This window comes from Molothrus ater, chromosome 11 (genome assembly GCF_012460135.2).
Source record: "Molothrus ater isolate BHLD 08-10-18 breed brown headed cowbird chromosome 11, BPBGC_Mater_1.1, whole genome shotgun sequence".
In the NCBI taxonomy this organism is placed as follows: domain Eukaryota; kingdom Metazoa; phylum Chordata; class Aves; order Passeriformes; family Icteridae; genus Molothrus; species Molothrus ater.
In genome coordinates this window covers 2,885,157-3,029,335 of record NC_050488.2, presented here as the reverse complement: position 1 = coordinate 3,029,335, position 144,179 = coordinate 2,885,157, and the positions used below count along the sequence as shown (strand labels likewise).

The 144,179-nt window shown below is 44.0% G+C and overlaps 1 protein-coding gene across 2 annotated transcripts; it reads left to right on the top strand.

The window, feature by feature from the left end:
- Positions 1-42,672: 42,672 nt before the first annotated feature.
- On the top strand, positions 42,673-114,529 carry SLC6A1 (solute carrier family 6 member 1). Of its 2 annotated transcripts, none has more exons than XM_054516017.1 (15): positions 42,673-42,793; positions 92,221-92,634; positions 93,931-94,062; positions 95,396-95,496; positions 96,890-96,999; positions 97,112-97,244; positions 98,673-98,807; positions 98,916-99,019; positions 99,330-99,454; positions 101,590-101,702; positions 104,736-104,867; positions 106,209-106,311; positions 107,648-107,748; positions 109,429-109,596; positions 112,144-114,529. In XM_054516017.1, exons 2-15 carry the CDS (start codon positions 92,400-92,402, stop codon positions 112,246-112,248), a joined length of 1,797 nt encoding a protein of 598 aa, XP_054371992.1. In that variant the 5' UTR covers positions 42,673-42,793; positions 92,221-92,399; the 3' UTR covers positions 112,249-114,529. The 2 variants fall into 2 exon arrangements, with proteins under 2 accessions (XP_054371992.1, XP_036246748.1); XM_036390855.1 differs by lacking the exon at positions 42,673-42,793 and adding an exon at positions 63,262-63,445.
- Positions 114,530-144,179: the final 29,650 nt, after the last annotated feature.

Below are 144,179 nucleotides of genomic sequence, written 5' to 3'. Positions count from 1 at the left end.
GGCACAGTGTTGGAGGCAAAGAGCCCTGTGTGTGTGTGTGAGTGTTCTGCATGTTCTGCTTCAGAACAGAGCAGAGTTAACATTTCCAGGGGCTGCCTGCAGCACCAAAACTGCCTGTTAAGTCCCCTCCCAATTAAAACAAAAAAATTGAGAGGTTTTACTATTCCTGTGTTCTTTTGCCTTCCCGCTTGGCTGAGCATTACTGGAGGCTGTCTCTCTGTCAGTCACATCTCATCTTCTCCCTTTGCCTCCAGCCCAAAAGGGCTGGAATTGATTTTCTCACCACTCTGAGCAGGAACTGTAAGATGTGAGCATTTCTCATTGCTCTGTGCAGTGGTGGCAGTGGGCTGCATCCCCCCTTGCAGCTGCTGAGTGTCTTTATTCCCCTCTGGAAGGCACAGGAGCTCGCAAACACTCAGGGATTGTAGAGGATGCTGGGGATTTTGCATTCTCAAATCCATTTTTGATGCTTCTGGCAAGTGTTTTGCATGAATGTCTATGGATAAATCCATGTAAATGTGGGCAGGCCTGTGTGCATCTGCATGTATAGATGCACATGTTTTCTGACTGGAAAATTCTGCCTGATAAATGAATTTGTCTCTCAGCCACGGGAAAAAAAATATTAAAAGCTCTCAATGATTTAAACAAAACTCACCAAAACTGCATTCCAGTCATATTCTGTCAGTTTATTTTCTAAAGAACTGAAATAGCCTGACTTAATGTGTGATGGGGCTGGAATGAGTGGTTTCTTCAGCAGCCTTGGTGTGAGTGGCTCCAAGGCCCTGTTTGTTCTCAGGTAAACAGTGCCTGAGATATTTGGGGTGCTCCAGATCCTCCTGGAGACCACTGCCTTCCCCAGGAACCAGGGATTGGATTGTTGTGGCTTCCTTTGAGAGAAAAGCTTGAGTGGTTTGGCTAATTAATCCAAAGTCCTGCTCTTTGTAGCTCTGTGTTTCCATGGGTTTGTTCAGGATCCCAATTTGCTCATTGGAACCTTTTCCAAAAGTCTGACTCCCTGTGAGGGAGATGAGATGAGATGTTAATTCTGCTTTCCCTCTGCTTTCACTGTGCAAGGTTCACATTAACATGGGTGGGATTTCTGGGCTCTGCAATACCCAACACTTTTCCAGCACTTGATTTCTCTGAACAAACAAATATTTGAAGTACTTGAGTATTTGAATTGTTTGTTTCCATTGGGGAAAAAAAGAAAGTTAGATAGGAAAAAAGCCCAGATGGAGATAATAAAAGAGAGATGAAGGGGAAAATAAAGGAAAACAGCGACCTGGAAGAGTCCTATACCAAATTTGAAACTGCTTACAGAGGTTTATAGAGCAGCTCCCGAAGTTTTCTCTAAAAAGAGCTGGTTCAGCGAGCAGATTTTTTTTTCTGGTGTTTGATGAGCTGGTGTGGATCAGCATCCGCATGCCCCCACCCATGGCTGGGCTGCAGTTTGAAGCCCCAGTGGCTCCCCATGCCCAGAGCCTCTCCTGGGAGCCAGCAGCCTCCTGAGCAAACGAGGAGCTTTAAGGAAGGGTGATTAATTCATCAAGCCAACAAAGCAGAAAGCTGGATCTCCCTGAATGGCTCATTAACCAGCAGCATATTAAGCTGCTAACACTAGTTAAAGTCACATCTAATGGGGACTGGCACTGGCTGGCACACTCACCCTGTGCTCGCTCCCAGCAGCTGAGCCCAGTGCAGGGAGAGGCTCCCCAGCCCAAGCTCCTTCCATCTCTGCAAAGTGGTCATGGATTTCAGGGTCATTCCCTCGGCAATCAGGATTCTGAGGAAGTGCCAAGAGGTTCAGCCCCTGCTCTACGGATGGGGCCATCCATGGGAACAAAGTGACCCCAGATAGGGGATTTGTGGAAACAAACACATTCCACAATTCCTGTGCAAGTTGTAAAGCTGGTGTGTTTATTGCAGCGTGTGCCTCTGGGAGCTCCAGATCCCCTTTTATCCCCCTCTCAAACACATATGCATGCAATTTCACCATAGGTTCACACAGATTCATTCCACTGATTTCACCTGACACTTGCCACTAATTTCTTTATCAGAAAGAACTCCTGGGTCAGGTTGACCAGCTCTCACAGCAGTCTCTGTCTCTGCCCCTTTTTCTCTGTCCTTCACTGAAGCAGTTTCTCTGAGCCTGGGCTTTTTACCAGAACAGGCAGTCAGACTAAACAGCTACGTTTTCAAACTACAGACTTAGAGATGCACATTTCACCTAAATCAAAATGGATTTCTACTCTGGAAAATTTCCCCTCTGTCTCAGAGGCTGAGGTGATGCCTTGGTGTTTTGGCACCCCAAATGGGACAGGAAATGATGCCTTGGAGGGGCCCTCAGAGCAGAGGCCAGGCAAGGTTCAGAGAATAAAGTGGGGATTTACTAAAGCCTTCAGCAGGCAGCTGGGGCAGCCACAGCCTCCATGGGCACGAGTTTGTCACATAATTATCATTTTGGCCGTTTTTGTATTTGCAGCTCGCACTGAGGTCACAGGAGCAGAGAGGGGCTGGCCAGCTGCTCCTCCAGTGACCTGAGGGTGACACAAGAGCTGCCACTCCCAGGCTCTCACAGAGACTGCCCGGGTCGTGCTGGAGGCTGCAGCGTGGGTGACGAATCCAAGGACCCAAGATGAAGGAATGAGGAAGAGGAGCTTCAGTAGACACCAAGGAGGCTTTATCCCTCAGTGGGACCATGTCAGACCCAGGACATTCCTCTGGCTGCCCTGGAGGGCTCCAGCCCCTGCCAGGGGGGCTCAGAGACCCTGGCACAGAGCCCAAGACCCCTGTGCCTTTGATTTAGCCCTTGGAAAGAACAATTGCCAACATTTATATGAAGAATTACAAGTCAAGAAAGTTTAAGTGGAATAATAGTTTGTCATGGGGTGAAAAATAGCTTTCTGAGGTTTTTAGAATGGGGGATTGGAGTCCCAAGATGGAGGAATTTGGGCATGCCTTGTCCTTTTTCCATCTTCTTCCTAGCCTCCATCTCCTGGGTGATGTTGGCACATTTGGATTGGTTTAGAGTAGAAGCTCACAGTCTAACATAGGTGATGGGTATTGGGAAGTAATTGTAAATATTGTACATGTAGTTTTTAGTATAAAAAGATAACACCAGTGTGCCTCAACCCAACCTACCAGACAGACCTTGGCAGGTAGGAGCAAGAATGTTATAGATAAGAAATAATAAACAACCTTGAAAAGGAGAACAAAAGAAAGAGAAAAAAGAATCCTGACTCCTTCTTTGATGGCTGGGCTGGAGAGAGAAGCTTGTACATATCTCAGAGTCACTCTGACTAGCAAATACTCCGACAGGATCAGAAACAAGTGCCAAAAAAGGGATCTGGGTAACTCTTATAAAGGGAGTGGGTGTGAGGGGTGGAAACACAAGAGGGTGAATAAGCAAAGCAAGGGGAGGGGTACGCCGTGTGGTAGAACCAATGGAAATTACACAGAGGAGGGAAGAAGCCTCGGAATCGAATCATCTACTGAGCTGGTGATGATTGACACAGAACTTTCTGGAAAGAAAGGGGGGTGGTTATGCTGACAGGCAGGGCAGTGGGGAGTGCCACTGGGACTGACAGGGGCGTTTTGGATTTAAGGACATGAGGGAGGAGCAGGGGAGCAGGCACTCTGAGGGATGGTCAGGGGTGGGAAAAGCAAAGAGTAAACAGGGAGAAACCAGCCTGAGGGGCTGAAATGGGGGTACAGAGGGTCAAACCACTTTCCTAACTAACAGAGAATAACTGTCTTTTGTAACAGAACCAACAATAATACTTAAAAAATGACGCCACACATAGCAGGGGTTAATGCTCAATTCCAGCTGCAGGTAATGAAGTAATTTCCCCCCAGTTTGCTCTCCCAATTAACTTTTGTTTATTCTTTTTGGGGCCTGTGGCAGTGAGGTGTCCTTGAGTTCCAGGCCTAGAGAGGAATTGTTTTGTGGCATTCACATTCTCTGGAAAATCCCTTCGCCCAGGATTTTTCTCCTGGGAAGCTGAGGAGCCTCAGAGAAAAGGAAAACAATTCTGATCTCATTTGCTTCTCCTGTGTTGTGCTCCTGTGGAATGTGTTTGGAGATTGTTCACCCACAGGTGATTGTTCCATTGCATTCTGCTGGGAGTTGTTTTCACTCTTTGGCCAATCAGGGCCAAGCTATGTCAGGACCCTGGAGCGAGTCAGGAGTTTTCATTATTATCTTTTAGCATTCTGTAAGTATCCTCACTGTATTCTTTAGTATGTTTAGTATAGTATTCTTCAATATAACATAATATCATAAAGTAATAAATCAGCCTTCTGAGAACATGGAGTCAGATTCATCATTCCTCCCTGCCATGGGGATCCCTGCAAATACAATATTATTGTGTCTAAATAAAACCTGAAGATAGTAACTAATACTCTATATGGAGTATTAAAGTTATGCAGTAATGCAACTCAAGAATTAAAAAACCTAAAATCCTAAGGCACCTGTGGAACCATCAGATGTGCTGGGAAGGGTGGAAATGGGAACCACAAATGGAATCACAAAGGAAACCCCATGGATCAACACCCCCTGACACATCCCAGCCCTGGCTGTGTCTGACTCGGGGCTGGAATCAGAAACCTGTGAGGCACCTGGGGCATCCCTGTGGCAGAGCTGTGGCAGAGCTGCCTGGCTGCCCTACCCATGCACTGCTCTCCATGCCCGTGCTGGCAGATCCAAGCATTGCTCAGGGCCCTGCTGCAATTATTTCTTTACCAATCCCCTTGGCAGCTGAGTTGAAACAAGAGTTGACAAGTGGGCGATACTTTGGGTGCATAATTGAACTGAAATGCAGTTGAAAATAAATTCTCCCAGCCGGCCTCTTGGAGCAGCTTCTCGAGGTGTTTGGGGGGCTGTTTCTGCTCCTTGGGACCATGGATTGTCTGTGCTCGTGTTTGGAATCCTGGGCCTTTGTCTTCTGGGCCTTTGGGTAAATGTTGTTCCTGTGTCATGAGGGAAGTGTGAACACATCCTTTTTGCCTTTTTCTACTTCTTGTCTTCTTCATTTTATTTTCTTTTTGAATTTCACGGGGAAACCCAACTACAAACACGATTCCTTTCTCCAGCTGTACTGGTTCAGCATGCACAGAACAAGGTGCAGGAGTCCCACCACTGCTAACAGAGAATTCAAATTCACACCTTCAAGTCCTTCCTTTCCCACTGAGCTGCAGTTTGTGTTGTTCTCTTGGTTCCTCTTTAGGTTCCTTTTGCTGCTCTCTTGGTTCCTCCTGCCCATAACATCTTTGCTGTGCTGTTTAGCATTCCAAACCCCAGCTACCTGAAGCTGAGCAGTTTACTTGCCACAGTTAAATCAAATTTACAGCTGCACATGCTCGCAGTTAGCTGAACTGCAGGCAGAATTCTGCTCTCTTTTTTTTTCTTTGACATATTATGCTGCTTGTGTTAGCAAAATCCCTGCTGTCACAGCACCACTCATTTTCTCTAATACTGATTATTTCCCCCCCTTTTTTATCTCCTGCTCTCTGTTCTGAATAAAGCAGCTCTTGCCCACCAGCAGAGTGCATTTAAATGGGGAGGAGATGGGGTTTTTTTCACATTTTCAGCTAGAATAAACACAAGCAGTGAGGTTACTAGCTGGCTGGGAAAGGTTGGGGTTAGTTCTGTGCCATGTCCTGGTTATCAGGGCTGGGCTCACTGCCTTTCCCTGGTGTCTGGTGAGCACTAACTCACTTGGGAGCAGCATTTCCCTAAATCCATCCCCTTTTCTCTAATTTAGCAGTGTTGGAAGTGGCTGGAAGCTGCTCCTCTCTCACTGACCCAGCTCTGGCTGCCTCACACAGCCTGGGTGGGTTTCCTCTCTCCCAGCAATTTCCACCGGGCATTCCCAGGAATATCATCCTCAGGATAAACCTGAGGTTTTTAACTAGAATTCTGTGGCCTTTGAGCAAGAGGAGATGCAGGTTAAACCCCCAAGCCGTGAGGGAAAGAAATTGCAGGTTCCCCCTGGTTAATAATGGCTGCTGAAAGATGAATTTCCCCCTGTCAGTCATCAAAATGCACTGAGAGAGACTCAAAGGCAAAAGGGATAAACAAAACCAACATCTGGATCTAATTATTCTGTGTGAAAGCAAGAAGAGTTAAAAACCCAAGCTGCACAGGAACATCAATCCTGCTGCTTTTCTGTCCTTGTTTGCCCTGCTCCCAGGCACTGGGGGATGGATGCTGCCTGCCTCCAGTGAATGGAAAATGCAAAATTCTGTCCTCCTGGGCTCCTGTGAGCTGTGGGGGGACTCCTGCAGCCCCCATGGATCAGCAAGGGGGGTTTGGAGGCGTTTTTGGCAGCTTGGTGCTCCCTCCAGCCGAGCTTTGTTCTCTGCCAGCTCCAGGTGCACCTCTGGAAAAGGAGAGGGAGGAATTCACAGGGATTGCTTTTCCCCTCTCACTCCCCTTCTGTTGTCTTTCTTTCAGTCCAGAGGAAAGTGCAAGACACTGCTCTGCATCCCACAGCTCCCACATCCCCGATGCATCCCCTGAGGAATCCAATTTCCCAATAAAATTCAGCCAGCACACCCTGAGTGCTCCACAGGACCCCCCCTGGGCCAGAAATGGGGTAAATTGGGATGGAACAAAAGCTGCAAATCACCTGTACCCTGTGGCAAGATATGCTCAGGTCTGAGGAGAAGGGGGAGTGATCACTGTGCAAGGATTTGGGAAGGAAATGTCATCAAGCCACATTCACAGGCAAAATACAAAAAAAAACAGAGAGAAAAGACTACTGAGCACTGCTGATGGCAGATGCTGGTTGAGCAGGATGCAAATTGCAATCAACCCCTTACAAAAATAACTGGAACAGACTTTGTCTTCTATTTGGAGAATTATCTTTTTGCATTTGCTGCCATCTTTTTTTTTTCCCTCCTTGCTAGGAGATTTATTTTTTTTTTCCAAATTTCTTTTCTTTTCAGGATGATCCATGCTTTCACAGGTCAGTTAATAGACAAATATAGAGAAAAGTGCAAGTGTTGTGATTTCTCCATTCTTTATATTCACTAAAAGTGAAAAAGAACCAACCCCTTTTCTTTCAACACCTGACTTTTCCCAGTAAATTAATTTAGAAGCACTCAACAAAAATAACCAGATCCCCAACAGGTGGACATGGAAAGTGTAATGCTTCCAACAGAAAGGCAGAATTTCAACTTAAGGTCTCATTAATTTAAAAGGAGATAAAAAAGGAATTCTTGACTTTATATGTTTAAAACTGGTATTTTTATGCATAGAAATGTCTGCAGTTTGCAGACTTGCTGAGTGCATCTTGTTTCTTTCTCCCAGAGTATGAATTCAGAGGATGAGCAGGCCTGTCAGACTCCTGATTTTACCTCCTGAGCTATTGACAGGCAAGACTCCTCAGACTAAAGTTGCTTGTAAATTTGGCATCAAAGTGGGCAAAGTAGAATATTTTTTTTCTTCCAGGGGCCAGAGGAATTGAATTCTGTCAATGTTGTAAAAATTTCATTTGGACTTTTTTTTCTTTTCAAAATGTTTCTGTTCGAAGCTTTAGGTAGGTTTGTAAAGGGTGCTCAAAAAAACCCCAAAACCACCCCAAAAAAATGACCTGCCCAGAAATAAAAAAAAGAAAAACAGTTAGAACTAATCAGGACTTTGCTGAGTAGGGCAGGTGAGAACTCAGAACTCCCTTGCAGACTCTGTGAGCAGACAGGACCTCTTCACACTCACAATGCTTCATGCAGGACCTTTGGAGAACACCATTGTGGGAGATTTTAAATCCTTTTTACTAAAATATTGGTGATGGCAACCAATAGCAAATTATGCTGAGTGAAAGCAAGTGTCCAGAGAGGAGGGCAGAGCAAAAGGAAACTAAAAATCAAATTTCCTCCTCAACTCCTGTCACACTTCCTGCCAGCCCCTGCACTCTCCATAAGAAACTTGGGAATGTACAAAAAAAGGGCATTTTTGGGGTCTTGTTTCTCCATTCCCTCTTTCATTACCTTGCTTAGATGGTGGTTTCTACTGAGTTTTTTATATTTATCCACGTGAAAAGCACAGATTGCACTCACTTTAAATAGGAGCCACGTGCCACAAAACTTCTTGGGCTTTCTAGGAAAACTTCCTCCAACTTCTAAATCAGCATAAAAATTGATTTTAAAAATGTGAGAGGTCTGTATTTTTTCCCTAATGGAATGTGCAGTTTGACAGTGGGTTGTGAATGCAGGAGGAACAACAGGCTGGACCCCCTGATATTTGATATTTATACAAAGAAATACCTGAAATGCCTGCTCCTGGTGCCTCCTGCAGCATCCCAGGCTCCCACAACACCTGACAGGACGTGCAGGGATCACCCTCGTGTCTGTGCAGCCATGGCAGGAGAAAAATCCAAGTGCCTGGGCTGGCAATTTGTGCCAAGTGGAAAAAGGAAGAGCAACTCCCAAGATTAAACCCTGCAAACTTCATTTATGTGAGTAATTCTAACTGGTCCAGAGCCTCATTTCATGCCTTGCTGCCTTAATCACAAAATGAGCCTTTCTCTGGGCAGCAAAGCAGCTCCAGAGAGAGCATTTAAGCAGAAATTCGGGCTCACAGAGGTCCTGAGAGCCCCCCAGGGCAGGGGGCTGCAGCATCCCTTTCCTCCACAGCCATTTTGGGACCATCCTTGGTGCTCACTCTTCTTCCAGCAGGGAATATTTCTCTCCTGGCCCTCGGTTCTGCTGTGCTTGTGCACAGTTTGTTTCCAAATGGAGCTCACAAGGTGGAATTAAAAGCCAGGGTGTTCAGAATGTAGGGCAGAATGGTAATTTAAAGGCGAGAAAAAGGTCTGGAAAGCCTGTAAGGGAATATCAGAGAGGAGAAGTGGTTTCCATGACAACAAATCCACCAAAAATCTTTGCATTCATATTGATTCTAGTGATGGATGAGTCAATTTGGGGGCAGGGAAGGGGAGGGGAGGGAAAAGTCAAAAAAAAAGGAGAAAATTATTTAACCCTGATGAAGAATGCCAAATAAATGACAGAAGTTTTTCTTCCTCAAGTCCTTAAGCCAGACCCCAGCTAGATGAGCCTGAATGCAAAGCCTGGCTTATTTCTCTGCAGTCTGGCCCACTTTGGAGGGGGTTTTGTTCATCGTGCCCCCCAGCTGTGCTGGAAGGAGGAGAGGGCTGCACAGAATGAATGAATGAAGGAAATTTTGGGGATTTTTCTCCTCAGCACACAGAGGAAGGGGCAGGGATGGGCTGGAGCAGCCCCAGGACACCTCTGTGCCTGCTCTGCTGCTCACAGAGGATTTCCCCCTTCCCCCTGAGCCTGCTCTGCTCAGCGGGTGCCAGGCCGTGGTGCCACGGTCCCTGTGTCCGTGTGTCTGTCCTGCCCTCCTGGGCAGCCCTGGGGGCTCCACACCCCCCCAGCTGCTCTGGAGCTCTGTCCCCGCTGTGTCCTGATGAACCCCCTGGAGATTTTGGCACATTTTGCTGCTTTTAAAGCCTTGTCTTTTATGAAGTGTGCTGCTGCAAGGCTCAGCTGTGTCTGGGAGGAGAGGGAAACAAAGGGAAGGGGATCAGCAGAGTTCAGCCTTCCAGAGGGGAATTTACCCAGGAAAAGGGTTTGGTGCTGGTGACCTCCCATGGGTGCCACATCCACTCTGCCAGCCCCTGCTCCTCTCACTGCCTGACACACTGACTCCCACTGAAACCATCCAAACCCACCCTGGTTATGATCATTCATTCCCCAACGTGTCACATTCTGCCCTTGCCTCGAACTCCTTTGGAGAAATGGCTGAGTTATCTCTGAAATGTAAATTATTTTTTCTAAGTTTTAAAATTACATTTAAAATCTTTTATTTTAGTTTTATTAATTTAAAAATAATAAATAATAATTTATAAATAATAGTTAATATAATTTATAAATTAATATTTTATTTATTACTTATTTATTTTTATATTTATATTTCTTTTATATTTTTATTTATTTCATTTTTCTTTTATATAATTTTAATGTTTATTTTTATATTTATTCCTATAATTTTATTTACTTATTCATTTTTATTTATTATTTATTTATTTTATATTTTAGAATTTCATTTTCATTTTTTCAATGTAATGTTTAAATGTTATATTTTAAATGCAGCTGGACTGAAACCTTCCTGCAGTCAGGGGAGCTCCCAGGAAAAGCCTGGCTTATCCTTGCCATGCCATGCAGGAAGGGCAGGAAGAGCTTCATTGTGCTGGAGCTGGGAGCAAAAGCAGAAAATAAAACAGTGCTGCCATTGCTCCAGGAGCCAGCAGAACCCAGATCCTGCAGCAGCTCATTTTTGGGATCCCTGGCATCTCCTAGAGCAGAAATCAGCCCAGGTGTGATCTGACCCTGCTCTCCAAGCACAGGCTCTGCTATGGAGGCCTGGAGCATCTGCTGAGCCAGGCCCATTTTCCTGTCAATTCAAAACCCCATTGTCCCAAGGGTTTGACTTTCCAGGGTGAATTCACTCCTGTTCTTAAACAAATAATGAGCTGAGATGCTGAGATGGCTGATTTTAAAATTATTGCTTTTGCATGTTGGAAATAAATAAATAAATAATAAATAAATAAATAAAAATAAATAAATAAAATAATAAATGAATAAAATAAATAAAATAAATAAATTGGACATGGAAGGTCTTTAATGTGGCATTTGTCTTTTTTTTTTTTTAACCATAACAGGGAATCATAGAATATTCTGAGTTGGAAGGTCCAACTCTTAATTAACTGGTCCATACAAGGATCAAATCCTCAGGCTGGATTAATCCTGGTTGGTGTCTGATGCAAACCTGGTTTTTAACATTTTTTAACAATTTTTTTAACATTTTAACATGGTTAACAGGCAGCTCTTTGAGTCCTTACTCTCCTACCCTCACTGTGTAAGTCTGCTCAGGTTTTGTGTCTGGTTCTCAGTGTTTGTGTCTGGTTCTCACCATTTGCACCCCTGTAACTTGAAGATGTGACTGAAAAATGAAGTTCACTTGCCCATTTTCCTGTCAATTCATTACCTTGTTGACTCAAGGTTTTGAATTTCCAGAGTGAATTCATTTCTGTTTTTAAAGAAATAACGAGCTGAGATGCTGAGGTGGCTGATTTTAAAATTATTGCGTTTATGTGCTGGAAATAAATAAAATAAAGAGGACATGGAAGATCTTTAATGTAGCATTTGTGGGGTTTTTTTAACATACCAGAATATTCTGAGTTGGAAGGTCCAACTCTTAATTAACTGGTCCATACAAGGATCAAATCCTCAGGCTGGATTAATCCTGGTTGTTGTCTGATGCAAACCTGGTTTTTAACATTTTTTAACAATTTTTTTTAACATTTTAACATGGTTAACAGGCAGCTCTTTGAGTCCTTGCTCTCCTACCCTCACTGTGTAAGGCCTGCTCAGGTTTTGTGTCTGGTTCTCATGTTTTGTGTCTGGTTCTCAGTGTTTGTGTCTGGTTCCCACCATTTGCACCCCTGTAACTTGAAGGTGTGACTGGAAAATGAAGTTCATTTGCCCACCATGAAATCCATGCATTAACATGGACAACAAGTGTGACAATGGTGAAAAACATGATTTGGCTTCCACACAAGAACAAGTCCTAGAGACCTGGAGAACCTTGGAAAAAAAGCCAAAAGAGAAGGATGGCACAGCAATAAAATCCCAGTGGGTGGGGAGGTCAGCTGGGGCAGCAAAAATGCATCCCCAGAATGCCAGCAAGGGGTAACCAAGGAAAACAACAGCAAGCAGATTGAAAACCTATCAGAAATAATATCTTGGGGCCACAGACTTACAAAGACTCAGACTTACACAGCTTTAGAAAGAGGATTTGTGCTTTCTTCTCTGTGCCTGGCTGGGCACCTCCTGCCCCTGGGCAGCAGCACCCTGGTAATTTTGAGCTCAGTGCCCAACCTGTCCCGTTCCTGTGTGCCCACCCCAGCCAGGCACAGTTTTAGGGCCAGGAAAAGCCCTAAAATGGATGGAAACATGCCCTGTCTGTGAAGGGTTAACTCTGCTCCCTCATTTCCATGTTTTGGGGGTCACACTGGCTGGCAGGCTCTGAACTTCCACAGCAAAAGAAGCTTCAAAGCTACAAAGGAATGAACATCAAATCTCTGCTCTTAAATTCACAGCAGATTTATTCCTGTGGAGGGATGAATTTGGGATCTCAATGAAAATTATGCTTTTTTAACTTTTTGGTCCTTCTGAGACCCACTGGAAGCCTGAATGTGGTGCTGTGTCAGAGCTGGCATTGCCTCTGCTCCTCACAGCACAGCAACAGGGACCATTATTCACATTTAAAGGTAGAATACATTTCAAGAGGCTGTGTGGAAGGTTCTCCCAAATCTTTAGACACAGGAAAAGAATTTCACTCACTAAAAGTGTTTCACACCATATCCTGTGATGGAAATGGACAAGAAACTAAGGATGAAGATGAGGGAGCTGAACACCCCAGTGATCACTGAGTGTCAGTGTCCTGTTTTCACCATTTAGTTCATTTTTAGGAGGAAAATCTTCCCCTTTGACCAGGGAGAGAGGGCTGAGCTGGCAAAGCAGAGAAGAATTCAAGCCCTGGACACTCAGTATCTAAAAGAATTTGGGAATAGTTTTATTCACTGTCTCCACAAGGAGAGACACATTCACCTTTAAGGAACAATTCCTGAGAAAGTTTCTGATTAAAGGCAGCACAGAGATGCTCTGCTCAACTTAAGACAGTTTCCTTGAAATCAGTGGATTTAACCAGCTCTAAACCACAGTGGTTAGCAGAGCTTTGATATTCACAAATGATGGAATAGATATAAAAATCTATTTCTACAGATTTAAAATAGATATAAAAATCCTCAGGGGAGCAAAGAAGGTCTCTGTAAGCTCAGGAAGGAATTATCCAGGGTTGGAATGCTGCAGTCAGTGTGGAGCTGCTTCTGAGCCTGCCCTCAGAGGAGCTCCAGGGAAAAATGACAGCTTGGGCCAAAGAGAATTGTTCAGCAGGTTGTTTTCCAGCCAGCTGACTCCAGAAAGTGATCCCTGCTCGTGGTGTATTCTGTTTATTTATTCATCTTCAAATGAAGCACAGGAGGGCTAAAGATAGGCAATGTGGGAAAGATTTGGCCCTGGGGAATTGTGTCCTCACTAAGACAATACAGCTGTGTCCCTCAGCAGGGCTGTGTGGGAAAGGGCAGGTAAAACACGACCAAAATATAAACAGGACCATTTTAGACAGCCTTAAACTGGTGACAAACAGCCAGCAGAACCAGGAGGAGCTGCTACTCCTCACTAGTCCTGGAATTAATTAGAGAGGAGTGTAAATTGTCTCTTTTTAGGGACAATCCCAATTAGAGGTGTGTCCTCAGCTCTCCTTGCCAGCTCACTCGAGGGACAACAATCCCATAGGTAACTGCAGCAGGAGCCCCAGGGAGAGCCTGGAAGTCACAAAATCCTTCATTAAAATAGGTAAAATACCTAAATAAAGGTGCACTTGTGCCAAAAACCTGCATTAAGATATAATAAATATATTATATTGATAGATATAATTAAAACCTGCATCAAGATATAATAAATAGATTATATTTATAGATATAATAAAAACCTGCATTAAGATATAATAAATAGATTATATTTATAGATATAATAAAAACCTGCATTAAGATATAATAAATAGATTATATTTATAGATATAATAAAAACCTGCATTAAGATATAATAAATGTATTATATTGATAGATACAATGCTGACTGGCCACATGACACCTAGGTAAAATTTTAAATATGACATTACTAAATTCCATTTCCTTAGCCTGGAAGAACTCCATGTGTTTATAATTTAATGTAGACACAAAGTTCCTAACAGATCTATCTGAGGAGATTATTTAGTAATTTTTACTGTTCTGCACGAAATATGGCAATATAAAAAGCATTCAACATCCCCCACAGTAAATCCCAAATACAAACACAATGCCAAGCCCACCCTAATTAAAGCAAATCAGATATTAAGTCACTTTTTTTCCCAAGCTAAGTGGATTGTGGAGTTTTGCTGGTGGGTAATAAATGGATTTTAGTCTGCTGGGCTTATTTTTGGTAATTTCAGTGCAGCAACATCTGGCTGAGCCGGGCTTAGCTGGGATGTGCTCTGTGCTCAGGAGAGCCCTGCCACACATCACACACAGAGTGCTGGGAGTTTTCCCTCAGTGATCAGTCCTGAAGCCAGCAGAAATCTTAGGGAATGGCACCACTGCTGTGAAAAAACAGGAGGAAGAAGCCTGAGCATACAGCATTGCCAAAAAAGGAATGTGCTGCATGGAATAAATACCATTTTTGGTATATAAAATAGAATTTTATTTTTTTATTAGAATTTCATTTAATAGAATTTTCTATTTTTAATAGAATTCTATTATTTAATAGAATTTTATTTTGGTATATGAAATAGAATTTTGGGAATTCTATGGAAACAAAGCCCTGAATATTGGTAGTGATCATGAGAGCTTGTCAGAGGACAATATTTTGAAAAAATGCTTCTAGAAATACTTGGGATTTCCTGTAAAAGGTGTGTGTGTATGGTTATTTATATATTTTTTTTACACATTACCAAGTGGCACATTTCAGAACCCCTCAGCAGGTGATGTGTGACCATCCTTGATTTCCAGGAGGAACTTTGGAGCAAAAGTGCAAGGCCAATAGAGATGGTGTTGGATTAGCAGGGAAGATAACAGGTTTGTGAGAAATCTAACACAGGTTTCATTTATTTTACCTATCAACTATTTTATTAATTTTATTAATTTTATTTTAGCTATAGCTATGAACTATTTTAACAATTTTAACTATTTAACAATTTTCCTCCTAAATTCCTTACAGTGAAGAGAACAGCAAATCATGGAATCCCAGGGAGCACCAAAATCTGAATGTGGATAATGGATTTGTGACAAAATTAACCTTAATAATTTAATGTGCACCTAAATTCCTTTCAGTGAAGAGAACAGCAAATCATGGCATCCCAAGGAGCACCAAAATCTGAATGTGGATAATGGATTTGGGAGAAATCTAACCTGGATTCAAATTATTTCAATGTGCACCTAAATTCCTTTCAGTGAAGAGAAGAGCAAATCATAGAATCCCAGGGATGCTCAAAATCTGATGTGGATAATGGATTTGGGAGAAATCTAACCTCGATTCAAATTATTTCAATGTGCACCTAAATTCCTTTCAGTGAAGGAGAAGAGCAAATCAAGGAATCCCAGGGAATGCTGAAATCTGGATGTGGATGATTTGTGAGAAATCTAAGCACGATTTAAATTATTTTAATGTGCTCCTAAATTCCTTACAGTGAAGGAGAGAGGAACAGTAGATCATGGAATCCCAGGGAGCACCAAAATCAGAATGTGGATTTGTGAGAAATCTTACCAGGATTTAAATGATTTTAATGTGCTCCTAAATTCTTTTTGGTGAGGGAACAGCAGATCATGGAATCCCAGGGAGCACCAAAATACAAATGTGGATGATGGATTTGTGAGAAATCCAACCTGGATTTAAACTATTTAATGTGCAACAAAGTTCCTTACAGTGAAGGAGAAAGGAACAGCAGATCGTGGAATCCCAGGGAGCACCAAAATCTGAATGTGGATAATGGATTTGGGAGAAATCTAACCAGGATTTAAATTATTTTAATGTGCTCCTAAATTCCTAATTCAGTGAAGGAAACAGCAAATCACGGCATCCCAAGGAGCACCAAAATTAGAATGTAATTAATGGATTTGTGAAAAATCGAACCAGGATTTGAATTATTATACTGTACTCCTAAATTCCTTATGGTGAAGAAGGAAACAGCAGATCATGGAATCCCAGAGACCACATGGATAATGGATTTCTGAGAAGTCTAACCAGGATTTAAATGATTTATCTAACCAGGCTTTAAATTATTTTAATGTGCACCTAAATTCCTTATGGAAAGGGAAACAGCAAATCATAGAATCCCAGGGAGCACCAAAATCCAAATGCTGATTTGTGAGAAGTCTAACCAGGATTTAAATAATGTATCTCACCAGGATTAAAATGATTTATCTAACCAGGATTTAAATGATTATCTAACCAGGATTTAAATGATTTTAATGTGCACCTAAATTCCTTATGGCAAAGGAAACATTAAATCATGGAATCCCAGGGAGCCCTGAAATCCAAACGGGACAACAGAACCAGGGCTGCTTTTGGGAAAATTGCTGTTTTCCAGCTTTCTACAATTAAAAAAAAAAAAAAATAATAAGAATAAATAAAAATGACAATGTGCCCAAGCCCCAGGCCATGAGCCCCTGGAGGGGACTGTAATTGGTGCCTTCTGTGCCCCCCAAGCTGAGCAGCTCAAGGGACCCAAAGTGACACCGTGGACTTGGGGACACAAACCCACAGCCAGACCCCAGCAGAATGCCTGGAAAGGCATTCCAGATGGGAATTTAAATGCTACATTTCCTCTCATGTTGTGGAGCAGGTTAGTTCATCCCTCATTTGTTTGCCATCTGTTATTACTTCAGGAAAAATGTGTGTGTAACTCATCACCCCACACAGCCAGAGAAGATCCCACCTCCAGTCACTGGGAGATGCAATTTCAGAATAATTACTAATTATAATGATGCAATTAGGGCAAAATTTGGGGGTTGCAGTTGTTGTTTCAATTAGTAAAATCGGGGATAACCATCCAGCCCTGATGGTTTTTTGTTTTATTTGGGTTTTTCTGTTTCTGCACACACAACTGAGTGGGTACATCTGTGATAGGAGCAGGTCATAACCAATGGGCACAAAAATGGGCTGAGAATATAAAATATCCCTCAGCTGGAAAAAGGGTTCTCAACTGCATTTGGGGTTTAATTTCCCTACAATTTGGGAGTGAAATTCTGTAGGTAAAACCCCATCATATGGGGATAAAGGAGCTCTTTATCTGCCAAAGAATAATGGGCTGCTCTTTGCTCACCTGAATTTCACTGGGGAGGGAAAATATGGTGACTTTTCCAATGAGAAAAAGAATGGCAAAAGCCCAAAACCCAATATAAAAAATGCCACGAAACATGATGTAACTTCTGGGTTTAGCTCGTCCTCTACCAACAAAAATGAAACAAAGAAAAGCTCAGAAGTTATTATCTATTTTGAAAATTTAGTTAAAACACATGAGCATTCCTTTAATCTCCCTGGTTTTTTATGGAATAGCCATGGAGAGTGTGTAGTGTGTCAGACACTGAGGCCAGAACATCTTTTCACATCTTTCATTCCACCAATCCAATGTGGGAATCCTGCTGGACTGAATGATGCTCTGGTCAGAAAATTCTATTAAATTTACAGGACATGGGGGACTGTCATGACAATCTCCTGAGGACTTTTATATTTCATTGAGTTGATTCTCACTGGGTTTAAAAAAAGAAAATTCTCAACTAGCCCATGGTCTATTGAAGTCACCAGGTAACCCCTGTGCTGCCTGGCACACAGGAAAGCGTTTTGGGGCTTTTTTAACCACTTGAGTGTGTTCAAAGAGAGAAAATCTCTCTCTTTGAGAGTTACCAGGAGTGATATTTGATAGCAGTCCCTGTGTTGGACAGTGGGGAGGCACCACCCCAAACCCTGGGGTCAGCATTTGTATAGACCTTAAACACATCAATCAATTAATATATTAGAAGAATGTAAATACAATATTATATATTTGATTTTTTAACAAGGTGTAAAACACATCCATTTAAAATTTTCCCTTTTGCTCTGATTTAAGTTTCTGATTTTCTGAACTTTTTAAAAATCTATATTGTATTTGGATCCTAAGGAGAAAAAGTTGACAATATATTCTGGACTTGCAAGAGCAAAACGGGGATTACAGATCTACAGGAACAAGGCATGGAATAAGAAAATAAAGCCTCAGGAGAGACTTAAATTGGATATTTGGAGAAATTTCTTCACTGAAAAGGTTGTCATGCACTGGCAAGGCTGCCCAGGGTGGTCTTTGAGTCACCATCCCTGGAGGGGTTTAAGAGATGTGCAGATGTGGCACTTGGGGACAGGGGTTGGTGCACTTGGCAGGGCTGGGTTAATATTTGGACACGAGGATCTTAAAGAGTCTTTTCCACCCTAAATGATTCTGTGATTCTGATTGGGACAAAACAGAATTCAGGACTATTCACAAAATGCAGCTGTAGGGGGAGAAAAAAGAGAAAGGAGCAAGAGAAAGAAGCAGTGAGATTTCATCAGCTGCACTTGTGGGGGAACATTTGTGGTGGTTTATGTTTTGAAGGGCTCTGGATCCTCAGTGCTCCTGGCTGGCTTCAATGTGCTCAGAGCTCATTTCTCTTTGCTCCTGTGTGCCCTGCCTTGCTCTGCCTCTGGGGCAATTCCACTGCCCAGCCTCTGAATTTCTGCCCTGTAATTAGGGGGGAACATTTGTTTATGTTATTTAACTAAATTTTCAAAAGAGGTAATAACTTCTGAACTTTTCTGTGTTTCATTTTTGTTGGTAGAGGACGAGCTAAACCCAGGAATTACATTATGTGTAATTGCATTTCTTTTATATTGGGTTTTGGGCTTTTGCCATTCTTTTTCTCATCAGAAAAGTCACCATGTTTTCCCTCCTGGGTTGGAAAGCCCCTGTGGATTCCCCAGTCCCACAAACAGCTCCTGCTGTTCACACTGAGGGCAGCCAGGTGAGGGGGTTATCACTAAAATCTGATTTTATGCTCTCTGGACACCACCCTGTGCCAGTGCCAAGGCAAAAAAAAATTGGTGCTTCCAGGGGAATTGATGGGCAAGAGTTCAGTCCCAAATCCTTGTCTGCCTCACACCATTTCAGCAGAGACACAGCACAACACCACATTTCACATCTTCTCACTCGACAAAACTGCTTTGCTCTCAGTTTAAAAGACATAACAAGGAAGAATTAAGATTAGATTTGCTGGAGAACTCCTGTAAGGAAATGCTAATTCTGCCATTCCTATCAAACCAGAACTCTGATATCACCTGATGTCCTTGGGAAATGAGCAATGGATTTAAGGATCAGAATGAGAGCCCCAACAGGGATGTAGACTTTGCCATGTCCCCTTCACTCCTCAGTGCCTCAGTTCCCCAGTCTAGGCAGTGCAGGGTGACAAAATTTATCTGGATCAAGCTTAAGGAATGGGATACAGCCAATCCAAAGGAGGCAAAGTAGAAATCCCTACTTTGAGGCTTTCTGTCCAGCCACATAGATTACAGTGATTTCTAAATTAAGTTCTTGAATGGACAGAAAAAAGCTGTAACAGTCAATCCATCCTGCAAATGGCAGAACTCAGGACAGGAGCAGGCAACCAGGTGGAACATGAAGTGTCTGTGGTTTTCTGGGTCCCAGCCACTGCTCAGAGGGATGCAGAGCCAGGGTGTTGTGTTATTGTGCAAATAAAAAGGCCAAGAGGGGGGTCTGGCTTGTCATGGAAACTGTGCTCAGGGGCCAGGCACTGCTGGGACTCCAGATGTCAGGAGTTCGCTCAGCATCCCACAAACCAACATGAAATGTGAAAAATGCAGCTGGAACAAAAGGTTAGGCTGCCTCTCTCCATGCTTCAGCTCCCAGGATGGGAAGAACAACAAAGTCCCCTGGCAGCTGGGGCTGCTCAGAGCCTGCTCTCCCCACAGCCAGGCCCTCGGCTCACTACACAAGCTGCACCCTGCCACGAAGCAAATGGGGTTTTTCCCATCCCAGCAGTGCACAAACAGCCCCCTGCCAGGGCAAAAGCATCCTCTGATTTCCCTGCAGCCTGCTCTGTTCCCAGCCCAGCAGCCCTGTGTCCCACCCTGGGAGGGAGGAGAGCTGAGGGAGGCATTGCTGAGCTCAACAACCAGCCCTGAGAGCTCTGCTTTTCTTAAAGCTGCTCCAATTTTCCTCCAGCTTCGTGTTCTCCACCCAAGGGTCACACTGGCTTTTATGGGCAATGTTACTGATGGCTCCAAAGGTGACCAAAGGTGGCACCTTGGGAGAAAAGAGCCTGCAGGGCCTGAGAGGCCTCACCTGGAGTGCTGTGCCCAGCTCTGGCCCCTCAGCTTGGGAAGGACCTTGGGACACTGAGCACATCCAGAGGGGACAACGAGGCTGGAGAGGGGCTGGAACACAAACCCTGTGAGGAACCCCTGAGGGAGCTGGGGGTGCTCAGCCTGGAGAAAAGGAGACCCAGGGGTGCCCCCATCACTCTCACAGCTCCTGAAAGGGGCCTGTGCTCAGCTGGGGCTGGGCTCTGTCTCCAGCAGCACTGACACAGCCAGAGCACACAGCCTCGAGCTGCACCAAGGGAAATACAGGCTGGAGAGCTGGGAAAAAGTTTTTTAGAGAAGAGTGATAAAGTTCTGGAATGGCCTGGAGTGGATGGAGTCCCCATGCCTGGGTGTGTTTAACAAAGCCTGGATGTGGCACTGGGTGCCAGGGTTTAGTTGAGCTGTTGGGGCTGGGTTGGACTCCAAGATCTTGAAGGTCTCTTCCAACCTGGTCATTCTGTGAATTCTGAGTGTCCACTTCTCCTCCATCTTCATGTTCTCCACCCAAGGGCCAGGCTGGTTCTTATGAGCAATGTTATGGATGGGTTCTTCTGACCAAAATTGGTACCTGGTAGAGAAAACCTTGGGAGAAAACAGCCTGCAGGACCTGAGTGTGCACCTTGCTGTGCTGGTGCTCACCTGGGGCTGCTCTGATCCTCCTGGATCATCCCTTCCAGGATGATTTGATTTTTGATTTTTTCCATGATGATCATCCCTTCCAGGAGAATGAGGCTTATCCCATCTCCTGCTCTTGGACTCAGCTCTTCTCACAAAGACTGCTCCCTAAAGCCTGGCCCATCAGTGTGGACCTATTAGTAAAGATGCCTAATTATTTACCTAATTATTGGTAAAAATTAGGGATTGTCCCACTGAGAAATCAGGTATTGAGGTGAAAAGAGCAGGACTTGGATTCTCTGCTCTGAAGGTCAGTGAGATTTCAACATTTCAGCTCTGCTTCTAAATGGAACAAAACCTTCTCATTTTTAAACTCCTATCCTGAATCTGGCTCTTTAAAAAGCCTCTTCTCTTCTAATTCCAACAAAAAACAATTAAAATTCAAAGGAGCACACTGAAAACTGTGAAATAAAAAATCGAGGCAGGTAAGGAAGGAGGAAATGGCAATAATTTTTATTGTACCAGCTGTTATTACTGGTAAACAACAGGGTTTGGGGCATGCAGCTCCTGCTTCAGGCCTGAAACAGAATCAGTCTTTGACTCCTTTCCAGATGCATCATCTGGCCTAATAAAAGATATTAGGTCTCCCAGCATGCCTTACCTCATTCATGTGCTGAGGCCTCTTTTGCTACAATAAATAATAAGAATAGGATGTTTCTGTGAGCAAATGGCATTTCAACAGTGTTAGAATCCCTTTCATCTAAACATCTCTCAAGAAAAGATACCTGGTTTTGTCAAACTCTATTTTTCAGCAGGCACTGACTTTCATATTCTGAATAACAATTCAATTTAGGAGAAATTATCAGTGTTCCAAAATAATACATAAGCATTGGCAAAACCCGTTTTTTTGCCATTTAATAAATGTTAAAAGTGCTTTTATTTGGCTTTTATTTGGCAGCAACCAAAACTGGTTGGAAAAAGGTCAGAAAGAATAAAAACAGATCCAGCAGAGGCATCACATAAAGCCTAAGGTCCTATAACAGGCAGGGCTGAGAAAAATGGTGTTAGAAGAGTCAGCTGGCAATTCTTGCATCTCCAGCTGAATTTGGAGTCCCATATCTATGAGCCCAATCCAGTCCCCAGCTGTGATCAGAGAATGCTCAGAGAATTTTTAACTGAACATTAAAAAAGCCCCAAACTTAGGGCACTTCCCAGTTTCTGTTGGGTTGCTCTCCATACTTTAAAAGATCTACGTTCATTTTTCCTGGGTTTCCTGGGATCCTAGCCAGGGTAGGGATCTCTGCTGAGATCTGGTTGCTCTTCCTGACCCTTTTTTATGCTCAATCTCAGACATCAAAGCCTTGCACACTCTTCCCACCAGTGATCCAGGCAAGTGTCCTGTTAAATTTTAACACTGCCTAGACCCAAATTCCAAAAAGTCATCAGGGACAAAATCAACTCTCCTTCTGTCACCTCCTCCTGCTCATCCCATACACCATCAAATAATTATAATATTACCCTCAGGTAGGCAGCAAGTTATTCATTAGCTGTGACAGCCTAAGGAAATTGAAGATTATTGGGTTTATTCATCTAAAATAGGAGTGTACACTTTGCTGAAGAGTCACAGGACAATACTGACAACAAGAGGAAACATTTGGAAAAGGAGATGGGTCTGGAGAGAGTTGTTGGCTTTGGGAAAGCATTTCCATTCTGCCACTAACAGCAGAGTTTTCTCTCATGTGAAGGAGGGCAGAAAATGAAAACCATGTCCACATTCCAAGGCATTTCAGAGTAAATCTGTATTTTCTGTGTTTACTGTGGTTCCCTGGCTGCAGTACTGGGATGGAGGGATGGGGCAAGGACAGGCAGGGGACACGAGGAGGGGGTGTCCCCTCTGTGTCACAGAGCTCACCTGGGCATGGCTGAGGAACCACCAAGGGTCAGGACTGAGCTCCCAGGACAGGTGACATTCACTGGGGCTTGCCCCAGGCCATCTGCCCTGGAAGACTCCACAGGAGCAGCCTCACCCCAAACCCTGATCCTTGAGGGGGATTGCAGCCCAGTGTGTCTTGGAGGGACAACCCAGGAGGTTCCTGAAATCAGTGATGGGACCTCCCTTTGATGCCTTTTCTGGGACTACCTAAAACCAGAGGCCAGACAGAACTAAGGGGATAAAAAGCAGCTCTCTTTATTGAAGGGCCTGCAGGTACATTTTGGGCAGATGAAATCCCCCAGGGCCTACACCCAAAATGGACCCTGGCTCACAGGTTTTTATACTTTTGTAAGTTTGGTCCATTTGCACATTGGGGGTTCATCTGCCAATTCCAGCTGCAGGTAATGAAGTCATTGAGCCCAAGTTTGCTCCCCCCAAGTCCCTTTTGTTCCCATCTCTGGGCCCTGGGGCAGTGAGGTGTCCTTGATTGCCAGGCCTGGAGAGGAATTGTTGTGTGTGCCCAAAATGGGGAAGCTGCAGCTGACACTGGGTGTGCAGTTTGGAGTGACACACTAAAGAACTGCAGGAGTACAAATAAATGGAAAATACAAAAACTAAAATTTCCTTCTCCAAAGGAGGAGAGAGGCTGGGCTGGACCTTGCTCACCCATGGGGGAAGTGCAGCTCTGGCTGCCATGCAAAGGGATTCCCAAAACCAGCATTAAAGTACTTTAAAACACTTATTCTCTTCCTCTCTCTGAACATCCCTCACCCTGTGTCTGACATACTGAGCTTTTCTTTGCAACCCCACCTGCTTTTCTTTGCAGAGTGCAGTGGTTTCAGCTCCCAAATTTGTTCCTGATTGTTTCAGTTGCCAGTGAGTTTGGAGATGGCTTTGCCACTAAAATTGCCTCGGTGGCTTTGTAGCAGCTGTCTGTTCAGTGGTACCATGGGATTCCTGGTTAATGTTTAACCATAGGGTTCCTAATAGGATTTCTAATATCTCATTACTTAGGGCTTAGAACTGCATTTCCAGCCCCAGTAATGTACAGACAAGCAATCCTCTTATCCCAAAGCTTATTTTACAGGCCTCCAGACTGCACCTATTTCCTCAGAAACAACAGAAAGAAAAACTATTCACTCAAATTTTCTTTCTTTTAAACGTCAGGACCAATGAGGATGAACATCCAGTTGGAGCAGGTGGGGTTTTGACTTGTTCTGTGTTATCCCACCTGCAGCTGTTCGTTCTGAATCCCACAAGTCTCAGATTCACCCTTAGAACCCACCAGTGCCTGTCAGGAGCCTCAACACCTTTCTACAAGTACAGAACCCACATTCTGATCCCCTGAGACTGGAGAGAAACAAATCATTTAACAAAATCATTTAACAAAATCATTTGTCAAAATCATTAGCTCCAAAAGATCTTAGGGAATGTGTCCTTTTGAAAGCCAAATATCCCCAAAGCTGCTTGCTGGAAGTAAAGCCCAAATATTCCCCTTTTACAAAGGGATCCAGCCCACATTATTGAGGAGCAGTTTACCAGTTAGATTAAAAATGGTAGTTTGCTATGAATTTGAAATGACAGACCATTAAATGCTTGATTGCACACTCAAAGAGAAGAATGAAGCACTGCTAACTTTCTTATCTGTGAGATCTAGTGAAAAGCTTCCAAGACACAAAGCTATGTAATCTGCTTTAAATAATTCCATTAATTTGAATAGCAGATGCCTATCTAGCCTTTTAAGATAGCTCTGAAAAATTCCAATTTTGATTTCAGCATTTTGAATTTGTTGCAGTGGAAAATGATTTCACGTTTCTCCCCAAACCTAAACCAGGGTGTCTTCACCAGTTCTGCAAGAAGCCAGCATTAAAAATTATATTTCTTAAGCCTGTTTTTTGTTATCTAATTTCACTGCTCTGCATTTTCCCAGGACATGCTGACTGGGAAATGAAGGAGAAGCATCACTCCCAAAACTCAGAGCAATCAGAACATCATCCTGCAGAAAATCCGAGTGTTTCCCTCCTCCTGGGCACTTCTCCTGAGCTCCAGGAATGCTGTCAGGGTGCCAAGGCAGCTTCCAGAGCATCTGTGCAGATGTGAGGCACAATGCACCACGTGGCCATTTGTTCTGTTTGAAAGCAAAACCAGTGAGAGACTCCAAGTCAGAAATACAGTTTATCAGGAGAAGAAAACCAAAATACATACTGTAGCCCCACAGAGAAAAGCAAGGCACAATTCTTCCCAAGAATATTTCTGGGTTTCCCATTCTCTGAACCTCAGAGAAAGGAAAAGCAATTCTTATCTCATTTGCTGTGCCTGTGTTTGTGCCAAAGTAGAATGCAATATGGAGATTGTTTACCCACAGTGATGGTTTCTTGTTTCCTTGGCCTATCAGGGCCAGGTGTGTGTGTGTGAGTGTGTCAGGACTGTGGGTGATAGTCATGAGATTCTGGGCAGTTCTGTGCAGGGTTGAGTGCTTGGCAGTTTAGATGTAATGTATTGGTATATATAATTATTATAATATAATTATATATATAATTATATTCATATATTTAGTGTAGAATAATATAGTATAATAAAGTAATTAATCAGCCCTCTGATAAGCTGGAGTCAGATGCATCATTTTCTCTCCCCTCATTGGGGGTGCCCTGTGAATTCCATATACATGCAGTAATATAAAGGAAAAGCCACTGGCAGTGTCAGAGCACAGCCTGACACCCTGTTGGTAGCAGTCCAGTTGGAATTGTGGCTGCAGCCCTCCTGGAGTGGCAGGTGTGGTTCTGTTGGAGCAGGGATCCTGTAGAAAAGGGTGCAATCTTCCTCTGAAGACCCAGTGGAAAAGACAGCCATTCCTCTAAGAATCCAGTGGAAAGACTGCCTGCTCTGTCCCAAACCCCAGATTATATCCAAGGTGGGGATGCTGAGCTCCTCCCCCTGGGTGGAGCATCTCACAATGGACTGGTATCATTCTGTGATATCCATGAAACAGAAATGGCTCCCAGAGGGAGACATCTCTGGGTCATGGCAAAGGCATTGATGGGCCCATCCACAGCAGATAAGGAAAAGCAATGCCCCTCCTGGTGTCAGCAGCTCTTGAGGATGGGAATAGAAAATATCTTAATATTCTAACCTAGGACACCTTGCTATCATCAGAACATCTCCATTGGGAAGCTGATGATTGCTGCTGTCCCCAGGGCCTGGCAGGACCCCAGAATTGCTCTTTATTGTTAAGTCTTGTGATTCTGCCTCTCCTTGCCCACATGGATTTTCTTACTACAGTGATGCTGAATTTAAATATCCCTGTGGTGTTGCTCACAGCCCTCAGATTAGCATTTCTTGGGTTTTTTCCTTGTACTGTTCTTGCAGTCTGCTCTTCCAGCCATTTACTCCATATATGAAACAATCCTTACCTTATTTGTATCATGCCCCCACGTACTGAGACATCTGGAGAGGAATTCACAAACTCCTGACATCCAGTAAAAAAAAAAAAGGAAAAAAAAAAACCCTCTCAACCTTGACAATATTTTTTTAAAACTACCACGTTCTCACATTTGTTTTTCCACCACACATGCACGTGTGAGTGCATTTGTGTGTGCAGCTGCTGAGGTCACCAAAGGAGAAACTGAAATATTTTTAACAGCTGAATATCTCCAGTTCCAAATTCCTATGGACTAAAGGAAACCAGTCCATAGGATGGCAAAAGGGGTGAATCAGAGCAGCAGCACTGCAGGTGACACTGGTTTAGTGGTGTTGTTTCTTAGCACACTCAGAGCTCTTGGGTGGACCCAACCTCAGGACAATTTTCCTTAAGGAAGAGCATTCAGCAGCTTTTGCTGCTAAAACTGGGTTATTTCTTTAATCAAATAAAAGTTTCATTAATGAAACTTGGAGTTTCACCTTAATCTGGGGTGAGCCCAGGATGCTTCCTACAAAATAATTATGGATGGAAATAAATGTTAACAGTGCTTTGATTTTTGCTGTCCCGGATCCTGTTGGACACTGGGAGTAGTGTGCAGCACACAAAACCAGCCTAAGCCATGAGCAGGAATGTGGACTGGCTACCAAGGACTGCTGGTATTTGCCAAGGTTTCCAGGGCAGCTGCACCTCTCACCTCAATCCTCCATATTCAACTCCAGAGCTCACAGTTCATGATACAAACATCAAAATCAAAGAGCTCCTCACTGGCACCTCTCACAATTAAGATGATGATTTGCTGCTCTTTCTTGTTTGAGAAGCTGCCACCACCTCTGTCCTGGCTGAGATTTTCCACAGAAGATGCTGGCAGGTAGGGAAGGGTTTCCTTCTCCACAAACCCTGGGTGTTCTCGTAATGACATCGTGGTAGGGCCAAGCCCAGCAGGAAAATCAAGGCTGGTTACCTTTGCTAAAAGCAGCAAACTCAGCCCAGCACTGGGAGTTTGGAGTCTGAGCTTTGCCAGCAGAGCTCCAGGGCAGCCCCACTGCAGCCACTCACACCTGGAGTGACATTCCCTGGCTGATGCTGCCCCCTCTGAGGCCAGGGGACACTGAAGTGAGCAGGGAAAAATCCTTGGATTCCAGGGCAGCACTGCCACGGAATCCTCCTGATCCTGCTTCCCACAAAAAGCAGGCTCCCAGTCAGCTTCAGGAAAAGGGGAAGCTGGGTAGTTTATTGCATTTTAGGGGAGGGTGAATAATATTTCTTGTGTTCTGGGATGAGATTTCTGGACAGCTGGTGTTAGACATCATCCATCACACACTGGAGGGCATTTTTAGGAGGTGGGAATAAACTGCTGCAGACATTAACCAAGAGAAGCAGGTGCTTGACAACATTTAACCTTCTCAGAAAGCTCATGCATTTGCCAGCCCATTTTTATGGCTGCTGGAGGCAGAGACAAGCAGGAGAATGGAGGAAAGCCAGCAGAGAATTAAAATATCATCAAAAGAAGGTTTGAAAGGAGCCACAATCATTCTGAGCTCCAAACATCACCGGACAGCAGGAGTTATAGTTGATATATATTATATAAATATCATTTGTGTTCACTTTGAATCTTTTTTATGAAGCAAGAAGGCATTTGCAGAAACAGCTGTGCTGCCTCTATTCCCTTCCCTCGTCCTCCCAAGGAAATCATAAATCTTTTGAAGTTACAATTTTAGGTTTCCAAGACTTTTGTGTGTTCCTGCCCACTGGTAAGGGTACAAATAATTACAGTGTAAGACAGACCATGTTTATCTCTCTGAGGGATAGGATCAATCCCAAACTCTTTGACTTTCAAACCCAGAATCACATTGTTCATTTTTATCTCAGTTATCAGTCTTCAAACAATCCAGTCTCATGAGGCTTTTATGCCAGCTCCAAAAAAGTTGAAAACAGTTTGGAATCTCAAACATATTTTTGTGTTCAAGTTCTGTGTCCTTTCTCTTTACATGAATAGCTAATTAATGTTATCAGCTTTGGTTTTTTCAACTTATCTCTTACCTACAGGACTTTTATTTTAAGTATTCTTATCAGAGCAAGGCAGAAATTATCTTTGCACTGGCAATCTCTGTAGTGTGGTGAAAACATTTCTATTTTCCTGCTAAAAACGAATTTTAATAAGGGGTGCTCTGATTTCCTCGAATAATTCCTAACAACCACTTTGCATCTGAACTTTTGGGAGGTCCTTATTAAAAAAGACAGAAAACAAAGACTGCAAACCTTTTTGGCTCTTTCTAAAATGACATGGGATCCCTTTCCAAAAGAACTTGGTAATTCTGGGTGCTCAGTTTGAGAGACTCTCCAGGTTTCCAGAGCACTGTGCTCAGCATTTCCCAGAGAGAAATCCTTTTCCCATTTACTGAGCACAGGCACCTGAAATCACAAATTTCAGCAACCTTGGCTTTTCTATCTCACCAATAAATCCAGTTTGCATTACAGCTGCTGCTCCACTGATTCTTCTCTGCCAAGAATTGGAATAAATGCCCAATAGGGATTGAAATTGGTTTCTAGAATGGAGTAAGGACAGAGTTTTAGGGGGAACTCCATCAAGTGTGATTTAAGCAAGTGGAGAAGCTGCTGAGTAAATGGAGCATCCCCAGCCTGTCCCATGCCATGGAATTGCCAGGAGCTGGAGAAATCCAGCAGGGCAGGGCATTGCTAAGAGTGCTGGAAATGAGACTCTGGAAACTGCCTGGAATTTCCACCCCCACAGAAATCCCTGAAATCCCTGCTGAGTAACCCAAACCATCCCCACCATCCCTGCTGGATCCCACAGGGCCAGGAACAGCCTGCAGGGTGCAGTCCATGAATCTTTAGGGTTGTAGGAACACAGTTTGGTGATTTTTAAATGACTTTAAAATTGTCCACAACAGCAGAGGAGGGGTCACAACTGAGAGTAGGAGCTGCTGTGTGTGAAGGGAGAAAGATGAAACAGTCCTGGCAAGAGCTGGCTGCTTTTATGGTGTTTGTGGTGAAATTCGTGGCATTTTTTCATGGCTTCTCTGGTCTTTAAGACATTTCTTTCCCCACACACTCAGCTGCTGGGATATCCCCATCAAATCTGTATTTTGAGTGTTTGAATTCCAACTCAGGCTGTGGTGGGTTGTGGGAATCGGAAAAACAGAAACTTCCACAGGCACTGAAGGGTTTGATCTGCAGCCTTGGGAGAAGCTTGGATTGATGTAAAAATACAATATACAGATATTAGGCAGAAAAATCATAAACTTATGGTTCTATAGTTGTAAGATTATGCCTTAAGTGAGCAGCTGCACTGCTGAGATGGTGAAGGGTTTGTAGTGTAGGGCTGGGGTTGTGTGGAGTGAGCTGAGAGCTCAGAATTACAACAGAAGCATTTGTGTGCATGTGAGACAGAAGCCATTGGATAAAAGTATCCACAGTGCAGCAGAAGTGAGTGAAGGTGATGGGTTAGAAAAGCAAAATAAACCCTGTGGCAGCTGTCCATTGGGTTAGAAAGTTCTGTATTGCCTTGTAACAAAGAACTTGTGGCTGCTCTTGAGCTATGGCTGAATGCTTGCTCCTCTAAAATCTCACAGCCCCTGAGACTGATGTTTGTCTGAGCAATAAATCATTTTTAGCTTGGAAACAGTCCCACCCCTTCATTATCGGCAGTGACAATGACAGTGGCTAAGGCTAAGGGAGTTGTTGGGGACTTGTTGTATATTGTATTTTTACATCAATCCAAGCTTCTCCCAAGGCTGCAGATCAAACCCTTCAGTGCCTGTGGAAGTTTCTGTTTTTCCAATTCCCACAACCCACCACAGCCTGAGTTGGAGTTCAAACACTCAAAATACAGATTTGATGGGGATATCCCAGCTGTTGAGTGTGTGGGGAAAGAAATGTCTTAAAGACCAGAGAAGCCATGAAAAAATGCCACGAATTTCACCACAAACACCATAAAAGCAGCCAGCTCTTGCCAGGCCTGTTTCATCTTTCTCCCTTCACACACAGCAGCTCCTACTCACAGCTGTGACCCCTCCTCTGCTGTTGTGGACAATTTTAAAGTCATTGAAAAATCACCAAACCGTGTTCCTACAACCCTAAAGATTGATGGACTGCACCCTGCAGGCTGTTCCTGGCCCTGTGGGATCCAGCATGGGCAACAAAGGGCAGAGAAATTACTCCAAACATTCTGGGTGAGTTTGGAAGTGTTTGAGGAGAGTTCAAGCAGGTTTACAGGTTTACAACCTTTAGCAGGGCTTACACCTTGTTGTGCACAGCCACTTTGCTCATGCTCCACGAAGTCTGCACGGGCACAGACCCAGAGATTTCAGCCTGCAAATGCCAGTCAGGAGTGCTGCTGCCCTGGAACAGCTGCTGGTGTCACTCTGGGACAATTCTTCACACCTCTGTGCCACACTTGCTCCTTCCCTGTTAGGATGGGGCAGTGATGAGATGGTGCTGGGGAATAAGAAATTTCCTTTTCCAAACTGCTGCTGCTGCTTTTCCATCACTGCCACGGGGCTGGAGTGTGTGGAGGGTAGGAAATTACAGGGTAAGGATCGGAGAGACTTTAAAAATTTGATTTTTTTTATTTTTTACTATCCATAGAAAAGCAGTGCTGGCTGTCAGTGTGCTTTTAACATTAACTCCTGCTGGGATATGTATTCCTGAGTGTGTGCACATGTGGTGTTTGTTTGGGGGTTTTGCAATGCATGAAATTATTTTTTAATAACTTTACACAGACAGCAAAATATGTGACACTGTGCTAATGGGACCATACAATCACTATCATCAGTAGAACACAACTCAACAGAGAAATACAGAATAGTTGTTTATTCTCCCAGTGAAAATCAATTCTCTTGTAGTTGCTTAATTGCTTTTCCTCTCTCCCTCCTGTTCTTCCAGTTAAAATTGATTTTAGAATTGCTTTTTCAAGGGGGCTCCCCTTATGGCCAGTAGAAAAGAGATCATTAGAATGGTCATAAAATGTCTACAGAAATCCCATTTTTGGGGTTAGAGTTAGGTCCCAAAATAAAACTGAAATTGCAAACCCATTGTGGAGGACTTCAATGTCTTTGCAAGGATACAGCTTGGAAACCTTCAGAGGAGGACAAAAACCACTGTGCCACAGTTTTGCAAAACGAGAGTGTCTCACCCTCTCCCCAGGAAATTAATCAGAGTGCAATCAAAATATATTTCCAGCTGCTGGAGTTCACTTCCTCCCTTGTCAATGTTGCTCACATAAACCTCAAGCTCAGAGTGGTGCTGGCTGAGCAGTCACTCTCAGGAGCTGCATCAAGTGGCAGTGCCTGCTTTCATCCCTGCTCTGTGTGCTGCTGCTTGCTGGGACTGCCTCACACAGAAATCACACGTGTGGGAGGGAAAAAACACAGCACAAATCCCCCTTGTAGCTGATATTTACTGCAAATCAAGCAGCAACTTCCTGAGTGTCAGTGGGAATGATGCCATAGGATTTTAGCTTTTATATATTTAATTTATTGGTACTCCTGCAGCTCTTTAGTGTGTCACTCCAAACTGCACACCCCGTGTCAGCTGCAGCTTCCCCATTTTGGGCACACACAACAATTCCTCTCCAGGCCTGGCAATCAAGGACACCTCACTGCCCCAGGGCCCAGAGATGGGAACAAAAGGGACTTGGGGGGAGCAAACTTGGGCTCAATGACTTCATTACCTGCAGCTGGAATTGGCAGATGAACCCCCAATGGACCAAACTGATAAAAGTATAAAAACCCCTGAGCCGTGGTCTATTTTGGGTCTATTTCTATTAAAGCTTTTCTTAATATTCACACAATAGTTTTCTTTTAATTGTGAGTGCAAATTATCACATTCTCCATCTCTAACACCCAGCACCAGGATCTGTTTGGCTTTTTCTGAAGTTCAGCCCCTCCCAGGACACTGCTGCCAGCATTTCAGGACCACAGCCTCCCAGGGAACTGGTCCCTGCTGCTTTCTGGTGTTTATTGCCTTGGGGGAAAAGCCAAATCAATTCAGACACAAAGCCCACAGCACAGAGGGGATTTTAAGGGATTTGCTGCCTGTGAAAAACGCCAATCACTTGTTTTGGAAATTTTAAAAGTTTACTAGGAATAAAATGGTTATAAAAATAGCAATATAATTGGAGTAATAAACATTTGGACAATTTGGATTCAGACAATATGAGACAATAAAAAAAAAAGTTATGGATGTTCCTGGTACCTTTTTTGGGGCAGCATAAGCCTGAAAAAGGACCCACTGTTAACAGAGGATTAACCCTTAAAAACAATAACCTGTTGCCTATTCATACACCTCATACATGATGCATGAATTCCATTCAAACACAGGATTCTGTCTGGGCAGTGTCAGCTTCTTCCTCTGAATCCTGACAGTGTCTTCAGGGCTGAGCAAGGTGGGAAGAAGTTCATTTCTTCTGATAATGCTGCAATAAATTCTCTTTCTCTGAAAGATTCAGGTGTCCTGTGGCTGCTATCTCGCTGCAAGACCTCTCTGTAAAAAAAGTATCTTACACAGCACAGTTGCTATTTTAACATTCTGTTATAAGCTAAAACTATATTTACCACACTACTTAAGAGAATTAATGCAGCACAACTTTCTAACAAAACACATATAATATTCATTTTAATGTTTGCAAAAAGCCAATCATAAAATACACATTTTTCACACTGCCAAACTTTAGAGCACAGCACCAGAGGAACAGGGGGCTGCTGGCAATGCAGAGCCTGCAGGTGGCTTTAAAAGTTGTGTGTACATTCTACTGGAGGAAAAACCACCCTAGAGGAGGAGTAATAAAAAGAAACATCAAAATATTGGAAATATTGCACTGCTGAGCCAGAACTAATGAATTTGCCTGACTATCCTGAGCAGACATTGCAAACACAGTCCCAGTGCCAGCAGAAAACACAAAATGCTGGCAGGCTCCTAAAATGGCAATAAGTCTATTAAATGGCTCTGCATACAAAATCATTGTCAATATTTTAATATTTGTATTTTCAAACTGACATTAGGGCTGACACGTGGGTGAGGGTATCCAATGACCAGGAGGTGATGGCTGAACTTCCACTGGGGAAGGCTTTGTCCTGGTAATTCCAACAGAAAGCCTGAATTAAATCTCTGATGGTTTTTAATCTCTTTCCAAACAGATATGCTGGAGTGTTTGGTTGATAACTGAGGGTATTTTTAGCACTTTTAGCATTCCTCTGGGTGTCTAGCATTGCTTTGAGTGTTACTCAGCTCTGCACATCAACAAGTTCACACAGCACAGCTCCTGTGGGTTTTGGGGAAAAAGAGATTGGCGCAGATTTGAGGAGTCCCTTTTCCAAGGGCTGTTAAAGATTTGTGATGTGAGTGATTATTTTAACTTGGGAGCTCACAAGGAGATAAGGGAGGGGTGACATTACCTCAATTCTTTGTAGAGAAGGATCCAAGTTGTGTTTGGCTGAACTCCACAGACCTCGCTGAGAGCCCATTTATTGTCCTGGTTCAGTTATCTGGCACTTGCCAGAGATCTCCTCTGACTTGGTGGCAGAAATGTTCCTTCTCTTTCTTTTATTGACACCACTCCCCCAAACAGTGCCTCAGTCCCTTAGATTGAACCCCTAGAAATATTCTTGTCTCAGAAAATCAGTCCCTATCCTCAGCTATGGACTTGGAGATACTACTTTTCTCCAGCAAACTGGTTTGAAATAGAAACTCCTATATTTAAAGTTTATCATCCTTTGCATCACCTGCCTTACTGTATCTATTAAAAAAACCCCAAAATGCACTGATGTTTTCAGAGAATAACTCAATTTTTTTCTGTGGTGATACCCAGCCCCCTGTGAAATCTGGGGGCAGATTTGTCAGTCATGCCTTGAACAAACACCACCTTCCTCTCCAAGGTGCACCACAAACTGGGATCTGGAGTTACAGGAGTGAGGGGAGCTTTGCTTTCAAGCTCCTCGACAGAGGGAATAAAACATTGCTTCTTGCATCCCTGAACCTGTTCAAGAGCAGGTGGAGAGTGGATCTGGTGCTTCTGCAGTCATCTTTCCAGGATTTTACTGTTTTACTTCCCCTCTGGATGAGCAAGAAAGCAAAGCTCATTCCCACCAGGGAAACAAATCTCATTCACTCCAAGAAATGTTTATATTTATTTATATTTATATTTATATTTATATTTATATTTATATTTATATTTATATTTATATTTATATTTATACTTATATTTATAGTTACAGTTATAATTATTAAAATATATATTATATAAATATAATAAATATATTTATATTTATTAAAATATATAAAAATATATAAATTTATATATATTTAAATTTATTAAATATATATAAATATATAAAATATTTTTATATATTTTATAAATATATATTTATAGAAATATATATATAAAATATAAAATATTTTATAAAAATTTTTATAAATATCTTTATAAATATATCTTTATATCTTTATAAAGATATTTATAAAAATATTTATAAAAATATTTATAAATTTTATTTTTATTTTTGTGAATTATTTATATTTATTTATATTTATATTTACATGTAATCTATATGTCATTGATATTTATATTTACAAAGTTGAAGTTTCTCCTCAGCAAATCACACTGCCTGAACACAGCTTGCTATCAGTTGCACAGCCAGGAGGAAATGCTGATGAGATTCAATTAAGTGGTACAAAAGAACTCTCTCCATTGACTCGGTGCATTCCTGAGCCCATTTCCCAGGGATGAGATCCAATAAACCCTCGAGGGCAATAATCAATGAATTGAGTACAAAGCCCTTTGGGTTCCTCCAGTTTTCAGGGTCTGAAACAGTTGTTTCAGAAAGATTTTGGGGAAAATAATAAAGAAGGGTCTGCACAAGCACCCTGCAATCAGGAAACTGTATATTTCAAATGATGTGTTTTGTCTCTGAGGTCCCACTGATCCCTTTATACTGTTCACTGATAACCTAAGAAGGAATTGCAAGGTAAAAAATAAATCAACCCTATGTGGAACTGTTCTCTTTTCCCATGACTTTGAGGAGAGAGTTCTCCCTGTGCTGTGCCCATGAAGATTTTCTATTTTCCTGCTATGAACAAATTTTATAGATTTTTTTTTAAGATTTTCTGTCCAGAATTCTTGTGGCACTGGGGCTGAGGAGAGAGTTCTCCCTGTGCTGTGTCCATGAAGATTTTCTATTTTCCTGTTATGAACAAATTTTATAGATTTTTTTTTAAAGATTTTCTGTCCGGAACTCTTGTGGCACTGGGGCTGTGGGATGTGTGGCTGTGGCCACCTCTGTGTGACATCTTCCTAGACAGCAAGGTCCCCTGGCTTCCAAAAAGTGCCCCTCACACTGTTCTAGCAGGAGGGGAAAAAAACCAAACCAAACACAGCTTGTCCCAAATTAATCTGACATGGTTTGCAGGATGAAAATAATGTTAACTGCATTTGGAAAAGAATCTCCTGACTACATCAATAAACTGCAGGAGTAGCCTGAATGCAAGGGGCTGCTTTGAAGGAGGAGATTTTGAAAACTTTCTTGGCCAACAGGAAAGGCTGGCCCTGGCAGCAGCTTTCCCAGGCATTGTCCCTGCTGGAGCTGGCTTTTGCCACTTCCTCAGCCACACAAGGCCTCTTTAGTCCCTTTTCTCCCTTGGCTCAACGCTGTGATGAGAGGTTCAAGTCTTTTGTCCCTGCTATACTTAGTCCCTCTCCTTGTGTGCAAGTTTTATATCCCTTCCAGATGTTGTCCAAGTCCAATCACTGCTCTCTGCAGCCAAGACAGATGTAAGCTATTTTTTAAAAGACAATCCAAGCCAACTTTCTTTCTTTGAGATGCAAAAATACAACAAAGCCTTATGAATGCCTTTTAATGCTTTAGAAATGCAGAAATAAGTGCTGTAATAACCATTAGATTATTTCTCATCATCTGTCAAGGCCAAATCAGAGCTCCAACAGAGTCACCGTGGCTGGGCTCCAGCTCAGTCATCACCAGGGACCTGCTCCAAAAACCATTGTCAAAGTCAACAAGAAACTTTCTGCCGCTGAGTTTGGGGTGATTTGGATCAGGCTTCAAGCTGCCCAAGCTTGCAGAGGCTGCCTGTGGTCCTCCCAAAGCCAAAATAAGCACAGAGGGTGCTGCTGGTGGGGATAACTGCAGAGATCTCCACAGCACCGCCTGGGGACTTTGGGCAGCCAGGTCTAGAAACACAGCTCAGTTCTTTCTGAGCTTCTCAGCTCTTTCTGTCTTTTCTTTCAGTTGTCTCCTCTGGCTGTGTCCCTTTTTGCAGCCCCACCTCAACAGCTCCAGTTCTTGCTGCATCCCAGCCCTGACAGGTCAGGTGATGGCAAAAGCCTTCACACGAGGGATAGAGAGCAGCAATGCAAGTGTAACAGCTGAAATACTGAAATAATACTGAAATACTGAAATATTGAAATATTGAAATACTACTGAAATACTGACACAATACTGAAATATTGAAATACTGACACAATACTGAAATATTGAAATTCTGACATAATACTGAAATAATACTGAAATATTGAAATACTGAAATAAATACTGAAATACTGAAATATCGAAATACCGAAAAACTGAAATACTGAAATACTGAGATAATGAAATATTGAAATACTGAAATACTGAAATACTGAAGAAATACTGAAGTAATACTGAAATAATACTGAAATACTGAAGTAATACTGAAATAATACTGAAATAATAATGAAATAATACTGAAATGATACTGAAATGTTGAAATACTGAAATAAATACTGAAATATTGAAATACTGAAATACTGAAATAATACTGAAATAGTGCTGAAATACTGAAATAAATACTGAAATACTGAAATACCAAAATTCTGAAATACTGAGATACTGAAATAATACTGAAACACTGAAATAATACTGAAATAATACTGAAATAATACTGAAATAATACTGAAATATTGAAATACTGAATACTGAAAAAAATACTGAAATAAATACTGAAATATTGAGATACTGAAACACTGAAATAATACTGAAATGGTACTGAAATACTGAAATTAATACTGAAATGCTGAAATACCTAAATTCTGAAATACTGAGATACTGAAATAATACTGAAACACTGAAATAGTACTGAAATAATACTGAAATAAATACTGAAATATTGAAATACTGAAACACTGAAATAATACTGAAATGGTATTGAAATACTGAAATTAATACTGAAATACCTAAATTCTGAAATACTGAGATACTGAAATAATACTGAAACACTGAAATAGTACTGAAATAATACTGAAATAAATACTGAAATACTTCTACATCAGAGGCAACTGTCCCAAAGCAGCAGAAAGATTTCATTGCTGCCTGACCCCGTGAGCAGGGAGCTGTGGATAGTGACACACATTCCTGCTGGCTTTAATCAACAGATAATTATGAGCAAATTACAATCATAATAGCATATTTCATCCCAAAGGCTCTTGATAAGAAGTTGGCCAAATGCTGTGCTTAATTACAAGTTCAGATGGGGGTGGGTGTTCTTCAACCTCTGCAATGGAGCCCCTTCCATGAGAGAGCTCTGCACCTGAGGGAGGACTGGAACTGAAGGAAGAGTGGGAAGATTGGCCCTGTTCTCCTGACCACACCTCTCTTTCTTCTCTCTGTGCATGGAGAAGGGCATGGGATGAAGATTCTCTGGAAAACTCAATGGGAATATTTGGCAATTATTTCTCAGAGGGAAACTGTGTGAGTGGAATGCTGTACAGACAGGGCCTTGCATGAAAATGCTGCCCAGGACTCTGGGACTCACTGGATCCCCTTCCAGCCTTCCCTACGAGCAGCTCAGCCACAGGGTCACACCTGCAGGGTGATGGCCCTACCCAAGTCCTGGCTGGCCATGACCCCACTGAACTCAAACCTGAGGACTTGCAACCCACAATCACCACCAGCCTTGACAATTTAGCAAATTATTCACCAAAAGTCTAATTATTACTGCTTGACTCTTATGTCCCTTATTCAGGGCATGATTTTTATCTGCTCTGAGTAAATTCCTGTCTGATCTCCAGACATCAAAAGCAGCAAAAAGCAAAACCAAGAAACAACCCACGCTGACCACAAGGCTGTGTTTTCTTTTTGGCACAAAAAGCAGCTACCTTTTGGGATGAAAGATGACACTGTGGAATTGTTTAAGCAGTTGACAAATGGCATGATCAAAGCACCAGTCTGTTTATGTGTCACCTAGAACAGCACCACAAGCACAGCACTGGAGCTGGGGGGTTCAGCAGCATGGAAACAGCTGCAAACACAAATAATCCTCACACCTGCCACAACCAGGGCTGTGTCACAGACATCTTTTTATGAAAAATTCTTTCCTTAGGATTTTTTTCCTCCTGAGAAGCTGAGAGGCCTCAGGAACAAATGTAACCAATGGTTATCTGCTGCTGTGGAATGCAACAGGTGCATCTGGGATTGGGCTCATGGGGTTGTTTCTAATTAATGGCCAATCACAGCCCAGCTGGCTCAGACAGAGAGTCTGGGACCGCTGTCTTTGTTATTCATTCCTTTCTATTCTTAGCTTAGCCAGCCTTCTAAGATGAAACCTTTTCTTCTATTCTTTTAGTATAGTTTTAATGTCATATATATAATAAAATAACAAATCAGCCTTCTGAAACATGGAGTCAGATCCTCGTGTTTTCCTTCAACAAAGACCCTGTGACCACCCTCACAGGGCTGAGCTGCTTTGTGCTTGTCACTGCCACTGCTTCAGCTCTTCCTGCAGGCCTGCAGGGAGCAGCTTCCAGTTTACCCCCATTTTTCAACTGAAATGTGTGTAAGGTTTCAGCCCTCAAACCCTCAATATTCCCTTAGATTGCTAAGGCACTGCCTGGGTAAGTTTTCCTGCCAAGACTGCCCAGGTGACTCTGAATTCCTGCTCCTGTGAGCAGCCCTGCCCCAGGTGGGATCTGAGGTGTTCTCACTGAGCTGCCAGCAGGATGCTCCAGACTCCTCCCTCTCTCCTTAGCACCTGCAGCCACCCCAAAATGTCCCTGGGGAGAGCCAGCCCCCAGGCACACCCCACAGAGCCTGGCCTGAGCCTCCATCCAACAGATCCCCTGAGCTCTGTGCTTCTGAGTCACCAGCTTGCCCACACAGCAGGAGAAGCCTGGCACATTTATAAATAATCTGGGGGAAACTCCAAGCTTTCCTCCCTCCCAGGAGCTCCTTGCAACAGGAGATCCTTTTAGATATTTTTAAGGAACTCTGCAGCACACAAAGGAATTCAAATCAGGATGCTCAGGGGACAGACAGGGTTCCACATGTAGATACCAAGAGCAGCACAAGCCTGTGCTCACGGGGTCAGGCAGCAATGAAATCTTTCTGCTGCTTTGGGACAGTTGGCTCTGATGTGGAAGTATTTCAGTATTTCAGTATTATTTCAGTATTATTTCAGTATTATCTCAGTATTTCAGTATTTATTTCAGTAAAATCCATGCCTTGATCTCGTGGCTTTTTGTTTAAAGGGATCTTGCACACTTCTCTGGGCTTTCTAAGCCCCCAAATCTCTGAGTGAGGATGGAAGAGCTGCAGATCTTTCTCAAGGCACTGAACTGCACTGTGACATCCAGCTTCAAACACATCTTTCCCCTGGACCATGGCACAGCTCTCCTCACAGGTGAGGCTTAGAGAGAGATTATGGCACTGCCTCCAAAACACAGCACAGACTTCTCCTTTCCACGTTCCCCCTGGCACAACCTGGGGCTGTGTCCTCTTGTCCTGTCCCCTGTTGCGTGGGAACAAATATTGGCTTCTATCTCCCTTTATTCAGGAACTTGTAGAGGGAGGTAAGATCTCCCCTCCTTTTCTCCAGGCTAAACCAGCCCAGCTCCCTCAGCTCCTTCTCCTAAAACTTGTTCTCTAATATCAGAACAACAGGATTAGTTTAGATTTTTAAATATCTCATGGATCAGACCAAACTGAATTCAGGTGGGCTTGAAATCTACTGAAATGCAGGTCACAGCACTGGCCAGGACAATTTGGGACCCACTGCAGTAGGGTTTTGGGGGTTTTGGTCTGCACCTTGATGGCTGTTAGTGTCATTTATTCCCTCAATTCCCTCACAGAACTGATTATCTTCATGTCAATCTACTCTGCCAAGGTGGAGCTTTCCAGTAGAAATACATCTGGGCTCAAGCATCAAAAATGTGAGAAGTGGTCCCACCCTTGGCTGCCAGTGCCAGGTCAGGCAGTCTTGGCCTTTTCCAGTGGTTCTGACCTTTTCCAGTGGTTCTGACCTATCCACAGCAAACAGTGCCAGAGGCAGAGGACAGCCAGCCCCACTGCAGTGTCACCAGAGCTGGTGGCATGTCCAAGCCCAGAGAAAGGCATCTCTGAAAGGGAAAAGGGAGTCAAATTGTGCTGCTCTGAGAGCAGTTCTGCACAACTGAATATATCCTGTATTTTTTAAAAAGCTGAGTCAATCAGCACCCATGCTTAACCAAAATGCAAGGACAATGGCACCATGATGAAGACAAGGACTAATCAAGTGCTAATCAGGAGCAAAATCTATAACCCTGAAGTAATGAGAGGAGTTACTCATTGCTGCTGTAAAAATCAGCTCAAATATCATTAGCTATTACCTTTCCAAGCCACATGGGCAAAGAAAATTCCTGATTATTATGGTGGATTACAGGGCAATCCAATTATTATTCTCAGCATAAATACTCTTTGTAATTAATGGGCAACAGAGTTAAACTCTGCTGACATGTTTTCTCCATTAAAACTTGCAAGCAGGTCATTGAAGATTTTGAGTAATCTGACCACCTCTGCACAATTAGCTGGATTTGGAAATGCTAATTAGCCCGTTTTAAGCCCTGATCTTTATGTCCTAATAAACATCAGTGTTTATGTTCCTTTTGCTGTGTGATTATCACGTGTTAAACATTGGTTCACATCTCATCCTTGAATTCACACTGAGCAATGTGGACATTGAGAAAATAAATATCTGGGACGGGTCCATGATGCATCGTTGGGAAAATAAAAATAAAAAACTCTTCAGGCCCTTTTGGGATGGAAAGGAGGAGGCCAGACCCTCTTGACTCAACATGTGTTTGACAGTGGCTGGTTTTGTTCCCTATTTGGTGTATTTTAACACAAAAACTGCGAGTGCTACCTGACTTTCCAAGCTGTGTTCTCATGCAGTGAGGCACAGGACACAAGACAAGATTGATTCCATCACTGTGATGGTTGCTTGAATCCTGCTGCAAGAGGAACCATCAGGGAACCCTCTCCAGCAGGTGTGCCCTGGGTCTGTCCCTGCCTGTGGCATTCCTGCTCAATTCCATGTCTCCTCTCCCTGTTCTTCACCTTCCCTGGCTGCCTGGGCTGCCCTTGGGGTGACCCCACCTGGCCCTGTCTGATCTTACTGAGGGAGCACCAATGATTCATTAAAAATATGGATATCGATCTAGTACTGATATCCAACTGTGAGGGACAAAAACTCTCTAACAGTTTAGAGTTAGAAAGTGTGTGTTTATTGTGGGATAGCTCCCAAATACACACCACAATTTACAGGTGATCACAGAGTCCTTTTATCTATACAAACATTGAATACCCAAAATACAAATGCATATTCATAACTTTGGTACATCCCAGTCCCCACTTCGTGTGGTAATTAGTTCAAAAGCCATTAAGCATGCACAGTTTGTTCCTTGAAATGGGTCGGTGGTCCCTTTCATGGGGAGGGGTCCCAACATGAGGAAGTAAATGAAGTCTTCCTCGTTCTGACCCTTCTACCTCTTCAATGCAAATATGACAAATGAACCCTTGGTAGAACTCCCATTCCCCATCTTCAATTGGTTCCAGAACAGAGGAGGCCACAATTGTCTTATGTTCCTAAAAGCTATTTATCAGTTTCTGTATTCTTCATGATAAACCCAGCTAAGCAAACATTGTGCTGACAAGCAATCAATTATTAGTTAACTACTAATTCTTAACTTCATCAAGGCCTACCCATTTATTTTGATTAACTCTAATAAAGCTTATCTCTAACTAAAACCTCAGCTCATCTAAAGTCCCTAAATTCCTTAAGGTTTATGTCTCACCGAACTGAGCAGGACCCCAGAAACGAGACCATTCTGGCCACATTTTTGAGGACGCTCAGGAACACATCTGTGTCTCTATAGGTTCAAAACACACTTCTAGGCATTCCTGTATGAAATAAATCCCACACTGGTGACCCAGACCTGGTCAGAGAGCTCTGAGCCTCCAGCAGCTCCCCAGACTGGCCATTCTCAACTTCTCTGGTCAACTTTGGTTCACCGGGGCTGGGGGGCAACCAGCTGAGGGCACCAGATCCCTGCCTTGGCTCTGCCCGGGGTGAGCTGCTCACAGGTGTCACCCGGCCCTGCGACACGGGGTCAGCCTGCCCGAGGGGACTGAAAGGATCCATCAGCCCCGAGGGGCATCTGCTGGCCCCAAGGGCATCCATCAGCCCCGAGGAGGATCTGCCACTCCCGAGGGGACCCGCCGGCCCGGAGGGGGATCCATCAGCCCCGAGGGAACCCGTCGGTCCCGAGAGGGGTCTGGCAGCCCCGGGGGGACCCGCGGGTGCCGAGGGGCGGTCCGGGGGCGGGCGGGGGCGGTGCGGGCCCGGCCCCCAGCCCGTGCGGGGAGGGCGCGGCGGAGCGGCGGGCGCCGAGCTTTAAATGAACATTAATATCGCTCGGGGAGGGCAGCGCCGGTGGCTCGGGACGGGCGGCGGCGGCAGCAGCGGCACCTCCAGCTCCTCTTCCTCCTCCTGCTCCTCCTCCTCCTCGGCCTCGGCGGCAGGTAGGCTGTGCGCTGTGACCGCGGGGTTCAACCCGAGCCCGAGCCCGAGCCCCGCGGGGGTAACGCGCCCGGGATGCTGCGGGATGCGGGGATGCTGCGGGATGCAGGGATGCTGTGGGATGCTGCAGGATGCAGAGATGCTGTGGGATGCGGGGATGCTGCCGGGGCGCAGAGGGGGACGCGGCAGCCCCCGGGGGATGGAGGCTGAGCCGGCGTCTGCTCGCAGGGCGGCGGAGCCCCGCGGGGAGCGGCGATGGCCGGGAGCTGCCGCCTGTTGCCGGCTGCCGGAGCTCGGGGAGGCTCCGAGCCGGCGCTCCGGGGCTCCCCGAGCCGTGCCGGGCTCCGCGGAGCCTCCGCCGCTCCCTGCGCGCTCCGTGCGGGCTCCGGGGCTCCGCGGGCGCTCCCGGCACCGCGGGCATCTCGGAGCCGTGGAAAGCAGGAGCGGCCTCGCCCCGATAATAAAAGTTCTTTGCAGCAGGCGGAGTGGCTGATTTTCTTTCGTTTGCTCCCCAAACGCGTGGCGATGCTCCGCTCGCCCGTGGCGGAGCGCGGCTGCGGGAGCGCCAAGTGTCAGCCCCGCGCTCCGTCTCTGGCTTCTTGGGAATGGATTTAAAGCTTTAGTTTGAATTTCAATGCATCGGAGAGCTTCGCTCGGTTGCTTTAGAACTCGTTTAAAACTGTATTTTCAACGGAGACGAGTGAACTTTAAAGAAAATCAGGTCAGCCATAGATTCCGGGCATCAAACCCTTTCAGGTCCCAGAAATAGCCACAGAAGTAGCGTGACCAATTCTTTTTTCATGCACAAAGCTTTTTCCTTTTTATTTTGGTTGGAATTTCTGACGGATACCGGAGCTCATCAACTGGATCTTTTCAGCTTACTTTAATGAAATAAGCATGCTTTCCAAGCTTGCATTTTGATGCAATTATATTAGTCTCTCTTGACTATGCAAGGTTTGAGTTTCTGATAGAGCTTGTAGTTCTTCAAATAACAATAATCTGTTTAGCAGAAGGTTTTTATTTGTGCATTTTTAGGGTTTAGATTTATGGGAAGGTGAGGAAGAAGACGACTGAGAGGGAACATGGATATGAGCTGTTATGGGGTAAAGAACACACTTGGATATAAATGGAAAAGATTCAGAGGGGACGTTTTATTTCAAATATTCTGCACTTGAAACAAGGCTGTTCGTAAGTTTTTGCATCTCTTATAAAGTCTTGAAACCAGCATTGACAAATATTTATCTTGCAGTAAGTGGGTCAGATGATAACATCTTCCACTGGATCTCTTACTTCTGTATTGGACAGCTTTGGTTGCTAAGTAGCTCTGAATTGCTAATCCCAAAGTCAATGATGTCATAATGACATCATCACATCCTTTCACCTGATTGAGTCTCAGAAGAGAACAGTAATGAGATTTGATATACATGTCCCATCTCTTTAATATTCTTCCTCTGCTTCAGGGGATTTCCTGACCTGCCTGGCAAATTCCAATGAATCACACTGAGCTCTAGTAAAAAGACGTTTCTTTTGGAGACGATGTGGAACATTAAAGGGACAGTGGCTGCTCCTGGTCCTTTCAAAAGCTGAGGAACTTGGCAGCTTGTGTTTCAAATGTGGAGTTCTGGATATGGAGGGCAGTGATTTAAAACTCGGGGTTACTAAATTTGCGTGCAGGTGTGAAAGTGGCTCGGGTTTCAGAGAGGATCAAATCACTTAATGTGTGTGAGGCAGAGTGCTATATGTGCTGCAGGGGGCACAGAGAAAACAGGAGCTGTTTCAGCTGCCAAAATAAATTGCGATTCTAATGGTAAATGCATGAAATCTGTCAGGAATTGCCATGTTAAGAATGGTACTGAACGGTTCTGAAGACAGCTCAGAATTTATTTCTCTTTCTAATTAGGCAGCATAATTGGTAAGTTTGAAAGATTTTAACAGCAACACTGCCATCACAGGGAACTCCTTGTAAGAGAGTTTTAAATCTTTAAAGTGTATGGAACGTGTGCAGAATTGATGGGCTTGGTTCCTTCTGAGGTTAAAGGCACAACTGGTGTCATTTGCTGATGATCAGCAGGGTCTGCTGGTTGTCACAGCTGGTTTGCATGGTGTGTGTCCACATGAGCACGGTCTGCGTGAATTTTAGGTGTTTTCCTCCTCCACAGCTTTGTGATCATGAATTTCTCCATTTCTCCACAGACAGCGAGTTTGAAAGAGTCCAGACAGGGCAGTGGATATGTCAGGTGTGCAAACCTTCCTTGGAGAAAAGGGAGAACGGAAAGCAATTTCCATTTGTTTTGTGGAACGTGTGGTTGTGTTTGGTAAAGTGAAAAGCTGAGCCCCTCTCAGAACATTCAGAGGCTGCACAGCCCAGCCTCACTTGATTGATAAATACCGTGGGCTGCTAAAACCTATTTCAGAAGTAAACAATGATTTGTTGGCGTGGATGAGTTGGTGTTAATGTATTTACTGAAGGCACTGATTTCTGATTTCATCCCTGCTCCAGAGCTGCAGTGTTGGTGGCACTGTTAAGTCTAACAGAGTAGTAATTGAACATGAGGGGTGGGAAGGCAGTGGGGGAAGATGTTTTTGGCTGTGTGTTTGAATCTATTCACCCTGTAAGTGCAATCCAAGCTCCAGATGCAAAAAGGAAATTTTTAAATAATCTGCAAGAGTTCTGCACTCCTCGTACTACACGCAGTGACAAATTTCCACAAGCTTTAGATTCTTTCTGGGATGACTCAACTACGAACAAGTGATTTGGAAAAACAATATTATCTCTGAAGAGAATCCTTGGTGACAATTTCTTTTCAAGTTATCTTAGGATTTTCTACTTACCATGATCTCTTCTAACTCATGCCTGCCTTGAACGTTGGAGACGAGAAATGAGTTTGGACTTGGGGATAAATCTGTGCCTTGCAAGTGCACGTTGGAGGGTCAGCTGTGACATTTGCATGGTTGTGCTTTGGATGTGCTGCCACATTTGGTTACATAAAGCAGAGCTCCCCAGAGCTGGCAGGGCAGGGGTGATGCTGCTGCAGCATCCCTGAGCTCTCTGAGCAGGTGACAGAGGGGGACAGATCTCACACACACACACACACACACACACACTCAGCTCCTGCAGAGCTCAGAGCAGGCAGCTGAGTCTCTGCTTGTGCCAATAGCAATGAGAAATTAAACCTTTAGCTGTTTAAACCACAATCAATGTGCTTCAGACCCCAGCTGAGCTGTTTTGTCCCCCTGGTTCCAGCCCTGTGGCTGGCAGGGTGAGGAGAGCCAGCGTTTCAGCCCCAACTTCTGCTCCGGTCCTCAGCTCTGTGTGGGGATGGAACCAGGCACCAACTGGGTCACTGGATTCACTTTTCTGCTTTTTAAATGTAGATCTTTAAGGGGAAAATAATATCAATAACAGCTTCACCTGTGTGGGCCTTTTATAAGGGCAAGGCTGGCAGCTGGATATTTGAGATGTGTAGTGTGACAAGTGAATTAATGTACAGCTGGATATTTATTGATGCAGAAAAGTGACAGAACATGGACAAGGTTTGTCCCTTATAAACTAGGAAGTAAAATAATTAATAATCCCAGGAATCTACAGCAATCCCAATGATCTGCAACAATCTCAGTGATCTGCAGTAATCCCATTCCAATGATCTGCTGCAATCCCATCCCAGTGATCTGCACCAACACCAATGAAATAAAACACCCCCTAAAATTAATAAAATCACCCCAGATACCATAGCTAACATTATCCAGTAGCTATGAAAATTCTATTTAAGACTTCAATTAGGCAAACTGAGGTATTAAATTTTCCAAAATTTATTTTCCACTCAGAGATGGTTTTGAAAGGTTTTGTTGTCCAAAAATAGAAGTTCTTTAAAAATGATTCCTACAGTGAATTGTGAAGATGGAAAATTTTTATTTTTTTCCAGTTTTGATCTTTATCTACAAATTATGTTTTGGAAGGAAAGTGGTGCTGAGAGCAAACTCAGTGCTGATTTCAGTCTGAAGTGCTTAGAGTAACCTTTGTGTAAATGGAAAGCTTTTCTGTGAAAAATGACAATTATTTGAATGTTTCACTAGAATGATGTTGCAATGAAAAACATTCAGTGAGAAATCAGTACTTTTTATACCAGTTGTAATCAGGAGTTTATCAAGTGATGCCTACACAGCTGAGGTTCATTCTGTAGCGTTACAAAATTGTGTAACAAGACTAAAATCTAGGATGGAAGAAAAAGCCATGTTAGTGGTGCATAAATACATCACAAAATTTTCTTTTGAAAAATAGATGCTTTCATTTACCAGTGAACGTATTCCTTTTAATACAAACTACAAATTCTTAAGGAAATTATCCCTGGCTGAGCCTGAACTCTGCTTGTGCAAGGAATTCTGATTCTTTCCCCCCTGTCTTTCTGAAATAAAGCAGACAAAACTCAAACTGCAAACTCTTTTCCCAGAGAGGTTTGCTCATCACTCCACAGCAGTGGGTGAAAAGTTTATGGAAACATTTCTCGTCTGAAATGTGATTTCTATGATGCTCTGGAAGGCAAAGGGTACCACCAATAATCCAATTAGTGTTGAGTTTGTGAGGTCCCCAGGACGAGGGGAGAGATGAGGAATCTGTCTCCATGTTCTTAGAAGGCTTATTTATTATTATATTATATTATATCATATTATATTATATATTATATTAATGCTATATTAAAACTATACTAAAGAAAGAGAAGGATACATCAGAAGGTTTGACAAGAATGAATAATAAAAACTCGTGACTGACTCCTCAGAGTCTGACACAGCCAGGCTGTGATTGGCCATTAATTAAAAACAATTCAGATGGAACCAATCAAACATTCACCTGTTGGTGAACAATGTCCAAGCCACATTCCAGAGCAGCAAACACAGGAGCAGCAATCAGATAATTGTTGTTTTCATTCCTCTCTGAGGCTTCTCAGCTTCTCAGGAGAAGAAATCCTGGCAAAGGGAATTTTCAGAAAATATGACAGTGACAAATTAGTTACTCTGAATTCTGTGATAAAGCCCAGGGAACGACTTTGCTGTTGGTTGCTTTGGTCTGGGTTTTTTCCCTGGCTGGAAAGCAGTGGAGGCTCATCTGGAGATTCATTTTTTTCCTGGGTGAGCGGAGACTCATCTAACAACTGCCCAAAGAGAAAATCCTCATTTCTGCCAAGGTGATATTGCTGTGTAACACCTCCCTTCATTCCAGCCCTTCTGCCTGCCCAAGGCCAGCCTGCCCAGAGGGGCTGGGATGGAAGGAGGCAGCTGGTTACAAACGAGGATCCCAGGAATGAAACACAGCCTCCAGTGGTGGCCACAACCACAACAGGGCACTGTTTGGTGCTCTTCTCCTCCTTGGCTGCTTGGAAAGGCCAAGGAAAGCCTAAGGAGATGCTCAGGCTCTCACAGCAGCACCAATCCCCATCATTGCACTGCTGCTGCCCAGCCTCGGCGCTGGAAATTTTGCATTCTGCATCTTTGTTGCCTTCTGTAAATGTTACAAATAGCAGGAAGGGATGGATAAAATGACACAGATGCTTTAATTATGATCTGATTACAGAGCAAGCAGAGGAGTCTATTCTGAGGAATATGCAATTAGAGAAAATTCTGAGGACTATCTAACCTTCTGAAATTAAAATTAACTGGGATTATTTGAACGGCGTTTGAACATCTCTGAAAAAAGAGATCATTCCTCAAGGATCCTGCTGCTCTTGTCTGCTGGATCCTCTCTGGCTTAGCAGATGGGCTTCAGGGTAAAACAATGTCATCTTCCTCAGCTGCATGTGCTGCTGCCTTCACCTCCCAATCCCATTTTATTCCCATTTTAGCATCCCTTGCTGGTCACTTAAAGAAGGGTGACACAGAGCCTGGAAGGAAACAGCCACCCACGGGTTGGAGCACACAAAAAGGGAGAGCAGTTTGAGCATTCCTGGGTCACCAACAGAGTTTCTCCATCCCACCAGCAGGAAAAATGGAGCCGTGCACGCTTGTGATGCACGTTCCAAAGGGAAAGTGTGGATGGAAAATTCCATGCCTTTTCCTCTGGCAAATTATTGAATGGAAGGAAGCTATATGATTAAATATGTTAAGCTTCTCTGTGGGCTTAAATGGTACAAATGGGCTGGATTTAATTCCATTGATTTCACTGGCTGTCGAACACGAGCAGAATTCCAAATCTGTGCCAGGGCTGAGGAGCAGCAGAGTGAAACCCCTGGAATCTCAGGGCAGCTCCATCCTGCGTGGGGATCAGGGCTCTCTCTGCTGCCCTGAGCTGGGCTCAGCCAGCTGCACAGGGCAGGGGAGGCAGTGGGTCAGCCTGGGCTGGGGGCACCAGGCTCTGGGGCTGTGCCCTGCACCCAGACACTGCTGGGATCTTCAGCTTGTCAGAGTGACCCCGAGAAAAGTTAGAAATTCTCTTTTCCCAGCCCGAGCACTTGAAGGATGAGTTGGTGCTCTTCAGTTCTCAGTCTCAAGATTGTTTATTGTTTCTTATCTTTCTCCTGCCCTGCTGAGGTCCATCCAGCAGGACAGTTCCAGGCACTCTGCCTGCCCCCAGGGTGCTGTTGTGTCTTTATACTAAAAACTACACATACAATGTTTACAGTTACTTCCCAATACCCATCACCCATGTTAGACACTGAGCTTCTACTCTAAACCAGTCCCAAAGTGCCACCATCACAGCAGAAGATGGAGGCCAAGAAGAAGAAAGGCTGGACACACCCAGATCCCTCCATCTTGCCCCCTGAACCCCCATTCCAGAAACCCCAAAATCTACATTTCCACCCTGTGATAACTTCACTGTTATTCTACCTAAACTGTTGTGGCTTGCTGGTCTTCATCTAAGGTTGGTGATTTGCTCCATGGGTCACAATCAAACCCCCAGGTGCTTTGGGCTCTGTGCCAGGGTCTCTGAGCCCCCTGGCAGGGTCCTGGCCATCCTGGACAGCCAGAGGGATGCCCTGGGTTCCCACAAGACACGACCCCTGCCCGCAGCTCAGACCTCTCATGTTGCTCTTGCTTCCCCTCAGTGCTTGGCACATTCTTGAGCCAGTGGTAAAAGGGCTTTTTTTGGGTCTTCTTTTCAGTGTTTATTGTTTCTGTTTGAAATCGTGTGCAGAGCGCGATGTCAGCTCTCCAGCCTGGGGGAGCAGGGCCTGCCTGGGCCCTCCTGGACTCTGCTTGGGCTGGAATGCTTGTTGTGGGGCTGGGGAGGAGGTGAGGGTGGCCCCCACTTCACCAGCCCTGTTGCTGCACTGTTTGAACCCAAGAGAAAGCAGGAAACGGGGCTTTGGTGCTGCCTGGGGAGGGATGGGGCGCTGAGAGGGGCACTGCTGCTTCCCTCCATCCCCAGTGGGCATGGCTGACCTTGGTTTTGACCTTGCTCACCTCCAGAAGACCCCAGAGCTGCCCTGGCAGGGAATGTGGCTGTCAGAGATGCTGCTCAGGACACTCAGAGAATCCCTGCTCCTCCCAACAGGTGCTGAGCACATTTAAACTCAGCTTAATTCAGCAGCTTGTCAGTCTCCTCTGTCACTTGTAAGGACATTTTCTGGCATAGTTCCTTATTTATTTATTTCAACATTTCTTTTTAGGAGCCTTCAAATCCTCCAACTTCAAAGCATTTGTGTGTGTTCCTACTGACCCATGTGTATTTCCCAGGGATAAACCCCAGGCTGGCAACTTAGGGATGATTTTTCAAGGGTCTCTTTAATAAATGAGGTTATTTATTTTCTGCCTGAAATTCCCTGGTTGGTGACTAAGAGGAACTTTGTATTAAGCTGTGCAGAGCATAATGAGGTTGCTGTAATGCTTTGATGTGGAAATGCTTAAATGCCCAAAAAAAAAAAAAAAAAAAGGAATGGTGTTATTGATGGAGCTTGCTTAAGGTATCTAGGGACAGTTTATATCAAGCAAATATAGATTATACTATAAAGATTATAGATTTTGATAATAGCCCTTTAAAACTCTAATAGCAGACATCATGAAAAGGTCAAAATCAAATTATTTTCCTGGACCACGCTGCTGGTGCTTACAAGCTGAGCCCTTTTTCAAAATAAAGACCTGTGTGATATCAATTATAGAGGCACTAATGTTACAATAGATGTGCAGGGAGATTTGATTTCCTAACACCTATTACAAAGCTGCTCCTGGTGAGGAACCTGCCAGGGCAGGCTGTTCAGTGTGTGGCAATGAAAGGCTGAAGTGGATTTGCAGCACGTTAGTCTCGCCTAATGAAGGTGGTTACATAAGAGTCCCTTCCCCTCAGCTGCTGGAGCTCTATTTCCCATGCCACTTCTTGCTTTCCATAGATTAGAAAAACCAGACTTTGCTGCATTTTCTTCTTTTCTTCTCGTGTCTGTTCTTGAGGCTGATTAGCACAAAGTAGCTCTGAGCTGTGGCTTGGGCACCAGAGATTCTGAGAGCCTCAAACCGCCCAAATAATGGAGCAGGATGAAGGATGCTGGTTGCCATGGGAACAGTGCATGTGCCACACAAGATAATGGGAGTGCTGTGGTGCAGGGATCTGTGCTGAATATTGATTTGAGCTCCCCTGCATTCCTTGGGAGCGCTGGGCTTTGCTGGGGGTTGCACCTGGTGAGGCAGAGCTGCTCATCAGCTGGGCTGGGGCCAGGGAGAGTTTCCTCCTGTGAGCAGAGCTGGCTTTTCCATGGCATGGGAGAAGGAAGAGCAGGAATTCCTGGGCAGAATTATCAGGGTCACAGCCTTTCCTTGGGGAGCTCCGGGGTGTTGAGCTGGAGTTAAGGAAGAGTTGGATCTGAGGTGCTCCAGGGAAGTGCCCTGAATGAAAGGGACAATAAAACACCCCTGAAGCTGAACTTTCACCTGTGTAATGTTTCTTGTGGTGGTTTTCACCTGGCCACCTGCACAGTTCCCCTCTGCATCCATTCATGGTAGCACTGAAAAGTTCATTTTTGTCCCAGCTTGTCAAGGACGAGTCTAATTAGTGACAGAGCTGTGCAAAATTGGGGGATTAAGAAACATCAACTCATTGGCAGCCAAACATCATTATTATTATTATTATTATTATTATTATTATTATTATTATTATTATTATTATTGTTGTTGTTGTTGTTGTTGTTACTGTTATTGTTGTTACTATGGCAGTATTGGCCATTTCCCCAAGCTGGAGCAAGGTAAAGAATGAAGGGTTTAACTTGGGGGAAAGTAAAACATGAAGGTTTTTATTTGGAGGAAACTAAAACATGAAGGTTTCTATTTGAGGAAAGTAAAACATAAAGTTTTTTATTTGGGGGAAAGTAAAACATGAAGGTTTTCATTTGGGGCAAGGTAAAACACGAAGGTTTTCATTTGGGGGAAGGTAAAACATGAAGGTTTTAACTTGGAGGAATTCTCTGGGAGCAGGACCACACTTGGTCCTGTTTTTTAGGTGAGGTTGGAATTCTTGCATAAAAATGCATGAAGCAGGACTGGGTCTGCTGTAATTTTGCAGCCTGAAGTTCTGGCTCCTGAAACGACAAAGAAACTCTAATTATTGCTCCTCTAGCCCAGCTCCTCAGTAACAAAAACCAGCAAAACTTCCTCAGTGCTTTCTCTGCTTGGCAAGAGGCATCTGGGGCCACTGTTGCACGGGAGGATTGTGCAGATGAGGTAATGCAAATTAAATTCCTGTCCTTCTCATGTTTCCCCCTCCAGGATGGGTGATGCCACAAACTCTTGCTTACCTTCAGCAGGATTGCTGGCAATTGGCCACCTGTTAGAGAAAATGTGTAATTATGGACCTTAGCAGGTTTTGGGAAATGATCTGAATTCTTTCATACCTGCCTTGTGCTCTTTGGACCTCCTGGTGTTGTCTGGATCAGCCTTAAAAGTACTGGACCTTTAGGAAATGTGAATTTCTGTGGCAGCTCTAATAAGATGCTTATCTTGAGGCAGAGATGGTGAACTTTAAAAATATCTGAGGTGTTATTTGTCAGAAATGTGTCTGGGAGGACAGATTTAGAAATTCTAGGCTGTTGTGCCCTCTGGGCACGATTTGCAGGTTTGTGTGACCTTGTTCTTCAGCACAGGTCATGTCCAATGTGGTGCTCAGAGAGCCATTCAGTTTATTCTCTCCTGCTGGGTTTGGCTTTGAATCCTGCCACCACATCCCAGCAGAGCTCCCAGTTTTATTGCCAATTCCAAAACCTGATTGTAAGGGGTCAGCTCCTCTGGATTTCTGGGGTTTTTGTACAGCCAGAACAAACTGGGGTATCATTTAAGACATCTTTTGATAACCAGGACACCTGCTCTGTAATGTACCAAAAGTTATATATTAAAGCACCTAAACACACTAGAGGAATTTGGTATGTTTCATTAAAGCTATTAAGAGTTGTTTTTTTATTTGTTAGTTGGGATTTTTGGGGTTTTTTGGTAATGTTTTAATGTTTTCTGTGTTTATGTAATAATTTTGCAGGTGAAAATCTTAGTCTTTTTTAGAAACAAAATCCATGTTGGATTTAGGGGGTGAACTAATTAATGAACTTGGACATTAGGGCATGGCTTTAGATATCAGTAAGATTTCTGCCTGAGTGGAACCTCCCATGCCCTGTGACCCATCCCTCCAGGTGCAGCTGCTGTGCACACCAGGATTGGGATCTCTGCCAGCTGCCAGGGATCAGCTGGCCAGCTCTGCTTGTAAATGCACAGATCCACACCCCAGCACCATTTGTGTGTGTGTGAAAATGTGTGTACTCCACGTGCCCCCCCTCTCCTTCCCTCCCCTGGCAGTGGTTAAGATGATTCCTGGGGTTATGGAGCTCTTCAGCTCAGTTCCAAGGGAACAGCCTGAATGTCAGCTGGAGATTTTGCTCTGGCCTGTGCTGTGCACCCAGCTGGGAGTGGTTTGTCACCATAAGGAGGTGACAATGTCGTTCTGAGCCAACCTGCAGCAGTGGCATAGCCATTGAGTGTCACTCCTTTCTTCTTGGGCTGTCTGGGCAGTCCTGGGCAAGCAGCATCTCAAAGAAAGCTCAGCTTTAACTGTGGGGGCAAGCAGAAATGTCTACAACCACACACAGCAGCCTGGCTGTGTGCCTGTGGGGTTTTGTGAGGTTTTATGGGGTTTTATGGGGTTGATGTCTGTCAACCTCTTGCTCTGCACCCAGAAATTTCCCATACCAAAATGGTACTACGTTTGATAAAACCAGGGGCTGTGTTTACACTGTGATTTTTCACCTGCCATTTTTCTGACAAAGTAGACTTTGAGGGGATAAATCCCAAAGCCACGTGAAAGTCAGGGAATCTGGTGCTGCTGTTCCATGGAAAACCACCCAAATGCTCCCCTGACCCCACCTGACCCCTCAGTGACCTCTCTTGGCTGAACTCCTCTGCCCTGAGAGCCACTGCTCCTTCCTGGAGTTAGGAAAATGAACCCACAAACACCAGAGGTTTATGTCCAAAAAGGAGACAGAGGAGTCCTTTCTGGCTTTATTTGAATAAGGGAGAGGCCATGGGGCATCCCCTGGGCTCTCTCACATTTTTGGAGGACACAGCCTCCATTTTATCCCCATTTCCCTTCTCTGTTTCCCCATTTCTGAGGTACCTGACAGGTTCAGACTTCCCAAAACACCTGATACCAGAGATTCCCTCTAATGTATAACCCTCCCTTTTCACTTTTAATTCTTACGGAATTTAGGGGTTTTTCTTCCCCATTGTTTCTTTCATCTCTTAATGTCTAATTTAATTTATCAGCAAACCTAAAGTTTATTTGTAAAAGCAAATATCTTTTTCCATTCATAAATCAGGGAATTCTTCCCATTGTTTCTTTTATCTCCCAGTGCTGGTTTTATCTACCAGCAGACCCACAGCTGGTTTGGAAAGACAAATCCACTATTCCTCTCACTGGGGTGTGGTACACAGCATTCTGTAATCCCCCCCTATTCACTGCACTAAAACTGGGATTATAAAGTAAATTACCTCCCTGTGGCTGGCCAAGTTTTTAGGAGAGCAGATGTGAGAAAAAATGTGGCTGCTGCCCCCTCCCCAAACCCACAAAAGCTCTGCTTGCTGGCTTGAGCACAAAATTGTCCCAATGATCAGCCTGTGGTGTTGAGAGGGGAATAAGAAGGAATATTTCTGGGGAAAACAGCAGGGAAGGGAGCCAAGTGTGTACCTTGGAAAGTGTAGGGGGATAGAATATAAGAAAATATAGTGTAGAAAGTCATCTTACCCCTAAGGAGCTGCAGCTGGGTTAATTATCAAAGATTGGGACCAGGTCTGACTTTACCAGGCCACAGCTGTGAGCAATGAGAATAAGATGCTATAAAAGAGTGGGGTGGTGTTGAGAGGGGAACTGGAGTCAGTGGCTGCTTTGTGGAGAAGAAAGAGTCAGTGCTCTGAGGAGCTGCCCATGAGAAACACCAAGCAGGTGTGAAACCTTTGTGATAAGGAGACAACAGCATGGAACCCCTGCAGTAAGGTGGCAACAGCTTGAGGGCACCTTCAGTCAGTTCTGGGATCACACCAGGCTGGGTAGGATGTGCATCTACCAGAGGACAGGGAGCTCTGCAGAGGGATCTGGACAGCTGGATCCATGAGCTGAGGCACAACAGGAGCCTGTGCTGGGCTGTGCCCTTGAGTGACAATCACATCCAGTGCCACCGGCTCCATCCCAGAGCTGGATTTTGGATGGAACAAGCAGTTTGTTGTGGGGGGGATAGAACATAAGAAAATAAAGATAGTGTAGAAAGTCATCTTACCCCTAAGGAGCTGCAGCTGGGCGAATTATCAAAGATTGGGAACAGGCCTGACTTTGCCAGGCCACAGCTGTGAGCAATGAGGTGAAGATGCTATAAAAGGTGGGGTGGTGTTGAGAGGGGAACTGGAGTCAGTGGCTGCTTTGTGGAGAAGAAAGAGTCAGTGCTCTGAGGAGATGCCCATGAGAAACACCAAGAAGGTGAAACCTTTGTGATAAGGAGACAACAGCATGGAACCCCTGCAGTGAGATGGCAACAGGAAAGGGCTTGAATAAACCAACAGGAGTTTGCCCTGCTTGTGAATCTGGCCCTGGCACCCTGGTCCCTCCCCTGAGGAGCACAGGGAGGGTTTTGCTGGATCCCAAACTCCACCAAAAGGGGCTGGCTGTGGTTTATCACTCAGAATTCCCTTTGAAGTGCTCCCAGCAGCCTTCCAGAGGAGGCAGCTTTGCATGGAGGCGTGGTAGGATTGCATCTTCATGGATGGCTGTGCTTCCCAAACCCAGGCAGGGCTGTGGGGAAGATTCTTCCCCACATTTGCGTTCAGCAACTCTGAGGATATCAATTTCCCCTGAGCAGGAGGATGGCTCTGCTTTTACACAACAAGAGTTTCCAAGGAGGCACTGGAGTGACAAAAGCTGTTGCCAGGGGTCTCCAAGGCACTTGACAGGTTTATAGAGTGATGATCAACTGCTGGGGTAGTCCCAGTGGAAATTGGGTTTGATGGAAATAATAAAGAAGTGGAGGTGCTCAAGGACATCCATAGAAAGCAATTTGGAGAGGCCGTGGAACATTTGGATTTGTCTCAGTGTGATTCCTCCCACAGAAGGGAGCTGAGCTGTGACTGCTGGGATTTATTACAGCTTTATACCTTTGTCATATGGAAAATTGAGCTGCAGCACGAGAGCCTGCTCCTGTCTTTATGCAGATTACATAAAAATAAATGGCTAACTGATGGAGGTAATATCTTGGGGAAGGTTCAAATGAGAATTCTCCAAGAATGTCTTTTATTTTACAGGAGCCTGTATATCTTAACAAAATGGTTTAGTAACAGACAAATATGCACCTGGAAAATGCTTAAATAGGCCTTTAAATATGTCCCAAAATTTCCTGGATAATTTTTTAAAGTCTATTTTAAATAAAACCGTGCACACTATTATGTTCAGCTCACATCTGTGCCAGCACTGACAGTGGTAGAAAGGCAACCCCATTTAGTTTCTTTTGTTCTTTATGTAAGAACTTGCTGCCTTGTCTTCTGAGCAACACAAAAGCTGTTTTATTTTAAGGAACACACACTTGCTGAGCAAACCCCTCAAGAGATTGCTTTGCCTGTCATGACACCGCTACATTTTCATTTGGCCACTATTTTTGAAGTTGTAGAAAACCTCAACAGAATTGCATTGCAAGGACAGAGCTGCTTGTGTGGGGATTTGCTTCAGAGCTTAAAAAAAGGATTGCTGAGAGGTGCCTGAGGCATGGCAGGTAAATATGTGAGTACCTGGTGGTTAAAATCCAGGTGTGTTGTGGCCACAGGTGAATTATTTTCATTTATAGATGTGCTGATGTTAGAGGTGAGATGGAGGGGCAGGGCAATAATCTGCCTTTTTACAGATGTTGTATGAAATTCTTTGTATTCTGACTCTCTCCAAAGCTTGTGTAGCTTAATTTTGGCCACAATTGAGCTCATGTCAAAATTAGCTGCTTCCTCCATCTGAAAACCACACTGGTGAGGATAAACAGAGAGTAAAGCAAGGAGAATAAAAGTGGGCAGGTTTCTGAGCAGGTTTCTGGTCAGGTTTCTCCCTGGGGGTGACCAAGGTGTGCAGACTGAGGGAGAATTGCTGTAAGTGCCCAGAGATGTGTCAGTAGCACTTCCCTTGGGGACAGAAGGCACAGGAATCATGAACTCTGCACAGGAATGGCCCCAGTGAGGGAGCTCAGAATTATCCTCCCTGGGAAGCAGATGGGAACCATCAAGGCCACCCTCCCTGCCTGCCCTGGCTGCTCACAGGAGGCTCTTGGCAGCAGCAGTGCAGAAATATTTGCTGCTTGCTCCTGGAGGAGCAGTTGCTCCCTCTTGCATCCTTTGGGATGAAAGAATGGCCAAGGAGCCAAAGCCTGGGCAATTTTGCCCCTCATGCACCATTTTATTCCACTTGGTCTGCTAATTTTTGGTAACAAGAAGTTCTGCTGCACTCAATCCATCCCTCCCCAGCACATGCAGGGTCTGGGAGCTGGGTCCAAGAGAAGAGTTTGCAGCTCAAGAGTTGGAACAGCAGCACAGAACAACCTCAACTTGCAACACCTCAGTCTGCTCAATGCTTGCTTCTGGATTAGGAGCATAAACAAGCAAAAAAAAACCCAAAAAACTGTGCAGAATGCTTTAACCACCTGGAAAACACCAACCAAGCCAGGCAAAGAGCAAAACCCCTAAGAATTGTTGTTTAAGAAGCAGCTCTGGGACAGGAGAGATTACTGTGCTCGGCACCTGGCCCCCGTGACCGCCTGCCTCGTGTGTGAAAGAAATAGAAACGTCTGTCTGCAGCTCCTTCTGTTATCAGGGCTGCTGGAAGGGCATTTCCATGGGTGCCATCCATTCTGTGGGCTTGTGCTATCCCTGATTTTCTGGGGTGGTTTCTGTGGGAAGCCAGTCTGTGGATCTGCCACATCCCCTTGGCTTTCCTGCTGCCTTGGGCTGGTTAGGATCACAATGCTTTGCCTGTTTATTATTTTTGTAAAGGCATTTGCTGTGTTTGTGTATGAATTGGTGGCAAGGGGTTGTTCTAAGCTCTGTTCTGAGCTGGGATGTTTGTGGCACAGCAGTTTTTTCTCCTGCCTGCAAGATGGAGGCTTTGCACACAGCTGCTGGAGATGAGAGGAAGCTCTTGGAGTGGAATTTGGGCAGCTGGAAGAGAGAGAAATGGGGTCTTTGCAGAAAGCCATAGCTCCACTGGCCTGGATACCCTTCCAGCAGTGGACAATGCAGTTCTGTGCTTTTAGATGGTGATGGGGAGCATAAAATGTGGACTGGGTGGCAGCTGGGCTGCTGTGACTTTTTGTGTGGGAAGGTCCTTATTTTTCCCCAGGAAGGCTGAATTGGTCATTGTTCTCTCTGGAGGATGGGAATCACAAAAGAATGTTGCTTCCATTTATTCTCCTTGCAGTTTTAATTCAGTCCCAGCTACTTAATGTCCCCACTGCTTCCACAAAATGCTTCCAGTTCTGGAACATTTAAATTAAATGTTATTAAATTATTGTTAAATAATTTATAATAAATAAATTATAGAATAATATATTTATTAAGTATAATAAAGAAATAAAAATTGTTTATTTAATTTTATTAAATTTATTTAATTAGATTTATTTAATTAATTTAATTAATTAAGCATTAATTAAAATATTATTGAAATATATATATTGAAATTAAAATATATTGAAATTAAAATAACCTCCACCCAATTTAAACCAAGGCTCTGTATTTTGTTTGTGTAATGGTGGCATCTTCCTTAAAAGCAGAGTGAAGTCCCATCACTGGAATCACTCTGAAATACCCAGAATGAGCTGTGTGTGAGGGTGCCTGAAGTGCCTTGCACATAAATGCCTCCAGCAGCAGCAGGGTTTGTTTGTAGGAGCTGTGCTTAGCAGGAGCAGGAGTTCTCTGTGTAGCAGTCAGGATTCACAGCTTTCCTGTAGCTCTGATACTCCAGCAACAAAGAGTTCCTTTGTTTACAGGAGAGGAGGGGGGGAAAGGCACCCTCCAGGCTGTTGTTTCTGGCTCCTGACATGTGATAGAACACGAGCGTGCCTGGGCTTGTGGCATCTCGGATTGGCACCTTCCCAGGGAGGGGAGGTCTTCAGGGGGAGCTGGGAGCTGACACTTTGTCATCTCCTGTGATGAGCCCTACAGAGAGCTGCTGAAAGCACCGGGGGATGTGGTGCATAACAAAGATGGAGAGGCAGACACAGGGTTTGCGCTCAGCAGCTGAGTTACACAAGGTGCAGTGCTGTCTTGTAGGGAGCACTCCCAGAAATGGGAATTTCTTGGCTAATAAAAGGCTTCCAGCTCTGGTCCCAAGGTTTTAAAAATGGTGCCAAACACATCCACAAGTGGTGTTGCCATTTGTGGATGTGTTTGGCAGCGGTAACCCCTCTCCTGCCCCCATCCACATCTTTCCCTCCCTAGTCTGAGCTGACCATTAGACCAAAACATAATTAAAGCTGGTATTTCTGACCCAAACTAGGCATTAATCAGTCAGCATAGGGATTTTTAATTTTTCTGAGGAGTCTAAGGAAGACAGACGCCTCGATCCCACTGAAATTCACATGTGTGTACTTCTGAAACATTCAGCCCCACTCTTTAATATAATCCAGTGATGATTGTTGATCAACACATTCTGAATTACATTCTAAATATTTGCTATGTGATATTACCCATGTAATGTTTTAAAACAATAATGCTCCCACAGTTGTTTTTTTCTCTCTATCTAATTTTATCACTTGATATCCACCAGTGCTTCCACAGCTCAAGAGAACCCAACTTTCCTCAGCTTCCTCATTGAGGCAGGCAGTGAATTGCTGTGAATTTTGCACAAGTTCTCTTATCCTGAACAAACCTGAAGAAACAGAGCACTATGAAAATCTGCAAATACCATTGGTCCTGCTGAAGGGTTTTGCCCTCTTCAGCAATGTGCCAGCTTTGCCCTGAGTGTTGCTATCCCTTCAGGATTATTGGGAGAGTTTTGATACTTGTGTTGATAACCAAACATAAAGGCCCTGGTTTGAAGATGGGAATGATGGGAGGGCAAAACTGGGGATATCTGAATTCAGCCTCTCCTGGTGGGAGGCACTTCAGCCAATGTTTACACCAGGAAGAAACAGTATTTGGAGCCTATTTGCTCTATAAATAAATAAATGGATCTATTTTAAAAGGTAGGAGGATTTATGGAAAGCTTCATCCACAGCAGCTGCCTCTATGGGCCTGGCTTCTCCCAGGATCTCTGGGCCACCATTAGAGGTGATGGACATCTCCAAAATTCAGGGTGCACCTCATAGAAAATTTGGGAAGAGCCTCTGGAGGTCACCAGGCTCATACAGGAGCCTGTGGGTTTGGCTGTTTGGCTGCATTTCACTGGCTCACAGGCAAATGGCAATAAATCAATAAATCCTGCACATCCCTCACTTTCTCTGTTCCCTCCAGGCACACAAATGTTTGTAGCTACAGGGCAATGAAGATTTCTCTCCTTACTGTAATAACTTTATACCGTGGTGTGCTGTTTGTTTGTTTAGGTTAAAATCCTCTCCCTTTAGTGAAATTCCATTTTCCTTCAAAGCGACACGGGCTCCCAGTGGAGGCTGAGGATCTTCACAGCTTTCCAGAGCCAAGGCCCCCGTGTGCACAATCCCTGCAGTCTGGCAGGATATTTGGAGCAGCTCCACTGCTGCTTTAGACTCAATCACTGGGGAGAACTCTTCGCTCAATCTGTGCCGTGCAGATAAGAACTGAGATTTTTCTGTGGAGAAATCCGACTTGTTTTGTTATTTTATTGAGCTCAGAGGGTATGGAATTAACTATAATGTGCATTATTCTTGAGGAGTCCCATTTGCCTGGTTAATACCTGGAAGATGATGCTCCATGGAGCTGGGGTGTGTTGTTCCAACTCAATATTGTGCAATACAGAAAGATTTCTGTTCTTCTGGAGAGCCAAGAAATTGCTTATTGTCTAATAGGCAGAAACAGATTTTTATTTTGATTTCTTGGGGCAAAATGCATTTTGGAAAGGAGGTTATTAGTAAGGAATAAAGAAATGTGGATTAATACAAAAGACAGTGTTATTATTTCAATCCAGGTTTTGCGGTGTTGGGCTCTGGCAATAAAATAAAAGAACTTTGTGCCTTGGTATGAACAGGTGCAGCAATTGCTTTTGAAATGAGTCCAAGCAAGTAACATTAAGTCCTCATTTTACACCTCAGTGAGTGCTGTGCAAAGAGCAGAACTTCCCAGCAGCATAAGCAGATATAATTCCATTGATAGCTTTGGCGCTGGGCCTGCTCACTTAAAGCAGAGGAGTAGTACCTGCTCACGCCTCAGCAGACAAAACCCATCCATTATTTAGGTCAGGACTTGTTTTGTGTGAAAAATGCGCATTTTATGATTGGCTTTTCGCAAATATTAAAATGAATATTATATGTGTTGTGTTAGAAAGTTATGCTGTATGAATTTTCTTAAGTAGTGTGTTAAATATAGTTTTAGGTTATAACAGAATGTTAAAATAGCAACTATGCTATGTAAGATATTTTTGTTAAAGAGAGGACTTGCACCAGATAGCAGCCACAGGACACCCAAATCTTTCAGAGAAAGAGAATTTATTACTCCATTATCAGGAGAAAGGAACTTCTTCCTGCCTCCATCAGCCCTGAAGACACTGTCAGGATTCAGAGGAAGAAGCTGACACTGCCCAGACAGAATCCTGTGTTTGAATGGAATTTATGCATCATGGATGAGGTGTATGAATATGCAACAGGTTATTGTTTTTAAGGGTTAATCCTCTGTTAACGTGGGTCCCTTTTTCAGGCTTATTTTGCTCAGAAAAAGGTACCTGAACTGTCCATAATTCCTTGTTTTTATTGTCTTTTATTGTCCTAAATCCCAATTGTCCAAATTTTTATTGCTCTAATTATATTACTATTTTTATAACCATTTTATTACTATTAAATGTTTAAAATTTTAAAAACAAGTGACTGACATTTTTCACATTTTGGGGCAGTCCTCAGCCTTTTGAACACTTCCCTTCCCTAGGTTAATGGGCATTCCCAAAAAGAGCTTCTGCTCCTCCAGCTCCCACTCCTGGGGCCAGAGGAGCCGTGGGGCCTCCCCTCAGCTGGGACCTCTGAGGGCCCCAACAATGGCAGCAGCATTTGGCTTCCAGTCCTTCAGAACTTCCCTCCTCTGAAAAACACCAACTGCTTGTTTTTGAAATTTTAAAAGTCTGATAGTAATAAAATGGTTATAAAAATAGTAATACAATTAGAGTAATAATAATTTGGACAATTTGGATTAGGACAATATGAGACAATAGAAACAAAGAGTTATGGACATCCAGGTACCTTTTTCTGGGCAAAATAAGCCTGAAAAAGGACCCACATTAACAGAGGATTAACCCTTAAAAACCTTAATAACCTGTTGCATATTCATACACCTCATCCATGATGCATAAATTCCATTCAAATACAGGATTCTGTCTGGGCAGTGATAACTTCTTCCTCTGAATCCTGACAGTGTCTTCAGGGCTGATGGAGGCAGGAAGAAGTTCATTTCTCCTGATAATGGAGCAATAAATTCTCTTTCTCTGAAAGATTTGGGTGTCCTGTGGCTGCTATCTGGTACAAGTCCTCTCTTTTAAAGAAAGTATCTTACACAGCATGGTTTCTATTTTAACATTATGTTTAACATTATATTATAATTGAAAACTATATTTAACACACTACTTAAAATTATAATGGCATAACTTTTTAACACAACATATATAATATTCATTTTAATATTTGCGAAAAACCAATGATAAAATACTCATTTTTCACACCTCCTGAGGGGAGAGGGACGGGCTCCCAGCACTGAGGGGTAAATGCACTCCCGGGACCAGAGCCTGAGGAACACTTCCAGCTCCTTTAGAAAGGAGGCAGCTCTGTGAGAGCACAGTGTTCCCAGCTTGAAATCCTGGGATAAAAGGGGCAGGGAACCTTCCAGAGCCTGGTGCTGCTGTGGGGAAACAGCTTTACCTCTGCTTGGGAGGTGGATGAGCCCCTGGGGAACTGTCTAGAAAAATAATTTGGAAAAGGAGTCAGGGCAGGGTTCTGGGAACTCGTTGTTGATGGGGCAGAGAGGTGGTTTGGTCTCTTGTGAATGAGGAGCTGCCTTGGGAATCTCTGTGGCAGGTAAGGAATATATTTAATATTCTGCCTGCTCCCTACTTCTTCCTTCTCTTCCCAGCCAAGAGCCAGGGATAGTGGAGGGAGTGGAAGGGAATTTTCTTCTCTCCTCCCCATTCCTGTATCTCTCCTCCAGGAGCTGTGCATGAGCAGGGCAGTGCTGGCTCACTGGTCTTGCATTAGGCTCAGCATTTTTTTTCAGAAATGTTGGTGCTGAATATGATCTTTTCAGTTTTATTTTAAAAATTCATTGAAGTAAGATCATATTTTGAGTATTTCTCTCAATGTTCCCAGTCACTGGACCTAGAAGAGTTCAATGCTCACTGGGGTTCTCCCAGTTGCTGTGAAACCTTCAACCAGTTGGGAACATCTCAGCTTTTTTTATGTTTTGCTTTTTTTAATGGAAGCATTTGTAGTGAGGCAAATAAAAAGACATTTCCAATAATGGAACCATCTCCTCCCTGGCAGGTTTCTCATGGAAGCATGGCTCAAAGTTTTCCTCCTGCTATTCAGCTGTGTTAAACTTAATTTCAAGCATCCATCTTACCAGTTTAAAGCAAAACTTATCAGTTTCAGTATAAAGAAAAAAAAAAAGGCCACAGAGCTACATTTAAAGAGGGAAAGCATGTAATTCTCATCAAGTGTTGATTAAAGTTGGAATAAAATACATTTTTTCCTGTGCCATCGCTGCTGTAGATTGTTAATAAAAAGAAAAGTAAAGCTCAGCTGTGTTCTCCAGGAGCTTGAGGAGGCAGCAGTTATTTCTTCCCATTAGGAAGGTGACATTCCCTAAATACAACAATGCACCTTATAAACCTTATAAAACCAGTGCAAGGGGAAACAAACCTGAATTCATTATTCCAAAACACATTTTACTCCCTTTCAGATCTGTTTGTCAGTATTTGGCACTGTCACCCGTGTGGCTGTGGGACTCTCCCTTCAGCCAAGGCTTGGAAAGTTTTAAATGGGGAGTAACTGAACCCTCCCAAGTTGCTGCTGTAGGGAGTGAGGGAAATGAGGTTTTGTGCCATTTGTATTCCCCTGGGGTTCTGACCAGCATTTCAAACACAAAATGAGGAAGAGATTTCCTCCTGTGAGTCCTATTGAGCCCAGCTATTGTGAGTGGATTGTGGGAGCTGAAAAAGAGCATAAAAAATACCTGTAAGGACAGATCCATGAGAAAAAAAAAATAAGGCTTATAATTGTGTTGCTCATTATGAAGTTTGTTCTTTGATTTAACAGCTTCCTGGAACCTGGGACTGACTCCCAGTCACTTCTGAGGTGGAATTCATCAGCTTTTGTTAGGAAAGAGCTACCACAGGTCCACAGAATGCAATTACAAAGCTGACACTGTGCCAGGACTGTGGATTTACTTTCCAGAAAGTGCCAAGGCATCTTTCACAGTCACAGATCATGATTCTCACCTTTTGGATGGGACATGAGGCTGGTTTTATTGGGCAAATATGGCTGCAGAAATCATTTGCCTGGTGTATAAATAGAACTGCATGTGGTTGTGTTCCTCAGGAGAAGAAGGGGAGCCAGCTGAGCTGCCAAGCAGCACAGATAAATTGTATCTGGAAAAGAGAAGTATTGGTGCAGGAGGACAGAGGTAATTGGGACCATATGTTGTTCCAAGTTTTTCCTCAACTGAGCAGTCATGTATTACAGTGCAAACAGCTGAAACTGCTCCACACTCATCTCTGAGATGTTTTGTGTGTTCAGGGATGGCCTTGAGTTCTTTGGGGCTGTGCAAATCCAAAACTCCTGGCTGTTCCCTCAGCAGGAGCCAGTGGCTGAGCTGCAGATACGAGAGCCATGGGTGAACTGGGCTGTGCAGCATCAGGGGGCAAACGGTGCCTCGGGTATTGGCATCAGAGAGCTGGGTGAGATTTGGGAGTGATGGAAAAAAGGAGGGGAAAAACACTGCTCCAAGAGCTCTGGAAAGGGAATAGGGTGGGATGGACTGGAGGCAGAAATGGGGAATGCCAGAGGAGGCACAGGAGTGTGGGGTGCATTGAGGGACTGCTCAGCTCTGTGAGAACACATTTGTTCCAGCAAGTTACTGGAGAATGTTTTCAGCAGGAAGCAGGGAATGTTCAAATCTGAGCAAGTATTCAGATTATTCTATGTAAATTTGACCTCTGGCTCTCTGAAGGCCAATGGAGAAGGACTCTGCAAGGCCCAGGAGGCACATTAGCAGTGAGCAGCATCCAAATGACATTTCAGACACTAAATACAGCAACTCCCTCTCCTCTTATATCCCATTTGTCTTTGTTCTGTCTGTCTGGCTAATTTATTGGAGTCTTGTCTTGTGACAGTTTATTTATCCTCATCACAGACTTCTTTCATGTAGCCAAGATTTCCAGTTTGGCTGAGGGAAGGAATATTGCTGCAGTGCAATTCTCCATTTGTCTACCAAAAATCTCAATGTGCTCCCCTGGAGCAGTGTGGTAGGAGCCCAAATCAGTTCTTGACCCTGTGCCTTGTCATTAAAAACCATAAATCATCCATGATTTGTGATCATTTCCTGATGTGCAAACTGAGAGGCTGCTGTAGTAGAGGAGCAGTGTTGTTAATTCTGCACCTGTCCTGGTAAAATGTTGGTTTGTGATGGTAATTGCACATGTGGTGCAAATTTACTTTTGCTCCCTTTCCTTACTTCTTTGTTGCTGTTGTCCCATCACTGCTTCTTGTATATTTTTCCTGCTTGGTTTATGAGATTCACAAGGGGCTGGAATGATCCTTCCAGGCTGGATGGCACAGCCATGGAAGAAGGAATTATTGGTGCTGCATGATCCACTTGGTAAAAACTGCAACAGATGCTGCTCCTCTTTGTCTGGAGATCTTCCCAAATCCAGCAAGAAACAGGGACAAGGCAGCACCTTTTGGGCAGAACTAAGTGGGGAATAATTATATTTAGGCCTGGAAATTCCTAATCCAAGGGATTTCCTCCACCTCAAAACACAAGATCTTAGTCCAGCATAGAGCCACCCCTGGCTGTGCTATCCCAACTCAAAGAGGGTGTCCCTGGATGTGCCTCTGCCTCCCAGTATTGCTCCTGCTCCCCTTTTTCCATCACTTCCCAAGAGCAAGGGGGGTGAAGCATTGCCATCCCAGCTGTCCCAGGAAGGAGCTGATCCTCTCTCCCATGCTGTGCTTGAAATGGTGATATGCAAGCAGGGCAGAAGAGGAGCAGTATAGGAAATATTTTTTGCCCAACATCCAGAAGCAATGATGAGGAGAACTCCATCTTATCAGAAGGCTAATTAATTACTTTATTATACTATATTATTCTATACTATGTTACATTACATCTACACTGAATCTGCCAAGCACTCAACTGCCCAGAATCTTGTGACTGACTGACTCTGTCTGTGTCACTCTGTCTGTGTCACACTGTCACACTGTCACTGTCTCTCTCTCTTTCTCTCACACACACACACACACACACACACACACACACACACACACACACGATTTAATTGGTCAGTGAATCAAAACACACCAGAATCCAATTACCAAGTCTCTTCAGGTAAAGAATCTTGCACAATGCATTCCACTTGTGAACAACACAGGGGCAATAAATGAGATAAGAATTGGTTTTCCTTTCTCTGAGCTTCAGAGAATGTGAATCCAAGGAATATAGTCTTGGGAAGTGACACCTTGGCTTAGATGGATTCAATTGGCCAATGAATCACAACACTCACACCAGAATCTAATTATTAATTCCTTTCAGGTAAACAATCTTCCACAATGCATTCTGCTGGTGAGCAACACAGGAGCAGTAAGTGAGACAAGAATTGTTTTTCCTTTCTCTGAGCTTCAGAGAATGTGAATCCCAGAAATTTCTTGGGAAGAATTGTGCCTTGCTTTTCTCTGTGAAGAGAAATGTGGTGACAGAGCTGAGTTTGAGCAAAGCCTGTTCTGGAGACTTCCCTCAGCACAGTGGGGGTTTCTGTGCTGAGAGCCCCTTTCCTCCCCAGGAACACGACTGGCTGGGGGAGCCTTCTCATGCTGCTCTCCCTGAGCTGCCTTTGTGCTTGCCCCTGCCTTTTCCAGGCTGGCACAGGGGCTCTCTGACCTCTCACACAGGTGGAGTTTGCTGACAAAAACTCTGCCTGGGAGCCTTCAAAGTGTGCCTGGCAGTGCCCTTTGCATGGTAAATAATGAACATTTCCCAGGATGAAGTTTGGAGAAAGTGGGTAGAGGTGAATTTTTTCATTGAGATGAGGAGTGAGTGTGGTTTTTTTTTTCCCTTCTCTGCTTTTCCAGAGCACTGGAAGATATAATGGCTGTATGAATTGCTATTTAATCAGGGATGCTAATTAAGTCTTAGCTCTTTAATGCTTTCATGGGAGAGCTGTATATGATTTGCAGTGGCTGGAATTGCAGTTGCAGGCAATTAAGCTCCTCTTGGCTTTGTAGAACCTGAAAGTGCAAATTTCTGAGGAAAATTCAGGGCTCAGAGTGATCCTGTCACCTTTAACATTTCCCTTGGACTGAGGGTAGGAGATGTTTGGAAAAGGAAATCTTCTAAAGCAGCCAGGCAATGAAACAGTGCAATCATTTCAGATTTTAAGCAGCCTTTTTTGAGTGTATAATTACAGTAGTACATCCACTTTTATGGCACAGTTAATATAATTGAAAGTTAAATATAAAGCCCATTTGGAAAAAGAAATTTTGCTTGTTTTTTTCACTTGTTTAGTTTCATACTGAAATCAAAAAAGGTTTTGAGCTGGAGCTGTCTGCTGCTTTATCAGATGGCAGCAAAGAATTCCCAATTCTGGGTCTGGGCAAACAAATTGGTCCCATCAGCAAGTGGATGGAGACATTTAAGAAGTGGCACAAAATGTGTGGAACACTTGTCAGGCTTGTGAAGCACAGTCAAACCAACCCAGGAGCTACATTTTCAACAGAGAGCAAGCAGGTCTGTTTGTGAGTAAGAACTGGCTGGGATTTTTGGGGTTTGAAGGGCTTTAGCCCCCCAAACATTGTATTTTGGTAGCTGAGATCAGTGATACAGTGTGGTGGTCATCTTAATTTTCAGTCCTCTGGGAGATGCTTTTCAGTAAGCATGTTAGAGCCTGGCATGCAAAAATGTGCCATTTCTGCATGGCAGAAGGGCCAGAAGGGAGAAGAAAAATAAAGAAAAATATTAATATAAAATAAAGAAAAATATTAATATCTCTCTTTCTTGATTGAAAAGCTCTTGGAAAAGCAGTCTGCCCTTAGGAGAAGGGTAATTCAGAGACATTTCAGATACTTGAGGCCTGAGAAAGAGAGCACAGGATGGACCTTTTAGGTTAAAGAGTGGTCCATAATCACACTCCTGAGATTAGAGGGGTGATTATTTTAGAGAGTCCCCTCTCCTTCCCCCTTTCTGCTGTGGCAGCCACTTCTCAGCAGGGCAGCTGGAAAGGTGAGGAAGGAGCAGTGACGTCCTCAGCAGCATCTCCCTGAGCAAAGCTTGGTCTCTCCTGCTCCCTGCAGGTTGGGCAGGTTCCCTTCCCTTGCCTCAGCATATCCCTGCACTGCTCTGGCATTTTCCAGCTGGGTCCCCCATCCCTGCACTGAATTATTTCACACCACAGCCTTGTGATGATGAACTGGCAAATATCCATGGAGGGAGCAGATCCCACAGGCTATGGCCATGCAGATGGGGCTGAAATTCCCTGTGCCAACACATCCCACAGGCTGTGGAAATACAAATGGGGCTGAAATTCCCTGGGCCCACAGGTGCCACAGGCTGTGACCCATAAATGGGACTGAAATTCACTGGGCCCACAGGTCCCACAGGCTGTGGAAGTACAAATGGGGCTGTAATCCCCTTGGCCAAAGGATCCCACAGGCTGTGGAAATACAAATGGGGCTGAAATTCTCTGGGCCCACAGATCCCACAGGCTGTGGAAATACAAATGGGGCTGAAATTCACTGGGCCCACAGATCCCACAAGCTGTGGCCACACAAATGGGGCTGAAATTCCCTCGGCCAACAGATCCACAAATGGGGCTGAAATTCACTGAGCCCACAGATCCCACAGGCTGTGACTCATAAATGGGGCTGAAATCCCCTCGGCCAAAGGATCCCACAGGCTGTGGAAATACAAATGGGGCTGAAATCCCCTCGGCCAAAGGATCCCACAGGCTGTGGAAATACAAATGGGGCTGAAATTCTCTGGGCCCTCAGATCCCACAGGCTGTGACTCATAAATGGGGCTGAAATTCACTGGGCCCACAGGCTGTGGAAATACAAATGGGGCTGAAATTCACTGGGCCCACAGATCCACAAATGGGGCTGAAATTTCCTGGGCCCACAGATTCCACAGGCTGTGGAAATACAAATGGGGCTGAAATTCTCTGGGCCCACAGATCCCACAGGCTGTGGTCACAGAAATGGGGTTGAAATTCCCTGGGCCCTCAGATCCCACAGGTGTGGCCCACAAATGGGGCTGAAATTCACTGGGCCCACAGATCCCACAGGCTGTGGAAATACAAATGGGGCTGAAATTTCCTGGGCCCACAGATCCCACAGGCTGTGGAAATAAAATGGGGCTGAAATTCCCTGGGACAACAGATCCACAAATGGGGCTGAAATCCCCTGTGCCAACAGATCCCACAGGCTGTGGGTGCACAAATGGGAATGAAATTCCCTGTGGCAGCAGATCCACAAATGGGGCTGAAATTCACTGGGCCCACAGGCTGTGGAAATACAAATGGGGCTGAAATTCCCTGTGCCAACAGATCCCACAGGCTGTGGGTGCACAAATGGGGCTGAAATTCTCTGGGCCCTCAGATCCCACAGGCTATGGAAATATAAATATGGTTGAAATTCCCTGGGCCCTCAGATCCCGCGGGTGTGGCCCACAAATGGGGCTGAAATTCTCTGGGCCCACAGATCCCACAGGCTGTGGAAATACAAATGGGGCTGAAATTCCCTCGGCCAACAGATCCACAAATGGGGCTGAAATTCACTGTGGCAGCAGATCCACAAATGGGGCTGAAATTCCCTGGGCCCACAGATCCCACAGGCTGTGGGTGCACAAATGGGGCTGAAATTCTCTGGACCCACAGATCCCACAGGCTGTGGAAATACAAATGGGGCTGAAATTCACTGGGCCCACAGATCCCACAGGCTGTGGCCATACAAATGGGGCTGAAATTCCCTCGGCCAACAGATCCCACAGGCTGTGGGTGCACAAATGGGGATGAAATTCCCTGTGGCAGCAGATCCACAAATGGGGCTGAAATTCACTGGGCCCACAGGCTGTGGAAATACAAATGGGGCTGAAATTCACTGGGCCCACAGATCCACAAATGGGGCTGAAATTCTCTGGGCCCTCAGATCCCACAGGCTATGGAAATATAAATATGGTTGAAATTCCCTGGGCCCTCAGATCCCACAGGTGTGGCCCACAAATGGGGCTGATATTCTCTGGGCCCACAGATCCCACAGGCTGTGGAAATAGAAATGGGGCTGAAATTCCCTGTGCCAACAGATCCACAAATGGGGCTGAAATTCCCTGGGACAACAGATCCCACAGGCTGTGGGTGCACAAATGGGGCTGAAATCCCCTCGGCCAAAAGATCCCACAGGCTGTGGAAATACAAATGGGGCTGAAATTCCCTGTGGCAGCGTAGCCAAGCAAATCCCCCAGCTCAGCAAGTCACTGGAAATGCTCCAGTGGGTAATTTGATGAGCTTGTTCAACAGGGCTGTGTGTGGCAGCTGAGCTGGCATTTTTTGAGCCTTTTTAACTGCCTGGCTGCTGGAATGCTCTGCTTGGTGCTGATTCTGTGGGATCTGCCCACCAGCACTCTGGGGCTTCTCTGTGAAGAATTTTATCCTGCTTTCAGTCTTCCCTGAAGTATTTTCAATCAAATATGTACAATAAAATGTAGAAAAGCAGAAATGGTGGTTGGTAATAAATGGAGGCTCTTTTTGCTTTGCATTTGAAACCTGTATTGGAGCTGGGAATAGCAAGGGCCTTCCAGGTTTATTCTCTGCAAAGCTTTTCCATGCACTGCTTTGATTTTTAGCTTATTTCCAGCCTGCCCCTCTTTTGATCAAACCCCACAGGTGAAGAGGGAAGTTGTTTATGGCACAGACAGTCAGAGTTCAGATGCTAAAATCTCCCCAGGGATCTGGATACCCAATTGCTGCTGAGGTGCTCATTCCAAAAGGTGGGGACTGGTGAGATGAGTCCTTTGGGACTCATTTGCACTCTGATTTTGAGAGGGGAAGACAGGCATTGTGTCAGCTGCTCTTTTGAAGTTCATGGTGACCTTTGGAAACTTGGATGCTCCCCTCCACAGCAGCTCTGGGTGGGAAGAGGCTGCTCTTGGAGGTGATTGCAGCCACCTGATCCTCCAGAGCCTCTTGGGTGGGGAAAAATTTGTGGAAATGTGGAAAACTTTGTGCTCTAGAGCCAGAGACTGAATTCCTGAAGCAGAAAGAGACCCCAGAAATATGCTCAGGGTCTAAATGCTTCAGTTGCAATGTGGTTTTGTTTACTCTGAGAATGTATTGCCCACTACAGCTGCTGTTTCAGATATTTGAATGTTGGACCAGGTTCCCATTCTAGTTCAATCAGCTCCTGTCAGATGGTGGTGGCCATTTCACCTTTCTTTTTTTCTGCCTTTGCTGTAAAACAGACAAATGTTCCTCCATTGATTTTTGCCCTCTGAAAGCTGCTCTAACACCCTGGCAGGAAGGAATTGCTGCTGCTGAGAGAACTCACAGGCATCATGCAAGATCAAATGCCTCCCTAATTTGTTCCAGGGTGAAAATACATGTTTTTCTAAAATCTGCTCCATGGATTTACCTGGAAATCCACTCCTGCCTGGAAAGGTTGTCTAGGCAGTCCTGAGGTGCTGATGGAAGTGGAATTCATGGATCCCAAGGAGCCCCTGGGTTGGGATAAAGTAAAATCCATGAAGGGAAAAGCATGCAGTAGAACATGTACTACAGCATGGCAGCAAAGGAATAGCTGCTAATCCATCCTAAATATCACTGGATGCCTGCTGATAAATAACATGCCTCATCTATTATCCAAAAGCAGCTGAGAAGACACATTTTCCTGATTGTCAAAAAAAAAAAATCCCCATTTTCAGGCTGTTTTCTCAAATAAATTAATTTATTATTGCATCTGTGATGGCCTGAGGGCTCTCTTCTCCACTGGAGAAACTCTGGCACAATAATCTAATTTGGACTCACTGAGATTAGGGGTCATTTGTAACACCTGAATGGCAGGGGTGTGCGCCCTGGGGTATTTGTACATTCCTTTTTCAAAGTGAGGATTCTTTCTGCCAGCTCAGGCAGATTTTACAGGTGGGTAAAGGTAGAATGTCCAGGTAGGCTTCAGGAAACTGAATTTTTGCTGATTATCAACTACAGATCTGGCCCAAAGCAATGTCAACAGAGAGAACTGAATGTTGCTGATGGCTCACACTGGGTTTTTTTGTTTATTTTCATACATATGTCCTTTACTCTGGAGCTGGAATTTAGAGAGCTTGAGGAATTCTAAAGAGAAGCACTGAGAAATGTCATTTCTTGGGTGACTCTGAAGCACTGATTGAGAAGCAGGGGGTTTATTACTCTTCCTGTTGTGCTGCCTTAACCCAAAAGTCAGTCCAGCTGGAGTTCTTGGAGAAGCCCAGCTGTGGAGAAGGTTTTGATTTCTGATTTTATTACTGCTAATTTCATTAATAATGGAGCTGCTGTCCAGGAAGAGACTGAATTCCTGAAGCAGAAATATGCTCAGGCTGTAAATGCTTCAGTTGCAAGGTGGTTTTGTTTACTCTGAGAATGTATTCCCCACCATGGCTGCTCTTTTAGATATTTTAATGTTGGTTTTATCCATGCTCACAGTCATTAGTTTGCAAATGATGATTGAATTAGCAAATTAGATTCCCTCACCCTTGGCAAGTGCCACAAACCTTGCAATTGGAAGGCTGTGAAAGTCTGAGGGGGAGAAAAAGCAGCTCCCAAAAAAAGGGGAGGGAAAAAACCACCAAAATGCAGCAAAAAAGGTTTTATCTGATATAACTAAATGCATATATGAGTGAGCTTTTTTTTTTTTCTATAGAGTCAAATGAGATTAAAGTGGTCTCAGTAGGAATGTTCAAATCCTCAAGTGTGGATCTGAAAAAATGTTTCCTGATATGCTCTATCAGGGCAGGCAGATGAAAATAAAGCTGTCAGTCCTGCAGCTTGCTGCAGACTCATCCATTTTGAGAGCAAGGCAAGCACTGTGTGCACTCTTACCCAATATGAAAACACATTTTTCCTCCTTGAACTTCTTGCTGATGAACTGTGTACCTCTGGAAAAAAGGCAAGCTTAACCTAATCTCCTCCAGGGGAAAAAAAAAATCATAACTCCCATGTGTCATATTTTTGCTCAAGTGGTTTATTATTCAAACAAATGGTGTGGGGGAAAATAACTCCCTCCTTGAGGAAGGTGTTTGCCTCCTAAGGCATCATAGTGAAAAATATGCCCTAGAGATCAAGGAAAATGTGTTTTGTAGTGGTGGGAGTAAATAATTCAATTTCTGCCTTTGAATGAGCAGCTGTCCCCTTAGAACAGAGATGATCAGTGGGTAAAAGAGTGAGGATTTAACACTTTGGACAGGACCTGCCATGTCACCAGCAGGGCTCCCCAGGAACCTCTGCTCTGCTCGGAGCTCCTGGCCCTGCTCAGGAGCTCACCTGGCCCTGAACTCACCCAGGTGCCCTGTTCTGGCTGGGACCTGCTTTCATCCTCCTCCTCCTGCTGCTCTGGGCTCCTGAAATCCCAGGGAATTCATTCTGTTCCAGTGTGGCCTCAGCATCCCTGGCAGAGCAGTTCCAGAGCTCCAAGCCCTTCTTCTGCAGCACAGACCAAGGGGAAATTGTCCCAGATGCTGACAGTGGCTCTCAGAATGAACCTTTGCTGCCAGATTGTCCTGAGTTCTCCTGGAAGCCCTGCTGGTGCCTTATCTCTGGGTGTGATAAGAGCGGCAGGCTTTGAGCCATGGCAGGAGCCAGCACTTGGTGTTGTGGGGCTCCCTGACCCTTCAGAGGGTTGGCAGCTCTGAGCAATGTCACTGCTGCTGCATGGATGGCTGCTGGTAAGCTTGCTGAAAATAAAATAAAATATAAAATAAATTATAAAATAAAATATAAAATAAAATAACCCACAAAAAAACCCCAAAAAAACAAAACAAAAAAACCCAAAATAAAACAAACAAACAAACAACAAAAAAAAACAAAAACAAAACAAAAAACCCCACAAATCAATTCCTTCATGAGGCAGGAAATTGTTACTCTGTGTTTACACTGCAGCCAGCAAAGTGGATATTTTGTCTTATATTTGAAATTACTGACTTGCTGGGAGAGGCAGGTATTTGTAATATATACTCTCCCAAGCAAGGAGAGTTGTTAGTGGATATTGAAAGCATGCCTGAGGAGATTGTTCAATAGATTTATTTTGACCAAAGCAGCAAAGCTTCAAACCTTCTTTGCAGCTAGAAAGCTCCAGACAGGTAAAACCAAAATTCTGCTGTTGTTTTTCAATGTCCTCCACACTGAAAATCTTTATATGATACTTCAATGTATTCAAAATAAACCTATTTAAACCATCAGTGCAGTCAGGTAAAAACCACCTAGGTGCACTTTTAACCTTATAAATAAAATAGAAATAAATGTAATGAATGTATATAATAAATAAAACTATAAATAAAAGAATAAATAAATATATAAATAAATAAAATTTATATAAAATATTAAAAAATAAATAAATTAAATATCTGACTGCTCTGGAGCAAAGGACCCCTCCAGGAAGGGATCCCAAGTCCCCTCACCCAGGGTTTGCCATTCCAGAGAGCTGCAGGGAAATGAGGGCAGGGGCTGCAGCCAGACCTCAGCGCCATCTGACAAAGCCAAAGTGGAGCCCCAAAGCCCAGCAGAGCCTTCCTGCCACGTGAGAATTCAGGTTTGCATCTCCCAAAGGCCAATTAGTTCCAGGAAGTTGATCTGAGGTGCTGCTGAGTTGTTGTTCCGGGAATTAGGGCTGAGATTCAGGGCTCCAAAATCCCCCCAAACGCGTTTGTGCTCCCTTCAGAGCCATGCCAAGGGTTTAGAACAGACCCTGACCCCAGTGCTTGTCTTGAGGGAGGCTGGAAATCCTCCTGGACAGGCGTGAAGCCTTGCCCTGCTGGCATTGTCATGCAATTGAGCCATCAACCCAAACCAGCAAGGACTGCTTTTCATCCACTGACCCCTTGCAAAATGCTCGAATTTCTATTCAGCTTTTTACTTTTATTGCTTTTATATTTCCTTTTTTTGTCAACTGAAAAAAAAAAACCCGAATTATTCTATTTATCTCCTACCCTCAGTGTGAGTGCCCTGATTGTTTGTCCTTATCACTTCAAGGCAGAAAGTTTTATAGATTTGCAAAGTACCTCAATATTGCAGCTTCAAATTCCTGATTTGACAGGAGGGGTGAGGGGGAAAAGAATTTCTTGTTTCCATTTAAACTGCTTTTAGTTCAGACTGAAATCCCACTTAAACCTGAAGGTTTGGATTGAGGTTTGAGGATCAAAGAAAACAGAACAGATAGAAAATGTGGCTTTAGCTTGGAGCTATATCTGAAAAGGGTAACCTCAGATTCAGGGCTTTTCTTCTCTCTACTGCACCCCCTCCAAAATGGTCTGATTTTTGCAATTTCTCCTGCCAAGGGTCTTAACTGCATTAACATGTGCATGTGCCTGCAGCCTTTTTTCGTTTGCTTTGCTCTGTATGATAACTGCATGTAAGAATCACAAATGTGAAGTCTTTTCTTATTCAGAAAACAGGGCTGTTTCAAAGAAGCCACGAGCTAAAACGTAGAGGAAGCCCCAAAATTAGAATCCTTTGGATGAGCAGTGCTGGCAGCTGCTGTTGCCAGTGAGAGGCTTTGTAAACCAGGAAACAGCATCTGCCAGAGCTGCCTCCTCTCCTCCAGGCTTGGGGAAGTGCAGGCCTTGAGCTGGGCTAAAATTGGACAAGGAGTTTTGTGGGAGTTGGGGGGGAGGAAAAATAAAATAAAAATTCCAACAAAATTCCAACAAAATGATAGAAACTGAAAGAAGCTCGACTTGCACGAAGGTGGCACAGCCAGCCTCTAAAAAAGGGGAATAATGTGGTTCTGTTTGTCAGAATGTATTTCCAGCCCTCACTCTGATGCTGGAGCTCTGTGGATCCTGCCTGCTGGGTGGCTCTGGGAGCTGCAGACAGCTTCCCCCTCTGGATGTCACCCAAAGTGACTTGCCCAGTCACACAGACAAAATCTGATCTCAGATGTGCCAAGATGTCATCCCCTGAACAATAACTCGGCCCTGGCACTTCCAGGCAGCTTTTTCAGGTTTAAGAGAAACTCAAATATCCCCAAAATCTGAAGCACTCACTGGAGGTGGCAGGAGAAGCACAAGGGACAGCATCCAGAACAAAAATGTTGCATTTTTGTGGCCCAAATTCTGTTGGTTTTATCGATGATTTTGAAGCTCTACTTGAGTTTGAAGTGATCTTCAAAGCTCTAATTTTTCTCCAGCATCACTTTACAGAAATTATTTTTCTTCTCCTTGTGGCTTCATTCTTAAGCATGAAATTGAAACCTGGGTAATATTTTTTTTAAATCTAATGAGGAGAATTTTGAACACTGTTAAAACTTTATTTCTCTCTCTCCTCCTCACCCCCACAATGGTGAAGGTGCCCCTGAAGAGCCAGCAGCCTTTTCAGATTGGAGACCCATTTTAAGACAGTGTCTGGTCTAAATTTGGCCTGATTGGGCACTGGGAGCTATGTGGGAAATCAGAGGCTGAGGAACACCAAGCACTTGGTGCAAATCTGGGTGTTTGGGTCAGATTCAGTGGATTTTGGCCTTGGAATCTTGGTGAAAGCATTCAGTGTTGCCTTGGCTGCTGCTCCCCATCAACATTGGGCTCTTGTGTGTGGCATGGGGGCTGACAGAAAGCAGGAGTCATTCACAGGCTGCTGATCAATAGTCAGTGTTTCCTTTAAATATGAGAAATTCAGGCTGCAGTGATGTTCCTTCTGCTGCATTCTGACATGTGGTTCCACCTACTCTCACCCAAAACAATAACACTCAAAAAATGGCACAGTAACAGATGGGAGCTGCCTCCAGCCTCCAAACAAACCCAAACCCCGGGGGCCTGAGCAGCTCATACAGAAGGCAGGCAGAGTGTTGGATATCTGTTTTCACATTGTGTTTTCACCAAAGGAAATGTTTTACTTTGGGGATGTGGCACCTCCAAATAATTTGGGCAGTGTGTTGGTTCTCACAGGCTTCCAAAGCCACTGCTGAGCCCTGCTGCTGTCGGGATTCTGTGCCTGTGCTGGCTCCTGAGGTGTCAGAAAATCTCTTTGTTCCCAGCCCCACAACCAAAGGAGAAGTTGAGATTCACTGGTTCTGCTTCTCAAGGCTGTTTATTTTTCCTTTTCCATTCCATTCTTTCTCTGACCTGCTGAGATCTGTCCAGCAGGTTGGGTTGAGGCACAGTGACCACCCTTGGGCTGGTGTTGGCTTTTTATACTAATAACCACATGTACTTTATTTACAATAATTTTCCAATACCCATCACCTATGTGAGACAGTCTGTCTCTACCCTAACCAGTCCAGAAGTGTCACCATCACAGCAGAAGATGGAGGACAAGAAGAAGAAGGACAGGACATACCCAGATTCCTCCATCTTGCCTCTTGAACCCCCATTCTAAACCCCCAAAATTCTATATTTTCACCCTGTGATAAATTCACTATCATTCTACTCAAAATCTTGTGCCTTGTAAATCCTCACACAAAGCTGGGAATTGTTTCCATGGGCTAAAATCAGAGGCACAGGTGTTTTTAACTCCATGCCAAGACCTCTGAGCCCCCCTGCCAGGGTCTTGAGTCCTCCAGGGCAGCCAGAGGGATGTCCTGGGTCCCGACATCACTGCAGAGTGCCCAGGGCTGGCTCTGGCGGATTTAGGCACTGGCAGAGCAGATTCAGGGCAGCAGCACCACCTTCTCCATCTCTTTTCCCTCATGGAACTCTGCCTGCCAGCAAATTTGGCTCTGGCACGTCAGGGCATTCTCTTCTCTGGGAGGAGAAATGGCACAGAGCTTAGGGATTGGTAAAAAACTAAATAACAAACACTACCCCCTGTCACTGTCACATTTTCTGAAAAATCCCTCTGCCAGGATTTCTTCTCCTGGGAAGATGAGAAGCCTCAGCTTCTCCATATTTTGCTGCTCTAGAATGTGGTCTGGAGATTGTTTATCCAAACATGTGAATTGTTTTTAATCAATGACCAATCACTGCCAGCTGTGTCAGACTCTGAGGAGTCAGGAGTTTTTCATTACCATTCTTGTTAAGCCTTCTGTCTGTATCCTTCTCTTTCTTTAGTATAGTTTTAGTATAGCATAATATAATATAATATAATATAATATAATATAATATAATATAATATAATATAATATAATATAATATAATATAATATAATATAATATAATATAATATAATATAATATAATATATCAGCCTTCTGAGAACATGGAGTCAGATTCTCATCTCTCACCTCATCGTGGAGGTCTCACAAACACCATAACCCTCAATTACTTACACTGAGATTTTTTTATTTTTTTTTCCCCAGAGACTGTGATCCTTGCTGGAACTTTTATGTGCTTTTATTTGCTTTTATTTGCTTCCAGGAGGCAAAAAGTCTTTCATATTTAGTCATTTGTACATGCTGGAGATGAAAAGAGGCCGTGAGGAGAGTGTAGCAGCGTTATTATTGAAGGTTAAGGGATTGCACTGGCACGCAAAGAAACTCTGCTCTGAATTCTGCTCCAGCCTCCTGCTTGGGCAAATGACTTTGCCTTTCTGAGCACTTGCTGCTCCCTTTTTCTGGGCTGGCTTCCTGCATTGGTGTGGCTCCAAGGACGGGCTTTGTGCAGCTCCCTGCGCCCCAGGAGCTCAATGCCCCCGAGGCAGGAAGTCACAACTGCCCAACTCCTGCCCACTGCAGCTCCCCCGGGCACAAACTCCAAAAAGGACAAAAAAAACCGGTGCAGAACAGCAGGAGAAAGGGGTGGGTGGGCTCCTCATCACCCTCATCAAGGGGATGGGAGAAGGGAAGCAAATCCTGTGACTGGGGGTACCTGTGGTGTGGGTGAGAATCTTTAATTTCTGCAGTTCAGCACAGGGCAGTAAATCCATTTTCCCACTAAATTTGGCTTTGTTTCTGTGGCCAGCATGGACCAGCAATGTTGGGTTATTTCCTGGGTGTCAGCAGAGGGATAATGGAACCTGTTGGAGCATCAACCCCAATGCTGACTGGCACCACTTGTGTCCTTTGTTGAGCCTCTCCTTCATTCCCAGATGTTGCATTTTCTAGGCACCAGTTTTGTCATTTTTTGAGCCTCTCTGTGTTGTATTTTCTACCCTGCAAACCAGTGTGGGCTCTCAGGGAAGGCCTTGGGGTCTGCACAACAACAATTAACACCAACTAGGGCTAAAGAATGACACCCAATCTATGTAAAGAACAATGAGCAAACCCATTTTATGCAGCAGTAACTTGTATTATCACCCTGCTCCATTAAACTTCAGAAGGATGGGAGTACAACCAGGAGTCCAAATAAATATGGGAATGCTGTCCTTGCTTTCCTAAAGCACATCCTATTTATTGTGTGGGAGCTAGAAGTGAATCTGTGGTTGCAGTAGATGGTGATTATTCTATTTCATTATACTTACTAACTTTTATTACACTTATTTCTATGTATTTATTATTTATTATATTTAATCAGTCTAGAAGCTAAAAATAGAAATTGTGACAAAGACAACAGTGCAAACAGCAAAGGAAACACCATTCCAGAAGGTGGGAATCACCAAAGCAAGCAGGTACCCCAGAGCCATTTGGTTCTGTTGTAAATTGCTAGAAATCTCTCTGAAGTTGGGCCCAAAATGTTGTGGTGTGTAAATATGAAGTAGTAGGAGCAGATGGTGCTAATGTGGGCTGAGGAAAAATACTCAGAATAGTTTGTGACCACCCCCAGCCTTGTTAGAGCTACAGGGATGGATTAGGAATTGGTGTGGATCACTGTAAAATCTTTGCCAGGGACTGGTTATCAGTTAGTTTTGATTTCATTCCACGATGAGTGGAAAAAGCTTCTCCTTCCAGCATCTATCATCTATTTTAAACAAAAAGTCTTACAACAAATCTTATACATCACTCCATGCTTGCAGGAAAATATTGTAGATTTTGCAATGGGCCTCATGCAGACTCCCAGGATTGTCAGGTTAATTTTGCACTTGTGCTTCAAGTGTGTTTTGCTGGATCCTGACCCTGATGTTAACAAAAAGAACAAAATCCATTGTATTTCAGAAATAACCTTGCTATGGGCTATGTGGCCAGCACTTCCCATGATTTTGCATCTTGCATTTCTTTTTTCTTCTCTTTTCTTTCATTTTAGTGTGTTTTTTTCTTCAATATTACAGCTTTTTTTTTTCCAGACTGATTACAGAATCCCTTATAATTGCACAACCACACATTTGCTAGTAAATTCTTTAGAAATATGAAACTTTGGGGTTTTTTTTTTTGAGGATTAAGTGATTAATATTTATTTAAGGATCTAACCAGGATATGTCCTTGATAGCAGCACTGTGTAAGAGACAAGCTCTCTCTGCAGGTTAGACCTTTGTATCTTTACATTAAGAAGGAATTTTGTACCAGGAGAGCCACAGAAAATGATAAATCTCATCACTGAACTGGATTTGAAGAATAAATCCCTGTTCTTTGGGCTCTCAGTAGCACAGATGCCTCCTCAGGAATGCCTGCATACCACAGAAATTTGGACACTTCTGGTGATGTTTTGTGGCTTTGGGGTTTCATCTTGATTTTCTCCTTGAACATCAAGATTGGAAGACAAAGCTTTTCCTTCCTGGGGGTGGTGGGCCTGTTTCCAAGGCACAGTTAAATGTGACACCCTTGTGATTTCTTTGGATTTCTGTGGCAATTTGTGCATCCCAAGAGAGCCAGACGAGTGCTATAGGAAGGCTGCTACTCTTTAAGGAGAGGCAAGAGGGGCTATTTTTAGGAAACTATTTTCTTTCTTTCCCTCACATGCAGGCTCTGCTGTGTGGCCAGAGATGAAATTTGTTTCCTTAGGGGTGGCTGGAACTGGGAGCAAGCAGAGGAGCTTTCATGGACTGTCTTAGAGCCTGAATAGAAATTGTCTGGCAGGGAGGGACCTGGGGGTGCTGGGGACAGCGGCTGGACATGAACCCAGGGGTGCCCAGGGGTGCCCAGCTGTGCCCAGATGTGCAGGAGGCCAAGGGCACCTGGGCTGGGTCAGGAATGGTGAGGCCACAGGAGCAGGGCAGGGATTGTCCCCTGAGCTGGCCCTGCTGAGGCACCACCCCAAACCCTGGGGTCAGTCTGGGGCCCCTCACAAGAGGGACCTGGAGGGGTCCAGGGCAGGGAATGGAGCTGGGAAGGGGCTGAGGGAGCTGGGAAGGGGCTGAGCCTGGAGCAAAGGAGGCTCAGGGGGGACCCTGTGGCTCTGCACAGCTCCTGACAGGAGGGGACAGCCGGGGGGGTCGGGCTCTGCTCCAGGGAACAGGGACAGGAGGAGGAAAATGGCCTCAAGTTGCTCCAGGGCAGATTTAGATTGGAGATTTGGGAAAATTTCATAACCAGAAAGGTTGTCATGCACTGGAAGAGGCTGCCCAGGAAAGTGTCTGGGCCACCTGCCCTGAAGGGATTTAAGAGATGTGCAGATGTGGGGCCAGAGGTGCACGGTGGGCTTGGCAGGGCTGCGTTGGTCAGGGGCGGGTGTGAGGATCTCCCAGGGCTTTTCCAGCCTCAATGAGTCCATGACAGTTCTGTCACCTCCCAACACCTTCCTGTCTTGGACAGAGGGACAGAGGGAAATCCATTGGCCTCTGCTGCTGCTCCTTCCCAGCTTTGTCCCACCCATTGGTTGACCCCAACTCTCTCTCCCCACTCCAGTGGCTCCTGCCTTGGAAAAGTTGGTGCTCAAAGTCTCAACTTCCCTCCTGCCTGGCTCCTCTGGCCTGAGGCTGCCCACAGCAGGGATTGCCTCAGGAATTGTCCCCTCAGAGTTGGCTCTGGCAGCCCCACAGCTGGATCTGCCCCACAGCTGGATCTGCCCCACAGCTGGATCTGCCCCAGCTGTGCAGACAGAGCCTCCAGCTGCTGCCAAGGGCCCCTGAATTGGCTCCACCTCATCTTCCAACCCTGACCTCCCATCTGGGGCTCCCTTTGGCTCCTCTGGCTGCTGCTGGAGATGCTCTTTGGGGGATTTAGGGACCAGGTGGAGATGCTCTTTGGGGGATTTAGGGACCAGGTGGAGATGCTCTTTGGGGGATTTAGGGACCAGGTGGAGATGCTCTTTGGGGGATTTAGGGACCAGGTGGAGATGCTCTTTGGGGGATTTAGGGACCAGGTGAAGATGCTCTTTGGGGGATTTAGGACCAGGTGAAGATGCTCTTTGGGGGATTTAGGGACCAGGTGAAGATGCTCTTTGGGGGATTTAGGGACCAGGTGAAGATGCTCTTTGGGGGATTTAGGGACCAGGTGAAGATGCTCTTTGGGGGATTTAGGACAAGCAGAGCCTATCAGCCTGGGCAGATGGGATTTGATTGAGCTCCTCCTCAGGGGCAGCTCAGCTGCAGAGATCAGAGGAGGTGGCAATGGCTGAAACCTGAATGTGGGCTCCCCTCTGCCAGGCTTTAACTGAGCCACATCCTCCCCTTTTTCCTTCTTGTGCTGCTCTTTGGAGCATCAGATTGCACCAAGGAACTGGACTCAGATGGGAGTGGATTCTCCACATCCATGCAAAATTTGTTTTAAATGAAAATATTTGCTGGATTTGGCTTGGTTCTGCCATCCTGCTTGGACTAGGTGTAGCCTTGCATGATCCCATAAAATAAATGAAGCAGTGAATTACCCTGGAACCTGAGCAGAAGCAGCAGGCAGTAGAACAGGTTAGAATTGATACTGAAATGGCAAAGCTTGTCCAAGTTGTTCCAATACCTCCTTTCTGGGCTGTGACGTCTGCCTCAGATTGGAGCCTTCCCTGCTTTTAGTGTGTCCTGGGTAGAGAAGGGCAAAGATGCCTTGGAACTGTTGGGGCTTTGATCAGTATGGAATTAATTGAGAAGATCTTTCTCTGCTGTTTAACCATGGCAGTGCCTTCTCCTGGTGAATATTTGGCCACCAATCAGCAGCATTTTTGCCTGTGGCACTGAGCCCTCCCTCGAGCCAAGCCAAGCCCTGACCTGCCCTGTTGGGCTCCTTTCTGCAGGGCTTGGGGCCCAGATGTGCACTGGGATCTGGTTCTGAGGTTCTGGTGCCTTTTCTATCAGCACAGCTGGATTAAAAAGCTGTGCCAGAAGAGAGAAGGTTTCCCCAGGTTTAACTCTGCAGTTCTGGTTATTTCACCGATTTGTACTCTTTGGGGTTTGGTGAGGTGATGTTGTACAGGTGACTTTGAAACCAGTGAGCTGGGATTTCCAGAAGTGAGCACTGGATCCCTGCTCTTCAGAAGTTTCAGGCATCCAAAATGGACAATTCTGCTTTTCTCAGTGCTAACATTCATATAGACATGTCAAAAATCAGTTTTCACGTCCTACTTTAGGCACCACAGTCTGGAGAGTGCATCTGATGCATTTCCTTCTACTGCCCCCCTTCCTGGCCCCACCCTGAGCAGAGATGTTTGCACAGCTGGTCATGCACAAATAGATAGAGATTTTGTTGGTTTTGGTCATGCACAAATAGAGATTTCCCTGCCTTTTGCTGCCACAAGGTAGAGAACCTGTGAAAGATGACAGCAATCTTGCTGTTCGCTTTTAATGAGCTCAACTCCTCCAATCCACTTTGGTGCAGTCCAGGAGAGAGAAAAAACTGCTTTTGTGCAGTGGCCCTGCTTTTGTGGCAGTTTCCCTGGCAGTGCCCATGCCCTGGGCTGCTATGTGAGCTTGGCTCTCCCAGGCCATTCCTGCCCAGCTGGGATCCTGCTGCAGATCCTTGCAGCCCTTGGCTCAGCAGCCCTAGTAACTGAAGTCAAGGAAGCTCTTTTGTGCCCTGAGGAATGTGGTGGGAAGCTGCTGTGCCCTTCCTAGCGGTCTTGGTTTGGAAAGACAGGAGTCTGCTAAGGAAGGCAGGAGCCTCCTCTGAAATGGAGAATGTAAACCCTCCCCACCCCTCCAAATTGCTATAAATTTTAAATTAAGGGGTTCTCAGGCAAAAATATGGCAGCAGGAAATAACAGTTCTTTAATAGGGAAAAGAAAAAAAATAAAAGGATAAAATAAACAATGCAGCACACTAGAACAACACTGCCAGAGTCAGAACCCAGCCTGACACCCTGTGGGTCAGGGTGTTGGTGGCAGTCCAACTGGGAATGTGGCTGCAGCCCTCCTGCAGTGTCAGGGCTGGTTTTGCTGGAGCAAGGGGGTCCTGTAGAGAAGGATGGATTCTGCCTCTGAAGATCCAGGGGAAGGAGAGGCAGCTGCTGTTCCCTGGGGAATCCCGTGGAGAAGCCGTGCTGGTGTCTCAAAACCTCTGGATTCTATCTGGGTAGCAATGCTTGGCTCCTCCCTCTGGGCTCACATCTCCCAATGGATGTTACAGTTCTTATCAGCCATGCAGGGACATTCAGTAGCTGTTATCAGCAATGTCCCCTCCCAGGCAGGTGTGAATGTGGTCACTCCAAGAGAGAGATAAGGCAAACTGCCCACTTGGCAAAGGTAACCAGCCACAGAGATGGGAATGGAAAACATCCTGCATTGCAATCTTCAACACTAGCACACTCAGGGCTGGCCTGAAGGGATCGGGGAGTAAAGGCAGAGCTGTTTAAGGGATTTCTCCATCTCCTCCCCACAAAGGCAGTGGGTGCTGTACCTGCTCTGCTGCCTGACAGCTGCAGTTTGTATTTCCTCCTGCCCAGGCCAGCCCATGGAGCTTACATAAGTGTCTTTCTGTCCCATTGCATGTCACAGCAATTTGAAATTTAAATCCCAGTGCTGTGGGATAGCGCCTAATGTGATTAGAGAGCGTGTACCCAGGGTCTTTGCTGCTGCACTGCCAGTTCTTCCAGGTTTTTTAAGTCATAAAGCACTGCAGTGTATGGAGAGCATGGATTGGAGGTTAGACTCCACTTCTGCTGTTGTAATTTATTATCATTATTTCTTAGGCTTGGGAAAAGTTACCTTTCATAGTTTGGAGAAACCCCTACTTTCCAAACTGGAACTGCAGTATTTGTTCATTGTGTGAAGCTGATGTGCTGTGTGCCCATAAATGCACAAATGTCCATGCACGAGCCAAGTCCAGTAACAGCTGGAAGGATGGCACCAGCAGTGGTGGGGCAGCAAACTGCCCAATCCCCACCTGCATCCTCTCAAAGGAGCCTCTGCTGAGGCTCTGGGTTTGCTGCTGCCAAGGTTTGGGATACCTGTGGTGTGTGCAGTGTTGTGTTGTGGCATAAAGTGCAGCACATCCCCAGGTGATTGTTCGAAGCACTGTTTTCAATGTATTTTAACACAAAAAGCCCCAGGCTGCCTGCCAGGCATACATCACCCTTGACACAAATGTGCTGGGCTGCCTTGGGAAGTGCTGGAACAGGTCTGGGCCCCTTTCTCCAGGAGGTTCTTGCTTTATTCCTGAAGATTTCCTAACTAACCCTGTGGCTTGGCTTTGTCACAGAGTCCTGCGCTGGGCTGAGTTTCTCCGTGCACTCAGCAGAGGCTTTAAAGCCCAGCAGAGCTCTGCAGAGCCTGAGAGGGCTGGAGCAGCAGGACAGGCTCCATGCTCAGCACACACCTGTGGGACCTGTTTGGAGATCTCAGGGGCTCAATCCCTGCTCCTCTCAATCCCTGTTCTTCTCAATCCCTGTTCTTGCAACCCCTGCTCCTGCAATCCCTGCTCCTGCAATTCTTGTCCTCTCAATCCCTGTCCCTCTCAATCCCTGTCCCTGTAATCCCTGTCCTCTCAATCCCTGTTCGTGCAATCCCTGTCCCTCAATCCCTGTCCCTCTCAATCCCTGTCCCTCAATCCCTGACCTCTCAATCCCTGTTTCTCCAATCCCTGTCCCTCTCAATCCCTGTCCCTCTCAATCCCTGTCCTCTCAATCCCTGTCCCTCCCAATCCCTGACCTCTCAATCCCTGTCCCTCAATCCCTGTCCCTCAATCCCTGTCCCTCTCAATCCCTGTTTCTCCAATCCCTGTCCCCTCAATCCCTGTCCCTCTCAATCCCTGTCCCTCTCAATCCCTGTCCCTCAATCCCTGTCCTTCTCAATCCCTGTCCCTCTCAATCCCTGTCCCTCAATCCCTGTCCTCTCAATCCCTGTCCCTGCAATCCCTGTCCCTCTCAATCCCTGTTTCTGCAATCCCTGTCCCTCTCAATCCCTGTCCCTCTCAGTCCCTGTCCCTCAACCCCTGTTCCTCCTGTCTTTGTTGCTCCATTCTGACTCAGGCCAGATTCCTGGAGCAGGAATTTCTCCCTCATGCTGAACCAAACCAGAGATGTGCCTGTAGATCTCTCCATGCAGTGTTGAGTTATTGGAGGGAGATTTTATGTTGGTTTGGGTTTTTTTCCACTCATCTTTAACACATTCAGCCTCTTCCAATGCTTGGAAACTCTGCTGATGGCAAAGCCCAACCCAAACACAAACTGCAGCAACAAGAACAAATCTAATCTAGTGCAGGGCTGTTTGTAAAGTCCCAGGACACCTTATTGGGGTTTTTTTCATCCAGGCTGTGTTGGCTGAAAGGAGCTACGATCAGTTCTGGCTGTTGAGCAGCAGATGGAGCTGCCAAACTGCACATCTGGAGCTGACCCTGCAGCTGGCTGCAGCCACCCACCCATGGCCCTGCAGAGGGCAGCTCCCAGTTCTGGGGTGCTCTCCCAGGAGGAGCCCCCTTTTGCCACCACCATCATCCCAATTTCCTCCTGCACTGGGAAATGCCTTTTCTGGAATGCTGAGCACAGCTGGGAGTGCTGGGGCTGGGTCCAGGACACTGGACAGGTGTGGGATGTGCAAAAATGGGTTTAAAAAGGAGATATCTGCTCACAGGACTTGTGTGAATGTAGGCAGAGATGGATTTTCCCTCTCTGAGTCCCATCCTGATCCCAATTTCCTCCTGCATCAGGAAATGCCTTTCCTGGAATGCTGAGCACAGCTGGGAGTGCTGGGGTTGGGTCCAGGACACTGGACAGGCGTGGGATGTGCAAAAATGGGAGATATCTGCACACAGGGTTTGTGAGGATGTAGGCAGAGATGGATTTTCCTCTCTGAGTCCCATCCTGATCCAAATTCCCTCCTGCACTGGGAAATGCCTTTCCTGGAATGCTGAGAGTGCTGGGGTTGGGTCCAGGACACTGGACAGGTGTGGGATGTGGAAAAATGGGTTTTAAAAGGAGATATCTGCACATAAGACTTGTGAGGACACAGGCAGAGATGGATTTTCCCTCTCAGAGTCCCACCCTGAAGTGGAACAGACAGGAAGGAAGGTCACAAGGACCATCCTTGTTCTCTCCTCACCCCAACCACACCTACAGCTGATTTTCTACAGCTTCCAACCAAAGACTTCTTTATAATCATGCAGTGATCAGAAATGACAATTCAAAAAAAAAAAAAAAAAAAAAACCACAGCCTTTGCATATTTTTTTATGTTTCTGTTACCATAACTTTCATTAGAACCTCAATCCTCCCTTCCAAAAACGTGTAAATAAAATTATTGCTGATCTCTGCCTGACCTCATGCCCAGTGTTGCCAACACAAGGTGCAGCTTCTTCAGCCTGGCCAGTGTTTCATGTGCTGCACCTCTGGTTTGAGCACTGGGCTGCCAAAAAGGAGTTATCAAGAGAAAACAGACAATAAATATGGGTCACAGAAGACATGGAAAGCTTTATTTCAGTAGGTTTTTTCCAGCTGTGGAAGTTTGCGGGAGCCACAAGCACTTCAAAGTTGATGAAAATACCCCAGGGCATTTTTCATAATCCATATTTGCTTCCTTGATTATTGTTTTATTTCGATTTTGAAAGTGTATACCTAGCAACAGCAATGGTGTTTTAAAAGGTCCACAAATGGTTGGAAACAGAAATGAGGAGTGGCCATTGCAGGCTGCCATCTCACTGTGCTGACAATTTCAGCTTTGTCAGACATTTGTCTTACATTAACAGCTAATTATAACCACATGTAAAACTTGACATCATTACCAGGATTAAGTCCCCTTGCTTGATCTGGTTTATTGTTTAATTCCTTCGGGAGCATTTCAGGGAAAGGTGTTTTAGATAAGAGAACTTTCTAAATTCACTACAAATCCACTGTTAATGGTGGCAACTGCTGTTTCTTGATTTACTTTTTTTTTAATTCTTTCTGTAGATTCTTAAGAGATCTCTAGGGACAAAATATAATCAGAGATGTTGCTTTGGTTAATAGCCAACATTCTAAATTTAGCATTAATTCACTATTAAACATGGCAACTGCTATGACTTGGTTGGTATTTCTTGAATTCTTTTTTGTGTAGACTCATAAGAGATCTATAGGGAAAAAGGATAATAGATGGTCTTGGAGATTGTTTTGGATTAATACTGAACTTTCTAAATTCACTAATAACCCATTATTAAAGATGGCAACTGCTATTAGTTGAAATTGTTTTTAAATTTTTTCTGCAGACTTGTAAGAGATCTATAGAAAAAATTATAATAAGTGGGTCTTGGAGATTGCTTTGGTTAACAGTGAGCATTCTAAATTCAGTTTTAATCCACTATTAAAGATGGCAGCTGCTATTAGTTGAAATTATTATTACATTCTTTCTGTAGACCTGTAAGTGATCTATTGGGACAAAATGTAATCAGTGCACCTTGGAGATTTGTTTTGGATTAATAGTGAACTTTTAAAATGTACTGTTTAATTTACCATTAAAGGTGACAAGTGCTACTTCTTAAATTTTTTTTAATTCTTTCTGTAAACCCATAGGAAATTCATAGGGACAAATATAAGTAGGTCTTGGAGACTGTTTTGTGTGGGATCTCAGCACATCATTCCTGATGTTCAGAGATGCCAGGAGAACCCTTGGGGGTCTCGAAAATCCTGGAATGTTGCCAAGAGTGTCTGGTGGCTTGATTTTGATCCATCCACAGAAATAACAAGAGTTTGAGGACAAGAGAATCACTTTAGAGTAAAAGGTGTAAAAGGGACACGTTTAGAAAGTGAAATATAGATTTTAAGGTTTTTTAGGTACAGGGGGGTTATGGAGACAAGATGGAGGGATCAGGGCGTGTCTCGTCCTTCTTCTTTCTTCTTCTTGTCCTCCATCTCCTGTGGTGATGTTGGCACTTGGGGATTGGTTTATGGTGAAGGTGCACTTGCTAACATGGGTGAAAAGCATTGGGAAATAAAGGTAAATATTATGTACGTAGATATTAGTATAAAAAGACATGACCGCCCCGTGGGTGGTCAGAGAGTGCCTGTGACTGCTTGCAGATCAGACCTCTGTTGGGCAGACAGAATATTTTGTAGATAAGAAATAATAAACAACCTGAAGACCGAAAAGCTGAAGAGTCCAGACTCATCCTTTAAAACGCGTGCCACCCAAGAACCACCCTACCCGTGTCGGGGCAGAGACAGACAGCCGAACCCGACAGTTTTGCATTAATAATAAATGTTCTAAATTCAGTATTATTCTATTATAAAAGGTGGCAACTGCTATTTCTTGATTTTTTTAAAAATTCTTTTCTCTGTAGACTCATAGAAGATCTACAGAAAAAAAAAATGTAATAAATGTGTCTTGGAGATTGTTTTAGTTAATAGTGAACACTCTAAATCCACTATTAATGGTGGCAACTGCTATTCCTTTATTACTTTCTTTAATTCTTTCTGTAGACCCATAGGAGATCTACTGGAAAAATTATAATCAGTAGGTCTTGGAGATTGTTTTGGATTAATATTGAATGTCCTAAACACACTATTAATCCACTATTAAGGGTGGCAACTGCTGTTTCTTGATTTATTTTTTTTTTAATTCTTTCTGTACACTCATAAGAGATTTATAGGGACAGAGTATAATAAGTGGATCTTGGAGATTGTTTTGTATTAATAGTGAACTCCCTAAATCCACTATTAATGGTGGCAACTGCTATGCCTTGATCTTTTTTTTTAATTCTTTCTGTAGACTTGTAAGAGATCTATAGGGATGAAATATAATCAGTGGGTCTCAGTGATTGGTTTGGATTAGTTGTGAACATTCTAAATAAAATATTAACCTGCTATTAAAGGTGGCAACTGCTATTTCTTGGGGGTTTTTTTAAATTGTTTTTTCTATAGACTTGTTAGTGATATATAGGGATGAATATAATAAATGGGTCTCAGAGATAATTTTGGATTAACTGTGAACATTCTAAATTCACTATTAACCCACTAATAAAGGTGGCAACTGCTATTCTTTGGTTTGTTTTTTTTTTAATTCTATTTCCTGTAGACTCATAGGAGATCTATAGGGACAAAATACAATCCGTGGGTCTTGGAGATTGTTTTGGATTAGCCATGAACATTCTAAATTCAATATTCCCACTATTAATGGTGGCAACTGCTATTCCATGGGGTTTTTAATTCTTTCTTCATAGGCAATCCTCATAGGCAATCCATAGGAAAAAAAATAAATGAGTCTTGGAGATTGTTTTGGTAACATCACAGTGAACATTCTAAATTCAGTATTAACCCACTATTAAAGGTGGCAACTGCTATTCCTTGGTTTGTATTTTTTTTAATCCTTTTCTTTGTAGACTCATGGGCAACCCATAGAAAAAATAAATGGGTCTTGTAGATTGTTTTGGATTAGCTATGAACATTCCAAATTCAGTATTAACCCACAATTAAAGGTGGCAACTGCTTCTCCTTGGTTGTTTTTTTTTTTTTTTTAATTCTTTTTTCTGTAGATTGTAAATTCTTCTTTCTGTAGACTCATAGGAGATGCATAGGAAAGAATATAATGAAGGGGTCTTGGATATTGTTTTGGATTAGTTGTGAAATTCCAAAGTATTAACACACTATTAAAGGTGGCAACTGCTATTCCTTGGTTTGTTGGGGTTTTTTAAATTCTTTTTTCTGTAATCTCATAAGCAATCCATAGGAAAAAATATAATAAATGGGTCTTGGAGATTGTTTTGGATTAGTCATGAGCATTCTAAATTCAGCATTAACCCACTATTAAAGGTGGCAACTGCTATTCCTTGGGGGGCTTTTTTAATTCTTTTTTCTGTAGATTGTAATTTTTTTTTCTGTACATCATTCATGGGTGATCCATAGGAAAAAATATAATAAATGGATCTTGGAGATTGTTTTGGTAACACCACAGTGAACATTCCAAATTCAGTATTAACCCACTATTAAAGCTGGCAACTGCTATTCCTTGGTTGGTTCTTTTTTTTTTAATTCTTTTCTTTGTAGATTCATAGGTGATCCATAGGAAAAAATATAATAAATGAATCTTGGAGATTGTTTTGGATTAGCCATGAATGTTCTAAGTTCAGTATTCCCTCTATTAAAGGTCGCAACTTCTATTCCCGGGGTTTTTTAAATTCTTTTTTTCCGTAGGCTCATGGGCGATCCATAGGGAAAAGTTCCCACCCGTGGATCCTAGGGCTTGTTTTGTAGGGATTGCTGGTGCAGCCCCATCCCCTAGAGCAGAGCCAGCCCTGCCACGAGCCCGTGGCTGTGTCTGAGCGTGCCCGTGGTGTCGCGCAGGTGGCTCCGGGGCGCGCTGAGGCTCCGCGCGGCGGCTCCGCGGGCCGGCCCTGTGCTCGCCGTCGCTCCCTGGTGCATCGGGTGGATCGCCACGAGCCGCAAAGCTGCTGTCCACGTGGACTGGTGCTGACATCTCCCGCCCCGCCGCCGCCAGAGCCTCGCCTGCCAAGCCCAGAGACATGGCCACCAACGGCACCAAAGTGGCGGACGGACAGATCTCCACCGAGGTCGACGCCTCCATCACCAACGACAAGCCCAAAACCTTGGTAGTAAAAGTGCAGAAGAAGAAGACGGACCTTCCAGACCGAGACACTTGGAAAGGGAAATTTGACTTTCTTATGTCCTGTGTAGGTTATGCCATTGGCTTAGGGAATGTGTGGAGATTTCCCTACCTGTGCGGCAAGAATGGCGGAGGTACGTTGGGCAGGTTTGTGGGGTAGGAGTCACCAGCAAATTACCAGCAAATCAAAACCTGGTTTGGAGAGACTTTTCATACATTCAGTTGGGTTTGGTTGGGGATTTTTTGTCGGTTTTCTGGGAGGGTTGCAGGATTTTTTTGAGAATTTTTTGGGTTGGGTTTTTTTTCTTTTTTGCTTGGCTGGTTGGTTTGGTTTATTGGATTGGGGTTGGATTTTTTGGCTTTTTGGTTTTTTGTTTACTGTGGTGGTTTGGATGGGTTTTTTGAGTTTTTTGTTTTGTTTTGGGTCTTTGGGGTTTTGTTGTTGGTTTGGTGTTTTGTTTTTTTGTTTGATTTCTTGCTGTGGGGTCTTTTGAGGTTTTTTGTTTTCACTTTGTTTTGTATTTTTTGGGTTTTGTTGTTGGTTTGGTTTTTTCATTGTTTCTTTGCTGTGGGGTATTTGGGGTTTTTTGGGGGGTTTAGGAGGTTTTGTTGTTGCTTTAGTTTAGTTTTTTGGGGTTTTTGTTTTGTTTTGGTGTTTGGGTTTTTTTTGTTGCTTTGGTTTGGTTTTGGGTATTTTGGTTTGGTTTTTGGTTTTTTGGTTTTTTTGGTTGTTTGCTGTGGTGTTTTGGGGCCGGGTTTTTTTGTTGTTTTGTTGTTGTTTTTGTTTTTTATTTTGTTTTGGGAATTTTATTGTTGTTGTTGGGGTTTTCTTTGCTTTGTTTTGTTTTTTTGGGTTTTAGTGCTTTCCACTTTTCCAGGAGGTTCAGAGCCATTTTGGAGTGTGGAGCTCTGCTTTGAGCTCTGCCCTGAACTTTATCCTAACTCCAAGCTGTCAATGGCACTTAAAAGACCATAAAGTATCAGAGCAGAACTAAAGCACGTTGCCCTGCACCCAACCCTGCAGATCCCTCTCTTTTGGGCTGAGTTTTGAGAGGATTTCATGGGGTTTCTAGCTGACTCTGAGCTCTCCATAAAAGGCTGGAAAGCAGCCAGGGCTGGTTAAAGCCTTTGTGCTCTCCATGAGAGGTGAAGACAGCAAAGCCCACAGGCTTCTGGATTTCAGCTTTTTACTTCAACAGAAAACATTTAAACGATGGGGAGTTCTGGTTTTCCCTTTATTTTCACCTCTGGAGGTGCTGGTTCAGAAGTGCACATGTGATTTCCACTAGCATTTTTGAAAAGTTACATCTGAGAGGAAAAAAACCCTGTGGGTTTCTCTTCATATGTAACAGGGATGGAAACTGGAAATTCACTTGTGTTTTTCTGTGGTTTTCCCCACTCTAACAGGCTTGTTAAAAATTTATTTTTAGGTGCATTCCTGATTCCCTATTTCCTTACTTTAATTTTTGCTGGAGTGCCACTGTTCCTTTTGGAGTGTTCCCTTGGTCAGTATACATCTATAGGAGGCCTTGGAGTGTGGAAGCTTGCTCCAATGTTCAAAGGTACAGTATGGATTCCAATTCTTTCTCCTTTGGTTCCAAATTGCACAAGTTTCCCAAAGTGCCAGGGCAAGGATGATGTTTCTTGGTGCCTTTCATTTATATTTAAAGCATGATTTTTCTAGAGAAGACACACTGGTTTTCTGAGGTGTAACTGATGATTTTGAAATGTGCTGGGCTATATTTTTTATTCTCCATTAAAGATAGCAAGATTTAGGCATTAGAATTGCAACAAACTTATTTTTCAACTTCGAAAACTCTTTGGGTTTTCTGTAGAAATACATAAAGATTGTTCAAACAGCATATCCAGGAGTAGTTGTCTGAGCAGGTTTGGTTGTGTTCACAGCAATTTGGTAAACTTTGGTAAATTTTTCTGAGCTCACAGAGATTGGCATCACCTGTTTTTTTAACTGAAATTCAAAAGCCAGACACTTTCGGCAATTTGATGCTGAATCCCTTAAGAAAAACTCACTCCACGCTTTGAGTTTGAGCTTTGATTGCCAGAACCCCAGGGTTTTAATCTCGATTCTGCACAGACCCACAGACCTCCCAAATGATGATTTTCACCCTTCTCATCCCAAATCCTTTGACACTGCCGAGCTCCTGAGCTGAGTTCTGGCCCAGCGAAGCTGCACGTGGTGTTATAAATTACCTCACCCAGTAGGACTGACAATTAGCACAGGGTGAGCTGTGGGTTTGTTGAGATTGGATTTTGCTCTGGGAGATTTAGCACTGGGAGAACGCAGGGAGATGGAATTGTCTCTCACAGAGAAGTGTTTTTGCTCGAGTTGCTGCTGTTGGTAGGGGTTGGTACAGCCTTGCTTTGTATTATCCTGATTATTGTGAGCACTTCCTCCAGCTCAGGATCATGGAACAGTTACCCTAAATAGTTCACAACACCCCTGGAGTGTCCATGTGGAGCAGAAGACACCCTCGTGGTGGAACCCTGGCCTGTCTTTGGTCTGACTGCCAGCAGGCACTCTGATCACATCCTGAGTGCCTTGGAACACATTCTCACTGTGTGTGCATCTGCCACCAGCTCCTGGGGGCTGCTCTGCCACAGAATGAGCTGATTTAGCTCGTTTTCCTGGGAGTAAAACGTGCCAGAGAACTCTCAGCAGGTGGGACTGCACCACAGAGAGAGCTGAAGGCTGGCAGTGAGCTCATGGATTTGGCTGAGCCATCACCCAAATAATCACCTCTGTGGAGTGGCACTGCTGAAATTCTCACTCCTGCATTTCCCAGTGGTGCCTGCCCCATGTGATGTGTTTGCCCTGAACTGCAGCCCTTCCATTGGAAGTTCCCTTGGTTTCATTTCTCTTTGTTTTCCTTACAGGTGTGGGGCTGGCTGCTGCAGTCCTGTCCTTTTGGCTAAATATTTACTACATTGTGATTATTTCCTGGGCCATATACTACCTGTATAATTCCTTTACCACTGTAAGTGTGTGTCAGAGGGGATGGGGAATTGTTTCTTGGATGTAAAGCCAAGTAAAATATGGATACACCACTAATCTGCCTCAGTGTAGATGTGTGAGGTTAACACAGCACGCACAGAAATCTGTTGGATAATCCATTCTTACTGAAAAAACCCTATTTTGTAAAAATCCCTTTAATTTTTTTTTTTCCACAAGAAATTTAGAGCAGAAAACTGAGCTTACAGGTCAGTCACTCCCCCAAGAAAAATTCTAGTGTACAACTAATTATTTTGTTTCTTCAGTAGCAGCCACACAAATATGAGTTCTTTGGGAAATAGTATCATTGCAAAGTGGCTTCACAATGGAGGGGTTTATTAAAGAAACCCCCATGGAATGGAAGGTCTGTGATTTGATTAGCTCTGAACTTCCATTCATTGTTGTTATTTTTGCTTTGTTTTCTTTCCTGTTTACTTTATTTTTAGCTGCCTTTATTCCCCCTCAAGGGTGATTCATCAGCTGAGTAAGTCCTGTCTGATTTGTGGGGTTTGGCCATCTGAGGAAGCATTCTTACATAAGTTGTATATAATTAATGCATCATTGTTCAATTGTCTCTTCTATAAATTTTGCTCATGCTTGCTTGTTCTTGGCTTTAAAGAATTTTTCCTTGACCAAATTTGCATTAATTACTGCCTGGGAGTGACATGACCATTTCTGCTTTGTTGTCCTCAGAAGTGGTATTGATGTGAAAGGTCAGGCAGAGTCTGGAAGTGTTTCTTGTGGCCCATGTTAAATGAATATTGACTTCTAATTCCCTTGAAGCCTCTTCTCCTTGTGTATAAAGCACACAGTGCCCTGATACAGCAGTGCTGTGAGAGGATTTCCCAACAATTGCCATCAAAAAGATCTATAAATTGTATGTAAATGAGGCTCATTCTAATGGATACCATGAGAAACAGGTTCTGCTCCTCACAACTTCTGAAAGATGGGATGGAAACAGGCAGAACATGCACATAACAGATAGAAATTTCATCTTTCTCCAATTATCCCCTGACCTGAGGGGGAAATGAAACTCTCTGATCAATAACCATCCCAATTTTTTTATCTCTTGTGCGACAAGAGGTACCAGGACCTCCAGGAGGTCCTTTCTGCTGTTTCACCATACTCTAATGGTGAGTGCATTGAATCCAGAGCATTTGAGCTGCAATGTTAAGGAAAAGAGGGAATATTTCCACACCTGCCTCCCACAACTGACAGGAATTGAAATCACTTTCACCCCGGGGAGATCAATGTCTGCAGAGCTCCAGGTGCTTTAGTTCTGCACTCAGCTGTCAGTTCTAGCAAAGAAAGAGATACTCGAGGTAATCCTTGCTTAAGAAGTGTTTGACTCCAGGTTTTTGCTGCTCTCCCTTCTCCAGACCCTTCCTTGGAAACACTGTGAGAACCCCTGGAACACCGACCGCTGCTTCTCCAACTACACCTTAGCAAACACCACCAACATGACAAGTGCCGTGGTGGAGTTCTGGGAGTAAGCTCAGCATTTCCCTCTCTCCTCCTCTTGCATGTCCAAGGATCACCTTGTTGTCCTTCCTGTTTCACCTTCTGAATTCTTTGCCAAATGTTGTGTTGGCTCCTTGCAGACGCAACATGCACCAAATGACCGACGGCTTGGAAAAGCCTGGGCAAATCCGATGGCCACTGGCAATCACCCTGGCAATTGCCTGGATTCTGGTGTATTTTTGTATCTGGAAGGGGGTAGGCTGGACTGGAAAGGTAAGATTAAAAAGTATTGTTAATACCTTTCAATTGAAAATGCCCATTTTGCTCAAATATTCTGTAAGTTCTTGAGGTAAGAGGCGCCGGGGGTAGTTTGGCTGTCAGAGCTCTGTGAAGGATTTTTGTTTTATTGGATTGATACAGCCCCATGTTTTTGGAAGAGTTGGTTCCTCTCTAGCTAGGTCAGACCACAGCCTTAGATGTTTCACTTACAGGCCTCTTGGCTTGGCCAGGTATAAAATCACCCAAAAATATTTCTGCTTCTTCCTGGGATGAATATTCCAGCTGGTTTGGATAGCACCAGAGTGGGGATGAAGTGGTTTGGTTCCAGCAAGAACTGTGCAATAAATGCAAAATTCTTGCTGGAATCAAACCACTTCATCCTCACTCTATTGCTATCCAAACCAGCTGGAATATTCAGAAAAACTGTGCAATAAATGCAAAATTCTTGCTGGAACCAAACCACTTCATCCTCACTCTATTGCTATCCAAACCAGCTGGAATATTCAGAAGAACTGTTGCAATAAATGCAAAATTCTTGCTGGACCTGGTATGTAAAGAAGTGTTGGGAAGAGCTGCTCCCACCTTCCCTCATGTGAGTGAGAAACATTCGAGGTCCTCTCACAGGATTTCACCCTGTGCTTCTTGGGCTCTGCCTGGCTGTGAGTGGAAATTAGGATTTACTAATCAATTAAAGGAAATTATATTCTTGAGAGACCTTTCTGAATTAAAGGGCAGCAACATCTGACGTTGGCTCATGCCTTGCCCTGCTGGAAGAAATCCCAGGGAAATGAAAAGCCACAGCAATGGGGTTTGGTGCTGGGTTAGAAGACCTCAGGTCTGGTGCAGAGGGCTGGGATTTCTTCACACTGAGGGAACAGATTGTTGGTTTTTGACAAGAGGGTAAAACTGTGACCCACTTGAACTGTGTGTTGGACAGGCCTGAGCTGAGCTCAGAGTAAACCATTTGCTTTCTCCTGTCTCCAAAGCACAAAGAGGCCAAAAAGAGGGCTGAGTCTGAGTTCAGAAAGGGTTTCTGACAGGACCTCTGAAAAGGCAAGAAAGTAGGAGCCTGTAATATAGAGGAGTAGAGAGTGAAAAAAATGAACTGCCAGATGTTTTACAAGCAGGATCCTGGTGCCATGATCCTTGTGCTTTTGGGACTTCCTTGTGTTAAATACCAAAAAAAAAAGTGTGAAAACATCCTAGTCCACACTGTTCTCTTTTCAGAAAAATAGGCAGCAGCCACCTGCCTTTAGAGCTGGAGTTTAGGGAGTTTTGCTGGAGGCACTTCCCAAGCCTTTTCATTGAAAAATGCCTCAATTTTAAGACCCATCATCAGTTGCTGCTAGAGTATTTTCAGGGAGCAGATACTTTTGATTATTCTTCCTTGCACACTTACACTGCCTTGTTTCTTCCCATCAGGTGGTATATTTCTCTGCTACTTATCCCTATGTTATGCTGCTTATCTTGTTCTTCCGTGGTGTAACACTGCCTGGAGCAAAGGAAGGCATTTTATTCTATATCACTCCCAATTTCAGCAAGCTTTCAGACTCTGAGGTAAATATTCCATGCTGGTAAGCCAAAGTTTCACTCCTCACTGTTCCCCTTATGAGCTGCTCCTCAAGTGCAGAAACAGATTTTTAAAAACTTGTTTCCTGCCATCAGGTTTGGCTGGATGCTGCCACACAGATTTTCTTCTCCTATGGTTTGGGTCTTGGTTCACTGATTGCCCTTGGAAGTTACAACCCTTTCCACAATAATGTTTACAGGTAAGCAGATGACTGCACATATTGCAGTGCCACTTGCCTGTCTCAGCTGGAGCTGGCTCCTGTCTCTGTGCACAGATAATTGAAATAAAGTTTAGTGTTCAATATTAACTGTTCTGTCTGGCTGGGGGTGAGATGTGTGACTGCCTTTACACCAATGGGAGAGACTTCCCCAGCATGGAATGGAGCCCAGACTGGGAAATCCTAAATCATTGAGATCTTTCCACAGGAAAAAAAGAAATCAATAAATAAACCCCAAAAAGGATGAACATTTGCTTTCCCTGCTGCTTAAAGCCCCTTCCCTTTGTTTCAGGGACTCCATCATAGTGTGCTGCATAAACTCATGCACGAGCATGTTTGCTGGCTTTGTCATCTTCTCCATTGTGGGATTCATGGCCAATGTCACAAAGAGGCCAATTGCAGATGTTGCAGCATCAGGTACCCGAAATCTTTTCCTCTAAGCTGTGCATCAGGGTTTTTTGGTTTTGTTTTTTTGCTTGTAGGTTGTTCCTGCAACTGCTCAAAATCCCTCCCCACAGCTCCTCAGCTCCCTGTCCCCTCCGCCTCCCAGGAGGAAAAGTGTTGTCCCGACCCACTCCAGGCAGAGCAGGAGGAGTTCTGGTCATAATGGGGTGGTTTTTAAGCTAATATTTCCCAGTTCAGTTGGGTTTTAATTCCTTTTCCCATTTCTTGAGGTTAAGCCCTTGGAGGCAGATCCATTTCTTCCCTGTTCACACCTACACCTATTCCATGTGACTCTGTATCATGAGAGACATTTTATTTAGGGCAGGGAGCTGTGGAGCTGTCCATGGGAGGATTCTGTTCTTCCCTGCAGTTCCTTGTGTGTCTTCCAGCTGAAAAAGCTCAAAGCAGCAGAGCAGATGGCTGCCCTGACCCAGCTGGTGCACCAGATACTCACTTAGCAGTTCTGGCCACAGGGAGGGATCTCATAACTCAAAGCTTGGCTGCAACTCACTGGTGGACAAAATCTGGATGACTGTATTAGCAAACACAACCCACTGAAATATTCTCCTTGGTTAGAAAAGGAGAGAATTTAAGCCCTGCAAATAATCTTCAATAAATTACACATACAAAGAGATTAGGTGCAAAATGATGATGGCAGGCACTGTTATTAAAAGCTGCTCTGGAAAGGCAGTGGTGTGTGAAATAAGCTTTATGGATTTATTTCTTTGAGACAGAAGGAGTTATATAAAGGCTACACCTGCAAACACCACCATATTTTTACATCATATTAAGTACATTTGATAACAGATCTCTGAAAGATGCCCATGGCCACTAATTGCAAAGGATATTTAAAAATTTGACCCTTTAATTAAGGCTTCTATTTCTCCTAGTAAGTTTGGAGGCTGGTGCCAGATTTTATCACCATGAGAGGTTATTTTGCCATCTTTTATACAGCCTTATAAAACAAATGATATTATTAAAAGGCCTAACTGCATTTCTGTGGAATGCCAAACAGAGTAAAATTAACATATTTATCTGAAGTTTATTTTGCTTTTAGCACTGCTATTTGGAATGCTTTCTGAATTGCTTTCCCTGCTCTTGTTAGCAATTAATTGCTTCAAAATCCTCATTAGACTTTGGCAATCCAGGTGTTGGTGCCATCCTTGCTCCACTGGTTTGGGGGCTGGGACCAAGCACTTGTCACTGACAGACTTTTAATGGAAACTGAAAACTCAGAGGCACTCCTTAGGTGAAACACACGAGTTTTATTTCTGTGGTTTTATAAATTTATAATTTATTATATTTATTATATTCATATATATTTATTATATAATAAACATATTAAACATTATATTAATTAATAATTAAATATAAATAAACATTATATAATAAATATATTTATTATAAATTATTATATTTATAATATATTCTGTGTATTAATAAATTTATTTATTAAATTTGTTGGTTTTCCCTCAGACCCTGAGAACAAAAAAACCCTTTTAAATAGGGTTTTAAAATAGGGGTTTTTAATAGGAGTTTAACACTCTGTCCCCCATCTGCAGTTAGCAAGAAGAAAAATTAAAAAGTTTGGTCATCCACAACGACAGAGTTTATTAAAATGTGCATTTAGGGGGAGGGAGAGCAATGGAACAGCAAATGGGAATACTGGAAATGCTGGACAGTGTCTTCTCCACTGCTGAGCTCTGTTTCTGCTCTGAACGGTGCCAAGCAGGAGAATGCAGCTGTCAAAAGCTGCTTGAGGGAGGGGACAGAGCTGAGCAGTGCCTGAGGGTGACCCCAGCCAGGGACAGCGCTCCTGCCTCGGCTGAGCCAGGGGGCTCAGGAGCAGCTGCTGAACCCATCCCGTGCTCTCTGCTTGGTTGGCTTTGGGCGATTTGGGGTCCATTTTATTTATTTATTTATTTATTTATTTATTTATTTACTTATTTTAGTTTTGGCTGGTTTATTTCCAAACCCAGGTGCTTGCAGGAGCAGGGAGCAGTGAACACTGGAATCTCTGCTCAGGGGCTGCATCCAGAGCCCTGCAGGAGCAGAGGATCCCAGCCCCAGCCCTGCCACTGATGTTCTGTCTCCTGTCTCTCCCCCAGGCCCTGGACTGGCATTTCTGGCTTACCCAGAGGCAGTGACACAGCTGCCCATCTCCCCTTTGTGGGCAATACTCTTCTTCTCCATGCTGCTCATGCTTGGCATTGACAGTCAGGTAAAACTGGGGTGGAAACCAATAAAAATACAGATTTTCTGCCACTGGGTGGAATCAGGTTTGATGTTTTTCTTTGCATTTTATTTATTTTTATTAGGATTATTTATTTTATAATTTGGGATTTATTTTATAATTTAGGATTCTTTATTTAATAATTTGGGATTATTTATTTTATAATGTGGGATTATTTATTTTATAATTTTCAAATTCATTATTTTATAATTGAGAATTTATTTAATAAATTAAGATTATTTCTGTTATATTAAAATTACTTTATATTAGGATTTTTTCTATATTTAGCTTTTGTATTTTTCATGTATTTGTAATCCTGCAGTTCTTCAGTGTATATTAAGATTATTTATTTTATAATTTAGGATTTATTTCATAATTTAGGATTCTTTATTTTATCATTTCAAAATCGTTATTTTATAATTTAGAATTTATTTAATAAATTAGGATTATTTATTTTATATTAGGGTTATTTATTTTATATTAGCATTGTTTTATATTAGGATTCTTTATATATTTAGCTTTTATATTTTTCTTATATTCATAATCCTGCAGTTCTTCAGTGTATAACTCTAAACTCAGAGTGTCAGGTGCTGCTTTCCCATTCTGGTCAGGCACAACAACACAACAGGGTTGTGCTCTCCACTGCCAGCTGGAAGTGGGGCAGGATGGTCCCTGGAACAATCAAATAAAGAATAGGAGGCACTCAGGAAAGACTGAGTCAAAAAAATGATGCTTGAACACCTCTGCTCTTTCATGAACTGCTGGAAGCACATGAAAAATGGGCAGAAAATTTATTCTGCAGTCATAAAGGAGCTTATCTTTGAAATATTCCCTGTTAAATCACAATGTTAAAAATACCTGTTCAGTGTTCAGCTGTGTAGGAGACACTGGGATGTGTTTTACAAGATTTGGATGCCACAGGTATTTCTGAAGGGCGGCTCCAGAACTCACCACAGGAGCAAAAAGACACAGCACACATTTCATTTTAAGATCTGGAGTTAATTCACTGGGCAGTGGGATGGTTACTGAGGATATTCTGGGTTTTGATGGGCTCTGAAATCACTTCCCAAGGGAAAGGGTCACCAATTTATTGGTTCAGGCTGTACTGAAGCTCTGGGTGGGATCTGACAACTGAAAATGAAGGAGGAGGCTCAACCCTGGGGTTTGCAAATCCAAGATATTCTCTGTCTAGATTAAACTATTAAATAATTAACACATGGAATAATTAGAAATGTTGACTGGGACACAAATAAAAAAGCACAGAGCATGAGAGAAAACTCTTTAAAAATAACTCTGTCCAATAAAACCTTTTGTTAATCAGTGCTAATTTTAATACAGAGAACAGCCCCAGTGGCAGCACTCAGGAGAGCACCCTGCCTTATTTCACAAGGAATACTTGGAGGATTAGGTCAGGGAAGTTGCCCCTGGCTGCTGAACTCTTGGATCACTTTTAGGAGCCCAGTCCTGGGCAGATGTGTTAATTTACCTGCAATCAGCTGCAGCTGGCAAAGCAGCAGCTCCCAGTCCCTAGCACAGCCCTCCCAGCACATAAAGGAATGTGGGATTTACTGCCTTAGCACTGGACCAGTCTTTCAGGAGAGAAAATCCATCATTTTCTACAAATCCAAGCTGACTTCAGCCTGTGAACACAAAAAGACCAAGGAGGGTATTTTATCCTAGGAGATGAAAGGAAGTTGAAAATTTACACTTTTTATTTCTTTGGTTTTCAGTGAGCTTCAGGCTTGACATTAAAACCCACTGCTCAATCTGGGGGGAAACTGCTGTGAAAAATTGGGTCAAAAATATTCTTGAAAGCATTTGTCTCTAGGCAACTAACAGCTGAGGAAGGTGGTCTAATATTATTAAAAGGAATATGTATCTACAGGCTGTCATGCTCTCTGCATTTTCTGTCTGTCACTGAAACATTTCATCCACTCTAATTTACACGAGCTGTAACCATTGGTTGAATTCTACTTGCTCTGCTGAAAATTAATAAAACTTTACTCATCTTCTGGTTTTCATATTGCAGCCACCATAATGATAACATTTATCTGAATATTTACACACAGAGGGATTCTGGAGTGTGGCCATTTGGAGGACACAGCCTCAACAAAAATGTTTTCTGGGATACAGAGAATATTTGATTTATTACATATGAGAATCATATGAGAATCTTTAATTTTCTGCGTGAAGCACCAATCTGGTTAGACTTTCTCTGTGTGTTGGCTTTCTTGTATCACATAAAAAAGAAGTTTATTTTGTAAATCACATAAAAAAGAAGTTTATTTTGTAGGATTGAGGGACCAAAGCCCTCAACTGAAGTTTATCATCTTTATTACAAAAAAAAGAGCAGTTCCTGTTCACAGAGTGAAAGCAACAGTTCATAGCTCAGAATTTTGAGTGCTCCTTGAGCTGGAAATCTTTTTGCACAGATCATATTTCAGCCACCATAATGATAACATTTATCTGACTATATACACACAGAGGGATTCTGGAGTGTGGCTATTTGGAGGACACAGCCTCAACAAAAATGTTTCCTAGGGATACAGAGAATATTTAATTAATTGCATATGAGAATCTTTAACCTTCTGCATGAAGCACCAATCTGGTTAGACTTTCTCTGTGTGTTAGCTCTCTTGTATGTGAGTAAATCACACAAAAGGAAGTTTATTTTGTAGGATTGAGGGACCAAAGCCCTCACCTGTAGGTTTATTATCTTTATTACAGAAAAAGAGCAGTTCCTGTTCACAGAGCGAAAGCAACAGTTCATAGCTCAGAATTCTGAGTGCTCCTCGAGCTGGAAATCTTTTTGCACAGATCTCTTTAGACAGAGCCAAGGAGATTCAGGAGCAGAGCTTCCGCTGCAGTCAAGCGAATTTTCACTTCTCGCTGGACGGCTGCAGCCTCAGGCCAGCCAAGGGTCCAATCACAAACTGCTCCCCAAAACTCCATGCTGGGCTCTGCAGCGTTTTTTGTGTCCAGCTGGGCCCTGGAGTGTGTTTTGTGTCCCTTTTCCTGCAGTTCTGCACCGTGGAAGGGTTCATCACTGCCCTGGTGGACGAGTTCCCCAAGCTGCTGCGCAACCGCCGCGAGCTCTTCATCGCCGTGGTGTGCATCGTGTCCTACGTGATAGGGCTGTCCAACATCACTCAGGTACTGATCCCTGGGGCTGCCTCTGCCCTGCTCCACCATTCTCCTTCCCCAGTCCAGCCAGGAATCTCTGCCAGCCCCTGGATTGTCAGGGATTCCTGCTCGCCAAGGTTTGGGCGGTTTAAGCGTAGAACGCCCTTAAGACTTTAGCTTTGATATTTGTATTTGTATTGTATTCATTGATATTAGTATCATTTCTTTAATATTAGGATTGTTTTGCTTTTATATATTGAGCTATTGTAGTTTTTATATATTTGTACTCTGCTGTTCTTTAGTGTAAACTCCAAACTTCACAGCCAGTGTCAGCTGCAGCTTGCCTGAAGATGTTGCTCACATAAACTCAGAGTGGTGCTGGCTGAGCAGTCACTCTCAGGAGCTGCATCAAGTGGCAGTGCCTGCTTTCATCCCTGCTCTGTGTGCTGCTGCTTGCTGGGACTGCCTCACACAGAAATCACACGTGTGGGAGGGAAATACACAGCACAAATCCCCCTTGTAGCTGATATTTACTGCAAATCAAGCAGCAACTTCCTGAGTGTCAGTGGGAATGATGCCTTAGCTTTTTAGCTTTTATATATTTAATTTATTGGTACTCCTGCAGTTCTTTAGTGTGTCCCTCCAAACTGCACACCCAGTGTCAGCTGCAGCTTCCCTATTTTGGGCACACACAACAATTCCTCTCCAGGCCTGGCAATCAAGGACACCTCACTGCCCCAGGGCCCAGAGATGGGAACAAAAGGGACTTGGGGGGAGCAAACTTGGGCTCAATGACTTCATTACCTGCAGCTGGAATTGCCAGATGAACCCTCAATGTGCAGATGGACCAAACTGATAAAAGTATAAAAACCTGTGAGCCAGGGTCCATTTTGGGTGTAGCCCCTGGAGTGCTTTGTCTGCCCTAAATGTACCTGCAGGCCCTTCAATAAACAGAACTGCTTTTTATTCCCTTAATTCTGCCTGGCCTGTGGTTTTTAGGTAGCCCCAAAAAGGCCTCACCTTGATGTCCCCTCCAGGGCTCATGGGACAGCAAAATGCACTTCCCCACATTCCTACAGCCAAAAAAGTGGCAGCTGGAGATGTTGACTTTGCAAACTGCTTGAGGGAAATGGTTAGTGATTAAATTATGATTAAATTACCAAATAAAGAGCAAACAGCAAAATTAAACTTTCCAGTTTAAACAGCAGCAATCTTAATTTCATCAGGATTGACCTCAAGCCTTAAAAAAACTTAACCTGTTTAATTTACACTAATAGGCCCTTAACCTACCCACCACTGTTAGTTTGTATCCTACATTTTGAAGCTGGAGGCCTTGCTCTATTTTTCATACTTTTTTTTTTTCTGTTTCAGGGTGGCATCTATGTGTTTAAGCTTTTTGACTACTACTCTGCCAGTGGAATGAGTCTCTTGTTCCTTGTATTCTTTGAGTGCATCTCGATATCCTGGTGCTATGGTAAACATAAGCCTGTTTGTGTTTTTCCCTAAGCTTTACACACCCTGAGGATAATTCATCCTCTGATCTGTGGTTGATGTGCACGTGGTGGGGGTGGAACTGAAAGTGGCTTTGGTTTCTGTGGATAGAATTCAAAGTTGGCTTGTGGAAGGTGCTGCTGCCTTTTAAACACTCTACCTAGAGGCTTGGGAGCCATGAAGAGTTTCAGGACTATTAAAAGGGTGATATTCCATATCCTTTCCTGTCCCACTTCCTTGGGAAGCCTGGATCTTCAGAGGTTTTGGGTACATACTTCCTCAGGACTCTTGGGATTTGCAATATTTCGTTTTTCCAGAAATTTTCCCACTCCAGGGTCCTGCAGTGAGCCAGGCTCCTTGGTCAGTTAGGGAATAATCACCTTAAATATCCAGACCCTGGGCTGGCAGTCTGTGGCTGCAAGCATTAATGGGTCTGTGGGATATTGTCACAGAGCATTTTTGACCTCAGAGCTGTGTCAGCTCCTCTGAGGAGCTGCTCCCATCCCCACTGAGGCACTCCAGCTGCTCCAGGAGCTTCCTGCTGGATTTCAGTGGGCCTGAGAGGATGGAACAGCATTTAACAGGGGAGAGGCACTGCTGGAGAGCCCAGCAAATGGAAAAATACACCAAAATTCTCATGGAAATCACAGAATGTTCTGAGCTGGAAGGGACCCCACAAGGAGCTTAAGTGGATGGTCCATACAGGGCTTGAAGCACAGCTTGGAATTGTCAGCTCCAGGCTCTGGAAGAGATCAGAGCCATAAATTGGTGACAGAATCATGAAGAAATCAGAGCCATGGACTGGTGACAGACACAGCTTTGGGAGGCTGGTGGGGAGCAGCAGCAGCAGGAGGGGCCCTCTGATTGCAGCTCCACTCCTGCCCATCCATGGTGGGCACTGCAATGAAGCTGGTTAATGCTGGGATGGGTTTAAGGGGAGGTTCATAATTGTAAAATATACCCTAATTTTCTCATCCTAATATAACCTAGAGTTGGAATCAATCAAGGGTGTTTCTTGCATCTGACCTTCCCATGTGCAACTTCCTCATTTGGCATGGGAGTAAGTTTGCTGGTCTCTATTTAATTAATTATGATGTGGAAGAGTGAGAACAGGTGACTTTTGGTGCTTTTGAGTTTGCACATGTTTCGCCTTGAGGAAAAGTTGAGATCTTTGTAGAGCTTCCAAATAATAATCATAATTTATGACTATATCATATATCATAATCATAATTTATGACTATATCTCTCAGAACCATTGAGCTTCCCATCAACTCCACTACCTGATATGTTTCTGTGTTGTTCCTTATTTCTTTACCCAGGTGTTAATAGATTTTATGACAACATCCAAGAGATGGTGGGATACAGACCCTGCATCTGGTGGAAACTCTGCTGGTCCTTTTTCACTCCTATCATTGTGGCAGTAAGGAACAAACTTTTATTCTCCGGTTGAAAGGATGTAAATGGGTGGCCTGGGTGCTGCAGCCTTGTCATTTCCAGCCCCACAGGTTCATATTAGTTCTGCCCTCTCTCCTTTTTTAAGGATTTGAGCAATCCCATTGAAGGCAATAAGCAAAAAGCAGTGTCATTCCAGGAAGATTGTGCCCCAAAAAGAGAAGTGAAGATTTTTATTAGACCTCTGGAAATGCTCAAGAGGTTGATTGGCAGAGTTAGAAAACTCTGAGGAACAAATTTTGACACTTTTTTTTTTTTTTTGGTGTTCTAAATAGAATTTAGCAATCTAAAATCTAAATTTTCCACGTACACAAAAATGCCAACATGCTGTAAACTGAATTCCTCCACAAGCCCTTCTGGTGACAGAACAGGGTTCTAAACTCTTGTTCTTCCCTCATGGCATTCTGTGGCAAATATTAATCATTTTATACTGCATTGCTGTGGGTTTTCTGGCAAACTCTGCCATGAATCTGTACTGGAAACCACAGAACAGCTTTTTCCCTGATTCTAAACTTTACCCAGTTAATCCCATTCAGTACTTTGTGAAGTAGTAAGCAAAGAAATGTAAATGTACTGCACATACACTGAACCCAGATGCAATGTAACAAACTGTTACACATGAGCCAGCATTTAACCAGAGAAAGCAAATGAGGAGCACTAAAAAGACACAGAAATGTGCTCATGTTGAGGGTTCCTCGAGTCATCCCTTCCCAGATCAAGGCAGATTTCATTTTTGTAAGAACATAAAAGCATAAGAGAAACATTTTACTTTTATGGCACAGGAGGAAGATGCCCAACATGGTCAGACTGGCCAGATTTGTCAAGTCCTCAGCAGAATGTGCTGCCCAGCCCAGCTCAGAGCAGGGATAAAATTCTGCCTCTGGGAATTTGCAGAGCAGGGATAAGAATCTGCCTCTGTCCTGCACGAGGGCTCAGCCTGGATCAGAATGAGCCTCCCTCCCTCCTGATTCACTTTAGCAGGGTTTCCTGGCTGCTTTAGCCATTTGAGACAGGCCAGCACAGGAGATTTTCCTGGGAATAGCCTGTGGAATTCTGTGTCTGCAGGGCATCATTGGAGAACAACCCAAAAGCATCGTGGGTGCTGCTGCTCAATGGCACAATGGGGACATGTACGTGGTGCCACTGAGCAGCAGCACCCACGATGCTTTTGGGTTCCAGCTATTCCCAGGATCCCTGTTTTCCCCAGTTGCTTTTGGGTTCCAGCTATTCCCAGGATCCCTATTTTCCCCAGTTGCTTTTGGGTTCCAGCTATTCCCAGGATCCCTATTTCCCCCAGTTCCTTTTGGGTTCCAGCTATTCCCAGGATCCCTGTTTTCCCCAGTTGCTTTTGGGTTCCAGCTATTCCCAGGATCCCTATTTTCCCCAGTTGCTTTTGGGTTCCAGCTATTCCCAGGATCCCTGTTTTCCCCAGCAGCCCCCTTCCCTCTGGCTCTGTGCAGCTTATCCAAGGAATTTACTGCTCCCAGCAGCACACCTGGATTATCTGAGGTGCAGGTTTATATGTGAAAACACAGCTTTGAGGTGAAACATTCATTTTGGCAAGAGGCATCTTGGGAAGCTCCAGAAAAACTCTTGAAGCCAGAACACTGTGGGAATCTGACCCCAAACCCTCCCTTCTCCTTTGCAGGGAGTGTTCATCTTCAGTGCTGTGCAGATGACCCCCCTGACCATGGGCAGTTATGTGTTCCCAAAATGGGGCCAGGGGGTGGGCTGGTTCATGGCCCTGTCCTCTATGGTGCTGATTCCTGGCTACATGGCATACATGTTCCTCACCCTGAAAGGATCCCTAAAACAGGTAAGCCTGCCTGTCCCAACCCCCCTGGTATGGTATTTGTGGGGTGCCCAGATGAAGGAAGGCTTGATGAATCTGAATCCATGTTCTTGGAAGGATAATTTATTATTTTATTAATATTTTATTAATATTTTATTAAGATACTAGATTATATATTAATATACTAATTTAATATATTATATTATATTATATTATATTTCTATTATATTTCTATTATATTTATATTATATATATTATATTATATTATATTATATTATATTATATTATATTATATTATATTATATTATATTATATTATATTATATTATATTATATTATATTATATTATATTATATTATATTATATTATACTAAAAAATACAGGAAAGGATAGAGACAGAAGGTTAAAAAGATAATAATGAAAACTTGTGACTCCTTCCAGAGCCTCAACACAGCTTGGCACTGATTGGTCATTAGGTCAAAATAATTCACATGAAACCAATGAAACAGTCACCTGTGGGTAAACAATCTCCAAACACATTCCACAGGAGCACAACACAGGAGAAGCAAATGAGATAAGAATTGTTTTCCTTTTTTCTCTGAGGCTTCTCAGCTTCCCAGGAGAAAAACCTGGGCCAAGGGATTTTTCTGAAAATATGGCTGCCACACCTTGGCACCTGTGCAATCAAAGATTGCTGGGCACTTCTTTCCTCTCATCTATTTCCCCCTCAGCCATTTTGCTTTGAGCTAAAAAAAAAACCAAAAAAACCATAAAAGTGCCAACCAAAAGAGAAGAGAGTGTCTGAGCCATCTGTTGCTGAACACAACTCCCCACGTTCCACAGGGTCCTTATCTCTGCTCTGGCAGCTGCAGACACTTGGCATTCCAGCTCCTCACACCTAGAAACCAGAGGAGAGGTTTGCAAATTATGGAAATTTGTCCTGATTAATGCCAGACACGCGGCCGCGGATCACGGCAGGGGATGCTCCGGGGAGCTGGAATCAAAATCAGGGGCTGAGCTCCAGAACTCTGGGATTGCATGGTCTGCTCAGTGACCCTGCTCTGCATGTCCCTGATGGCCCCCAAGGCTTCAGCTCCTGCATTTCACCTGCCCTGCTCTGCTGCAGCTGGGAGGGAGGACATGGAATACCTTGGGAACACTTCCCTTGAGCCTTTATTTAAGGGATTTCTGTCAGCAGTCACTCTGTGAAGAACATTAGGGGCTTTTTCTCATTGCTCTCAGCCTCTCCCTGACTGCTCCTTTTTTAAAGAATGTAACACTTCTCATGGAAGACAGTCTTTTTTCCAGTCAGTTTTTATTTCAGTCAGTTTTTATTTCACTCAGTTTCTATTTCAGTCAGTTCTGAGGTCCTCAGAGATGTGCTGCTAAAGGGGTGGGAAATATTGACCACATTACTGCCCCACACACCGTTCAGGAGCCACCCACAATCACCACTCCTCATTTTTCAATCTGGGTGGATCCTCAGTTTTCCCTCTCCAGCTCCTCCTGTACATCACAGCCAGTTCTCCAGCCCAAGTACTGAAACACTCTGTGACTGTGGCAACCAAAGACTGTCAAAAGGAATTTGTCAGAACTTCTGGAATATTCTAAAATCAGCTGACAGAGCCATCTTTGCAAAGGGCTGGATGATCTTAAGCAGAATTGACGAGTGATGCCTCATGAAATGCTCAGATCTTGATCCAAATATTTGTCTTCAGCAAATTTTGAAGGACTCAGTGAGGCTTTAAAGAAGTCTGCACAAAAAAATCTGGGTTTTGATTTTTTTTTGCTTCCCTCCCTGCCAGTTCTTAGCTCCTACATTTTGAATAGATTTCTCTTGGGCTTATGGAAACTTTTAGGTGCAAAAGGAGAACTGTTGCCCTAAAATACAGCTGCTTTTTGTGGAGGGTTGTGTGAGACCATGGTAAGAGTTCCTCATCTCAGCCTTGTTGTGGATTGAGGTCGTATTTTCGAAAGCATTGATAAATTATTATTAAGTGAGGGGGGAGCCTGCACCAGTGAGAGGCTCTGAGGAGCCAAACTGGGATTGCTTTTGAGATATAAGAGAGATTTCTTTGAGATAGGAGATTTCTTTGAGATCTATTCTCTGCCATGAGCTGGGCAGAGAAGCTGAAGGAACAGAGAGGACAAAAGGACGAGGAAAGACAGAATAGGAACAAAACATTCTAAAACACTCTAAAACACTGGTTTATCCTTGGAGGAGCTCTCAGTTCTCCTGGGGAGATGCCCATCACTCTGGTGCCCAGCACTGCTGCCCACTGCAGCCCGTGCAGTGCTGGACCCTGGGCTCACAGCAGAGCCTCTCCCCATTGCTTTTCCCCAGGAAAGCTCCTTGTAGGCACCCAGCATTTGGCACAGGGTGTTTCAGCTCCTCCTGTCACCTTCAGGACAGAGCTGGAATTCTGTTTAGTGCAAGTGGCTCGCTGCTGGTTCCCTGGCAAGATAGGTGGCTGTAAAGAATTGTCTTTAAATATTTAGGAAAAAAAAAAAGAAGAGTAAGGTTAGAAATAGTTTCTTGGCTGCCTCACATTTACTGTTGTCCTTTGAACAGCGCATCCAAGTGATGATTCAGCCAAGTGAAGACATCACCCACCCTGAGAATGGGCCAGACCAGGCCCAACAGAGCAACTCTGCCAACAAAGAAGCCTACATCTAAACTCCTCTCTCCTCCAAGTTCCGCTCCTCCTCCAGAAAAACAAAAAATATGGTTGAATATGACCACAAATTCACATCTGAGAATATAATTACCTACCTCTAGTGGCAAAAAAAAAAAATAAAAAATACCTATTAAAAAAAAAAAAGAGGAAAAAAAAAAGCAACAAGGTCATCTCCACTCCGAGGGAATCGCCATGGGTTCGATCCAGCCGTCGCGAGCTCAGATGTTTGACAGTGTTTTTGTGTTCTCCAGCAATCCAGACTGTTAATGTTTTTATCCTTTCACAATGATAGTTGCATACCTTGGAATTTGTAAATTGATGTGCCAAGACCTTTTTAATCTACCTTTTAGCACGACTATTTGAAGTTTTGTGCTGCTGATTTTTAGTAGTCGATCACTATTTCTTACCGCTGAATCCCAAGACTGTTATTTCTGACTTTGCAGGAGTAAAATTAAGTTTGGAGTTGTTTTGTACAAAAAGAGAACGGAGTATTTTGTAAACAAGTGATTTCCAGTGCAAAAGTCTGCCCTTAAAATTTGCTCCAGCTGAGGCCATTCGAGGGGGGAAGAGACACTTCCTTCAATTAACAGCAGGCACAGCCTTTAAAAACATTCCTAGTGCAAAAATTGAGTTGTTTGTGGCAGAGCAGCCCAGGCCAAACACACTGGCTGTGCTCAGCCTTTCAGGGTGACTTTCAAACAAGGTCATAAATTTCCTTAAAAGTACATATCTTGCTTCTTATAAAAAGAAGATATCTGCGTGAATCAATGTTAGAGGCATAAATATGACTTTTAACTTTTTTAGCAAAGTAATAGCCGAGAGCTCTTAGAGATTCCCAGGAGTAAAATACAAAGTATTTGCCATTCAAGCTCAGACTCCCTGAGCTTTTATCATGCTGTTATCACTCTACTATTGCATTGCCACCAAAATAGAAACCAAACCAAGATCAAAGTGAGTTCCGACGTAGGGCTTGATTGAACCTGCCCGAGAACTCCCCCAGCTCCCACCCCAAACCCCAGCACTTTGAGAGCAGTGGGATTTCCATTTCCAGGGGCTGGGTGGTGCTGAGGGCACGAGGGAGAGCTCTTTGATCCCCTGCAATCCCACTCTGGGCTCCGGCCAGCCCCTGGAAGTTCTCCCTGTGTGGGGAATGCAGCGGGAGCCCCGCTCGGCATTTCTCGTTTGGCAGCTATAAGATAAGACAGGCACGGAGGCTTTTTGGTTTTTGGTTTGTTTTTTTTTGGGGAGGGTGATGTTTGATTGTAAATGACTGTGACAGAACTGTGCAATGAAAAACATGCTTTTCAGCAAACTTTTTTTGTGCACCGTACAATGTTAGATAGCACAATTTATGTAGGACTACTACGTGGAAAAAAAAAAACAAAAAAAAAACATGTTACCTGTGAATGTTGGGTTTTTCGTTGTTCTCGTCTGAAGGTGACAAACATGTTCTTGCAATAAGGTATTATTCTCAGAATGTCAAGCACATTATGTAGAAATAATATATATATATAATACACATGTATTTCAAACTACATCCTAAACTCTCAGAGTATGTTGGGTAGGTTCTAAACTGTTTCATACCTAGGTCAAATGTAAAATACTACGAGATCTAAGCTCCATCCTAAACGGCCATAGCTGAGATGCAAACGTCCTGTAAGTCTTTGGGATTTAGAGGAACCCCTACATCCTACACAGACATTACACGTGATACATCATACTTGTGAATTTCATTAGACTAAGGGTAAAAACTCCGACTTTCTCTTTATTGTTTAATGTAACCGAGTCCCATGTTGTTCTAAGAAAAATGCAGTATTTAATGTTTGATTGTAAACAATTATGACAGATGTTTGACAGACCTGCTCTTTAGCAAAAAGCTGTACAAACGTTATCACATAGCACAAACTAGTGTTGTAGAACTACTGTGTGTAAACTGTGAATAGCTGTATCTTTTTTGTAGTACTTGCCCTGAAAAAGAAAGATTATTGTATGATCATATATGCTTTTTGCAATAAGGAAATATCCAACACCAAGCAAATCTATCTCTATATAAAAATATATATGTAATATATACATATTCAAAAATATATACAGAGCCTGTTTAAAAGAGTACAGTATTATTTAGTAAATTGCAACCTGTTCTATGGACCAAATGTAAAATATTTATAAATTAAGATGCATTTTAAATGTCTATAAACGGTGTCATAATTAAAGCACGATTGTTATGTAAGTTTCCAAGAGTTTAGAGGAAAAAGAATAAAGGTTATATTATACATTAAATCCAGAATTTTGCCGTCTTTCATTGGACAAACCCAATCTGTGCTATTTTCCACTTCCAAATGTGTCATTTATATAAAAATATCCTTTAAATACCAAAACGCTGTATCCCACTTGTGATGTGTATAATTAATCCACGCTATTCCTACAATGTAATTAGCATGTGCATACATTATACAGGGAGCTTAAGAGGTGACAGTTAATAGCCCTTCCTGGCATCCTGCTGCTTTCATTCTCCTGCGGGAAGATCACAGCGCATCTCCAAGAAAAGGACAAACGGATTTTGGGATGTTTTGGACGGTTCCTCGGGTGCACTGCTGTGAGCTGCAGCACCTCCCTGGTTTTGGAGCCATCCCAGTGCTGGATACTCCCCAGGCAGATGATCCACGGCTCCCAAAGCTCCGTGCTCCTGCCTCAGCTGCCCTGGCAGGGTGGGAAGACGAGGAGAAGACGCGGAGGAGAAGAAGTCGCAGCGCGGCTGCACCGCCGCTCCTGGGCTCGGGATTTAATTATCTGCCTGCAAAACTGGAGCAGGGCTTCATGCTGGGGAAGAGCCTAAGCAATTAGAGGACCTGATTAGAATGGAAAAGGCTCCCCAGAGAGGCGTCTGGAATCACAGCCTCCAAGCACCGAGCGCTGACCTTCGCGAGGAGCGCACGGCGAGGGCGCGGCCGGGAGGGGAGGTCCCAGACTGTTCTGGAAAAGGGGAGGCAGCAATTTTGGGAATACCGAGGGCAATGAGAGGGAAATGGGAAAGGAAGAGGCTGAGGGCTGTCATTGCTGGCTGGGGGTGGTGGGAGGGCAGGAGGGCAGCAGGGGCTGAGGAGCAGGAAGCTACTTGGAGGATATTGCGTTAGTGCTGTGATATTTCCATGTTCTCCTGGAGGAATTTGCTCTTGCCGTGCTGCAGAAATCCCAACAGCAATTCAACAAGAAAAATGCAAATAAGGTCACTTCTCCCCTACAGGACTGCAGGATGCCCTGGGAGAAATCCATGTCCTTGCTCGTCAGGAGTATTCGTTCAGCTACATGTGCTTTAATTCTAAAATAACACTGTGTTGCTTTTGGGGGTTTTTTGTTTGTTTTAAGCCTGATTATTTCTGTTTTCTTCTGCTCAGGCCACGATAGCATTACAATTAACTATTAGAACTGCTCAGCCCCCACTGCTGGCTGGTTCTCGGGGGCTGGAACCCAAAGGCAGGGTGATGCCATGGCACAGGGCAGCGGCTCCTGTTGCCAACACCCCTCTGCAGGCACTGCCCAGCAGGCAGCAGCAAAAAGGGGCTGCACTAAAGCATTTGGACATCCACCTCTCGATCCCTTTCCCTCCAGGATGGATTGGCTCCACTCCCAGGAAGAGGAGCCCTGGAGATGTCGCATAGCACAGACAGACACCATGGACAGACAGGGCAAGGGAGCAGCAGCACCAAATCCTCGCTCCCAGCACCCAAAGGGATCAGCTGCAGCAGCTGCCAGCCCCTGTTTGCCTCTGCCAAAGCACCACAATTGCCACTTTCACTGCTCAGGGAGGAAGGCACCAGCCTTTACATCCTAAAGGCTCTTTCTACTCACCCCTTGCTCTCCTTTCCCAGTTTCTTGCCCTGCTGGGGCTGTTTAAATAAACCAAATTAAAATAAGGTGGGAGGAGGGGATTTACCCTTTTTTTTTTTTTTTTCTGCAATATAATTTACTCCTCTCTTCTTCCTCTGAAGTTAAAGAAGTAAAGAAAAAAAATTTAAAGAATATTAAAGCACAAATGGGGTAAAGTGAAACAAAGTATTCATCCCTCCACAGAGCTTGGTATCTCAAGAAGCTCGTCCAAGTATTGCCACTTCTCATTCCTGACTTTACAGTTTGGGGCCAATAATTGCATCACTCTTTCCTGCTGACGGTTGATGGAGAATGGGCAAATTTCCTCTGTTTTCACAGAAATCCCATAACTTTTAGCATTCTATCATTGTGGTTTCTTCTTCCTTCTGACCACACACTACACCGGTGCTTTCATTCGGGATTTGTCATTATTTTTTAAATGTATGGATTGGTGGGAGAGAATTTTTAGCCTATTTACAAAAGCTTGGAGTGCCAGGACACAGGGAATGGCTTCACACTGGCAGAGGGCAGGGTTAGGTGGGATTTTGGGAAGGAATTCCAGCCCTGGCACAGGGTGCCCAGGGAAGCTGTGGCTGCCCCTGGATCCCTGGGAATGTCCAAGGCCAGGCTGGGGCTTGGACAGTGGAAGGTGTCCCTGGCCACTGGGTCATCTTTAAGGTCCTTTCCAACCCAAACCATCCTGTGATTCCACAATTCCATGATTTTGAAGCCTCACATCTGATCGCTTTTCCCCCCAGGTTTGTGAACGGTCTCACACTCAGCTCAGTGGCAAATCCTGAGTGATTATTTTGGACTCTCAAGCAGGCTGAAGTAATCCTGTGAGTTATTTGTGAGTCATAAGTACATGCTGGTGCTAAATGTGTCCAACAGTGCCTAAGAGAAGGACAGGATGGATCAGGCATTGTCACCAGAACAAAAATTAATGTGTTTTGCCACCAATGGTGCTTTAGTCAGGCTGCTTGCTGTGCCTTTGGGGATCAGCAGCTAAGAGGTGGCTACAAACAAAGTAACAGAGGGTAGAAAATAGCCAAAATGCTCATGTTCAATTGCAGTCTGGAGTTTCCCCTGCACTTCACCAAACTGGAAACCCACTTAGTGCTGGAAGGGGAATAAATGGAACAGAACCAGTTGCTGCCTTATTCCCTTGCATTGTGCACTTCCTGTTCCTTGTAATTATTTTAAAGCAACCTGGGAACGTCTGAAAATGTTTAACATAAAAAAGAAGCCTTGGAGGCTTGGTTTAGCCGAGGAAAAGGTTTTCCATGCCCCCCTGGCCACACCTTGTGCAGACACAGAGCTGCCGTTGCATCCCAGTGCTCCCCGAGGGTGGAAAGGCACCAAAAAGGAACTACAGAACTACAAAAGTCTCCTGCAGGGCTGTAACCCTGGTAAAACCCCAACCAGACCCCACAAACAGCAGCTGCCCCAGCCCTGGCTGTGCCTGAGGAGCTGCTGATTCCCAGAACCCAGGGCTGGTTCCCAAAAACCAGCTGCAGTTCCTGCTGCCCTGGGCGGGTCCCCCAGGGCTCCACGGGCAAAATCTCTGTCCCAGCACACTTTCCATCCACTGAACATCACCTGGTGGATGGAAAGCTGTTTGGTCCTGCAGGAATGGCACCAGCTCCCCTGGGATGGCTGAGGAGTGCTTTGGTGAGGAGTAAAATAAAAAATCTCTCTGTGAATATGAGCCAGAGCGTCAGGTTGTGTTAGGGAATTATTTCTAGGTCATTTCAGTTCACTGCACTGCACTGCAAACTCTGCACTGAATGAATGACCAAAATAATTAATCAAAACACTGGGGAGAAACACCAACTCACACTGCAGGCAACAAACTCTGCCCAAAAGTGACAGAGCTCAGCTCTTTTTAACCTGCTCTCTCCCAGCTGTCACACAGCAGCAGCTCATGACCTTTCCTGCTGATTTTCCCCAGATCCAGCCTCACTCTGAGGGGCTCAGGGTGACCTTTCCCAGCCTGGTTCCTCCTGTTTTGAGCACCCTGTGTCGTGGCAGAACTTGCCTGTCAGGATTTGCTTCAAACCTACAAATTTAGACTTGGGTGTGCATTAAAAACTGGGGGAATCCACAAAATCAGAGGGTTTTGGGAAAGCTGCAAAAGGCAGCCCTCAGAGACAGCAGAACTGTGAGCAGAGCTAAGCAGCAGCCATGAGATTGATCAGCAGAAAAATTATTTAAAAGGTAGAATAGCAAGGACAAATAGAACAATGGTTTGTGCATTAATGCTTGTCTAGAATAACTCCCTAAGATGCTGAAAAGTATATCTAGTGAAATATTAGGAAGTTCTAAGGCTAAGAATGGAGCTCTGTGCATTGTGTTTTCAGGCTTACAAGCAGATATTGTATTTGAAATAAGCAAGCATTGTTTAACCAAAGGTACCTGTGCTTATAGTGGCTGGATGGAACTACTGTCAATGTGCTTTTGCTTTGGGTGATTGGCCAAAAAACTTATAAAGTTGTAGCATTAAGTTCTGTGTCTGCTGCCTGGGATGTGAGCTGGTGGCATCTTCCCATTGTCATACCCATGGAATGAGGCTGATGCTGGAAAATCAAACAGCTCAAGGCAGTTCCACAGCAGCCCCATCCCGTTCGTGATTTGTACAGAGCCCCAGCCAGTGATAAAAACCCTTCTGCCTCACTCCTGCCATGGTACTGAGGGGAAATGAGTTCCAGCCCCTGTCCCCCTGCAGGCACTGAGCTCCCAGCAGCTGCTCCCAGCCATCCACCAGGGCCTCCAGCCCAGCTGGGATAAGGAAATGCAAGCTGGGAATGACCAGGGGTAGCTGTTCTTGCCCAACTCAATCATCACTGTGATAACTTTTTGTGCAGAAATTCCTCCTGATGGCCCAGCTGGCACCACCTGAGGTCGTTTCCTCTCCTCCTGGAGCCCCCCTGGCTGTGCCCTCCTGGCAGGAGCTGTGCAGAGCCACAAGGTCCCCCCTGAGCCTCCTTTGCTCCAGGCTGAGCCCTGCCCAGCTCCCTCAGCCCCTCACAGGACTTGCTCTCATCACTTGCTCTCTTTACACACTATTTTATGGGGATCCTGTGTTTTGAGGGGGAAAAAGTACATGGATTTGAATGTTTGTAGTGAAATAATAAAATGCCAGTTTATAAGCAAATGGCACAATAAAACAAATCTGGAGAACATCAAGGAACCAACCCACTGCCTTTTGCTGGTGGAGAAGGGGAATTTTGCTGGGCTCCATCACTCAAAGCCATTCAAGTGTCAGCATGGAATAGTGTGTGTGTCACCTTTAAGCTTCTCACTTTCACAGAAAACTTGCCCAAAAATGCTCAGAGAAGCTTTTTTCTTTGTTCTTTACATGCTCTGTGTTACTTACCATTCAATATTTAATGATCTGTTGTTGGTTTGGCTCATCTTTTGCCTTTGCAAGCCACACTCCTCTCCAGGGAATTCTGGCTTGTTTTGTACTTTCACATTCTGCTCTGATTTTTCTTTATCTCATGAACCTTGATTCTCCAAGATTATGCAACTGGGCCTCGTGGATGAGGGGTTATTTTAATTTACTGCTGGCTTTTCAGGAAACATTTCATTCCAGATTCTCCAAGATCAGTCACTACTGTAGGAGCAGCCTCATTAGTAGCTTTCATTAGCCCAAAAATGCAAATAACAGAGCAGCACCACCACACTGTGACCGTGTTCACAGGGGTCCCAGGATGAGGGAAGAGACAAGGATCTGACTCCATGTTTCACAAGGCTGATTTGTTATTTTATGATATATATTACATTAAAACTATACTAAAAGAATAGAAGAAAGGATTTCATCAGAAGGCTGGCTAAGAATAGAATAATAAGGAATGATAACAAAGGCTTGTGGCTCAGACTCTCTGTCTGAGCCAGCTGGGCTGTGATTGGCCATTAATTAGAAATAACCAACATGGGTCAATCCCAGATCCACCTGTTGCATTCCACAGCAGCAGATAACCATTGTTTGCATTTTATTCCTGAGGCCTCTCAGCTTCTCAGGAGGAAAAATCCTAAGGAAAGGATTTTCATAAAAGATGTCTGTGACACCACACTGCTGTCCAAGTCAGAAATCCCCATTTTTCCCAAGGAGCACTCCCTACTCCAACCTTTTCATTGTCTCTTTTTTGAGCATTTTACCACTCCTTCAAAGGCCACTTTTCCCTCTCCACCCCTGCACAGATTTCCCCTGGTAAAGGAGGGATCAGGAATATCCCGTTCCCATTCTCGTTCCTGTTCCCATCCCACTGGGTGATCCCAGCTGCCAGGATCCATGCCAGGGCACGTGTGCCAGCCTCTCCTGGGGCCTGCAGGCAGCACAGGGAGGCAGGGAGCAGGCCAGAGCCCATGGTACATTAAGCAGGAGAGTTTGGAGTGTGAAGCTCAGTGGGCTGTCAGAACGATGTTCCCGCGGCGCTCCGCGCAGCCCAGCTTTCTGTCAGGGCAGGAACAACTGCCACAACTGCCTGAGCCTTCAAACCAGCCAGGGACATTCTTTTAGGGACTGATGGAGGCCAGGGGAGGCAAAAGAGGAGGGAAATTCACCTCCCTTGAAGTCCCTGGTGGGTCCACGTGCTGGGGTGGCCAGCAGCCTGTGGCTCCTCTCCTGCATCCCAGGGATGGGCAGCACGGACAGAGTGGACAACATTCCCCATTAGAGTCACCAAATTCACACCTCCTGGCCACACACTGCCCTCACAGTGCCCTGGGAACGTCCTGATGGGTTTTAAAGGGTGGCAAGCTCACAGAATCACAGAATCACAGAATAATGAGGTTGGAAGAGACCTCTAAGATCATCGAGTCCGACCTGTGCCCTGACACCTCAGCTATACTGTGGCACCAAGGGCCATGTCCAGTCTTTTTTAAACACATCCAGAGATGGTGATTCTGCCACCTCCGTGGGAAGAGCATTCCAGTGCTTTATTATTCTTTCAGTGAAAACCTTTTTCCTAATATCCAGCCTATCCCTTCCCTGATGTAGCTTGAGACTGTGTCCTCTGGTTCTGTCAGAGACCAACCCCACCTGTCTGCAGCCTCCCTTCAGGAAGGTGTAGAGAGGAATAAGGTCACCTCTAAGCCTCCTCTTCTCCAGGCTAAACAATCGCAGCTCCCTCAGGGGTTCCTCACAGGGTTTGTGTTCCAGCCCCTCTCCAGCCTCGTTGTCCCCTCTGGATGTGCTCAGTGTCCCAAGGTCCTTCCCAAGCTGAGGGGCCAGAGCTGGGCACAGCACTCCAGGTGAGGCCTCACCAGTGCCCAGGGCAGGGGCAGAGTGACCTCCCTGCTCCTGCTGGCCCACACCATTCCTGAGCCAGGCCAGGAGCCCTTGGCCTTCTTGGCCACCAGGGCACTCTGCTGGCTCATGGTCATTTCAACCATCAACCCCCAGGTCCCTTTGTGCCTGGGCACTGTCCAGCCACACTGTCCACAGCTTGTAACATTGTAGGGGATTTCTGTGGCCAAAATGGCCACAAGCACTTATACTTATTAAACTTCATGCTTATTAAACTTCATGGGTTGGACTCTACCCATCCATCCAACCGATCTAAGTCTCTCTGCAGAGCCCTCCTTCCTTCCAAAGATCAACACAAGCTCCCAGCTCAGTGTCATCTGCAGATTTACTAATGAAAGATTCAATGCCCTCATCCATGTTGTCGATCAAAACACTGAGCAGAGCTGGCCCAGCACAGAGCCCTGAGGGACACCCCTGGTGAGCTGGATGCAGCTCTGTTCACCACCCCTCTCTGGCCTGGCCACCCAGTTCCTAACCCAGCAAAGAGTGCTCCTGTCCCAGCCCTGGGCTGCATGATTACATCTCAGCCCAACCAGTTGTGTTTTAACCTTGCCACCACTTTGAGAACTTGTCGTGGTCTTTATCTGCTCAAGGATTATTTCCTTGAGTTATTTCCTTATTTCCCACTGCCACTGGAGCAGCCCAGAGGCCTTGGCTAAGCCAAGCTCTCCTTCCTTCAACACTGCACAAACACAAAGCCCCGAGCAGGGCTTGGCTTCCCAGGGCTTGGTTTTACCTGGGCTTTGGAGGAAGGTTCCTTCACCAAGCTCTGTCCATCTGTGAATAACAAATCCAAATTCGGAGTGAGCACGCACTCCCATGGCAGGGGGACCTCCCGGGCTGGGTGAGGACAGGCTCAGGTGACATCCCCACCAACTGCATCCCAATGGACAAGGAAAGAGAAGCCTCAGCACAGAAAGTGCTCAGCATCTTTTAAAAATAAACCCCACCAGGTCCAGCTTCCAGTTCTGCTTTGTACAGGGACCTTCCCCAGAACTTTGAATCCTGCTGTTTCAGACAAGTCATCTTCACACACACCCCTCCATTAAATTTTGTTAAATCCACAGGATTTATGCCACCTGGATGTGGCAAATACTCAGTATAACTGCACACCTCCCACACTCAAGGGAATGTCCTTTCCAGAGACACCACTGGTGGCTGTGATGACTCAAATTAGCTCCTTTTTCCTTCCATCACTCTAAAGGAGCATCAGGTTTTTCTGCAAAAGCAGCTATTTACCCACTCAAACTGCCTAGCAGGCTTTAGCAAAAAGGCACTGATCCCTTAGCATTTTAGCTTTTATATTTTCCATTTAATTGCAATCCTGCAGTTCTTTAGTGTGTCCCTCCAAACTGCACACCCAGTGTCAGCTGCAGCTTCCCCATTTTGGGCACACACAACAATTCCTCTCCAGGCCTGGCAATCAAGGACACCTCACTGCCCCAGGGCCCAGAGATGGGAACAAAAGGGACTTGGGGGGAGCAAACTTGGGCTCAATGACTTCATTACCTGCAGCTGGAATTGGCAGATGAACCCCCAATGTGCAGATGGACCAAACTTATAAAAGTATAAATTACTTTTGTAATATAAATATAAATATACACCCAAATGACCCCTGGTTCATTTTGGGTGTTGCCTCTGGGGGGCTTCATCTGCCCAAAATGTACCTGCAGGCCCTTGAATAAATAGAACTGCTTTTTATTCCCTTAATTCTGTCTGGCCTCTGGTTTTAGGTTTCTGGATTTCTAATCAAAACTGGAGGATTTTCTTTTCATTTTGCCCATGTGCTCTTGGAAAAATGCCTGAAAATTGCCCCAGAAAAGGCATCAGCACCAACACCTGATCCCTAAATTCAGTAATTGTGACTCTGCAATCAGATTATTTTACACAAAACATGCAAAATAAAACTGCTTTAGGACCTGCTGGGCTGGTTTTTAACCTGGAGGCACCTGCTGGACTTAAGGGGCTGCAGTGAGCTGATTTAAGAGTAATGAGCATTTCCTAATGAGACAAATCTCTGTGATTCTATTTCCCAAGGCTCTCCAGACCCACATTTGCCCCAGAAGGCAAAGCAGCAATGCCAAAAGCTCAGAGAAAAGTGTGGATGTGTTTATGGGATGAGCTTCTCAACACCTTTCCCACCATGGGTGGATAAGTTTGGGTCAGGCCTTTAAAAAAAAGAACAAAGGAGTGACCTGTTTGCCTTCTCCCAGGGCTGAGCACATCCCCCAGGGCAGCTCGATGGAAATTGTAATTATGGCAGAGCTAAGAATGGCAGCGTTTCTGATTAAAAATGAAAGCCAGTTTGATGCACAAGAATGGGTATTAGATCACTTTGTACTTCTCACTAATTATTACATCATGAATGGCTGGTTTTATTTTTTAAAGGAGTCAAAACTACAAAGATTTCCTTATGCAAATATTTCCTAGCACTTTAGAAATTAATTGGAACAAAAATAATTTGAATAAATTATTGCAGATGACATACTTTTTTAAAGATTTATTCACAGCTAAAAAGAACCTTTATTTTCCCTTGAAGATAAACATGCTTTTGATACACGTCCTCATTTCAAAGTTAAAAATTACTTCCAAAAAATCAGATTGTTCAGGTATTTATTAGGATGGGCTGCCCCTGGGAGGTGATGAACTCACCATTCCTGAAAATGGAAAAAATTTAAGCATACGTGGCACTTTTCATCATGGTGGTGCTGGTTTGAAGGTACTTGGAGCTCTTTTTCAACCCTAATGATTTTCTGATTTTCCTCTCTGCTTGCTAATGAGGAGAATTAGGAGATAGTGAATTTTAAAAGGGTATTTTTAATTCCAAGAACTTTCTAACAGAGCACCACATCCTTCTGTGATAGAAAACATCAGAGGAAAGGGGCCACAGGAAAAAGGCAGCTACAGAGTGCAGAGAGGGAGGCAGGGCTGAATTTAGGAAAAAAAAAACCTGGAAAATTTCACCTGTGCTAAACAGGGAGCAGCAATTCCAGTGGGAAATTCCCCCTCTCATGGGAAGGGTGTTTTCTGTGCTAAATGCAGAGGATCTGCTGTGTGGGCAGGTGATGACAGCAAAATCCAAACACAGGGGAGCACCAGCTCTTCCAAAGCCTCTTGAGAAGCAGAAAATCAGGGGAGGAGGAGGCAAAATCTGCTGCAAGATCCTCCTGGCTGGTGACAACGCTGAGCAAATTCATATAAATATATATATATATATATATATATATATATATATATATATATATATATAAAATAGATTAGATATAGATATAGATATATATAGATATATATAGATATATATATAGATATATAGATATAGATATATACAAATTACATTTATATAATTTATATAATATATATTTACTATATATTTTATATATAGATCTGTATTATATCTTTATTTATAGATCTATATCTATATCTAGATCTATAGATATAGATCTATATATATTTCATATATATTATATAATCCATATGAATTATATATATTTTATATACTATATATTTTATATATATTATATATATAGAGATATATTATATATAGATATATAGATATATACAAATTATATATATATATAATTTATATAATATATATTTTAGATATAGTTTTTGTATATAACTATACAAATTCCTGTGAATATATATATACAAATTATATATAGAACATTTTTATATATATGTAATTTTTATATATATATATATATATATATATACACACACACACAAATTCCTATAAATACATATTTATATCTAAATATATACTCATTCCTATAAACAACATTTTACTTGAGACCAGACAATGTGGTTTGGGGTTCTTTAGGTTGATTTGTAAATAATTAAAGATTCCATTGGATGTTTTCTCTGTCTACCTTCCCAAGTGCAGATTTTTCTTCCCTCGTGCAGATTTTTTTGCAGGGTTTGTCTCTAACGATTTCAGTTTGGGCATTTTTAGGAGTTTGGAATTCCTTGTGAGAAAACCTACACTGATGGATGTTGGCCAAGTGGTAACACCCCTAGAAACATCTGTACAAATCAGGGGTGTGTACAGGCAAACTCTGGGTGCCCAAAAAACCCAGATTCCAAAGGAAATTGGGAAAAAACTCTGGAAGTTTTTCTGTGTAAAACATGATCATCTTCACCAGCAGGAAGAGGCCTTAGGACCTGGATTTTTTTGGCATTTTCTGTGTTAGTAAAAAGCCATCAGTTTCATGTAGGGTTTGCAGAACCTCGGGGCTGCTCAGTCTGAACTTCTCCTGACCTGCCTACAGCTTTGTTTTATTTGGTTCAGCTGTGACAGCAATTTCTCTGAATGACCAGTTATCTATGGATAATCTGGCTTGGTTTTGTTATCTTGGTGTGCTACAAACATAGTTTTATAGCCACAGCAGTAATTCTATGTGAAAAGGGGTTTTTTTATGACTGCAGTGCAAAGATAAAATGCAGAGAAACACAGGCCTGGTGCAGCAGTGAGAGCTGGAGCCATAGGAGGAGGAGAACACATGTGGGATGGTAAAATTTGGGATACAAGAGATCTCCAAGGCAATAAACAGCTCATCAATACTGAGAAATGCAGACCTAGAGAGGGACAAACAACAAAAAAAAAATTTAAAATATGTAAAAGGTACCAGGTATAGTAAATTCAGATGAATTGTGGAGCTGCAGTTCAGGGAAGAAGGAAAATAAAAATGTAAAAACATGTTAGCAAATATGAAAAATGACCACAAACTAATCCTAGAGTAAAACAGAAGAAATCATCACCCCCATCTGGGCTGCTGAAGACACTTGAATGAGATCATTGAGGTTTCAATGGTACTAACAGCACACTCTGGGCTGGATATCCAAGGTATGAGTCTCATTTACCCATCAATAGGATTTACAGTGCAGCAGCTCCATCAGTGTCCAGTTGCAGACCAAGGCCAGCACTCCAGAGGGGCTGAACTCCCTGGGTGTCTTGGTTGGAGAAGAAAACCAAAGCCAGGTGTCTGCTAAGGAAGGCAGGAGCTTCTATTGAAATGGAAGATACAAAACCCCTCCAATCCAAATCAAATAGTTTTGAAATTAAGGGGCTCTCAGGCAAAGATATGGGAGCAGGAATAACAGTTCTTGACTAGGAAAATTGAATGCAGTAAAACAAAACAGCAGTGCCAGAGTCAGCCCATGCCCTGTCCCCTGTGTGTCAGGGGGTGGCACAGCCCCATCCCATGGGGGCTCAGCCCTCCTGCAGTGCCAGCTGTGGCTCTGCTGGAGCAGGGATCCTGCACAAGGGGGGAGTTTTCCTCTGCAGCTCCAGGGCTGCTGGAGATGGGCCTGGGCTCCCTCTGGCCATGCAGGGCAGCAGAAGCTGCTCCTCTGGCAATGCACTGGGCAAAGGCTGCTGGGCTGTCCCAAACCTCAGATTGGATCCAGGTAGGAATGCTTGGCTCCTCCCCTGGGCAGAGCTTCTCCCCATGGGATGATGGAATTGGATCATCCATGCAGGGACACTCAGTGGCCATGGACAGAAAATATCTCCTGAAGGAGGATGGGTTTGTGGAAGAGATAAAGAAAACTGCCCATGAACAGCAGATACCTGCCCCACTGTGTTTTAACAGGTGGCAATAGAATTACATATCATACTCAGCAATAGAATTATATATCATGCACAGCAATATGATTATATATCATACACACCCCAGCACACCTTGCACTCCACCCTAAGACCCTGGGGAATTCTGTTTGGGACCCCCTTCCCAGCTCACACCAAAGCTTGGTCACCCCAACACGTCACTGCCTGGAAAATCCCTTTCCTCAAAATGCAGTAAGCAAAGAACCAGAATATTCCTTCCTAATGAAAAATGAAGGGTGCCTGGAACTTCTTATTTCAAAATGTATCATGGCTCTAAACAGGATTAAAGTTCAGAATTAATCTGGGGGGTAGGAATTTAGGAAAATATAGATTTTTTTTCACATATTCTGCAGAAGCCGTTTCCCACAGTGTGTTCAACTGGCCCCTGCAGCAGCACAATTGACTTCATTAGTCTGTCTCAGAGCCTTCTTGTTTTGCCTACCAATCAAGATAATCACCCTGTCATATGAGCTTTGCAGCTGGGACAAATTGGAGGTCTTGGGAAGCAGCTGGAGATGCAAACCAAAGCCCACAAAAGCTTCCTTGGAGTGTGTGCCTCCATCAGTTCTGTCCTGGAGCTAAAAACAAGTCCAAAAGGTGAAGAATTTCCATTTTCTCCTGATTTCTCCTTGCTGTAGGCAGTTACACTCATCCCAAGCACTTCAGGGGAGCAGAGAATTGTGCTTGGACCATCAGACATTTTCTGGGATATTCGGATATTTTATTTTTCTCTGTCAGTCCTGACTCAGCTCCCCCAGCCCTTTCTGCATTGCTGAGAGCAGGACTTGAGGAAGCTGCTGAGGTAGGTCCTGGAATCAGCTCCAGCAGCACCTCTGGACTTTGGGATCTGAGATTTAAAGGCATTCCCCACAAGATTTTTGCTGCAGCTTTTCTCAGATGCACGAGATGAAAGTCACAATCTGTGTGAAGAGCAGAGAGGGAAACAGAAAATACCATTTCCTCTCACAGAAAACGCCATTTTTTCTGTTCAACAGTATTTTTGTAGTGACAGTGGCTTCACTCCCCCCCTGAAGGTGCTGAAGTGATGAATTCCATTAGTTTCCCTCCATCTGTAATAAATCTTGGCTTGAAATTCACATTCATACACAGGAAGGCACAGATGGCTTTGAAATGTTCTTGAACTCTATGAAAATCTGAAGAATTTAAATTCCTAATAAAACACAAAGCAAGCTAGGGAAGTCCAAGACTCCTCTGGTTCACTCATGCTATTCCCTGAAAATTGCCGGAATATCCTGTGGAAAATCTCAGTTTCTGGTGACCTGATGCAAGGGCACAGAAAGGAAACCACATGACTCTTCAGACTTTGTCCAAATCCCATTGTTTTTATACTTAACATTCATTTATTTCACAAATATTTCCCCTTGATTGGAAATATTTGCCCACGACAAAGTGCAGCCAGTGAAATAAAATTAATGGGAAATAACTTCACAAAGCTTCATCTGGCACCTGCAGCTCAGGTCCCAGGGCCTGTTTGAAATGATTCTTCCCTTTCCCCACATCAGGCAAGCTGTGCTGGTTTATCCAGGGCAGCAAAAGTGGGAAAAATAATTTCATTTCTGCTCAGATTGCTGCTGTGCAAAGCCCCAACACCAGAATTCTGCCTCACTCTCATCTGTGGGATTGCTCCTGATGAGGCAACTCCACAGAGCCCAGCACAAATTCAGGTTTCCTCCTCACCAGAATTTGTCTGGATGATGAAAGGAAAATTATTTGGTTGTTTCATAGAAGTTCAGCAGAACTGAGACCATGGAGACAAACACTGAATAGCACAACCTTCTAAACTAAAGTGGAATTTCCTAAAATGTTCCCAGAGAGCTCCAGGAGAAGATGGATCCTGCCCATCTAACCCTGGGCGATGATAAATTCCAGGATGCTGGGATCAGGCAGCCACACGTGGAGTTTATAAAACCTCCTGATCTTCAGCTTGTGCTCATGTCTTTGATTTTAAACCAAACTGTTCTATTTTTCCTGGCAACCCCTTTGTTTTAGGTAGAAACCTTAATATGGCAACGTGACATGTATTTCAAATAAATAAATGGCAGATTTAATTAATCCAAGATAGGTTTATGAATGGAGCAGATCACACTTTGTAGCTCTTATTATTTGATCAGCCAACTTAATCTCAAAGAACACTTGCAGCTTCTTACTGCATCTCCTTTCATCTTTCTTTTTTTTATTATTTTTAATCACAAGCCTTTTGTGTTTTATAACCTCTTCTGCTAAGTAAATCATAAATACTTTGAAGAGTAATTTCAAATATTTCCTTATAATCTTTTCTCCCCCCATTCCCATTTTGCTGCTGATTTCCCCTTTCACATCTCAGCAAAATTCAAAACCCAGCGGCAGAATTTTTTTGTTGAATAGAATATTCAACAAAAAGAATATTTTTTGTTTTTCTTCACGAAAGAATATTTTTCAGAAAGCCTAGCAGAGGAAAATCAAAGTGTTCTTCACCTTCCAAGCCTTGTGGCATGGAGCTGACATCACACACACGAGGTTCTTGGCTCAGACAAGCCTCCAAGCAATCCAGCAAAGATTGAGGACACACCAAGGTCAAAAGAAAGGGGAAAAAAAATCAAATAAAATAGTACCAGAGAGGCTTGCTCTGTTAAAGTATTTAACTGCAGACAAAGAATCCCAAAACCTGGAGAAAAATAAGATATATCTGGAAAGTCTTAGATTCAGGATGCCCTCTGAGGAAAATTTTGGTGCTTAATTATTTCAACTGCAGAAGGCAGTTTAGATAAAGCAGAGTATGACATCACTCAGCTAAATCTCTTAATGATATCAGCTTACACTTTAACAACAACTGTATTTAACAGAGCACACTGGGGATTAAAGAGATTTACTGGAGTTATTTCTGAAAATACACTGCTTGAGTTTAAATCTGAATTGTTTATATGTAAATCTGGCAGAAAAAAACACCTTAACAAGTGAGGTTTGAAACATGAGAGGTTGATGAAATTGGATGTCAGTCCCAGCTTTTAGATGGCCCAGAGTTAATGGCTCTGTGCCCTTCTGCAGGTGCTGCTGCCTGGGATAACAGGGTTGGACCAGGAATCTCTCACATGGCAAAGAGGAACCCTCAGGTGGAGCCCTCCAGGAGTGGCAGCTGGGTGCAATCAGCCTTTGTTCTGTTGGACGTGTTAGAATTTTAGCTTTTGTATTTTTCAAATCCTGTACTGTAACTCTAAACTCCATACAGAGTGCTAGTTAACTGTCTTCACATTTTGGTCAGATAAAATTATTGATTACACAAAAGTGCTGCCATGCTCATAAATTGTGCACATTATAAGATATACAAGAGTTCTTCGCTAGGCCTGGAACTCAAGGACACCTCACTGCCTCAGGCCCCAAAAAGTATAAACAGAAGTGAGCTGGGGGGAGCAAACTGGGGGTGACTGCCTTCATTCCCTGCAGTTCTAATTGGAGCATTAACCCCTGATGTGTGAATGGCCAAACTGATCATGGTGGGACAAACTCGTGCCATGGCCCCCCTTGGCTGCAGCCTCTGGAGGCTGTGGCTGCCCCAGCTGTGCCTGCTGAAGGCTTTCATCAATCCCCACTTTATTCCCTGACCCTTGCCTGGCCTCTGCTCTGGGGGCACCTCCAAGGCATCACACTCTGCACACAAATCCTGGCTTCCCAAAACCCCAACCCTGCCTGAGCTCAGGGCTCCAAGGCAGGCAGTGAACCCAAAGTTCCAGCCCAAAGTCTGGGCACTTCCTGTCCTTGTCCACCTCCCTCCCTCCCAAACATCTCTTTGGTCTCCTCCTAAATCCTTAAATGGTACCAAAATTCCAGGTAAGAATTCAACACCATTGTGTTTTCTCCTTGGCAATTCCCAAATCAGAAAATTCCCATCAGTGAGAATTCCCTGGTTCCAAAAATCAGTCAGTAGGGAAAAGTTGTGTGAGGAGAGAAGGAAACCTCTTGGCATTGGCTGCTGCTGAGGTGCTGCCCTGCTGCTCTGCCTGGAGAGGGAAGGCTTTGGAGAGGAAGGAGCTCCTCATCTCCCACCCTTCTCCTGTCCAGTCCTCCAGCACCAAAGCAGAGCCCTGGCTGCCTCAAAACAACCTGAATTCAGAGTGCAGCAGAAAACATCATCCTGATCCTCCTTCCCCTGCAGCTCCTGGACTTTGTCTACAGAGCTGGAACCCCAGATCCCTCCCTCCTCCACACACAACAAACCCAATGCAGGCAGCTCCAGCTGTTGTCTTCTCAGGATATGGAGTTCTATACAAAATTAGATCCTTTGAAACATTTTGGTGTGGATTTTGCCCTATTTTGGGGTGATCCACCCAAACACAGGCACTGGCATCTCTGTTGAGAGCCCTTCCAAGCTTCTCACAAAAGGCAGCACAGGGCTCTCCACACGTGAGACAAATTCCAGCCCTGGAAGGATGTGGAGCTGCTGGAGGAGCCCAGAGGAGGCTCCAGGATGAGCAGAGGATGGAGCAGCTCTGCTGGGAGGAAAGGCTGGCACAGCTGGGAGTGTTCACCTGCACAGGAGAAGCTTTGGGCTCCCTGAATTGTGGCCTTGCAGGGCCTGGAGGGGCTGCAGGGAAGATGGAGAGATGTGGGAAATGGATTTGTAGAAAATGTCTAAAATTTGACAGAAGGTTTATATAGTGTGTGCTTGTGTGTAAACTTTGAGAAAAGAAATGTTGATTTAGAAATGTTATAGAATAGGATAGATAGTGTTGGGAGAGAAATGGAACTAGAAACAAGAGAGACTTTGGACAAGGGCATGGAGTGCCAGGAAAGGTGGGAATAGCTCCAGGCTGACAGAGATTGGGGTCAGATGGGATATGGGGAAGGAATTCCTCCCTGTGAGGGTGGGCAGGCCCTGGCACAGGTGCCCAGAGCAGCTGGGGCTGCCCCTGGATCCCTGGCAGTGCCCAAGGCCAGGCTGGACAGGGCTGGGAGCACCTGGGACAGTGGAAAATGTCCCTGCCATGGCAGGGGTGGCACTGGATGAAATTTGAGGTCCTTTCCAACCCAAACCATCCTGTGGCTCCATGAAAATTACATGCAGCTCATCTTAGCAATTGCAGGACTATTCCAGACTCACTAGAAAAAAGCAAATATTTATTCTGACGTTTCCTAGCAGGCAAAGAAGAAGTGCCCCGGGCTGGGGAAGGCTTTGAGCTCAGCATCAGGTCACCCTGCTCCCTGCCCAGCCAGAGCTCATTGTTAATCTGCACAGTGCTCCCTCCCAGGCTGCCAGCACCAAGGCTCCTGCATGCAAATGAATATTCTGGGCTGCCTCGTCTCCCACCTCCTGTTGCAGCTCTTGCAGGGGAGCACCTGCATTGCAGCTCCTGCATTCCAAAAAAGACCTGAATTTCACACAGCTGTGCTTCATGGGCTCACTGCTGGTTAAAATCCATTTTATAGCTGTTTCTGCAGAGTTTTGCAGGCAACCAGTGATGTTCTGTGCAATCAGGGGCCACCTTAAATCTACTATTTCTGCTTTTACATGTAGAATAAAAGTTGCAGTAAGGGGAATTTTATGCTTTGAGTGTGGTTTGGATGGTCTCAGCTGTGATTCTGCAGTTGAAGTTATCTGCTAATAAAGAGCATGGAACAGATACTTTGCCTGGCTTTCCTCCTAAAATCCCTGAGGGGTGAGCCAGAATTTCTCTGTGCCCACAGAGTCTGGCAGGGTGACACACCACCCCTCCTTTTGGCACCTGACACAAACCAGGAGGGAATTCCATGAAATGCAGAGCCCCTGTCCTGACCCTTAACATGGGATTTGTTTACCAGGTCCATCTCCTCTAATACCTGAGTAGAATCATTTTGGTCACTCTTTTTTATTCGCTCTGGGAACCCTAAATTTTTATGATTTCCAGATGCCCACCCTCCTTTATCACAACAATTCATCAGCTGGGCGCATCCTGCTTAGAGAGAAAGTGACTTTTTTGGGGAAAGAAATGCAGAAGAGCTTCAGCAAAAGATTTCCTGGCTCAGTGCTAAAAGGAGCAATAAGGGCAATAATTTATTCCCTCTCCCTTCCCCCTGCACAGGTTGCTCCCCTCCAGTTGCCAGGCAACATTCCTGTCTCACATGCTCTGCATCCCCCCCAAAAAAAGGGAAAAAATAAAAAGATCCTGCAGGGGCAAAATTATCCTGACACGTCGGGAGCGTAAACTTTTTGCTGTGCTGCCTCCCCTCTCTGCCGCGCTCAGTGCCTTTCACAGCACGTTAAATCTCAGCTCTGCCCTCTCCAGAGCAGCACAGAGCTCAGGAAAGCAGAGCACACCCAGGGTGGGCTCAGAAAAAGCCCCAGCCAGGAGAGAGTTCCCAGAGCAGATCCCTTCCTGCTGCTGCCACAGCAAATCCTGCACGTGCCAATCTAGGCCAGGTTACAGACACAGCTTTGTGTGTTCTGCAGCAGTGGCAAATCCATTTTCTCTACTCTTCTTATTATCAAAGGCTTTAAAATTTGACCATAAAGCAGAACTCCTCCAGGCTGCAATTTATTCCTAATGCAAGGCCATAGTGCTGCCTGAACTCTCTCTCTCTCTCTCTGCTGTTATCCACACACACAGACTATGAACATCTCAAAGAAATAATAAAAAATACAATTCACTGAAGCTATTCAGCAAATTCAAAGTTAACCTCTTTATATGCTCCTCTATTCCTGTGTAATCCAATTATTCGAGGGCAATCTCACAGGACTAGACTTGGAAAAAAAATAAGTTTACAACTGCATATGAAGAGATATGTTTGTTTAGAAAAAGACCAACCACACTGCTCTGCTTTCCTTTAGCAATCCTTATTCCCAATTTTTAGGTCCTCTCTCCCAACCCTCAGGATTTCCTGGAAACCACCACAGTGCCGAGTTTCCTTTAAAAGTACCACAAAATGCAAAATATTTCTGTGCTTTGCTTCACTCCAGTGCTGATCCCTTCAGCAGAACACTTTTCTTCTCTCAGTCATCAGTCTGGAAACAAGATGGAGCATTTGAGCCTCAGTTTACCATCAGTAAAACACATGGAGTCCTTTGCTTCTCTCCTTTATTCCAACTGTTCAGCAGGGAGATTGACTTTGGCTGCTATTTCCATCAAATAATACATGTTTGCCATCCAAACTATCTGTGAAACAGTCAAACTCCATGGCAGGTTTTTGCCAAAACAAACAAACAAAAAAAAAAAAACAGAAAAAAAGGATGCAAAACAACCAAATATTTCATTTCAGAATGAAGCCAACAGAGCATCTTCAGAAACAAAGACCCAAAGACAAATTTATCTAATTCAAGGTGCAATTTTCTAAGGAAATGGTGAGATTTTCAAATCTTCTGGAATTTCAAGGTGAGGCAGTCATGGCTGAATGAAATATTGGATTTTGGCTCTGAATTAATTCCTGAAAAGAGCAGGAGAGGGCAGAGCAGTGGAGGTGCCACTGCCCAGTGGTTTCAGCCGGGGTGTCTGTGACACCACAAGGACCAGACAAAATCACTGATGTGGATTCAGAACAAAGCACTGCCCCACACTCTGAGCCCTTCCCGGCATGGCCATGGCACATTTCCACCCCCCTAACCCTTCCTACAATTAGCAAATCTCCCCAGTCCTACAGTCAGAGCCTCCAAGGGCTGTGAAGGACAAGGTGTCCCTGCAGTGGTCCCCAGTTCAAACCTTCTCCTCTGTAAATGCACCAGCAGGGACCTGGGAGCTGGTTTGGGGTTGAAGGTTGTCACAGACATTTTTTATGAAAAATCCTTTCCTTAGGATTTTTTCTCCTGAGAAGCTGAGAGGCCTCAGAGGAAAAGAAAAACAATGATTATCTGCTGCTGTGGAATGCAACAGGTGCATCTGGGATTGGTCTCATGTGGTTGTTTCTAATTAATGGCCAATCACAGTCAGCTGGCTCGGACTCTCTGGTCAGTCACAAGATTTTGTTATTCATTCCTTTCTATTCTTAGCCAGCCTTCTGATGAATCCTTTCTTCTATTCTTTTAGTATAGTTTCAATATATCATTTTCTTTTAATATACTATATATCATACAATAATAAATCAGTCTTCTAAACATGGAGTCAAGATTCTCATCTCTTCTCTCATCCTGGGACCCCTGTGAACACCACCACAGAAAGTATCAGGGGTTCACCTCTCCCAACATCACTTTGCCTCACAGGGTCCTTTTCATCCCAAAATCCCCCAAAACCAAGCCCCAAGCCCAGGGATCTTCCCTGGATTTCCACTCCATGAGGGCTTCAGCAATCCCTGTGCTTTTCCTGGCCCATCCATCACCAAGCCCTGGGTGACAGGACGGGCCTGTACCTCGTGACACAGCAGAATTGTCACATCACACCAGGGTAAATGCCAGCCTGTATTGATGCACAGCACTGAAAACACAAATCCCAGCAGATGATGCTGTGCAGAGAACCCCCAGCTGTGTCTGGGCCATCACTTCCATTTCTGTACAGCAAACAGCAGGAGAAACATTCAGGGACGGAGTTGGGGTGTGTGCCATGATATTTTCTGAAAAATCCCCTTGCCTGCATTTTTTCTCCTGAGAAGCTGAGAGGCATCAGAAATGAAATGTATACAATGATTATCTGCTGCTGTGGAATGCAACAGGTGCATCTGGGATTGGGCTCATGTGGTTGTTTTTAATTAATGGCCAATCACAGCCCAGCTGGCTCAGACTCTCTGGTCAGTCACAAGATTTTGTTATCATTCCATTCTTCTTTATCTTCTTTCTTCTATTCTTTTAGTATAGCTTTAATATATTGTTTTCTTTTAATATAATATATATCATAAAGTAATAAATCAGCCTTCTGAACCATGGAGTCAAGATTCTCATCTCTTCCCTCATCCTGGGACCCCTGTGAACAGCACCACAAGGGTGTTCTGCCCACAGCCATAGAAAATGAATACATTCTGCCCATATTAAATGAATACATTCTGCCCATATTAAAAGAATACATTCTTCTCATATAAAATGAATATATTCTGCCCCTATTAAATGAATACATTCTGTTCTCAGCTGTGCCTGGTGGGCTCATCCTGCAAGCCCAGAGAAACATTTCATTCTGTAGTGGTTATTCCTCTTCAACACAGCCCTGCTGTGCCTCACCTGTATGGGGATAAATCACACAGGCTCCATTTCCTTCATGGTGGAAAAAGGCCATTTTTTATTCACATAACTCCTTTTTATGCAGTTTTACAGACCTTGTGTGGGACTGCAATTTATTAGTGGTTTTGATGGGTTTACATGAGAAACATTTAGGGAAGTGGTGTAAAGCTTCTAGCTACTAGAAAACTAAACATGCTTTTGTGAAAAACACACGGTAAAAAGAAAGAAACTTATTAACTACTTTTTTCTCTTCTGATTAGTAAAGAAGTAACATGCCTCAAGAATTTATTCTAATTCTTATTACTCTTTCTTTTAGTTACCGTGAATAAAGTTTTCTTTACACCCTTTTAAATTTTAAGCCTACTTTACCTTTCTCCTAACGCTATCTCACAACAAGAATTAGGCACATTAGTAATTAACCCACCACGCTCTTTACTACATTAACCAAGAGATCTCAAAATTAGTAAAATCTCAAGTTAAAAAACCAAAACCACCACACAAAATTATTGTTTCCAACTGGTTTCAGACTGAAACTGCCACAGTAGTTTCTTGCTAATTACTTTATTGGTTATTATCAAGTTTTTATTCTGTATTGGTCACTCAAACTCACAGTGTGTACATGCAGGACAGTTGTTTGGGAGAGATAATTTTCATTTTTCTATCTGATGGTGTAAAAACAGTTTATACAGGTGCAATTTTTTTTAAATATTGCTTTTTTCACCCAGGAATAGATTGTTATGTTACCAAACTGCTCTCACCAGGATTGCTTTGACATGGGAACTTGCAAAATACTGGCTTTGACAAGGCCAGCCACTGATGCCAGGAGAGCAGGCTTGATTTGGTGAAGCCTTTATTTGTGATTTTTCTTTTTTTTTTCCTTTATGATTTTTCTACCTTACTGCAACAACCTGCTCGCTCAGTGAGAGGGGAACATAAATCTCACTCCAGAAGTGGAAATAGGCACTCAGATCTGAGGGCCTTGGAGTTAAAATTGATGTTTGCAGGGGGAAAAAATGTGTTTTCCCAGCCACAGAGGGGTGCAGTGCATTGTGCAGCCCGGTTAGAATGCTCTTTAAAAGCCTCCAAAGGGTTTCCATGATGAAGAAATGAGACCTTCAGAGCTAATTTAAGGAGATTAGAGGAGGAGTGGCTTTAGGTTGGGAGAACTGAGAAATACACAAAAAGCAGATTTGGAGGGGGTGAAAGTGTTTTCTTCCAATTGCCACCCGTATCAGCAGAACAAGAAATTAATATCTCTCTGAACTGTGCTCTGCAATGGAATTTGATTGAGGAATCTGTTCCTCACACAGATCTCCCACCAGCTGGCAGAGGGACAGTGCTCTTCAGTAGCACTCAAAATACTGCTTTGTTTTTCATGTTTGCTTTCAGTTATTAATGTAATATCAAAGGGGCCATAAAAAGGTCCCATCCCATTGATGCAATTTATCTCAGGATGTGTTCAGCCTTTAAAAACAGGGATATTCTACTATTTACTCCAAGTTCAGCTCTGTTGATGCACCCACCTGGCAGGTCTCCACCACAGGCACCAGGAATTAGTGCCAGAGGAGATTATTCCAGCATTTCCTTCCTTCTTTAATGCCTTTTGCTATAAATATTTGAAATTACAGAATATCCCCTATTCCCAGAGCATTTTCCAAGGTGAGCCCAACTGTTCTCTAGGACTGCCACTTATGAAAGTCTCTTCTTATCTCAAATATTGCATGGCTCCTGGTTTTGTTTGGTATTGACCTGAAAAGTATTTAGATAATGAATTCCCAGCCTAAACATTGTGTGTTTTCATTTACTGAGTTGTTCAGCTGGTCAATTAAAACCTTCTCTGTACAGGTCTGGATCTCTTGGTGGGATGCTGATTTCCAAACTTGAACAACTTGAACATGCTCAAAAGTGGGTGAAATCAATAGGTTTTTAGTACTGTTATTCATCCAAATTTAACAAAACATAACTGATCACGAGCAGCAATTATGCCTTAATATGCAAATCAGAGAACTGTGAAATGGAAATGGAAATCCAACCCAACCCTTTTGTGCACAGAAATATCCACAGAGTTTTTTTAATTGGCAATTATTTCATTTGTCAGTAAATACCATGAATGCTTCTTTTGACACTTTCCATCTCCTCCTGTGAGCTCCACACCAGTTTTTTCTCAGCTCATCCCCATTCATGGACCAACTGATTTCAGTTCCTCCCTCTCATTCTCTCAGATGAGGATTTTATGTGCATAATGGATTAAATAATAAAGCCAAGAAGTTGTGGGGTTTATATTTAGATAAATAGATGTTTAATATTTAGACAGCAACTGGAAAGCAGGAATTGGCTAACACAAAATAAAGGACTCATATGTCAATGTGCATTAATGTGCAGCTTAATTCAAAGATTTCTGTTGTCAAATGTGCACCACACATTGTCAGGTTCAAGTAGTTGATGCCTTTAGAGTTAAAAAAGCAAATCTAAAGCCACAGTGGCACCATGGAAGGGAAGCAGGGTGCTGAGGAGAGACATTCTCCAGGGAGATGAAATCCAGAGCCAGCCTTTTTTTTATTTATTTTTAGTGTCTAAATATGGCCTGGTTTGAACCCTTCAAGGCTGCCAGAGAAGGGCTGTGCAGTTTCACACCAGCCCAAGGAGACATGAAGGAAGTGGCATGTGCCACTTTGAGGGGACACTCTGGGACAGCAAGGGCTGGGCACTCAGCAAACAGGAGGAGCAGCCTGGCAGCTCCAGCAAAGGCAGAGCTGACAAAATTCATTCCCTCTGACCTCTTTGTTCTGCCCTGCTCTGCCACTGACACTTATCCAGCCACTGCAAGAGAAAAAAAAACCCACAAACAAACAAAAACTGCCTCTGCTGCTCTGCAAAGACATTTCTTGGTTAGATGGCAGCTGCACCAACAGGTGAAAATGAGCTTTTGCTGCTGCAGTGAGGCTCTGGCTTAATTTGGTACAAAATCTCTTGCAAATCCAGCAAATGTGACACAGCCGTGGTCCCTCGTGTTTGGCTGTGCCCACAAACTCCAGCCACAGCTGTTCTGGTGGCCTCACAGGGCTCCAGTGCACCAGCAGGGGAAAATAAAACACAGCCACAATTCAGGGAGCCCAAAGCTTCTCCTGTGCAGGTGAACACTCCCAGCTGTGCCAGCCTTTCCTCCCAGCAGAGCTGCTCCATCCTCTGCTCATCCTGGAGCCTCCTCTGGGCTCCTCCACATTCTCTTCCTCCACATTCTCTTCCTCTTAAGCCTTATTTGATTTTTTCTTCCATCCAGGCTCAGTTGTACCTGGTAGCAACAATAATCCTGACCAGCATCTTCACTACAGAAACTGGGATTGCTGCCTGATCCTCCAGGGCACACAAACTCTGCTTTTTCCAGTCCCGCTGCTCTCATTTTAGGCAATGCTCCTGTGCAGACAATTGCCATGACCGTGGCTACAGGATATTGGGGAAGGCTCTGAAATCCCCAGCTTGGGTTTAAGGAAGGATTTTTGGGCTCCCAGAGGATTCTTGCAGCCTCTCAGGCTTCTGGAAGGATTTTTGGGCTCCCAGAGGATTCTTGCAGCCTCTCAGGCTTCAGGAGAATCTGTGGCACCTGGCAGAGCCTGACACTGATGTGTACCAAACCAGCTGCTGTCCCCAAAATGACACACCAAATGCTTTAGGCAGATGATTTGAAAAGCCAGGAGAGATTTATTGCTAAGCATTGATTTTTTATGTATTTCTATTTCAAACAAATGTACTTGAAATATCAGCTCTTGTCTGGATTCTTCTGCTTTGTATGTTACCTTGTCTTTGAACTCTCTCTTCTGCACTGCTCTTGCTTAGCTCAGTGCTGGGAGTTGACCTTTTATTGCAATGAGAAACAAGGCCTTGGGCAAGGCAAGTACAAAATAAATGGACCAAAGTGAAATCTGATGGATTGCTTGAGTTATAACATCAAACTGCAAATGCAAACGTTATTCCTCATAAATCACTTCACTTTCCTAAATTTCCTCTGTGTGAGAGTGGCCTTCACCTCTCAGAGCATAATCTTCACTGATGAATTTAACACATATTAAATGTAATTCCAGCCTGCCCCTTTGAAGGGCTGGTTTAATCCTTCCAGAGGAGCTGGGAAAGCGTTAAGGTCTCATCTTCAAATAGATCCATGTCCTTCTTCTGTGACCCCAGCAAACAACCTGGAGCTCCATGGCACTGCTCTGTGTGCAGTGCTGGGGAAGGCTGCTAACTGGGCAGCTCCTCTCAAAGGAAAAAGACAAAAAATTCAAAGTGATTTTACCTTTTACCAGTGGGTTTCTTTCTGAGCCAGTGAATAAAAGGTGCCCTGGTGATAAATTTCTATTGCAGGGTTGTGCCAGATCAGATGTTTGGGCTTTATTTCATTCTTTAAGTTGCTTGTCAAAGCTGGTGGGGTTGGTAGGAGAGAGAAGTGTGTGGCAGTGGCCAAAGAGGACATCCAGCCCCTTCCTGCACTGCTCCTAAAGCTGGGGCGCAGGGGAAGGTCCTGCTGACAGATTTCCACCAGCCACCTCCTCCTCCTCTGCAGCAAGGCCCCAGGTGTGTGCTGAGAGAACACAGCTGCCCTAAAGATGTGGAAATGATAAACTGGGCTCCATCTTGTATGCTCCTCCCAGTTTAGGGAAGGCAGGGCAGGATTTATGGCACTGTTTTACAGAGGGTACCAAGCAACTCCCTGCAGACAATTCAGACTTTGAGAGGGTTTTCATCTTCCAGGTCAGATCCTGAAAAAAACATTGTAGACATGCTGCAAAGGGAGCATCAGACAGGAATCTCCAGAAAGTTTCTTTCTCCAGAGGGGTCTCTGCTCAGTTCCCTTTGCAGGGATGGATTTTGAATCTCCTCACAGGAGCAAAGCAGCTCCCAGCAGGATTTCCCAGCTGGGAAAGCTCCAGTGCAAGGATCAGCTCTGTAACACATCCAGCACTCTCTCAGGACAGAGAGGCCTCCATAATTGCAATAACTTTAATAATTAAATCCACTCCATGTGTCTGTAAGAGTTCAGGCATTGCTACCCCTGGTTTCTCCCTGCACACACTGACCAAGGTCCTGCAGTTTTCCTCTGATGATGCCACAGAGAATTGTGCTCTCACAGCCCAGACTGCTCTCAACAGCTTTGGTTGATTTACATCATTATATCAATAAATAAATGTTTGGGATCTGGCACAAGCAGCTGCTTGTAGCAGGGCTTTTCCTGGCAGCAGGACTATGGGGAAACTGGCTGAGTCCTTTTAGGGCCACTGGAATAGTCACAGTTTGGACCAACCCTTCACCTTGCATTGCTTCTCATCCCTCTGGAGAGGTCACTCAGCCTTGCCTCAGTGGCATCTATTCCTGCACTGGGGCAGCACCAGCTTTGGACCCATCCTCAGCCTTAAACACGGCGCCTCTACAGCCCCTGAGCCCTGAGAACCCTCATTTACACCACACAGCACTGGCTGAAACTCTGCAAGGGAATTGAAAATGTGCAAAGGAATTGAAACTGTGCAAAGGAATTGAAAACTTGGAAGGGAATTGAAACTGTGCAAAGGAATAAAAACTGTGCAAAGGAATTGCAGCTGTGCAAGGGAATTGAAAGTGTGTAAGGGAATTGAAACTGTGTAAGGGAATTGAAAACTTGGAATGGAATTGAAACTGTGCAAAGGAATTGAAAGTGTGCAAAGGAATTGAAACTGTGCAAGGGAATTGCAACTCTGCAAGGGAGTTGGAAACTTGGAAGGGAATTGAAACTGTGCAAAGGAATTGAAACTGTGCAAGGGAACTGAAACTGTGCAAGGGAATTGAAACTGTGCAAGGGAGTTGCTGCATCAGCCCTGTTCTTCCTCTAGATTTCCTCTGAAACCCCAAGCCATTCATGACCTCTTTATCCTAACCTTTCCCTAATGCCCAGATTAGGGTTTTGCAGCCCATGTTTGATTCACCTGCCCAAGTGGCCTCTCTTTCCAGCACACAGCTTCTTGCTTGTCATGCTGTTCTCACCTCGTGGTGTGAACACTCAGAAGATAAAGTGGGAAACCACTGGTGAACCCCAGGGAAAAGAAATTCTAATGAAGTGGTTGAAAACAAAATTGGATGCATTTTGTTCTGCTCACCAGTCAAACAAGTTTCCATAATTTTATTTGAATTAGTTTATCTCTCTTTTCCTTTCCACAAACAAAGAGGCACACAAATAAAATTAAGTGTGCTCCCATGTAGGTATAGATATATTATTTACAAATTTTTAAGGGGTTGGACTGACAAAACAAACCAGCAAAATATATTGAAAAGCGTGGAGATCAAATTGGGGAAATAACTTGAATAACTGAATGCTTGCTTACAGGTACAAATCAATAATGCCTAAAATAACTGATTTACAGCAGCTTTGAATTATTAGCTACTGCCAGAATTGGCAGTTTAGGTAAATTTAAAGAGCTCAAAGTCGTTCTCAGTCAATAAGTTTTCCTTGATGCTGAGAAGCCAAAGTGCAAAGCTCACCAGTAGTTAAATAAATAACGATTGGGTTTGGTTTATACACAGCAACTCCTCAAAATCACACTGTTAATATGTGATTTCCTTCTGTAGAAAGCTCAGAAAGCTGACACAATAAAGTTGTTCAATCAATGTTGATTTAAGGGAAGCAAGGATTTTAGGGAAAAGAAAACACATTTTTGTTCAGGTTTAGCCCAGTAGTCAGGATAAAGAAAAATGCTTATTTTGGACATGTAAAGCCTTCTTTAAGACTGGAATAAAATAAGATTTTAAAGTTAAGGATGAACCTTATAACATTCAAAAAAATTAACTCCTTATTAAAAAAACCCTTATTTTTCTACCAAAATGCAGAAATGGAAGTGCTTGTGGTGCAGCTACTCAGTGAGGGTTGGGGTTATTCACTGGCCTCTCTTAGGTCTCCACACCAAAATTAAACCCTAGATGGTTCCTCAAGAACCAGCAAAGACAATTTCTCCTCTAAAAAATGCTTAGAAAGACAGAGAAAAGATTTTTAAATCTCCTCATTTAAGCTAATTCCTTTGGGAATTCCTCCAGGGCTGAAGGTTCTGCTGTCCAGTCCCAGCCATGCCCTCCAAACCCAAAGGGTTTTTCTTCCATCAGGATTATTTAACAGACAGATTCCTTCAATCAGCTCCTTAGACATGTTCTCCCAAATTCTACATCATCCCAGTCGTGTCTCAGGCTATTTCCATCTCTTTTCTGGGTAGCTTTGGACTCTGTCAAGTCCTGGCATATACAATACATTTATTTCCTGTAATATTGGACATTTTCCTGCAGCAATTACTTTCAAAGGCATTTCAGTGTCTGCCTGTATCTGTGGTGAATTCTGGTTTATTAAGGTGGAAATCCAAGTGAGCTGCTGTCAGGGAACAGCAGAGCTCAGCCTGCCCTTACAGTGCAGAATTTCAATGACCACACTCAGCTAATTCCATGCTTTATTCCTGGCTTAATTAGTCCTGATAATTGATTGTCCTCCTGTGTTGCTTTACCTTGTAAAGTGCTGTTACAGGTGAGTCTTTGGAGCTCTGAAATTATTGTTTTCCCCCCACAAATGGTGATCATTATGATTTTTCAGCATTAAATAGTATTGCTGGTCACTGGATATTGTTTTAGCTTGTGTTAAAAATCTGCTTTCCATCAATTCCTCAGGTGAGTCATGAAAATGTGGAATTTCTTTACCTCCATAGTGCCAAAGGTGAGGAAAACACCTCTCTGGAGGTGGTCTGGGGCAGCTCCTCACCCATCCCTGATGGAAAACTACTTCCATGGCAGGACCACAGCCACCAGAATATCCCAGGATTTACAGCAGCAGGCATTGGCAGAGCTCCTAAATATCTGCTGAGCTCATGGCAGGGCTCCTCCTGCCATTCCTGCTTTGCTTCTGCTCCTCAAGGAGATATAAAGGGGAAAAAAGAGGGAAAAAGTTCCCCAAACATTCTGGCCTGGCCCCCAAGGTGTTTGGGTCCCTCAGTTTCAGCTCACTGCCCCTTTTCTTCCCAAGCAAAGGGAAGAAAATGTTATCTGC

What these genes read in the sequence shown, in the direction of transcription:
- SLC6A1 (XM_054516017.1), top strand. Translation starts at nt 92,400, where the DNA reads ATGGCCACCAACGGCACCAAAGTGGCGGACGGACAGATCTCCACCGAG. An exon ending in GCAAGCTTTCAGACTCTGAG is followed by an intron (nt 98,808 to 98,915) that starts GTAAATATTCCA and finishes TCCTGCCATCAG; the next exon opens with GTTTGGCTGGATGCTGCCAC. An exon ending in TCACTCCTATCATTGTGGCA is followed by an intron (nt 107,749 to 109,428) that starts GTAAGGAACAAA and finishes TCTCCTTTGCAG; the next exon opens with GGAGTGTTCATCTTCAGTGC.